Consider the following 105,627-nt stretch of genomic DNA (forward strand, 5'->3'; position numbering starts at 1 on the left):
CTTTTATCTTGTTGAGTACTGGATATTTTTGTATTCCTCTAACTATTCTTGAGTTTTATTTGGGGATGTGATCAAGTTACTTGGAAACATTTTGTTACTTTTAAGTATAGATTTTAAGCTTTGTTAGACCAGGGCAGTGTTGAGACTTGGGTTAATTGCCGCCACTACCAAGGCGAGACCCTTCTTAGTATTTTACCCAATAATCCATTAATTATCAGGTTTTCCTTTCTGGCTTTTGGGAAAAGGTATGATTTCCTGCTCTGTGTGAATTCCAGCTATTGTTCTTTTTAATCTTTTCGTGTATTTTTCCCTGGCCTTGTGTAGTTTCCTCACAAGCCTGTGCTGATTAACACTAGACTGAATACCACTGGAAACCCCTGGTTGTCTCTGGAATTGCCTCTCGGTGAATCCCTCTCACACTTTGATACTCTGACCTGCTAAATGCCTTGGCTTCCACCAGACTCTCAGATTTCTCCTCAAAACAGGCAGACATCTAGGTTTTGTTTTTTTTTTTTAAGAAATGTTTTCTTATCAAGTAAACTTTAGGGGCTCATGGGTGGTTCAGTCGATTGAGCATCTGACTCTTGATTTCGGCTCAGGTCATGATCCCAAGGTCATGGGATTGAGCCCCACATGGGGCTCTGTGCTGAGCACAGAGCCTGCTTAAAGATCTTTCTCTCTCCCTCTGGCCCTCTCCCCAGCTTGTGCTCTCTCTCTCTCTCTCTCTCTCTCTCTCTCTCTCAAAAAACAAAAGTGTGTGTGTGTGTGTGTACACACACACATGTATAATATTTGACAAAATAAGTGAACTCTACCTCTACCCAATTGTGGGGATCAAACTCACAACCCTGAGATCAAGAGCTGCATGCTCTACCAACTGAGCCATCCAGGTGTCCCTAGACTTCTAGGTTTTGCCTTAGTTGGTCCCTCTCTGTCTCAGGCAGTAAGCTGAACAATCAATTACAAGGCTCACCTTGTTTATTCTCCATCTCTCAGGGATCACTTTTCTTCATGGCCTGATGTCCCATATCTCAAGATTTGTTCGTTGTTTCATATATTTTCTCTAGATTGTTGTTTTAGGCAGGAAGGTCACTTGGTCCACATTAGTCTATCTTGGTTGAAAGTGGAAATCTTCTTACTGTTTTGCTAATGTTGTAATCTTCTCTACTACTAAATCAGGGATGTTAAAATCTCCAATCATGATTGTAGATTTGTGTATTTCACTCTTTATGTTTGTGTTGTGCAATGTATTTTGAGATTCTGTTAGTAGATGTCTTACATATTTATGATGTTACGTCTTCCTGATGAATTCACACGTCTGTCATTATGAAATGTCTCCATCTCTGGTAATACTCATAGTCTTACAATGTATTTTGTTGGTTATTAATACAGCAATTCCAGCTTTCTCAAGTTTAATGTTTCTGTGGTATATAGCTTTCTATGTGTTAAATTTCAAACTACCTGTGTCTTTTCATGTAATGGGTTTCTCCCATAGACAGCATATAGTTGGGTGTAGTGCTGTGCCAAGCCATATTGGTGCCTGAGGCAGAAGGAAAACTGTGTGCTCCTATACATTTTTAATGTAATTTTTTCAGGTTAATTTGTTTTTCAGAGAGAGAGAGATCGCAAGTGGGGGAGAGGCAGAGAGAGAGAGGGAGACACAGAATCCAAAGCAAGCTCCAGGCTCTGAGCTGTCAGTGCAGAGCCCTATGCGGGGCTTGAACCCATGAACCAGGAGATCATGACTTGAGTCGAAGTCGGTCATTTAACTGACCGAGCCACCCAGGCGCCCCTTTAATGTCAGTTTTTAAAACTTTAAAAATGTTCATTTATTTATTTTGTGCCCACAAGAGAGATGTCAGTGCACAGCCTGACCCGAGTCTCAATCTCACAAACCGTGAAATCATGACCTGAGCTGAAACCAGGAGTCAGACACATAACTGACTGAGCCACCTAGGCGCCCCATAATGTAATTTTTAGTGGTTAAATTTGCTCTAGAATATTAAAGTTGTGAGGAAAAAATCTGGCAAATGGAGAAGTAGATGTATTAAAGTGCACGTTATTTTAAGTTTGAATATTTTACTTGTACCAAAAATAGAATTATTATAATTTTGCTTTCTTTGCTTTAATAGAAGCAAGCTCACCAGTAATATTTTTAAAATGTACTTCTTTGCTTATCCTGTTTTCAGTTGAGAGAACTGCCGTGTTTGACAATTTCTCTTGACCAAATAACAATCTGAAATAATTTTTATCAACTTCAGCTTACAGAAACTTATTTTGTAGGACACCACTGTGACCGCTATTGTTAAAATATTCTCAAGCCCTTGCATGAAATCACTAAAGACCCTGAATAAACAAAGCAATCTTGAGAAAGAAAAACAAAGCCATAGGTATCATAATCCCAGATTACTAAAAAGCTGTAGTAATCAAAACAGTAAAAATAGACACATAGATCAATAGGACAGAATAGAGAGCCCGGAAAGAAACCCACACTTATATGGCCAATTAATCTATGACAAAAGAGGCAAGAATATACAATGGGGACAGGGCGCCTGGGTGACTCAGTTGGCTGAGCGTACTTCATGTCAGGTCATGATCTCAAGGTTCGTGGGTTCAAGCCCCACGTTAGGCTCTGTGCTGACAGCTCGGAGCCTGGAGCCTGTTTTGAATTCTGTGTCTCCCTCTCTCTCTTCCCCTCCCCAGCTCACATTCTGTCTCTCTCTCTCAAAAATAAATAAACATTAAAAAATATTTAGAAAATAGAATATACAAAATGGTAAAAGACAGTCTCTTTAAGAAATGGTGTTGGGGTGCTTGACTGGCTCAGTCAGTAGAGCATGCGACTCTTGATCTTAGGGTTGGAAGTTCGAGTCCCATGTTGTGTGTAGAAATTACTTAAAAATGAAATCTTTAAAAAAAAAAAGGAAAAACAAACAAACAAACAAATGGTGTTGGGAAACCCGGGCAGCTACATGCAAAAGAATTAAACTGGACTTTCTTACACCATAGAAAAAAATAATCTCAAAATAGATTAAAGACCTAAATGTGAGACCTGAAATGACAAAAATTCTATCAGAAAACATAGGCAGTAATTTCTTTGACAGTAGCCATAGAAATATTTTTCTAGATATGTCTCTTTTGGCAAGGGAAACAAAAGCAAAATTAAACTATTGGGACCACACCAAAATAAAAAGCTTTTGAACAGCAAAGGAAACCATTAACAAAACAAAAAGGCAGCCAACTGAATGAGAGATGTTTGTAAATGATATATACAATAAGGGGCTAATATTCAAAATATATAAAGAACTTCTACAACTCAACACCTAAAAAGCAAATAATCCAATTAAAAATGGGCAGAGGAGGGGCGCCTGGGTGGCTCAGTCGGTTAAGCTTCCGACTTCAGCTCAAGTCATGATCTCGTGGTCCGTGAGTTCAAGCCCCGCGTCGGGCTCTGTGCTGACAGCTCAGAGCCTGGAGCTTGTTTCAGATTCTGTGTCTCCCTCTTTCTCTGACCCTCCCCTGTTCATGCTCTCTCTCTCTCTGTGTCTCAAAAATAAATAAACGTTAAAAAAAAATTAAAAAAAAATGGGCAGAGGACTTGAATAGACATTTTTCCAATGAAGACACACAGATGGCCAACAGAAACATGAAAACATACTCAACATCACGAATCATCAGGAAAATACAAGTAAAAACCACAATAAGATATCACCTCACACCGATCAGAACAGCTAGAACCAAAAAACAAGAACTAACAAGTGATAGCAAGAATGTGGAGAATTGTGCACTGTTAGTGGCATGTAAACCGTGGAAAACAGTATGGAAGTTCCTCAAAAAATTAAAAATAGAATTACCATATGATTCATTAATTCCACTACTGTGTATTTACCCAAAGAAAATGAAAACACTAATTTGAAAAGATATATGCACCCCTATGTTTATTGCAGCATTATTTACAATAGCCAAGATATGGAAGCAACCCAAGTGTCCATCGATAGATGAATGGATAAAGAAGTGGAATATGGGGTACCTGGCTGGGTCAGCTGATAGAGCATGTGACTCTTGATATCAGGGTTGTGAGTTTGACCCCTACATTGGTGATAGAGATTACTTAATTTAAAATATGTTTTTAAACTTTTTAAATTTTATTTATTTATTTTGAGAGTGGGGTACAGGCAGAGGGAGAGAGAGAATCCTAAGCAGGCTCTGTGCTGTCAGCGCTGAATCAGATGCAGGGCTCAATCTCACGAACTGTGAGATCATGACCCAAGCCGAAATCAAGAGTCAGACGCTTAACTGAGACACCCAGATGCCTTCAATTAAAAAAAAAAAAAATGTTTATTTATTGTTGAGAAAATGAGAGAGAGACAGAGAGAGAGAGAGAGAGAGAGAGAGAGAAAGAGAGAATCTGAAGCAGATTCCAGGCTCTGAGCTGTCAGCACAGAGTCTGACGCAGGGCTTGAACCCATAAACCATAAGATCATGACCTGAGCCAAAGTCAGGTGCTTAACCCACTGAGCCACCCAGGTGCCCTCCACGTTTTTAAAAATAAAAATAAAAAGTAAAAAAGAAGAGGTGTTAGAAAAAAAAGAAGAGGGGTTATAATGGAATATTACTCAGCCATAAAAAATATTTAGATCTTGCCATTTGCAACAACATGGGTAGACCTAGAGGGTATGGTGATAAGTGAAATAAGTCAGTCAGAGAAAGACAACTACCATATGCTCACTCATATGTGGAATTTAGAAAAACAAAGCAAACAAACAAACAAACAAAGACAAAAAAATCCCCCAGACTCTTAAATAAAGAGAAAAAAAATTGGCGGTTGCTGGAGGAGAGGTGGGTGTGGGCATGGGTGAAATAGATAAAGGTGATTAAGTATACAACTATCATCAGGAGCACCAAGTAATGTATAGAAGTATAGAATCATTATATTGTACACCTGAAACTAATAATATAACACTGTATGTTAATTATACTTCAATAAAAAAATAATTGATCATTAGACCTTGGGCACCTGAGTGGCTCAGTTGGTTAAAGGTCCAACTGTGGATTTCAGCTCATGTCATGATCTCACAGTTCATGAGATCGAGTCCCCTGTGCTGATAGCACAGAGCCTGCTTGGGATTCTCTCTCTCCCTCTCTCTCTGCCCCTCCCTCAGTCATGCTCTCTCTCTCTCTCTTTCTTTCAAAATAAAATAAATAAACTTAAAAAAAAAAATTTTGTCCTGAAAAAAAATTCTCAAGGCCATTTCCAAATTTGGATAAGGTTGCACTAAGCAAAATTGGTAAATCAGTTCTAGAAGATCCAATGTAATGCTGAATTATATTGCAAATTATTGATGTTGAACACTGCTTCAAACTATTTTGGATAAATTTCTGCAGGACCTAGATCAAAATATTTAAGAGCTGGGGCACCTGGGTGGCTCGGTCGGTTGAGCATCTGATTTTGGCTCAGGTTATGATCTCGCAGTTCGTGAGTTCAAGCCTCGCATCAGCCTCTGTGCTGACAGCTCAGGGTCTGGAGCCTGCTTCAGCTTCTGTGCCTCCCTCCCTCTCTGCCCCTCTCCTGCTCACACTCTGTCTCTGTCTCTCTCAAAACTAAATAAACATTAAAAAAATATTTAAGATATAAGTCAATGGCTGCCTTTTGTAAATCAGATGTATTTGTAGAAAATAACTTATCTCTGGATAAAATAAAAAATCTGAAAGACACTAAATTTTTCCAGTCACCATTTTAAATGTGAAATTAGAGTATCTATGATCTTTTTAATTTCTGTTTGATATGCACTCTTTCCATAATAAGTGATATTCTCAAACAGTGATTCATACATTTGCAATTTCTTTTTTTTTTACATTTGCAATTTCTGTACTATCCTTTTGTGTTTATTTTGAAATTTGACAAGTATATCCATATCTTTTTTGATGTTTATTTATTTTGAAAGAGAGAGAGAGTGAGTGAGTGAGAGAAAGAGAGAGAAAGCATGTGGGAGGGGAAGAGAGAGAGAGGGAGAGAGAGAATCTCAAGCAGGCTCCATGATGTCCTCGCAGAGCCTGACCCAGGGCTTGATCCCACAAACCGTGACATCATGATCTGAGCCAAAATCAAGAGTTGGGTGCTCAACAGACTGAGCCACCCAGGCACCCCCCATATTTTTTTTAAAAAGATTTTTAAAGTCATCTCTACACCCAACATGTGGCTCAAACTCATGATCCCAAGGTCAAGAGTTGCATGGTCTTCCAACTGAATCAGCCCCAAGTATATTCATACCTTGTACTAATGATGTACATTCAGCAAAATCTCTTTCAAAGTTACATCCTCTTATTTGTTGTAAGCAGAGGAATGAGCCATCTATTAAGATTGCAGTTTTTTCCATAGTCATGTTTTTGGTTTTTTTTTTTATTGCAGAGTTTTACTAACTTTTACCACTTGGCTCAAAACATCGCCCCACACAGATAAGTCCCAGACATATTTGTCATGTTTTCACCAAGATGCTTTTCATTTCAGAACAATGTATTTTATCATTTCTTAGTATGTACTTTAATATATAATACACGCTTTTGATTTGTTGAGCAAAATGCCTTGATTATATTTGATCTTGGTGCCCATCAAATATCTGTAAAAGGTTTTAATGTTTTTAAGGCAGACATAAGAATATCCCATCTGTGGGTGCCTGCCTGGCTCAGTTGGAAGAGTATGTGATTCTTCATCTCAGGGTTGTGAGTTTGAGCCCCAAGTTGGGTGTAGAGATTACTTAAATAAATATTAAAAAAAAAAAAAGAATATCCCATATGGTAGTTCAATTCACAAATCATTTCACAATATATACATACATGAAATAATCATGTTGTATGCCTTAAAGATACCCAGTGTTATATGTTAATTACACATAAATAAAGCTGGAAAAAATTAAAATTAAAAAGTCATTTTCAGTAGCTGAGATATTAGGTCTTATAGCAAAAACTATAACTACTTTCTGTAATTTTGATTCATTTCTTAACATATTTTTCTTTTTCTGAACATTGCACCACTTGGCTTTTTAGATGCCATATTTGTCTTTGAAAATTCTTGGTATTAATTTAAAATATATTCGGGGCACTTGGGTGGCTCAGTCGGTTTAATGTCTGACTTTGGCTCAGGTCATGATCATGTGGTTTGTGAGTTCGAGCCCTGCGTCTGGCTCTGTGCTGACAGCTCAGAGCCTGGGGCCTGCTTTGGAATCTGTGACTCCCTCTTTCTCTTCCCCTCTTCTGCTCACACTATGTCTCTCTCTGTTTCTCAGAAAATAAATGTTAAAATAATTTTAAAATAATTTAAAATATATTCTTACTAACACAATATTTACAGTAAATATATGTAATATTTCCTTAATATATATCTTAAGATCCTATAAATTATAATATTTAATATAAGATTGGTATGCATAAAAATTATACCAAAAACACAAAAATCAACCATTACAAACAGCAGAAAACTATGTACCAGATTTTCAGACAAATTTGGTGAGAAACAAATATTGAAAAGTAATTTTTTATAAAAGAATTTAATAAGAGCAAAGCAAACTATCTGTGTTTTTTTAATGTTTATTTTTCAGAGAGAGAGAGAGTGAATGGGGGGTGCAAAGAAGGGGGACATAGGCTCTCAAGTGGGCTCTGTGCTCACAGCAGAGAGCCCAGTGCGGGGCTTGAACTCACCACCCTGAGATCAAGAGTCGGATGGGATGGATGCTCCACCGACTGAGCCAGCCAGGCGCTCCCACCATATGTTATAATATTATTGATTATATTTCCTATGCTATACTTTTTATCCCTGTGACTTATTTTATAACTAGAAATTTGTACCTCTTAATACCCTTCAGCTATTTTGTCTATTTCTCCCAACCCTTCCCCTCTAGCAACCACCAGTTTTTCAGAGATTTTTTTTTTTTGTATGTCATTAAGCCTGACCCCACCCATGTTACATGATTTCCGGGATAGTGCAAAGGGCAGGGTGGAATCCTGTCCTTTTTTAAAAGTTTATTTATTTATTTATTTATTTTCAGAGAGGAGGGGGAAGGGCAAAGAGAGAGAGAATCCCAAACAAATTCCACACTGCCAGAATGGAGCCTGATGCGGGGGTCATGAACTCACGAACCATGAGATCATGACCCGAGCCAAAATGAAGAGTTGGACACGTAACCAACTGAGCCACCCAGGTGCCCCTGGAATCCTGTCTTGATGTAAAATTTTGATGTTGTGTGCATCATGGATTTCTTTGAAATAGTTTTAACTTTTTAAAAATATAATTTGTTGTCAAATTGGTTTCCATACGTCACCCAGTGCTCATCCCAACAGGTGCCCTCCTCAATGCCCATCACCCACTTTCCCCTCTCCCCCACCCCCATCAACCCTCAGTTTGTTTTCAGTATTTGAGTCTCTTATGGTTTGCCTCCCTCCCTCTCTGTAACTTTTCCCCCCTTCCCCTCCCCCATGGTCTTCTGTTAAGTTTCTCAAGATCCACCTATGAGTGAAAACATATGGTATTTGTCTTTCTCTGCCTGACTTATTTCACTTAGCATAATACCCTCCAGTTCCATCCATGTTGCTGCAAATGGCCAGATTTCATTTCTTCTCATTGCCAAGTAGTATTCCATTGTATATATAAACCACATCTTCTTTATCCATTCGTCAGTTGATGGACATTTAGGCTGTTTCCATAATTTGGCTATTGTTGAAAGTGTTGCTATAAACATTGGGGTACAAGTTCCCCTATGCATCAGCACTCCTGTATCCCTAGGGTAAATTCTTAGCAGTGCTATTGCTGGGTCATAGGGTAGTTCTATTTTTAATTTTTTGAGGAACCTCCACACTGTTTTCCAGAGCGGCTGCACCAGTTTGCATTCCCACCAGCAGTGCAAGAGGGTTCCCATTTCTCCACATGCTCGCCAGCATCTATAGTCTCCTGATTTGTTCATTTTAGCCACTCTGACCAGCGTGAGGTGGTATCTCAGCGTGGTTTTGATTTGTATTTCCCTGATCATTAGTGACGTTTAGCATCTTTTCATGTGCCTGTTGGCCATCTGGATGTCTTCTTTGGAAAAGTGTTTATTCATGTTTTCTGCCCATTTCTTCACTGTATTATTTGGTTTTTGGGTGTGGAGTTTGGTGAGTTCTTTATAGATTTTAGATACTAGCCCTTTATCCGATATGTCATTTGCAAATATCTTTTCCCATTCCGTTGGTTGCCTTTTAGTTTTGTTGATTGTTTCCTTTGCAGTGCAGAAGCTTTTTATCTTGATGAGGTCCCAATAGTTCATTTTTGCTTTTAATTCCCTTGCCTTTGGATATGTGTCGAGTAAGAAATTGCTGCAGCTGAGGTCAAAGAGGTTTTTTCCTGCCTTCTCCTCTAGAGTTTTGATGGTTTCCTGTCTCACATTCAGGTCCTTCATCTATTTTGAGTTTATTTTGTGAATGGTGTAAGAAAGTGGTCTAGTTTCATTCTTCTGCATGTTGCTGTCCAGTTCTCCCAGCACCATTTGCTAAAGAGACTCTCTTTCTTCCATTGGATGCTCTTTCCTGCTTTGTCAAAGATTAGTTTGCCATACATTCGTGCATCCAATTCTGGGTTCTCTATTCTATTCCATTGGTCTATGTGTTTTTGTGCCAATACCATACTGTCTTGATGATTACAGCTTTGTAGTAGAGGTTTTATTTTTTCTCAATATTGCAGTAAAATGTTAGTTATCTCTATGTTAACTGTACTGGAATTAAAATTAAAAAAAACAATGTTTTTTATCTTGATTGCTGAGTTTTTTGACATCCCTTTAAATTTTGCACCCAAGGCAAGTGCCTCACTTGCCTTATCTTAATCCTAGCTCCGGTTGGGTCTGTCTGGTTTTTTTTTTTTCTTTCTGGTCTTAAAATCCTTGCCTTTAACGTGGGTTTTTAGTCATTTACACTCTATGGAGTTATTGATATGGTCAGATTAAGTTCTATGATATGTTTTCTATTTGTTCCTTCTGGGTTTTGATCCTCCGTTCCTCCTTTCCCACCTTCTTTTGAGTTAAAATATATTTTAATATTCAATTGTTATTTTATTTTTTTAAATTTAGAAAGAGAGAGGGTGTGAGCAGGGGAAAGGGGCAGAGGGAGAGAGGGAGAATCTCAAGCAGGCTCCATTCTCAGCGTGGGGCCTGACACAGGGCTCCATCCCAAGACCCTGGCATCATGACCTGAGCTGAAATCAAGAGTTGAATGCTCAACCAACTGAGCCACCCAGGCGCCCCTCAATTGTTATTCTTCTATTGGCTTGTCACCTGTGCATGTTTTCATTATTTTCTTTAGAGGTGACCTTGGTGATTACAAAATGCATCCTTATGATGCAAATGAAATTTAACATTGTACCATTTCACATGAGATGCAAAACCCCTGCAATAGTATAGTTTCTTTTCCCAAGCCTTGTCCTTTGTGTCATTGTTATGTATATTATATCTTCTTCCAGTATAAATTCCACAATTCAGCTTGATCCTCCTTTTTTATTTTTATTTTTTTTTTAAGTAAACTCTATGCTAGATGTGGGGCTTGAACTTAGGACCCTGAGATCAAGAGTTGCATGCTCTACTGACTGAGCCAGTTGGGCACTCCAGTTTGATCCTCTTGAGACAGGTTTTAAGGATATTTTAGAGAGGATCTACAGTAACCCTTACTCTTGCTAGGTCTGGCTGAAGTGGCTTACTGTTAAGGCATGGTCCTTCTGGGGTGTTTGTTTCTTGTTTGAGGTATTGGATGAGGACTCTCCACTCAGGCTGGTCAAAAGACCTGTGTCTCCCAGAACTGTGCAAGCATCCATTCAGCTCATGGAATCCCAGGACTGATCTCTGCTTGGCCTCCCAGTGTCTCACTATAAGCCTGCACAGCCTAGTATTTGGCCGCAAACCTACAGCAATGCCTCTGGTGATTTTTGGGAAGTTGGCCTCTAAAAACCTCCCTTCTCTCCAGTAGAGTGAAATCCCAGCATTCCCGCAATCTGGTCTGTCCCAGCCCCCCATCTCAGCTATATTGCTGTCCTCTCCCTACACTCTATGTCCCTACAGGCAGGTCCTGAAAATGACCCAGGTGGAAAGAAGATACAGTCCAGGCTCACTGCAGGCTTTGCTTCTCCTGGCCATCACATTCCATCCAGTGGAGCAGAGGACACCAGAGAGCCTTGATAAACATATCTGTAGAATGATACCAGCTTTGGTCTCAGGGATCCCCCCAAATAAAAAGCCAGCATTGACAGATGGAGACGAAAATAACTGTTTGCTTAAATATACAACCAGTCTTTCCTTGTCTTATTGATCTTGACACTTGAAGAATATGGGTAAAATATTTTGCAGGATGTCCCCTGATTTGGTTTTCTCTGCTCTTTTCTCGTGATTACACAGGGGTTATGGTGTTTTGAGGAAGAATACAAAGAAAGTGAAATGCCCTTCTCACTGCATCACATCAGGGGGTACATGACAGCAATGTGTCATATAACCGGTGATGTTAACTCATCTCTTGGTTAAGGCGGTGTCTGCCAGGTTTCTCCATGGCGAAGTTACTATTTTTCACTTTCTGTACTCTTGTCATTAGGAGCAAGTGACTGAGTCCAGCTTGTATTCAAGAGGAAGGGAATTAAGCTCCAAGTCCTGGCAGTGGGGAATCAAATATTGAATATTTTGGAGGTGATACTTTAAGGCTGTGCAACTATGGTGTTCACCTTAAAGTTTTAAAATTTTTATTGAACAAAAAATTTTTGTAATGTTTGTATTTATTCTTGAGAGAGAGAGAGAGAGCACGCGAGAGAGCATGAGTGGGGGAGGGGCAGAGAGAACGGGAGAAACAGAATCTGAGGCAGGCTCCAGGCTCTGAGCTGTCAACGCAGAGCCCGATGCAGGGCTCGAACCCACAAACCGCAAGATCATGACCTGAGCTGAAGTCGGACGCTTAACCAACTGAGCCACCCAGTCGCCCCATAATTAAAAAATTTGCTTATACTTGACACATTTCTTTTTCTTCACCTTAAAGTTTTGCCCAGTAATTTTAGCATTTAGTGGATTAGGTCTGCAGCAATTAAGACTGATATTTTAATGGTAATTTTATATTTCCCTTATTCCTTCTCTATTTATTATTTAGAATTATTTTTTAAATGTGTATTTATTTTGAGAGACACCGACGGGGGGGGGGGGGAGGAAGAGAGAGAGAGAGAGAGAGAGAGAGAGAGAGAGAGAAATAATCCCAAGCATGCTCCACATTGTCAGCACAGAACCCAACATGGGGCTTGATCCCATGAACCATGAGATCATGACCTGAGCTGAAATCAAGAGTCGGTTGGCTTACAAAGCATAAGAGACTCTTAAAAACTGAGAACAAACTGAGGGTTGATGGGGGGTGGGAGGGAGGGGAGGGTGGGTGATGGGTATTGAGGAGGGCATCTTTTGGGATGAGCACTGGGTGTTGTATGGAAACCAATTTGACAATAAATTTCATACATTGAAAAAAAAAAGTCGGTTGGCTTAACCGATTGTGCCACCCAAGCACCCCTGTTATTCAGAATTCTTATGCATGGAAGAGTTGTCCAGTCTCCAGCATTTATTTACTTATTCAGTCATACCACTTATTTATATAACTAGAGAATTATTGATATTTAATTTGGGAGCACTATAAACTAACACTATCATTATTTTTTTGTTGCTCAAGTTGTTCCAGATTTGGCCATTGTGAGCTTTCAGGTTGCCTATTATATCCTTAAGACATGTTCCCATTTTTGGGAGGGGGGGGGTACTTCCTTACTTTCTGGGACTATATGATGTTCCAGAATCATCTTTTATTTTCCCCATTCTGGCCTTTAAAACCAGCCATTTCTCCAATGATCCTGGTTCCTTTTACTAGAGAATGGCATTTAGAAACCAAGATCTGGGTGCTAGAGATGCTCATTAGTAGTGTCTAGGCCTTCTCAGTGGACAGACTGAGAAACTGTCAGAGGAAACCAAGACATGATGGCTAAAGGCAACATGGTATCTGTGACAGGGAGCTGGGGAGATGGCTCCTCAGGGGTCCCTGCCTATGGATATTCCTGGTCTTTTGTACTCCCCTCCCCTTGAGTAACTTGATCCTAACCAACAAAATGCCTCACCTTTGAGATGTCACTTCCCGTGATTAAATGACAGACACAGTAACTTCCATTTTGCTAGTTGGCTCTCTTGCTGGCTTTGACAAAGCAAACTACTATGTTGTGAGCTGCCTCATGGAAGGAAAGGAACACAAGTCATGCTGACCGCCAGCAAGGAACTGAGGCCCTCGGTTCAACAGGCTACACAGAGAACCTGATCCTGCCCAACACCCTCCTCGCTTGTATCCTTGCGGGAGCCACTGGAGTAGAGGACCCAGCTAACAACCTGGATTCATGACCCGTAAAAACTGGGAGAAAAAGAGTGTGCATTGTTTTTAAGCCACCAAGATCGTGGTAACTGGCTACACAGGAAGAGATAACAAATGGAGTTTCCTTACTTGGATCCTAGAACAGAAAAAAAAAAAATCACAGTAAAAAGTCAAATCCAAATAAAGTCTGTGGAGTTCCCGGTACTGCGCCGTTATTTTCTTAAAATTGATAAACATGCCATGGTTATGTAAGATATTTACATTAGGGAGAGCTGGGTGATGGGTATGGGAACATTAATGTCTGCAACTCTTCTGTAAATCTGAAATGATATCAGAACAGAAACTTTGAAAAAAAAAACACATCTGGGTGTTACAGGTCATGTTTACAAAATTCAAAAGAGAACATGGTAGATTCAAGGAGAAAAAAGTAAAGGTATCTGAGAGCCTCCAGTCTGGAGGAAGAGACTCAGCAACCAGGCCTTAAGGGTCAGTGTGATAGGATATAAAGGAGTAGCCAGTGTGGTGGTTATAATCTGCTAGGGGAGACGCAGGGCAGGCCTGATGCCTGCCCTGGGAAATCAGAGTTTGGTGGCAGAATGCCAAAACTAATATTTTCCTCAGCCTTCAAGAAGATACTTGTGTTTGTTTACCTCCATTTAAATCCCCCCTCCCCACAAATGTCAACATTTGTTCCAAAATTGAATTGCTTGCCTGTTCCCCTACCTTCATGGTTTTTGTTTTTTGCCCTTTCAACCATCTGGCATACCTCTACTGTCTGCCAGGAGATAGCCTCCTACACTTCCTTGTTGGTTTCAAAAGTGAACGTGCAAGAAAATCTTTGCCTCCTCTGCCCTCAGCGAAATTCTTCAAGCCAGATCTAACTTTACCATTTAGCTCTTAATCCATTTACAGGTATATCTTCAGATAGTTAAATTCTGGCCCTCAGTTTCTTCAAACGTGAAATGGGAATAAGAATCAGCACTATCTTGATAAATATTCCTCAGATTAAAAAATTAGGCGGGGGCGCCTGGGTGGCTCAGTCGGTTAAGCCTCTGACTTTGGCTCAGGTCATGATCTTACAGCTCGTGATTTCAAGCCATGCATCGGGCTCTGCTGTCAGCACAGAGCTCACTTCAGTTCTTCTCTCTCTGCCCCTCCTCCAATCGCGTTCTGTCTGTCTCTCAAATATAAACATTTATAAAAAAAATTAGGTGTAACACTTGTAATAGGAGTGTACCTGGCAGATAGTTAAGGACTGATTGCTTTTTCTTACAGGGTTTTCCTCAAGTCCCTCTATCTAAATTCTTGTGCCCATCTCACTTAAATTGTTTTTTTTCAAAGAACCCTTCTTCTTCCTGGCCAACATGGACCATGCTCACTGTATAGTCAAAAGCAAGGACAGGAGACACTTTGCCAAAGTTAAAAGCGCATCAAACACGCCTAGCATTTATTATTTTAATCACAAACCTACAGACCCCTTAGCACACCCTCCTTGGGGCTCGACCCCAAGGACCCAAAGCTGACAACCTTGGGTGTATGTGGTAGGAAGGATGGGGATGGGCAGGGAGTGTCTCTTAATAACTCTGAAATGGGGAGGACTCCTCCAAATGGAGAACTGAGTGGAGGCTGGAGGTTGGAGGTGGCCTAGCTTCTGAGTGGAGGGTCAATAAAAAAATCAGATAAACAAAAGAGGGGTACATATGCTTTTGCAATCCTCCCTCCAAGCCTCTGCTTTGTTAGGGCAGGCTTCCACTTTTTCCTGGACTCAAGAACTCCCCACAAAGGCCCCTTCCTTCCTCCTGTTCCTATACAAAATGTCAGAATGCTGGGGTGCTGGTTCTGGGAACCTGTACTTGGTACCCCCTAATCCCTATCACTTCCCCAAACTGCCCTTCAAGGAAGGAGGCAGGACTCTGCCCAAAGTTGAGGGTCTAATTCTCACTCCTGACCTAGGTCTGGAATGTTGGCCCACAAGATTTGAAGATTTGTCCCCTTCTCCAAGGGCAAGGTCGGCTCAGAGCCCTCCTAGGTTAGGTCCCCTTGGTCCCAGGTTAAGGCTGGGGAGCTTAAGTGCCACTCCCCGCTGAAGCGTGGAATGCTTGGATGGGATGTTGCTAAGGGACAAGGTCTGTGATTTCCACATGGTGGCCTGATCTTATGGCCTCCTCCATGCCTGAAATACCTGCGCTGGGCTGATCCTATAGGGAAGGGAAGGGGCCTGGCTCCTACATTGCGAGAAGGCCAGGACTGAGCTCCCAGGTGAAGGGGCTCTCATTCTCACTTCTGTTCCTTGGCTGGACAGGGTAGGGAGAATGGGAAAGAGGCAGGGCTTAAACCCCCTGGGTGGGACCTCTATTATTTTGACCCCTCTTCCTTGCCATGGTGGACTAGACTAGTGGTTCCAAGAGAGGGGATAGACCAGTATCTTGATACCTCCTTATCCCTGGAGACCTGGCTAGGAAAGTCCCCAAGTCTCAGGGGCCCAGCTCACCCTGTCTTCTCTCACCTGGGCAAGGGTGGGTCCCATGGGGTGCAGGTGAGGCTGTGACCTCCAGGTGACAGGCCCTGATGTTACCACCTTCTTCATGGCTTAAATACCTTACCAGCTGGTATTGTGGGGAGGGAGCGGGGCCTCATCTGACTCCTCCTCCTTGCCTGGTTACAGGGGTGGGGCCTCATCTCTTCTCTTCCCCCAGAACACCTGGGCAGGGCAGTCTCTTGGGAGGGTGGGGGAAAAGGCGGGCCTCATCCTGACGCTTGTCCTCCTTTCCTGGGTGGGGAAGTCCCAGGGGAGGGGTGAGGCCTGATCAGGACTCCTCCTCCATGCTGAAGCTGCTGCGGCGACTGCTGGCCTTGGAGACAGCGGGGGATACCGATGAGAGCAGGGGGTCGGAGGCAGCCCGCAGAGGGGACAGGGCACCAGACAGTCCTCCCACCACCCCCTCCTCCTCCTCCATCAGAATGTCCTCTAGCCCTAGATGGAAGGGGTCCCCCAGATCCCCCAGGTGGTCACTGGGAAAATGCAGGTCCAGAAGGGCATCCGAGGGTGGCGCTGGGGGCTGCTGATGGGGAGCACTCTGGGCAGAGCCCCCAGCTGCATGAAATGTTGCTGTGCCTGGCCTGCCCTCCTCCTCAACGTCCAGCTGCTCTGGTTTGAGGCTGTCAGAGGCAGAAGTTGTGGCCAGGGAGAGCAGCCCTGGGGTGGGAGGTACTGGCAGACCATGGATCTGTGCCTGCAATTCTAGCTCCTGCAAAAAGTAGGGGGTGGGGGTGGGGTAAGACGGGGTTCACAGTTCCTCAGAGGCAGAGGAGTTTAATGGTGAAAAGGGCAGGCTGCCGGGGTTCGAAATCAGCCTCTGCCACTCACTAGCTGTGTAACTTTAGGCATGTTGCTTAACCTCTCTGAGCCTCAGAGTCCCAATCTGTAAAATGAGTACAACAATGGTCCCTGCTTCATAGGACTGTCGGGAGGACCAACTTAGTAAGTGGAGATAAGGCTCTCCTCACAGTGCATGGCTGAAGATAAACACTATAGACGTTAGCCAATCCCCATCATTGTTCTTGTTAATGTTATGATTCCTATTTATCATCACCATCATGTGAATCGGGAAGCCCGGGGATCCCCCAAACATGCCAGGAAAATCCTGGCCGGTTCTTCCTCTGCCTCTGCCTGCAGGAAGCACCCACACCCCCCCCCCCGCCCCAATCTCTGCCACTGCCTTGTCCTCCCAAACCTGAATTCGGAGCTGCAGGCTGCGGTTGGTTTGCTCCAGGGATCGCTGCCGGCTCTCCAGGTCTTTAGAGCGTTGCTGTTCCTTCTGCAACTTGCGGATATAATCCACAGAGGCTTTCAGGATGGTGCCCTTGTTCCAGCGCATCTCCCTGTAGGGCCCAAGGGGGAAGAAAGAAGGGGGGGGTTGCAGACGGGGTCTCGGGAGCCGAGGGGGAATTGCACTAGGCAGAGCACCCCGCTGTAGGCCTAGATCTGAAAGGGGGGGTATACATCAAGGATATACAATGCTCAGATGGAAACTCCCTGCCTGGAACATTCCAATGGTGTCCCATCACACCATGAACCCAGGAGGCCCTCTCTGACCTGATCCCTCACTGCTTCTTGCCTACATCCCTTAGATTCCTGTCACTACAGCTACACAGGCTTCTTAATGCTCCTAGAACTCAGAAAACCACTCCCACCTCAGGGGCTCCAGCCCAGCTCTGCCCTCTGCCTCAAACACTCTTTCCAAGACACTCAGATGGCTCCTACTTTACCTCCTTAGGATCTTTATTCAAATGTTTCCTTGTCAGTCAAGGCCTGCCCTGTGCCCACCCTCCTCACCCCAAGTTGTAACCCTTGCCAACATTCCCCCATGTTCTTTTTTTTTAGTTTATTTATTTTGAGAGAGAGAGAAAAACCATGAGTTGGGGAGGGTCAGAGAGATAAAGCAAGAATCCCAAGCAGGCTCCGAACTATCAGCATGGAGTCCAATGCAGGGCTCGAACCCACAAATGGTGAGATCATGACCTGAGCCAAAGTCAGACGCTTAAGCAACTGAGCCACTGAGGTGCCCCTATTCTTTTTTTTTTTAAAGTAAGGTCTGTGCCCAATGTAGGGCTTGAACTCATGACCCTGAGATCAAGAGTTGCATGCTCTACTGACTGAGCCAGCCAGGTGCCCTCCCTCCATCTTCTATTCTTTAATTTTCTCCACAACACTCATAATAATCACTCAGACTTTAGTTATTTATCTTGTTTGTGGTCTGTCTGCCTCCACTAAAATATCAGTTCCATATCAGGGATTTTTGTCTGTTTTGTGCCTCTGGTACCCTCACGGCCTAGCATGGTCTCTGATACAAAGAAGCTCAATACATTTCTTGAATGAATATAGGAAGCACTAAGTGAACAAGAAACTAAGTGCCTAGGGGTACCTGGGTGGCTCAGTCGGTTAAGCACTAGACTTTGGCTCAGGTCATGATCTCACCGGTTTGTGAATTTGAGCCCTGCATGGGGTGAGTTCGAGCCCTGCTTTGGGTGAGCTCCGCTTCTCTCTCTGCCCTCGTGGGATTCTCTCTCTCCCACTCTCTCTGCCACTTGCTCACTTGTGCCCTCTCTCTCTCAAAAAATAATAATAATAAAATTAAAAATTAAAAAAAAAAGAAGGAAGTAAGTGCCTATGTCCTACGGGGACCAGAGGAGGCACACAGACTACAATGTCATGCATCTAAAATTTTAGGTTGATGACAATGAGGAGTATCAATCCTGTTCAGGGTGATGAAGGCTAGGTGGGAGACAGCCAGGAGTAGAAATGCTGGAAGGTTACGCCCCAGGAAGAACTTTAGGGGAATGGGGCCCTTGTCCCACTTCCCGCCAGCCTTCAGCTCCCCTAAGGCCCAGACTCACGGGTCACTGGACTTGGGGATAAGGGTGCCCAGCTCCTTGATCCTGTCGTTAATGTTGAATCGCCGGCGACGCTCAACTTTGGGGGGTGGGGGGAGAAGAGTAGGAAAGTTGTCAATGGGCTGAAGAGGGAAGAGGAGGATTTGGGGGGTTGGGAGAGGCTATTGCAGGGAGAGATCCCCCAAGGAAGGCCAGGGTGTGGATTAAGGCAGGGCGGCACAGCACGCTGGCAGGGGCATATACATGCACTCACTTAGGTTGTGATTGTCTTTTTTCTGTCGTTCCTTCAAAAGGGCCTTGGCCTCTGTCTCTGGAAGAGAGTGGGAGTAGTCAGGGCCTCTGCACACAGGAGAGAAACAGGGCAGCAAGTGCAGCTGCCGGGGTGGGGGCGGGTAGGATTTGGTGGGCGCAGGCAGGGAAATGATTTTTTTTAAAAGTGCCACTTTTATGATTTTTTTTTTTAAGAAGCCCGGGTGATAGGTCATTTGTTAAAACCCAAGACAAGAGGAAATGGGGTAAAAGCAAGTCCAGGGTCCACGTGGAAAAAGAGGGCAAACAGCCCGTTTCTGTCTGCTTAGAGCCCTTCCCCCAGCATCAGGCCCACCTGGTTGATATGGGGCTCACCCCGGGGTATGGCATGGACACGAAGGGCCAAGACCCTGGCCCTTACCAGAGATCTCCCGTTTGATGTTGGGCAGCTCAGCAGGGCAGGAGTTGCTGACGGTGATGGCAGGCGTGGCCACGCCCTGACTGCTGTACACATCAAGCAGATTCCCTGACACAGGCAGCTGGGGGCAGGGAGGGCAGAGAAATGACGGTTGGGACCAGCCCCCAGGCTTGGCCCTTTCTCAGAACCAGGCTCCCAACCCTCCGCATACTCCAGAGACAATCTAATGCAAGGGCTGGCTGACTCAGCATGGGGAACCTTTCCTTCTCCTTCAAGGGAATTTCACAGATAGGAAAGACAGGATCTAGGGTACCTACCCTGCTTTGCCAGGGGACCTGAGCGTGCTGGGCCTGTTCATCATGCCCCTGCAGGCCCTCAAATACTTCAGATCATCCTCTGAAGCCCCTCTCCCAAACTCTGGGATTGGCTCTGAGAAGAAATGCTGGAAAACCACCCTTCTCAGGTCTTTGATGGCTCCAAGGCAACATTCCAATCCGCTAGTCCCTCCTAGCAGAACATTCCAACTCAACTCAGCATTCTTGGAACACTCCAACCCAATCTCCTCAGACCTTGGGAAATTATCATGGTAATGTTCCATCCAAAATCCAGCCTTCTGGAGAGTTCTAGCCCTATCTCTAGTCTTTTGCCATGATTATGTCGCACCACCTTATGTACATCGTCAAGCACCAAGCTCGTGACTCTAGTATCTTCCTACACGTTCTGATCTCTCAGGAGTTCTCATCCAACTACTCCACGAGCACTCACTGCTTTTATCCCAGCCTCAGTGTTTTCTCTCTCCTTTGCACTCTCCTGGATATACTCTAGGGCAACACACTAATCCTTAAGTAATTGGTCCCACCTCTTGATGAATTAGTCCCATCTCTTGAAACCCCTGCTGGTCTGCTGGACCCATGTAATATAAGGTCCCATTCTTTAGCTGTTCCAAATCAATAAAAAATTCTGAGAAGCTGATGCCATTTTTATACATGCTCTGTCCTTCAGGTAAGTTAGAACAAAGTTACAGCCACTTGGTATGTCCCAAAGCAAGTTATGGGACTTCTGGAATGTTCCAGAACCAGAATGTTACAATTTATTGGTACATCCTTTGCTCTAGAGAGTTTTATCCCCTCTCTAAAAATGACCCAGCCTCTTGGCATGGTTCACTGAAAGAGATGTTGTACATTCCAATCACAAGGTTCAGCCACCCTATGTTTTATGACTTTTGATATGTTCCAATCACTACATGGTCTGGGTATGTCCCAATGACCTGAATCTTTTGGTACATTCAAATTGCTGCAAGAGTTCCATTTCTTGGTCCCTCCCAGACTGAAGCTTGAGTGCTTGGGTATGCACTGATATTTACATGAAGTCTCCACCCTGCATATATCAAAATCTACAAGGTCTACCTCTCCATGCAGTCCAACACAAGGTACCAGGGCATTGGTATGCTTTATCTTCATCATACGGCCTCCTTCTTGATCTTAGTACAATCCAAAGCGAGGGTCTTATGTACACAGCCAGCATGGGTGTAGTCTCAGTGATAGAGGGATGCACTGATGTTCAGACCAGCCTCCCATCCCTGGGCCTCACCGTGCTGGGGAGCTGCAGCCCTGCAGTGCCTCCAGGCAGATAGCTGAGCATCTCATCGTTGTAACTGGATTCCAGGCTGATGATCTCATCAATGACATCATCAATCTAGGGGAATAAGTAAATATGGAAGAGTGTTAGAAGAAGCTGGAGAAAGGGGAGCATAGGAAGGTCGTCTACAGCCACTTACCTCCTTCTCTGAGCTGGACCCGATGGTGAGTAGAGCCATGGGGCTGTTGGGAGCACTGCCGGTGGGGCCAGTAGCATGGGCAGCCTCAGGGGCAGGGAGGGGCTGGGCACTTGCAGCCCCCGGTGGTGGGGTGAGGGCCTGGGAAGCCAGCTTGGGGCCAAGTGTGGTGGACAGGTACTGTTTCACCTGCTGCCGGCGTGCCTGCTGCAGGTGGTAACGCGTCGGGTTCTCTAGATGGGTCTGCACCTGTGGGATAAGGGTGAGGAGGGATGGGGGGAGGCAAGGTAGGACAGGGGTGACCCTCAGCCCCAGCCTGACCCTCAGAGGTCATCTGTTTCTAGGCTCAGACCAGCAAACCAGGCCCAGAATCTGAGACCCCCTCCCCAAATACTGGTTAAGTCTCCTCCAGGACCCAAACTCTTTTTTTTAGAAATCCCTCTGAGCCCCCAAGATCCACCCATGGTGGACAGAATCCCTCAGTTTCTGGAGCACCGTGTCACAGTCCCCAAGACCATCCCCCCCTAGTCTCTAACACCACCTAAGACACCTGAGAACCATACATGGCTTCCCAAGACACCCCAATGGCAAAACTTCTAATGCATCACACATACATGAATCCCTTCCTACAAAGTTCTTCCTGGGGTTACTTCATAGTCCCCAGGGCCCACTCGAGGCACTCACGACCTTCCGTGGTCCCCAAGACATCCTGTGGCTCCCAAGGACCCCTCACAACTCCACAACACATCCCTAAACACAATGGGATGCTAACAGCCTATTTTAACAGTAACTGGGACCTTCCTTAGAGCACCTAGGACTTTGCTCAAGAGCTACTAGGACCATTCCTCAGTCATAAGAGACCCCTCCCAGGCCCTCTGTATGTCACCTTACCTTGAGCACCTCCCTGGGCACCTGAGCAGGGGGAGGACGGCCCAATGTGTGGCCCCCAGTGGAGACGCCGACCACAGAGATGGCAGGAGAGGCAGGTGCAGGACTGGGGAAGGAAGAGGCTGCAGCCTGTTCCCGACGCTCACGCCTCTCCTGCTCCTGGGCCTGGGCCCGCATTAGCTGCTGCCGCAGCAAGACCCGCGATGAAGAAGACGACGACATGGCAGGGGTCCTGGAGCCCCCTGCAGAAGATGATGCAGAGAGTGTAGCTGGGGTGGCTTGCAGTGATATTGGGAGGCTGTGGAATGGGAAATATGGGGCCACAGGTAAGCTAAAAGTCTCGTCCCAAGTCTAAGGAATCATAATGGGATGGAGTAGACACTGGAATTAGGCCCATTTTCTGCCTTCGGAGGCCAAGGTGTGGAGGGGGAGACATAGGAACCAAGCCTGGTCACAGCTTTCAGGGATCACAGTCTGATAGGGTAAGAGATAGGAGAACTCAGCCCAGTCCCAGCCCTCAGGGGTCACTGTCTGATGGGGGAGACACTGTAACTAAGCCCAGTCCCAGCCTTCAGGGATTACAGTCTGGTGGGGGAATTTTAGCCCTCAGTCCTTATAGTGAAGGCTGGATTTGGGCCTTTTCAAACACTGAGCAAAGATGCCATTGCTAGGCTCCAGGAGCAGGGTTCAATCTATTTAAAGGACAGCAGGATGCCAAACTGAGGCTGTGGCAGTACATTTGGATACAGAAGGCTCTTAAGCTCAACTTGGGGCTAAGATGCTCCCTGAGCTCCTGGTGATGGGCATCTGGCTACAAGGGCAACTGCAGGCCTGTTGTCCTCCCCTGCCTAGGCCTGTAGTCTCAGGAGCTAGTCGGTCTTGAAAATCTCGAAGATTTCACAATCCTCTCTTCCTGCCCCTCTTCCAGGTCCCCTCCCCTCTCTTAGAGCCCAGGCCGATGACTCAGCACATTTAGACGTCCAAGCTTGGAGAAAGAAGAGACCAGCAGGGGTTCCTCAAGGGCTGGGGTGGGTGCGTTTGTCGAAAGGAGGAAGGGGTGAGCAGGGGTTGTGGGTCTGGCTCCGTCCACCTGGGGGCTGCTGGAATGCTGGCCAGCCCAGGACTCTGGGCCTCTTAGGTTGGCTGCAATATTTGTGTATCAATAGGTATGCAAGTGGGGTGGAGGGGAGGCAGGCGAGGTCTTGCTGGAATCCTAGCTTGGCCACCTGCTTTCCTGTGTGACACACTGTTTCTTGCCCCCAATTTTACTGTCTGGAAAATACAGGCTGGTGAAAGGCTTGGGCTGGCACTGAGGGCCTCTGCATATCAAGAGGGGATGGTGGGGCAGAGGAATTGGGAGGGGAGTCAACGGAGACATACCTTGAGCGTGGTGGTAGGGGTTGGCTTTTGAGCTCGTAGAAGCTGTCAGGATCGAGGACGCTTTCTAACTCGATGTCAGCAACAATCCCAGATTCCGGAAGCAAAGAGTTGAGGCTGAGGGTGGAAAGGAAGTAAGGGTGATGGTCAGTGGTTGTATAGAGACCTCACTCCCCTCTGAGAGAGAAAGAGTGGGGAGTGGGAGGAGAGTGTCCCGTGCCAGGGAGAGGGGAACAGAGTGTCCCTTTCACAGGAGGCCACTCTGCTGGGTACCACCACCAGGAACTCTGAGGTCTTCCTCCCTCTCCACTCCCCACTCTCTTTTGCTCTGTTACCCACAGTCCCTTAGGATTCAAAATAGTAAGAATGCCAGGATCCCAACTCCTCACTCTAACACAATCATGTGTAACAACCTGGGTTTGAGGAAAATAGAAATGGAGAATTTAGGAATGACAATTCACTTTGCAGGAGTCCTGACTTTGCATTCACAGCTCTTCCAGCCCCCACACCCCCTACTGTTGTCCTGACAGCTGAATGTGAGCCCACGTTTGTCTACACGCTCACAGCACGGTAGGGGCATCCTTCGGCATAACAGTCCATTGTAACACAAACTGAATGCATCACAAAGAACTGGGGTCGATGATTCACTTGACGGAAGGATCTGAGACTTTGCAAATGAGTGCCCCCCCTCCTCAGCCAGAGTTCAGGGGATGCCAATGCACACCCAAATACAAAATGTAAATATCAAAGGCTCCCCTCATACCAGCAATTTGGATTTAAAAGAGGAGGAATTTGGGTGGATGATCCGCTTATACAAGCATTCTTTTCTTGGCTTGTCCAGCGCTCTCCTGTTTTTTTGGATAGAACAAAACACACACACACCTCTAATACCAACACCCACTTGACACAAAATAAGAAGCCACGTACACCCCTACTTTTCAACTATTTCCACTAATGTGAAGATCCAGATTGTTATGAAGGCATCAGAAGACAGGGAAGCCTATCAGATGCAAAGGCTCCTGCTCAGCCCTGCATGCTGGGTGCAAGACCCTAGTGTGTAGGGGGCATTGACATGCACGTGGATGGATATGCATCCTGAATTGAGTCAAAGATTTAAAATTCTGAGATTGTGGGTGACTTCACTTGACAAGAATTCTCTCCCCTCCCCAAGGATCTGTCTTCCTTCCTTTCCTCACCCTCAGATGGGGACCTAAAACCACCCAGGAAGTCGGGAAGAGGAAGCTCGGGGAGCCGCTGAGCTCAGCACAATCCTAGGAAGAAAGCAGGCAAAGCCCTATCTCATGCTCACACACCCATTGCACAGAAGTTGGAAGAGATGGGACACTGGGGTGGGCAGCGAGTGGACAGAGAGGGCTGGGGCTTACAAGCCTGCTGATGGAGGTGAGGATGGGAAGAGGCCACAGAGGACCCACTCAGGCAGGGATGGTGCAATTGGTGCTCATTCCAGCTCTAGGGACAGATTCGAGATTGTTTCCAGGGTCTGAGAGACAGACTGGGAGAGGAAGAGAAAAAGAATGTACGTGTGAGCACAGAAGCCCGGGCGCGCACACACACGTGCGCGCGCAGGGGGTGATCAAGGCTGGCTGAGAGGCTAGGGTGGGTGGCAGCAGGAACAAGACCCTCCTCTGGGTTCCCAAATAAGGTCTGAGGCCTTCTTCTCTAAGAGGTAGCACCATCTCTGTTGCCTCTGTAAGCCTCACTATCCCCCGTTCAAGCCCCTATGGGGGTGTGGGAAGAGGACTTTTCCACTATCCCTGGGATCTGACCCAGCTGGGTGGGTGGGCAGGGGTGAAGTAATTATTCCGGTCAAGTCTTGATGAATGTTCCTTCTCTTGCTCACTCACATACACTCACGAAGCCGGTCCCATGTAGCATATCTGAGATACCCCCAAATCCCTCCAGATTCATGTTACCCCTAAACATAGCTTCCAGCAACCAGCCACTGGGAATCATCCAGCAACCAGCGACCAAGAAAGCACTTCTGTCTCCCAGGACCCCTTCTCTGCCACTGAGGGGAAAAGTCCCTTAAAATCAGTGCCTCACCTAGAGTACCCCCTTAAATCCATGCCTGACTGAAGGACCCCAAATTCAGCCTCAGTCCCCCAAGTTCAGTTACCCTAGACCAGGCTGTGGACACAACACAACCTTCCTCTCTAAACCCCCAAATCGGAAACAGGCCTCCCTTCATGCACTTCCATGACTTCTTTAAGCCTCAGTCCAAGCAGGCCGCCGACGGATTCCTTAGGTGCCCCCCCAAGACCGGCGCCCCGACGTCCTCCAAACCCAGGCCGAGGGCCTCCAATCCCAGTCTTGGGCTCCCGCTGTCCCCCCAGATAAGGCCCCCAGGAACCCCAGTAGGCACTACCGGCCCCAGGCGGCCCCGCACCTGAGCAGCTGGGCCGAGTCGGCTGGCCTGCGCTCCTCCAACAGCACGAACACGGCTCGAGGGCCTTCCGCGCTGGCCTCTACGCCGTCCCGAGCTGGCTCGGCCGCATGAGACATGACGCCCGGCCCCGGGCGAGCCCTGCCAGGCCGGTCGGGCCTCGGCCCGGTCCCCCTAACAAAATAAGAGTCCCCCTCCCCCCGCTCGCCACCGCCTCCTCCGCTAAGCCATGGAGCCAGCTCTGCGCGGGCGGGCGGCGTCGGGGCGATGGGATGGGCAGTGAGTCATCCCCCGCCCTGAACGGACCAACACCCCCCCCCAACCTAACCCCGGACGACCGCCCTCCTCCCCCTCGTCCTCTCCCCCCTCCTCTTAGGGCTGGGGAAACTCCACAGGAAGTGACCACACGGAGGATGGACAGCTCACCGGGCCACCCCCTCTGAGCAAGGCGGCCAATCATAGAGGGGTGGCTCTAGGGCCCGCCCTAAGCTACGCCTCCGACGCCGAGGGAAAACTAGATTCGGCCAGCCCTCATTCGGAGAAGGACGCATTTAGGCCACGCCCTCAGAGACAGAGGCAAATCAGCAAGAGGGAATTTTATTAAGCCACGCCCCTCCTCTCAAAAGATTCCCCCCCCCCCCCGCAAGATTTTTTTTTTTTAAGCCGCTCCTTGAGTCCTCTGCGCCTGCGCATCGATGGCCTGTAGGCGTGCAGAGGGTCTCCAGGCCACTCTTCTAGCGGCAGAACTGCGCCCCCTCTTGGTCAATATTCGTAATACCTGCTCCCTAGACCGCGCTGCAACCTCCATCTGGCCGTGGCCTCCTCAGCCAAACCCAAAACTATGAGGCCTTGGCAGCTACATTCCCTGGACCAGAACCCCCCGCCTTTTCAGTACCCACTAACTAGCCGCCCAGCTGGTCCTCCCGGGAGCGCTGCGCCTGCTCTGTCACCTAGAGCGGTTGTTGTACTAGGACGTTATGCTACACAGTAAGTCTTTAATAAATCTTTGACAGGTAGATGGATGAGTAGAAAGATGGAAATTAGACCTGGTACCTTCGGTGAATGACTTCTAGAATCATAAAGACCCGGGTTTGGATTTGGGCAAGGGATTGCCCCTCCCCAAGCCTCAGCTTTCCTGGCCTGTCAATTGGGGTTCATAATACCTGTATGGCAGGGTTGTTATGAGGTTTAGAGATAATTTATGAAAAGTGCTAGCAGTTGTTTGTCAGACAATAAGCTCTCCAAAACTTAATTGATTCACTCATTTGTGCACTAATTCACCAAATCTTGATTGAGCTCTTCTGTGTTCCAGATACATGCAAATTGGCATGCACACAGCGGAGGGTCCCCTGCCCACACCTTCAGGTGCACAGTCAGCTCACAAAACACCTGGACCTACAACCTTCCCTTCCTCCTTCCCAACGTCCCAAGACCTTACACAACCCTTGTACCTCAGAGAACTTCACTGAGCTTTGTGCATTCCTGTGTTTGGCACCCTTATTTCCACACAACCCCATTATCCACATAATAAAGATGACACTTCTTCCCCAAATGAATCTTTTTAAAAATATTTTATTTTTAGGGGCACCTGGGTGGCTGAGTTGGTTAAGCGTCCGACTTCAGCTTGGATCATGATATCGTAGTTCGTGAGTTTGAGCCCCGCTTCAGGCTCTGTGCTGACAGCTCAGAGCCTGGAGCCTGCTTCAGCTTCTGTGTCTCCCTCGCTCTCTGCCCCTCCCCCACTCACGCTCTGTCTCTCTCTCTCTCAAAAATAAACATTAAAGAAATTTACAAAAAGACATTTTATTTTTAAGTAATCTCTACACCCAACCTGGGTCTTGAACTTAAAACTCTGCAACTCTTAAAACTTGCAACAAACAACTTAAAACTCTTAAAACATGCAAATCAGGAGTTGCATGCTCTACCGACTGAGCCAGCCAAGTAACCCCGGAATAACTTTTTTTTTAAATCAACACATTACCAATAACATTTCCAAAATGGAATTTGTAAACCTGATGTTAAAATTCCTGTGGTACCTTGAATATGTAAGAATATGTAATCTTACAAAAGAGGAAGAAAGGATGGAGCATTGTCTTACCAGATTCAAAATATACCATAAATCATTAGTAAGTAAAACATTGTGATATGGGAATAGGAATAGCAAATGAGATCTATGGTACAGGAGAAGTCCAAAAATCGACCTAGATACTTGTGAGAATTAGTAAATGATGTTTCAAAAATGATATTTCAAGTAACTGGGAGGGAGATGGACGAATTTACTAAAATGGTTTGAGGAGAAATGACTGTCTTTTGGGGGGAGGGATTAGACTCCTAATTTACACAATTCAGAAAAAATAATTCCATGGAGCGCCAGGCTGGCTCAGTCCATGGAGCGTGTCCATGAAGCGAACTCTTGATCTCAGGGTCATGAGTTCGAGTCCCACATTGGGTGTAGAGATTACTTAAAACTAAAATCTTTTTTAAAAATTCCAGATTAAAGACCTAAACATAAAAAAAGAAACTTTAAAAACATCAGAACAAAATACTTTTGGAGAATACATTTAAAAATTTGACGAAAGGAGCCCGCTTTGTATCCTCCCTGCTGCTCTCTCTCTGCCCCTCCACCACTGACATTCACACACTCTCTCTCTCTTTCTCTCTCAGAAATAAATAAACATTCAGAAAAATATTAAAAACTTGGCTTGTGAGTTTGGGCCCCATATCAGGCTCACTGCTGTCAGCACAGAGCCCACTTTGTATCCTCTTGTTTCCCTTTCTCTCTGCTCCTCCCCTACTAGTTTTCTCTCTCTCTCTCTCTCTCTCTCTCTCTCTCTCTCTCTCTCTCCCTCCCTCCCTCCAAAATAAATAAACATTAAAAAAAATGTTAAAGGGGCACCTGGGTGGCTCAGTCAGTTAAGCATCTGACTCTTGATTTCAGCTCAGGTCATGATCTCATAGTTTGTGGGATTGAGCCCCACGTCAGGCTCTGCACTGACAGCCTGGAGCCTGCTTGGGATTCTCTCTCTCCCTCTCTCTCTGCCCCTCCCCCCACTCTCAAAATCAGTAAATAAACTTTTAAAAAGTAACAATAAGCAACACTGATTGGTCATTCTTGGTACTTTATCTGCATTAATTCATTTTAATTGTCACAACAGACCTCTGAGTAGGGTTCCATTTATTATCCCAAATTCTAGGTCAGGAAACCGGGGTACAGCTAGGTTAAGTCACTTGCTCTAGGTAATCCCAGTTTATAAAACCTGGAATTGGAACCCAAGCATTCCTTACCACCCTGCTGCACTATGTCTCCAGTTTGATGACATCAAAATATAGAACTCTAGGGGGGCCTGGGTGGCTCAATCGGTTAAGCATTTGACTCTTGATTTTGGCTCAGGTCATGGTCTCTTGAGCCCCAAGTAGGGTGCTGCATTGACAGCATGGAGCCTGCTTGGGATTCACTCTCTCCCCCCCTCTCTCTGCCCCTCCCCTGATGGCACTCTCTCTCCCTCTCGAAATAAATAAACATTTAAAAAATATATAAAACTGTAATCTGTTGCAAGATGCTACAAATTTAAAAGACTTGCAGCAGATTGGGAGAAAAAATTCTGCAGCGTTAGACTCACAGGCTAATCATCCTGTCACACATCCCAGTTCTACAAATACGAGCTTCATACACACATCTCAAATATCTCCATGACAAGTGCTGCCCATCACATACTCTCCACAATAAGCTCGTCCTCCCTCTCAGTCTCTCTCTTAATCTCTTGCTCACAACTTCACAATTTTTCAACCCTGCTCCCTATCATTCTCTCTCTCTCTCTCTCTTGCATGTGGGGTCTCATTATAAGGCAACTGTGGGGTGGGAAAAAAACAGGAGATATGGAAGAGGGCGCCTGGGTGGCTCAGTCGGTTAAGTGTCTGATTTCTGCTCAGTTCATGATCTCATGGTTCATGAGTTCCAGCCCCACATTGGGCTCACTGCTGTCAGCGCAGATCCTGCTTCAGAACCTGTTACCCCCACCTCTCTCTGCCCCTCCCCTGCTCACGCATGTGCCTGAGCACTCTCCCTCTCTCTCAAAAATAAATTAACATTTAAGATTTTTTTGTTGTTTAAAAAAAACCCAGGAGATATGGAGGGAGAAGAGAGGGCACTCGGATGGTGAAGTTGGGCATGTTTAGGGCTAGATGTGAGTGGTGATCAAGGGTGGCTTGGGGCAAGGGTAGGATCTATTACATAACAGTTTGCATACATATTTGCATACATATCCTTGAGTTACAACTCAAGGATCATGTGAAGGTCTTCAGGAGGAATGGGGCTGCCAGAAACAGTTTAAGAGTGCAGGTGGGAGCTATTGGAGGGTAAATTGGGAATACCATTAGGGGGTTGGGAGATGGTTTGGGGTGCAGTTGGAGAGACTATGGGAAGATAGTGAGTGATTAGAGAGAGAGTTTGGTCTTCTGTAAGGTTGTAAAGTAGTAGAGCTGTTAACTGTCATAGGATGGTGTGGTCAGCTGACTAATGATCCCCCCCCAAAAAAAAAATGTCCGTGTCCTAATCCCCGGAACCTGTGAGTGTTACCTTTTATGGCAAAATATGGTTTGCATATGTGGTTTAATTAATGATTTTGAGACAGGGAGGGGTGCCTGGGTGGCTCAGTCGGTTGAGTGGTTGAGTGTTAGACTTCGGTTTGGGTCATGATCTTGCAGTTCACGAGTTTGGGCCCCACATGGGGCTCTGTGCTGACAGCTCAGTCTGAAGCCTGCTTCAGATTCTGTGTGTCTCTCTCTCTGGAACCACCCTCCACCCTGCTTGGACTCTGTCTCTCTCTCTCTCTCTCTCTCTCTCTCTCTGTCAAAAAGAAATAAACATTTTAAAAAAAAAGGATTTTGAGATGGGGAGATTATCCTGGATTATCTGAATGGAACCTGACTGTAATCACAAGTGTCCTTATAAGAGGAAGGCAGAGGCAGATTTGACAGAAAAAGAGAAGGCGATGCAACGTGATGTAGCCACAAGCAAAGGAATGCAAGAAACCACCAGAAGCTGGAAGAGGTAACAAAAAGATTCTCCTCTAGAGTCTGCAGAGAGAGTCCAGCTCTTCAGACACTTTGATTTTGGCTTTGTGAAATTTATTTTCTGCGTGAAATTTTGGCCCCCATAACTGTGAAATAATAGATTTCTTATATATTTTTAAAAATTTTTTTAATATTTATTTTTGAGAGAGGGACAAACAGACAAAGTGTGAGCAGGGGAGGAACAGAGAGAGAGGGAGGCACAGAATCCAAAGCAGGCTCCAGGCTCCAAGCTGTCAGCACAGAGCCTGATGCAGGGCTTGAACCCATGAACCGTGAGATCATGACCTGAGCCAAAGTCGGATGCTTAACCGACTGAGCCACCCAGGTGCCCCTAGATCTCTTATATTTTAAGCCATGGGATTTGTTGTAATTAGTTAAAGCAGCCACAGGAAACTAACACAGATTTTGGTACTTGGATGTAGAATGCTGCTTTGTCTTAGTCTCCTTGAGCCACCATAACACAATACCACAGACTGGTTGCATTAAACAACAGAAATTTATTTTCCTGAAGATCAGGAGGCTAGAAGTCCAAGAGCAAGATGCTGTATGGATTGGTGTCCGATGAGGACTGTCTGCCTCACTTGCAGATAGGTGCCTCTTGTGTCCTCACATGACCTCTCCTTTATGCATGTGCTCCTGATGTCTCTTCCTCTTCTTATAAGGACACCAACCCTATTGGATCAGGGCCCCCTTTATGACCTCATTTAACTTTACCTCTGTAAAGGCCCTATTTCCAAATATAGTCATGTTAGGGGTTATGGCTTCAACATATGAATGGGGGACCAATTCAGTCCATAACATATTGTAACAAATACCTAAAAATATTGAAGTGGCTTTGGAATTGGATCATGTGTAGAGGCTGGAATTGGATCAAGTTTGAGGTACATGATAGAAAAATCCTGGATTGCCTTGAAGAAATTGTTGGTAGAAACACGAACATGGAAAGCACTGCTGGTGAAGGTTCAGAAGGAAGTGAGGAGAATAGTTGAGAAAGCTTATATTGTCTTTTTTTAAAGTTTATTTATTTATTTTGAGAGAGAGAGAGAGAGAAAACAAGCAGGGGAGGGGCAGAAAGAGAAGGGAGAGAGAGAGAATCCCAAGCAGGCTCTGGACTGTCAGCGTGGAGACTGACACAGGTCTTGAACCCATGAACCATGAGATCATGACCTGAGCTGAAACCAAGAGTCAGACGCTTTACCAACTGAGATACCCAGATGCCCCAAAGCTTACATTGTCTTAAGAATACATATATATTGGGGCACCTGGGTGGATCAGTCGGTTAAGCGTCTGACTCTTGATCTCCGTTCAGGTCTTGATATCAGGGTCGTGAGTTCAAGCCCTATGTTGGGCTCCATGCTGGGAATGAAGCCTACTTAAAATTATGTGTGTGTGTATATATATATATATATATATATATATATATATATATATATATATAATCATAAACAGAATATTGGTAGAAATATGAATGTTAAAGATGCTGCTGGTGAGGGCTGAGAGGGAAATCAACATGTTATTGGAAATTGGGGAAAAGGAGATCCTTATTATATAGAAACAGAAAGTGGAGTTGAATTGTGTCCTACTGTTGTGTGAAAACCAGAGCTTGTAAGTGATGGACTTGGATATTTAGCTGAGGAGATTTCCAAGGGAAGTGTTGGAGGTACTGCCTGGATTCTTCTTGCTGATTTTAGTAACATGTGAAAGGAAAGAGATAAATTGAGAGAACTGCTAAGCAAAATGGATCCAGGTTTTGATGATTTAGAAAATTCTCAGGCTGTCCAGATTGCAGAAAACACAAAATTTAGGAGATTTGCTGTCAGGAAAGTATGCTCTGGAGAGAACCAAAGATGTGGCTGGACAACCTTTTGCTAGTACTAAAGAGATAAGGTGTGTGCCTCATGGATCCTGCCAACCATTTCAGCAGAAGTCAGGAATAGAGATGGGATTTTCCATGGAAGATCTTTTGAGGACCCTCTTGTCTAATGGTGTGAATTCCTGTGACTTCCATGGAAGACCCACAAAATTTTTGAGAATGAAGGTTATATTGCCAGAAACACTGCCTGGTCGGCTTGAAAGAAACAGAAATACGTGAAATGAAGGAAGGATGTTGGGCTCCCAAAATTCTACCAGAAAGATACAGGGTGAAACTACTCAGCAGCAAACATATACTACTCTTCAAAAGAAGGGAAGAATGACTTTGAGGGCAGAGCTGTGGGCCCAGAGGTGGAACTTCAAGCCATAGCGGATTATTCCCAGGCCTTGAAACCTAGTGGAATTTGCCCTGCTGCATTTCAAAATTACTCAGGACCAGTGACACCTTTTTTTCCTTCCATTTCCCCCCTTTTGGAATAGGAATGGCTTTAACTCTTATTTCATGTCTGTCCCACCATTGTGTTTTGGGAATAGATAACTTGTTTTCTAGTTTCACAGGCCCAGAGATGGAGAGGAATGTTGCCTTAGGTTGGATCATACCCAGAGTCTCACTTATACCTGATTTAGATGATGAGGTTTGGAACCTTTGAGCTGATAAAATTAAAGTGAGATTTTGAAGTTGAGTTGATGCTGTAATGGTTCAAACCTTTGGGGGTATTGGGATGAGGTACATGTGTTTTGCATGTGGGGTAGATGTATAACTTTGGGAATCAAAGGGTGAATGATGCCGCCCAAAAGATATGCACATCCTAATTCCTGGAACATGTGAGTATACCTTAGATGGCAAAAAAGAAAAAGAAAAAGGACTTTGCGGTTTTCAGATATGATTAAGGTAAGGATTTTGAGATGGGGAAATTATCCTGCATTATTAAGGGGACCCTAGCTGTAATAACAAGTGTCCTTACCTAAATTTTTCTTAAAGTTTATTTATTTATTTTGAGAGAGAAAGTGAGAGAGCAAGCAGGGGAGGGGCAGAGAAAGAGGGAGAGAGAGAATCCCAAGCAGGCTCCACGCTGTCAGCACAGAGCCCGATGCGGGGCTTGAACCCATGAACCATGAGATCATGACCTGAGCTGAAGCCAAGAGTTGGACACTTAACCGACTGAGCCACCCAGGCGCCCAATAAACGTCCTTAGAAGAGGGAAGCAGAAGCAGATCTCATAGACAGAATGGAAAGTAATGCGACCAAGGAAGCAAAGATTCAAGTGATGTGGTTATAGGCCAAGGAATGCTGACAGCTGCTAATGTAGGAAGGTGACAGATTCTCCCCTAGAAAGAGGAGCATAGCCCTACTGGCACCTTGATTTTGGTCTTCTGGCCCCCAGAACTGTGAGAGGATAAATTTCTTAGGTTGTAAGTCACCAGGTTTGTGGAAATTTATCACAGCAGCCACAGGAAGCTAATGCAGAGGACTTGGAGTATATTTGGTGGTTCTTGGAGAGATTATGCTTGGTGGCTTTCAAAGACATTTTGAGGGTATAATTAGGATCCATTGGAAAGACAAGGCTGGGTATAGTGGTAATTCAAGAGTGAGTGGTTTGGAGGTATAGTTTTGGGCTGCAGAGTATGCTTCAGGGGGTACATGGAGAGTGCTTTGGAGTCAATATGGGGTGTTTGGGGTGCATATTGGGGGTAGATGGGAGGGTGATTTGGAAGTGCTCTTTGGAGGTTAATGGTTTTAGGGCTGATTGCAGATGGTTTAGGGGAACAAGTTGGGGGTAGTGAATGGCAGTTTATTCATAAAGTTTGGGAGTCCACGGAGGGTGGATTGGGGGTACTGCTTGGGATCAATGAGCAATAGTTTGGGGATACATTTTGAGGGATGATGGAGGGTGGTTTGGGGACACAGAAGTTTAGAAGAGTTTAGAAGTGTGTGGTGGCTGATAGAAGGCAATTTGGGGTCCTGCTTGGGGGTCCATTCGGGGGTGACTTGGGGTGAGGGGTTCCAGTCTGATCACCGAGGGGGCGTGGCCTCAGTACAGGAGCGCTTCACCGCCCTCGAGAAAGCGTGTGCGCACGCGCTCCCAGCTGGTTCACTCCTGGCGCTCCCAGGGCAGGAAAATCGAAGACCCAAACTGGCGCCTGCGCACTTGGTCTCCGCCGCTGCTGTGGTCTTGCGCCCCGCCCCCGTCCCCCCGCCTCCCCCCAGGCTCGCGCTCAGCGGCGGCGGTGTTGGTGCCGCCGGCAGCGGACGGACCCGAGGTGAAGGTGGGGGGCTGGGGTCCACCGCCCGCGGCCGAGTCCCCGCGCCTCTCCTACCCTCCCCGCGCCCCCCGTGTGGCCCCCACTGCTAACAGTCGCGCGGCCAAACGCGGCCCACGGGCAGGGCGCGGAAGGGGAGTAGACGCGAGGCCGGGGACGAGCGGGGGGGGGGGGCGGCGAGGGAGGGGCGCACCCACCACCCCTCCTGGCCTACAGCGACCCCGCCTACATCGCGGGACGGGGACCCTCGGTGAGTAACGCCCGCTTGGAGAGGAAGGGAGGAGACAGGGCGGGGTGAGGGCCCGGAAACGCCGGCAGGGGCTGTACCTGCGTGCGCACCCGCGATCTCTGACCCTGTGGTCTCACTCCCGACCCCTACCTGACCTGACTACATCTTTTCTTAACCTCAAGCTCTGGCCAGTCTTGGCCCCAGTACCTCCGCTCTGACCCCTGACCTAACCATGTTTAGGCCTGGCGTGATCCTCAATCCCTATTTTGTTCCCCTAAACCTAGTCCTGACCCCAAACCCCACCCAGTTCTTTTCTCAGGATCCTTGGCTTGACCCTGTTCCATTCCTGAAGCTCATCTTGCTTTGTCCTGATCATCCTGATTTCTGTCCTGATGCTTGACACGTCAGTTCCCTAAACTCTTGTCCCTGAACCCCTTCCATTCATGTCCTGCCCCCCTCACTGCAGTCTAATTCAGGTCTGTCCAGATTCCTGACCTCTGATTTCTAAACTTTCTCCCCATCTGTACTATCCTGGTCCCCTCCTGACTCCCCATCTCCATCCTGGCCCACCCCCTTTAGGCCATACCCCTGTTAACTGCCCTGTCCCTGCCCCCAGCCCTATGCTGTTGTCTCCTGTTTTCTCTTGTCCCATCACTGTCCTCATGCCTATACTTCTTCTGTTCCAGTCTTTTCCTGCTCCTTACCTCCATCCTGAACCTGCCCTTTTTCCCTCTCCCCTACCTTGACTGGTGTCTTGGCCTGTCCTTCATCATGTCTTCTGATTATTCTATACTGACCCTGCCTTGCTCTTCTCTTTTGTTCCTTGCTGCCCCCTACTTTTTCTCTTACCCTTCTTCTGAACCTCCATCCCATCCCCTGGCCAGTGTCTTGGCTCTTTCTCTGTCCTTCCTCCCAACCTCCATCCTCCAATGACTCTGGTTCTGTCTTGTCTCCTACACCCCTTCCTGCCCTCTCCCTTTCTGTCCCAACCCCAGACCCCTGTTCTACCCCTTACCTTGCCCCTCCACCCTGTTCAGAGCTCTCTTTTCCTAACACCCACTTTCCATCTCCTCTGAGCCTAAAAGAACTGGGGTCCCATTATACCCTGCCCCTGAACTTGGAGATTCTGCTGTTCCCATGATCTCAAGTTCATCCCAAATGCTTCTCTCAGCATGAGCAAGAGCAAGCAGCCTTGTGGGCCCTGTGTGGCTAAGAGGGTTTTCATATGTGATGTCCCTCACCCCCACCCAGTGATCTCACACAGAGCTTGCATTTGTCTCCCTGCCCCGGGAGAGCATGGAACTGTTCCTATGCCCCCCACCCTCCCCGAGTGTGAAAGAACACCCTAAATTATTCAGTGACTCTGGGAGTCTGTGTGGTCTGGATCATGTTTCCAGCCTTGCTAGGTTGGGGGCTGTCCCATGTCCAGGTGGGGCGGGTGGCAAGCAAACATAGACGGGTGGGGGACTCAGGAGTGTGTGTGAATCTTCTGTGTCATGTTACCCCATCTTCTAGTCTCAATCCTGGGTGTGCATGATCTGGAAAAAGTCCATTCCAGGCCAGAGGCTTCAGGGCTTCGTGGGGAGGGTGTTGGGAGTGGGGGTGGGGGGTTTATCCCCCTTCTCTTGGCTGTACACAATACAAATTTTGGTGCTAAATCCATCCCACCTCTGTGGGGCGTGTGTGTGTAGGGGGTGGTCACTGGGTGTTAGAATCAGGCCTATCCAATAGTGACAATAACAACCACAAGAACAATACGAGGTTCTCTCTCTGAATCTCCTTGATTCTGAGGACAGGCAGGGAGAATGTGGAGAGTGAGAAGATAACGTGTTAATTCAGTTATGTTTTGTTTCCTCCATTTGTCATAGAGTAGTGAGATTTTGAATAATGAGATACTAGACCCATCTCATTCATCTAAAACATTTATCCAAACCTATTAATAACAACACAAGCATCCTTCATTGTCCCAGTGTCTGTTTGGCACCTGACTTCTGAGAGGGAGAGCTTGGGTAGTTCAGACAGTAAAAGATACCAGGTTATCTGGAGGTTTTTTGGTTTTGCACTTTACACAGTGAGCGGGGAGGTGAGGGACAATGGCCCCAACTAAAAAATATATTCAAATAGATTCATTTCCCTGAGCTCCAGTGGCAAGAGTTGGGATAGTAAGAATACCGTGTTGTGTGAATATATTTGGTTCCTGCATCTTGCCTCGTAAGGAAAGCTCAGAGAGTAGTGGGTGCCAGCTCTATCTCAAAAGTGCATCCAGATCCATTCAGCTCCTGTATATGGATAGTGAGTGTTCAGAGAATTGATCTGAAGATGTTTGGTTCCTGCATTTTTGATGTTGAGTAGGGAGAAGTCAGATAATGAGGGAAAACAACTCTGTTTCAAATATGCCTGGATTGATAGGGAGGGTTCCATGTCTGGGTAGCAGGTAGGGAGGGTTTGGAGGCTGAGGGATACGAGCTCTGTCTCACCAGTGCATCTGAATACATTTAGTTCTTGATTTTGGATAGTGAGAATTTGGACACATTTATTTGACGAACAACAGCTCTGCTTCAAATTTATCAGGTACAGCACAGGGATACCAGCTTGGTCTCAAAAAAATATGCACAGACACACAGACACACACACACATTTGATTGCTGAGTTTGGATTGAGAGGAATAGTTGTAATTATGACAGTTAGGGCACCTGAGTGACTTAGTCGATTAGGCATCAGACGTTGGCTCAGGTCATGATCTCATGGTTCGTGGGTTCGAGTCCCGTGTTGGGCTCTGTGCTGATAGCTCTGAGCCTGGAGCCTGCTTCGGATTCTGTGTCTCTCTCTGCCCCTTTCCTGTGCTCTCTCTCTCTCTCTCTCAAGAATAAATAAACATTGAAAAAAATTTAATTGTGGCAGCCAACACACATCAAACACTTACCAAGGGCCAGTTACTGTCCTAAGCAAGTTTTAAGTGTATTAATTCAAGTCATGCTCACAACAATCCTGTGAAGTCCATACTGTTGTTATGATCCCCATTTTACACATGAGGACATTGAGGCACAGAGAGGATAAGTGACTTGTCCAAGCAGTCACACAGACATAAGTGGCAGAGCAGGGTTGAATCCCAGAGTTACCACTTGCTACCCCTACATGAGGCCACATGAGGTTCAGGTCCTGGCTGGGGTAGGGCCTAGAGGTTGGCCATCTTCCAGGCTGTTAGAAGTCGTGGACCAGGGCAACGATGTGTGCGGGTGATTCTGCCCCGCCTGTCTGCCTGGCCCAAGAGGCCCAGTTACCTGCTTTCCCCTCCTTACTCCTGCACCAGGCCACCTCTGCATGAGTTTATTCTTGTTGTTATCATCTGTCATTAATGACGTGATGTGAGTTTCCTTGTACTTTGAAATGCCTTCCAAAGTGACTCTGGCTTTGTTGGCTATGTAACCATTGTTTACCCATTTTACAGATGAGGAAACCTAGGCCTTGCTATTCATTCTACATTGCCAGCTAGATACCCTTGTCCCTCTCAGCTCTGGTTTTAGAACTGTCCTTCTTCCCAACATTCTTGGTGTCCGCCAAGAGGCAGGAGAGGCCACAGCTGAGGGGACACTCCCCGTCAACACCCAGCCACCTACCTTATGGCTGCTGCCTCCACCAGCCCTAAACAGTGAAGCAGGGAGAAAGGGGGGTGGATGAAAGGGGCCTTTGTGTCCCTTGCCGGAAATCTCACCCCCAGGAAGAAAGGTGGGAAGGGTGATGGGAGGCCTCAATAGCATGTGTGTGGGGCAGGGCGTTGTTGCTGATACAGAGCTCCCCTCCAGGCTTGGCCCACCTGCCAAGTGGGGAGGGAGGTTTCCTCACTCTGCTCTTTCACATCACAGCATGGGCTGCTGCAGGGGCCCGGGTTGGGCTTGGGCCCTGAGGTCACAGAGCAGATGGTCCCAAATGGAGCACAGGATGTGTGGTATGTGCCGGGGCAGGCCAGAGCCCTCAATTTCCTTGACTCCTGGCCAGAAATGCCCACGGGGGAGGAGTGGGGGAGAGCCAGCCTGGATGTGAAGAAGCATGAGCCCCCTCCCCACTCCTCCTCCCTTGCAGGAATAGCCTCTGTCTGCCTCCAACCCAGGACCCGGCCCCCTGAGTTCTGAGTCCACCCGCTCTTAACGCCTCTGTGATCAGAATCAGACCTCTTCACCTGTCCAAGCCCCAGCTTCCTCATCGGCAAGCTGGCTATGAAGAGGTGGGTCTGTGTCATTCTCCCAGGTTCGTAGCAACCAGGATGGGTGAAAACGTGTGTTTTGTCAGTTTGCTGGGATGATTTCTTCCGGAGGTGCAGAAGGTGGTCGGGTCTTGAGACCCTGTTTTTCCTGGGAAAAGTTGACCTCCTCTGTCCCCAGCTTGGGAAACTGTTACCCCAGTGAGGGTGGCGGATGTCCCAAGACCTTATCCCACCCCAGCCTTGCCCTGGGAGGAAAGGGTAGGGGCCTCAGGAATGTGGTGCTTGCTGCCAAGAGACACACGCCAGATTTACATACACCTGAGGCCTCCTGTGTGCTTAACAACGCCCCAGAACTCCGTCCCCCAGCTCCAAGGTCATAAATACCCTTGGGTGGGCAGGGTCTGACGTGGGAACCTGGGTAGCACCAGGGGCAGCCCCACTCCCACTACCCTTAGCCCTTCTTTCTTGGTTCTCTGCTAGGTGACTGGGGAGAGCAGGGCTGTCTGGGCTCTCTTCTTGGCCACGCTGAACGCCTTGAAGGGCCCTAGCCCTGACACTGCCCCTAAGGGTGTCCTGAGCCCTGGTGACAGGCAGGCAAGGGTTAAGAGGTATGGGCTGGCCCAGTCCCTGGCCAGGTAGGCTGGGCTATTGCCTAGTGGGAGGCGGCCTAGGCATCTGCCACTGGCTCACTGCTCACTGCCACTACCAGCTGGAACAGGGCCTGGTTGAGACAACTATTTTATCGAGGTACTTGAGGCCACCCCACAGCACCTCTCTGGCGTTGGTGAGCACCTGGGAACAGGGGGCCCAGGGGCAGGGTAGGGGAAGAAGGGTCTAGGGTGTACTGAGGCCCCCTGTGGGAGAAAGCCAAGTCTGTGCAAGAGGTACAGCGAAGAAGGAGGGCCCGAGTGGAAGAGCAAAGCCCAAAATGCCCAATTTCCTCTGCTGGCACGAAGCCGATTCCTTGCCGGAAATGAACAAGGGGAAGGGTTGGGGGAGAAGAGAAGCCAGAGTCCCCCCTTCTCCACTGTCCTCCCTACTTCCTCTCCCCCTTTCCCCTGCCCTGGGAAGGAGCATCTGCCCTCCTGCAACCTGGGGCCTGGCCCCCCCAGCAAAGCCCAGACTGGGCTGTTGAGAAACTACTTCCTGGCACCTGCCTGCCCCCAGCCTGTTCACCCAGAGTGGGGGCAGGGGGGCCTCCAGGGCAGTGTGGGGAACAGTTCCAGACACTGGGAGTTTGTGCTCTGATTGGGACAAGATATGGAAATGGGGGTCCCACTGAGGGTGTTGGGGTGCCACCCAGGTGAGGTGTCCTGGTTGTAAACAGTCATTAAGGCCAGGAATTTCTTTCTCGGCTGTGGTGTCAGAAGGGCAGACCTGAAAAACCTGCTGGGCCCGCCTCTGGGTGTGTATGGGGGGTACCTTCTGCAGCTCTCCTGCTGTAGCCCTTCCTGGGACGGGACTTAGGAGCTGGTGTGGGGTGTGGTGTGGGGGACGTTAGGGAAGGGGACTGCTGGAATCCCCCTTTTCACCATCTCCAGGTGGGGCTAGGGGAGTTCCGGACCCCTAGGCAAATGTGCAGAGGGGAGGCAAGTGGAGGCAGAGGTTTGGGAGCCGGGTGTGGGGGTGTGGGGCGTTGACCCTGTGTCTCCCTACCCAGTGACCCCGTGACTCAGGCCTGAGCTATGTCCCCAAGGTCAGGCTTACAGGGTGGAGTCGGGGTTCCTGTCTGGACCCCGTTGATCTAGGATGCAGTGCGCTCTCAGGGAAAGCAGGCTTAAGGAAGCCCAGTGTGGGATGTGGGGGAAGGATTAGGGGACCCCTGGGAGAGTTCCTCAAACTCAAATGGGGGTTGGGGAAGAAGGAGCCCCAGGAGCTTAGGGACAGAGGAAGCTGAGCTGGGACCTCAAGGAAACCACACTGTGCTGGGCAGTGTCGGACCTTGGAGGCCGGGCATTTGAGTACCTCTCTGCAAAGTATGCGTTGCTGCCTGGGTGTGCAAAAAGCTTGAGAGACTGATCCCTGTCCCTGAGGCTGAGGACAGAGGACCACTGTTTTGTGGAGGGCATACAGATTCTATGGGGCCGGTAGGAGGACTGCCAAGAAACTAGTGGCACCATATTAGCTAGTCGACCACATCCCCCAGCGTACAGATGGGGAAGGAGCTTGAACCCACACCTCCTTGGTTGCCTGGGTCTTCTCCACAGCTGGCCACCATGTCATGAAAAGCTGGGGATTAGGTGGGTATGGGATGTCTGTGGCCTCATGAGGCCCTCCCAGTTGCCTGCCCCTGAGGTCAGGCCAGGTGGTGGGAGGTGATGTCACCTGGCTACCCAGCTGGGGACCAAGCAGGATGTGGGAGGGAAGGAGCAAACTCCAGAGGAGGGGATGAGGGCAGGGCTGGCAGCCAGCCAAGGCAGGTTCTGTGGTCAGCCAGGGTGTCTGGGAGCAGAGAAGGAAGCAGGAGGCAGGAGGCTTGTTATCTGCAGCTATGGACTCTTCTGATCACAGTTCCTGCAGGGCATCTTCTCTGTGCTGGGTACAGGACAGGTTGGGGTGGGGAGAGGGGCTGGGGGGTCCTGGGGCTAAGGAAACACTCCCCTGCTGCATCAAGGCCACAAGATGGAGTTGGGACAAATAGAGACCCACAGATCTGGGCTAGATCCCTAGCTTGGCTACTTTGGCATTCTTTCATTTATGCAACAGACATTCATTGAGTACTTGCTACATGCTCAGAAGTGTTCTGAGTGCCAGAGATACCAAAAAAAAACCAGGACAGATATGTTTCTTGTCTTCGCAGATATGTAAAGGAGGCTCAGTCTCTTGCTGGACAGCAGTTATGAGGGGACATAATGTAGGGATCCACCTCTGGAAGTGACATTTAAGCCCTAGAATGTGAGAGCCAGGGGCCAGAGAGGCAAGACATGAAAAGAGCACTCCAGACAACCACAGCCTGAGCAAAGGCCCTGAGGCTCACTGGACTGGGAGCTTATGACGAATTAGTGGAGTTAGAACAGCTCCAGTGAGGGAGAGTCGGGCCAGAGGGGTGGGCCTAGGCTGCTACATCCTTAACCATGGATGTTATTTCACCCCTCTGTGACTTACTGTCTTCATCTCTAAAATGGGAGCAATAATCACAGAACTGCCATCACAGGGTGGTTGTAAAGATTAAATGTGGCATGGAAGGTAACTGTTCCAGGCACCCAGGTGGTCAATAAATGCCCACTGTTGTTATAGTTGGCTGAATCTGTACCTTTAACTCTCCCTTCCCAGGCAAGACTCCTGACTGTGGCCCATGGACCTCTGAGGAGGCGTCGTAAGTCCGCCCAGCTCCCCGCTTGCTGTGCTCCCACTCAATGGGAAGGGAACCAAGGTACCAGGGCCAAGTGGGTCCGGACACTGACAGATTTCTGAGAGGGCAGGTCAATCAGGCGGGTGGGGTCAGGGTCCCCCTTCTTCCCAGCTGGGGTGTGGGAAGTTGGGTAGGGGCAGGGGCTGGGGAACACAGAATATACTTCCTTAATGGCCCCTGTGCGTTACCGCCAGGCCTTGTCCAGCCATCAGCCACGGCCTCTCGACAGCACCAGGATGGAAGTCAAAGGTCAGCTGATCAGCTCTCCCACCTTCAATGCCTCAGGTAGCTGGCTTGTTCCCCTTTTCTGCCTCTTCCCCTGCTCTGAGTCACCACCTGCCTACTTGGAAAGGGTTGGTCCCTGGCCCCACAGCTGTGCCAGGGTGCCCTGGCTGATCTTTGCTCTGAACTTTGCTCCTTCTGTGTCCAGCTGCCCTGTTTGGAGAAGCTGTCCCCCAGATGAAGTCAGAGCGTCTGCGGGGGCTGCTCGACCGGCAGCGGGCCCTACAGGAGGCCCTGAGCCTGAAACTTCAGGAGCTCCGCAAAGTGTGTCTCCAGGAGGCGGTGAGAGCCTGGCCCTAAGAGTGCCTGGTGGGTGGGGCGGCGGTGAGGAGACGGGGCCACTAGGTAGGTGCTGAGCCACCTGTCTGAGCTGTAGATTCCCTGTCACCTTGTAGCTTCTCAAAACTCAACTTAGACATCTTCAAATCGGTAAAATATGGCAGTGCAGGCCTGCAGTTCCCTATCAGCAATTTGAAATCCAAAATGCCTCAAAAATAATGGCTATTTCCAAAATCTGGCAGTAAAACCCGACCTGAACTGACAAGGGGTGAGTTTTAGTTTTGATTTATTCCTCTTGGTGTGAACGTCTACACAATTTGCCAGAAATGATCGTGTGGTTCAGAGCACGCAGCCCCAGGCCCTGAGGGGGGTGTTACGTATCATGCAGTATGTAGACTGTGTCACGTTTACAAAAAATAAGAAATTCTGGATTCCAAAGCAGGTCCCCCTACCTCCCATGCCCACTGCCCCAGGGATTTGGGCCACCAAGGGGCTGAGAGCACACAGCATACCTGTCTGGTGGAGAATTGGGAAGGGGGAGAGAAGTAATAGGCATGGTGTGCTCAGCATCACTGCGCTCTTAGTAGGACACCTGTAGCTTCAGGAGTCGTTATTGCTTTGCCCCATTCCCCCAGCTAACCCTTGGTAGTCTCTGACCCCTGCCCCCACCAGGAGCTGACTGGCCAGCTGCCCCCCGAGTGCCCGCTGGAGCCTGGTGAACGGCCCCAGTTGGTCCGCCGGCGGCCCCCTGCGGCCCGAGCCTACCCTCCGCTGCACCCCAACCCAGCACACCACTCCTTGTGCCCTGCTGAGGTGAACAGATGGGCTTGGAGAGCAAGATGGGGGTGGGACGGGTGCAGAGGAAGAGGAGCCTAGAGGAAGCCAGGCAGGGCTGGGGTTGCATCCAGGGGAGGGAGAGGCTGAGGTGAGGAGGGAATGACTTGAGGGAGGTGGGTTCTGGCTCTGAGGGAGGATGCTGGTCCTCGTCCGTGATAAGCCTCTCACCCTCAGGAAAATGAATATGTCTAGTCTCTTAATCGAGACAGGCCCTGCCTGCAGAAGAAATGAGCTCCACCCTAGAATAGCACCGCCCCCCTCCCCCACCTCAAGTGGAGACAGGCTGTGCCCGCAGTGGTCCCTGTGCTCGGCCATTTCCAACATTTGGTCCTGTCCCACCCTCTTGGGTGGGTCCCACAGGAGCTGGCTCTTGAGGCGCTGGAGCGTGAGGTGTCTGTGCAGCAGCAGATTGCGGCCGCCGCCCGCCGCCTGGCCTTGGCCCCTGAGCTGAGCATCGAGCAGCGCCGGCGCCGGCGCCAGGTCCAGGCAGACGCGCTGCGGAGGCTGCACGAGCTGGAGGAACAGCTTGGGGACCTCCGGGCCCGCCTTGGCCTCCCGGTGCTCCCACCGCCGCAGCCCCTACCCCTGTCCACAGGGGCAGTTATCACGGCCCAAGGAGTCTGCCTGGGCACGCGCCTCGCTCAGCTCAGCCAAGGTGAGCCGGGCCCCATTGCCCCCGGCCCCCATGGTGAATGCAGAGCGTGGCATCGGCTGAGGGACACGGTAGGGGTGGGGTGGGTAAATAGTGAAAAGTGGGAGCGAGGTGGATCTTAAGGGACCTGACTTGTAAGAGGAGTTGTGATGAACTGGCTCCACAGCATGGGTGGGGCCGCTGGGAACTAGACCACATGGCACCAGGAGAACGAGGAGCCGAGCCTCAGGTGGTCTTGGACTCAGGTGAAGGTGGGTTATTGGGAAGGAACAGGGCAGGGAGGAGACCATCCAGTGGTGTAAGGGGATGGCACCCAGGCCTTGTATTGATAGGCCTGGGTCTCCCCCTTCTCACCTATAGAGGACGTAGTTCTGCACTCCGAGAGCAGCTCCCTGTCAGAGTCTGGAGCCAGCCATGATAATGGTGAGGACCTCTGTCCCCCCACAGACCCATCCATCCTTTGATGCTCAGCCCCCCCCCCCTTCATCCCCATCTCAGCCATGCCCCATCCTCTCATGGGGCCCCTGTCTTTCTTGCGTCACCTTGCCCAGCTCATCAGCCCCAGTTCCAGCCCCATGTATTAGCCCCTGCCCAGCCCGCTGCCACTGCCTGTCTCCCTGGCTCCTGCCCTTTGCTTTGCCTGCAACCCATCTGGCCCCCTCTCATTGACTTCTCCCCCACTTTCTGCCTTCCTCTCAGAGGAGCCCCGCAGCTGCTTCCCTCTGGCTGAGCGCCCCTCGCCGCCCAAAGCCTGGGACCAACTGCGGACAGTGTCGGGGGGCAGCCCTGAGCGGCGAACCCCATGGAAACCACCGCCATCAGATCTTTATGGGGATTTGAAGAGCCGGCGGAACTCTGTGGCCAGCCCCACCAGGTGAGGGTGAGCCCCATCCTTCCCCCAGGAACCAGGAGCAGGATCCTGAGCCTGGGGCTGGCAGGAGGGCCTGCTGGTGGGTATGGTCTCTAACCTGGCCCCTGACCTGGGCCTGCCCATCTCTGTCTAGCCCCACACGCTCGCTGCCCAGGAGTGCCTCCAGTTTTGAGGGGCGAAGTGTGCCTGCCACCCCTGTCCTCACCCGGGGCGCTGGCCCCCAGCTCTGCAAGTAAGGGGACTGTGAGGGTGGGTTCGAGGACTAGAGGAAGGAACTGTTAGCTCTAACTATGAGAGCATTATCAAAGAGGCTGGGCTTTGAAAGGTGTATTTTGGTTAAGTCATTTCTCTTTGAATCTTTGCTCCTCATCTGCGAAGTGGGCATAATACCTGCCTCTGAAAGACACTGTAGGCACAGTAAGTTCTGGTTAACATGTACTGAGCATCTACCATCTGCTGGGAATCCATGCTTTCCAATAGGTGCTATTGCTGATCCCATTTTACAGATGAGGAAACTGAGGCACAGAGAGGTTAAGTGACTTATTAGTAAACTGAAGACCTGGTGTTTGAACCCAGGCAAGTCTGACTCTAGAGTCTGTGCTTTTAAACACTGTACCCTTGTGCTTCTTAAATACTTGCCAAGTGCCTGCTTCTCCAAGGCTGTGAACAAAACAAAGTCCGGGTCCTTATGGCACTTGTATCCTGTGACCGGTGGCTGTTGGGATGATAGTTTCGGGTGGTTCATACACATGGGGGGGACAGAGTTCAGGAAGTTGAATTCTGGACCCAAGGATCAGCACCCCATCGTGGAGGCGGTGGGGGGCTATGAGACACATGGTAGTAGGGCTGAGGGTCACGTGTGTTGGGAGGAGCCCTCTGCTGGCCTTCCTCTGCTAGTACTTCCTCTCCAGCACTCCCCTGCCCCTGCCACAGGCATCTCCCTTGGCGTTGGCGCTGATACCCCCCATATGTCTTCAGTCCCTCCACCCCCCCAGCGTCAGACAGAACCTCTGCTGTCTTTTACACGCCACTACCTAACACCTTTATACTCATGGTTCCTAATCCTGGGTCCCTTTGGTGCAAGTTGAAGGCTCAGGAAGGGTTGAAGTACGGTGGGCACTTGGCCTGATATTTCTGACCCTACTCTTGTCACCCCCACCTCTGCGTTCCCAGACCCGAAGGCCTCCATTCTCGCCAGTGGTCCGGCAGCCAGGACTCCCAGATGGGCTTCCCCCGGGCGGACCCGGCCTCCGACCGTGCCTCCCTCTTTGCAGCCCGCACCCGCCGCAGCAACAGCTCTGAAGCCCTGCTTGTGGACCGGGCGGCTGGCGGGGGAGCTGGTTCCCCGCCAGCGCCTCTGGCTCCCCCTGCCGCTGGCCCCCCGGTCTGCAAGAGCAGTGAGGTGCTGTACGAGCGCCCCCAACCAACCCCTGCCTTCTCCTCCCGCACATCTGGCCCCCCAGACCCTCCCCGGGCTGCCCGGCCTAGCTCAGCTGCCCCTGCCTCCCGAGGGGCCCCCCGGCTCCCACCTGTGTGTGGGGACTTCCTCTTGGACTATTCCCTGGACCGGGGCCTGCCCCGCAGTGGTGGTGGGGCAGGCTGGGGGGAGCTGCTGCCTGCGGCTGAGGTCCCGGGACCCCTCTCCCGCCGGGATGGGCTCCTCACCATGCTTCCAGGTCCACCACCTGTATATGCAGCTGACGGCAGCAGCCCCCTCCTCCGCAGCAAGGATCCCCACACCCGTGCTACCCGCACCAAGCCCTGTGGCCTGCCCCTGGAGGCCACCGAGGGTCCAGAGGTGCATCCCAACCCTCTGCTGTGGATGCCCCCGCCCACCCGTATCCCCCCGGCTGGTGAGCGCAGTGGTCATAAGAACCTTGCCCTGGAGGGGCTGCGGGACTGGTACATCCGCAACTCGGGACTGGCCGCCGGGCCCCAGCGCCGGCCTGTTCCCCCCCACATGGGCCCGCAACACCCACCCTTCCTCCATGCCCGCTGCTATGAGGTGGGCCAGGCGCTGTATGGGGCCCCCAGCCAGGCGCCACTCCCGCACTCGAGGAGTTTCACGGCACCCCCTGTCTCCGGCAGGTATGGGGGGTGCTTTTACTGATGGGTAGGGGTCTCTGGAGGCAGATGGCAAAGGTGTCCAGGCTGGGGAGCAGCCAGTCATGGTAGCTAATGACTCAGACCACGAGAGAACTAGCTGCGGCCTCAGCACAGGGTCATGAGGCCCTGCCTAACCTGCATGAGTCCGCGGGGGCTTGGTGGAGAGGGGTGTCTTGGGCCCTGGCAGCAGCAATTTTCCACCAAGCCATAGAAGAATTGTAATATTGGAACAAAACAGTGCATGTCAGCTGAAAATGAGCCTTGAAAGCAGGGTGCTGGGAGGAAGGGCCTCCCGGGCCCCTCGTTTTTCTCTTCTTCCTTTTTGCCGTGCTCCCCATGCTTGCAAGCCCAGACATACTCTCCTGTGTCTGCCTCCGCCTCTTTAACGAGCTTCTTTTCCTCTCTTTCTGTGTCTTGTTTGTCTTTTCCTCTCTCCTCTATCTTGCCACCCTGTCTGGATTCCTGCTACCCCTTCTAAAGATACTACGCGGACTTCCTGTACGCTCCGGAGCTGAGCGCTCGTTTAAGTGACCTGACGCTAGAGGGGGAGCAGTCCTCCAGTTCTGACCCCCAGACCCCGGGGACACTGGTCTGACCCCTTCTGATATGCTCCTTGTTGGCCTGGGCATGGCTTTAGTCTGGGGAGCACACAGCTGACCTCGCTGAACCCTGGGGTGTGGTTGCTCTCAGTCCTGGGGGGTGCCGAACCTGATCTTCCAAGGCCCCTGGCACCTTGTGGACCCACGAAGGTGTCTGACACCCTGTTTCCCCTCTCACACTGTGCTGGGAACTGGGGCCCTCAGCCAGCGTAAAAGAGGGAGGATGGTGTAATGGGGACTCCGAGCCCCTTCTTCCATTTCTGTTTACAGTTGTGATTTAGATATTCGCTGTCTTCCCCCAACGCTAGACGTTTTATAAAAGGGAAACTGTGATCTCGTCCTGGTTGGGCTCATTCCTGTCCCCGTGCCCAGCCTGTTCCATTCAGGAACCCCCTCCACAAAACGGATCATATAGGGTCTCAGGGCCCTGTTTGGGGCAGCCAGGAGACTCTGGTGTGAACAGAACCCCCTGCCACCCCCCACCAGGGCAGTTATTGGGGAGGTGGGCTCTCTGCCTGCAATTGGAAAGACTGAAGTCTGGGTAGGGGGCTTGGGTTCATTTTCCTGCCCCCAGGGGTGCCTGAAGGAGCCCCAGTCCCTGTCTGCCTGTCTGTGCCCGCTGCCTCTGCCCACAGGACTAGATGGCCCAGCGTTTTGTGGCAGCCTCTGCCCTATCTATCCCCAGTCAGGAAGCCCTGCAGGAGGGGCCAGAGGGCAGAGCCATCGGGTGTGTTGTCCTGGGATGCTGCGGTGGTGGAATCTGGCATCTGGTGGATGCCAGTAAAATCCTCAGGTGACGTCTGGCCACAGGCTACGTCACGTCTTCCTTGGCTTTCGTTCCATCCACCACTTTTTAAATCTATACAAGCTGTGTTTTCTATGATACCTATCTGTGACTTTCTGGAGCTGGGGGTCCCCCTACCTCCTTTACCTGGTGTTAAACTTTTCTTTTTCTACCAATGGACCTGGGCCCAAGACACTACCCACACTGGAAGGGGATTTCTATAATAAATGTGTAAACTGAACCCATGTGTTACTCCTCTGTCTGCCTTGCCTTGGGGGCCCACACCTGTAGTTAAGACCAGATAATATATTTTTATGACTCCATGTGATAAGAAATAGAACACTGGAAACAGCCCATGATAATACCATCTACTTTGGCTTTTCTTGCTGTGATGTGGGGTCACATGTCTTCCTGTCTGCACTCAGATTGCTGGCCTGCCCTGAACAAGAGTCCTCAGTAATACAAATGATAGGAAACACCCTGCCCTTAACTACCTTGTGTGTTAATGCCACGCCAGAGATAACAGGTTCGAGGGAGGAACTGAGAGCTCACCCCTTCAGTCCATGTATTTGACACAAAAAGACCTAGTCAGAAAGTCTAGCAGGATCAAAAAGCAGAAGGCCACTTCTGGCCATTGAAATGCAGACTTTACCCAGGAGGCCCAAATCTTGAGAGATGCAACAGTCTTTATTGTTGCCGTAACACTGATACAGATGCCCCATTCCAGGTCAGGGCTACCCCCACCCCACCCCTTGGTCCTCATCACTGTGGGATGTTGGAGAGAGGAGCAGAATCACTAAGCAGAGCTGGAGAGAGGCAAGTGGGACTGGAGAGGGTTCGGGTCACCTGGAACCAAGGGTTCAACAGGGTCAGGATGCCTGAATCCTCTGTCCTGATGGGGGCTGGGAACACTTGGGTCCTGGGTTCAAGATTTGGCAATGCCCTGATCTGGGTTCAAAGCTGGGGTGGGGGTCTAGAAAAGCCTTAGTCCAGGGTTCAAGAGAATGCCTTGGGCCCAGATCCCACCTTTGGTGCTGAGGGTGGGAGATGGGTGGGTCCCAGACTGGAGGTGGGGTAGTATCACTGGGTCCAGGGTTTGAGGATGGCCATGGATGCTCAGGTATCCAAGCCCTCAAGTTCAGGGCTGAAGAAGAGTCTGGTCCCCTAGGTAATGGGAGCTGATCAGGGGGAGGGTCACAGATGTCCTGCTTTCTGAACTGGACGGGGCCCTCTATTTCAAGGGCTTGGAAAGGGCTCTGGGTCCCAGTACAGGGCCAGGGTGGGGGTGGCATTCTCCAGGTCTTGGGTACAAATCCTAGACCCCTACGATCCAGCCTCCTGCTCTTGTCCCAGCGCCTCCAGTAGCAGCCCCATTGGCGTCCGCTTGAGACCAATACTCTCAATCTTGTTCTCAATCTTGTTCTTGAGGTTCCGCAGGCGCAGTGAGGCGTGCACCAGAATCACTGTGGGCAGTGCCGAGAGGAGTGGGGTCAGTGGGGTGAGACATCAGCTTTAGCCAGTGGGGGGACCACGGAGGGGAATTGGAGCACAGGCAGGCCAACAGAGTCTTAAGTGGCCAGGATGCCTCTGATCTTAAAGTGTGGCTGAGTACAGAGTTTTGCAGCTGGGGCGTGGCCAGGGAGGGCGCACAGCAACTGGGACGTGGCTGGTGGAAGACACTTAATACCAACAGGGAAGCCAGAAAAGGCGGTAGTTAAAGAGGGGCGTTCCCAGAAGAAGGAAGGCAAAGCCAGGGAAGGCGCTTTGTGAAGGGGGTGTGGCCAAGTGCCCGCCTGGTTTCTCGGCCTCTTCTCAGGGCAGGGCAGGGCTGCCACTGTGCGCAAGCGCTGGCCGTTTTCTCGGCGGTCTCAGGGTAGTGAATACTCACGAAGCACAGGTCCGGCAACGCCTAGCAGGAAGGTGCAAGCGCTGCCCGCGGCCCAGAGAACAAGGAGGCCGAAGGCAAGCACTGCGGCCAGGCAGGCGGCCGGGTGGCTGCGGCGGCAGCGGCGCACGGCTGCTTGAGTCTCTGCCGCCCACACCAGCACGCCAAGGGCCACCGTCACTACCAGCGCGCTTAGGAGGGTATGCAGCGGGCGCACGTACCTGTGAGGACAATGGAACTAAGCTAGTCCAGCAGACGGGGAGAGAGCTGCCCAGCCTCCAAGACTCCTGGACCACCGTCCATTCAATCCCGGACCCCAGGAGCTTTGGTTCTCCTCTCTCCGGATCCTCCAGCCCAACAAATAACTTCCCCCAGCCCTGTCTCCCAATAGGTCCACCCTCCAGGATTTCTGACTCCCAGGAGCCCTGTGGACCCTCGTTTCTTTGGTGTCGATCCTACAGTCCCATCTTCCTTAGCTCTTCCGCTTCAGGCCTTCCCATCCCGCTAGGCCTCCAGGCTCCCAGCTCTTTCGTTCCAACCCTACCCCCGCAGGGCCCGTCTCCAACCCCTCAGGCCCCACCCCAACCCGCCCCTAAATCCACCCTTGGAGCTAGGCCTGTAGATTCCTCTTCCAGGCCTTATGTCTCTATACATTTCCCTCTCCCCGGGCCCAGAGTCCTTACAAGAAAGACACCCTTCCAGACTTCCTCCCCTTCAGATTCCCCATCCACTCCCCACTTCTTACAGATCCCTCTCTCCATCATTGCAAGAACCCCTTCAGGCTTTCAGTACCACTCTTAACTTCCAACCCTGCCCAAGTTCCCAGGGGTTCTCCATCCTTCTCTGCTCTCAAACCTTCCACCCCTGGGTCTTCCCTCTTGGTTCAAGTTCCCCAAGAGGTACCTGCTCCTGGAGCGTTCCAATCATAGCCAGGATCTCCTCCAAACTAGAGCCCCCACAAGCCCACCCTCCCAACCCTTCAACTTGACCACATCCCTGTCCCTGTATCTGCCCAAAGTCCTCCAGGGCTGCCTTAATCTGGGGGCATCACTCACATCCGTCTCCCCTACCCCTACTTTCAGACCCTTTTTATCTTTAGGTCCACCTCGATACCCAGTTTCCCTCCAGTCCCACATTTCTCCATCCTCTCAACCCTCTATCCCCCTCAGGCCCTATCTTACCCAAGGCACTCCTTTTAACCATGTTGACTTCCTTCAAGTCCCCCCTCACCTGTCCCGTAGGCTTTCCGTTTCTAATGAACTCCCCCTTCCAGCCTTGCATCCCCCCTCCCGTTCCTCAAAATACCGCGGGTCCACCCTTCTAGCCCTGCAGGCGTCCCTAGCCAACCGGCATCTCCCTCCCTCCCTCACCCGGCCAGAGCGAGTGCGAAGCCGAAGCACAGAAGGTAGTTGGTTTGGTAGTAGAGGAGGTTGTTGATGACGCGGTGGCACCATCGCTGCCGGTCGTAAGGATCCGGAGCCGCCAGACGCGCGGACCCCAGAACGAAGTCGTCCAGGGCGCGTAGCGGTGGCAGCCGCACCTCCGACATCCTGCCGAAGTAGCTGGACCAGCCCGAAGAGCGGCCGGACTACAACCCCCGTAACACCCCGCTGCACCGCGAGGGACACCGGGAAATGGAGTCTGGACCGAGCGGCTGCTACGCTCACCCCCTAAGCAGATTGGGCAGCGGCAGCAACGCATGTGACCGGAAATGCCAACAACACGTCGGGGCTGTGAGGCAGCAAGGGCTGCCGGGAAATTAAGTCTCCGCCGCCCGCAAGGCGTTCCCACTCACCCCCAGGTGGGGGCGCCCAAGCGGGTAGTTCTGGACCGTGCTGATGGCTCAAGTCCACGGTAATCGGACATTCGAGGACACGCAAAGAAAAACAGGGACTGTCAGAAGGACTTGGGTAGGATGCCACTTCTTTCCGGCCAGGGTCCAAGAAGGTCACACCTACTTGGAAACCCCTGCAGGGCCTTTTCCGCTACATCTCCTCCAGGCCCCAACCATGCCCCCCAGGTCCAGCCATAAATACTATTAAGGGCCTTTTATTCACATTCACCACATCAGAGATATCTCTTTCTGGGAAGGTTTTTTAATCCCCACAGGTTGAATTAGGGCACTCCCTCTGGGTCCCTAGCAGTCATCTCCAGGCTGGGAGCCTCAGGGGGTCTGCTCCCTCCCTGCTTCCCTAGCCTGGCCCTGCTGGCACATAGTCACCAAGAAGTGCTTGGGTGAAGTGAGCTGTCTTGCACTGCCGAGTGGAAGGTGGGCACCTGCCCCACTAATGCTCGCTGGCTGGTAGCTTTCACAGTACTCCTGACCCCCTGAGGGCTTTGCAATCTGCCACTGCAGGTCCCTCGCACAACCCACAGGGTCCTTAAAAGTCATCGTCATCACAGATGTCAAGGTACACATCGAAAGCCTCTCTGTTGCAGTTTCCATCAGGAGTGAAGACATATTTGTGGAAGGTCCCATCTACGCAGATAGCTAGAAGAGGGGGGAGGATGGGCAAAAGGTTAGAAGCTGTGGAAGCCACACACTGCAATCCTTTCAGGTGTCCTATGGCCTAGGGTCTACCTCCAGACCTTTGTCCACATGCCATCCCTCTGATGATGGAGTCGAGCCACCCACTCTAGCTTCCCATGCCTTAAAATTCCTTCAGGTCCAAATTGCAGGACTTCGCCCATGCAGTGCCCCCAGTCAAGGGCTATTCCCACTCACCAATGACAGAGTTGACGTTCTTGGAAGTATTGCGACCGAAGGCGCAGATGCAGGCTGACTCGGCAGGCACGGTGAAGCTCGCCAGGCTCCACTGAGAGTCCACGTACTGCCCAATCATAGGCCCCACCTTGCCCACACGAGCCAGCCTGCAGGCAGCACTGGCTAAGCCCAGGTGTGGTACATGGGCAGGGGGACTGGGGACATGGCAGGGCAGGGCAGGGAATACTCACGCGGAGCGACGGTTGAGGCGGGTATCTTTGAGAGCAAAGATATGGACCGTGCCCTTATCACTGGAAGCGCAGAGGAAGGAGGAGTCATGGCTGAAGTTGATGCTGGAAGACAGACCAGCAGTGACGCCCATGTGTCATGTGACATGGGGTCACCAGCCCACCACACATATCCTGTGCTCACCAGTAGAGAGTGGCAGGGTCAGTGCCTCGGCGCAATTCCACCAGTTTCTCCTTGGATTGCGTGTCAAAGAGGCGAATAAGGGTGCCTTTCTGAGAGGCCGAGGCCACTACAGTGCCTGGCTGGTTCAGAGACACGCAGGCCACGTCACTCTGATGTGCATTGATCGTAAATGGAGCAGATGAAGTACCAGGCTTTGTGCTTGCCAGGTCCTGTGGTGGAAGGAGCAGTTTGGGCTTGGGGGTATGGGAAGCAGGGGCCAAGCATCCACAGGGTGAGCCAGCCCACCCACCTACCCACCTACCCTTGCCCACTGGATGGCTCACCACAAGTTGCAGACTCCCACACTTGTGTCCTGGGAACACCAGCAGTTGCTTCTCCAGGCTGGGGCAGAGGTCACAGAGCCCTAGGGTGTGAGGATGAAGTGTCGGGGTTGGGGGGATGCAGGGGCCAGGCAGGGTCTCAGAATGGACAGAAGCAGGATAAGGGCCAAGACTTTGACCTTCCATGATATATGTTACCCACAGAACCCTCGGGGAGCTTGCCCTCTGCAGTGCTCCCCAGCAGTGAGGCAGATTCTCCACCTCCTGATGCAGCTGCGGCAGCCCCAGGAGGCCCAAGGATCCCTGGCACAGCCAGCCATGTCCTTACTGGGTGTTTCTGCTCTGCTATCTGGGGCACCTGGGCGTGGGACAGGGCTTCGGGTGGAGACAGAGAACTGGCTAAGGGTTGGAAAGATGGACTGACTGGGAATATGAACATCTGTCAACCCATCTGAGCATCTCTGCACAAAGACTCTCTCTGCCCCTCTTTCCCCATTTTCCGGTGTGCCCCTTCCAACCTCTCATTTCTGCCCCTCTGCCCCATCCACTGCCTCCTGACCTCACACCTGCACATCTGGGTCCTCTCACCCTTGGGGTTGTCCCGGGTGTCAAACTCGAACAGCTTTCGGGGGTTGTCGGGAAAGGAATACACGTAGATGCGGTTCCTCAGCACGATCACAATTCTGTGGGCAACACACAACACAGGATGGCCATGAGGGGATGGCGGGATGCCCATGCAGGACTAACCCTCTCGCCTGCTGTGGGGACCTCCTACCTCCCCCACCCCAGTCCTCCTCAGGCTCACTTGTCATGGCGCATGCGCACAGCCAGCACTGGCTTGGTGAAGGTGAACTCCAGCACCAGCTTGTCCTTGGAGTCCTTGCCCTCCCGGGCATCGTCCCAGATCAGCACTGCTGGGCAGGTGGGTGCGTTGTCGGGGCCAAGGTTTAGGGTGAGGGGCAGCCCTGGTGACACAAGACCCACCCCTACTCCCCATGGGACCTCAACCCACTTGCTTAACCTTTTGTTAACACCCAGCATGGGCTTCATACGGCATGAGCACTTGTGGATGTGATTTCTGAGAATAGGTTTCTAAAACTGTGACATACTCATTTACAGATGAAGAAACTGAGGCTTGAAGAGGTTGAGTATCTTGGCCAAGAACCTCACTGCCCATGAGCAACCCAAGCAGGGACTCACATTCAGGACTGTAACTCCCATTAGTAACTATTTCTGCCTCCAGGGTCCCAGTCCGTACCCCTAGAAGATTTCTGCGATGAATCCTCGGGCTCTGTGACTTGCCTAGGGCATCTCTTGCCATGTCCCAGTGGGATCAACAAAACCCTTAGAACAAGATGTCTCCTGAGGCTCAAAGCAAGAGGATACTGGGGAGACAGCACCAAGATTTTAAGACCTGTTGGTTGTGTGACCTTGGAAAAGCCACTTAACCTCCCTAAGCCTCAGTTTCTTCATCTGTAAAATTGGGGATAACAATACTTCCTACCACATGGAGTTACTGTGAGGATTAAATAAGTTAATATATATAAAGTGCGTAGAACAGTACCAGGCTTATAGCAAGCACTCCATAGGTAAGGACATGGCATACAGGAGGCATTCAATAAGTGTTAAGCGAAGGCAAAACACCAAGCTTCTCAAGCGATAAGATCCATGACTTCCAAGCTGTAGGCCTCACTGTGGGACTCTGAGGTGCTCTGACATCTTCATCTGCCAGTGCCTCGGGGTGCCTGAAGGAGGCCAGGATTCCGGGGAATCTGGGCCAAGGGCGGGATGGGATGAGGGCACTTACCTGAGATCTCTGAGAACTTGGGGCTGCTACCACCACCCACCAGGGCCAGCAGGTTGGAGCGGTGCAGCATTTCCACCAGGCCCATGCTGCCCACCTGCTCATGGTCTGGACAAGGACCAGGATGTCAGTAGGGGTGGGAGCCAATGCCCAGCCCGTCCCTTCTGCCCATTGCCCCTCCTCCACCAATGGCTCACCCAGATGCCCCTTCTCCATCAATGGCTCCACATTGTAGATGCGCACACCTGTCTCCATGGCGCAGCAAAAGCAGCCTGGGGAGGGGGGGATTTGGGGCTGCTTCAAAGGATGCCCAGGTGGAAGCCATGGCTCACCTCTGGCCATTCTTTCTGTCCCTCCCTCCAATCCACAAGGGTGCAGGCACAAGCCTCTCTCACTTTGGTCTTGGTTGAAACGCAGACTGGTCACTCCTCGAAGTGGCTGCTGAGTCATGGTCCAGGACTGCTTCCCTGGACACAGATGGGGGTAGGGTTAGGAAGAGTCCTGGGGTTTGCCCTTCTAGAACTCCTGTCCCCAGTGGATTTCTTCTTCCTCCTCCTCCTCCTCTGCCACTTTCTGCCGCCAGCAGGACTGAAGAAAACAAAAAAGAAAAAAGAGGGATAGTTCTGGGGTCTCCACACTAATCTCCTAAGATCCCAAAGAGCATGGCCAGGAACTTCCCCATCTTCTCACACTTGGATGAGCCCAGCTCCAGCCCTACCCTGACCTGTATTCCCCATTTCTTTCTTACTCCGTAGCCATCAATGCATGTCAGGAAGTAAGGGGGGTAGAGGGTTAGTGATATCTCTTCCCCACCCCCAGCCAATCCTGGCTCTAATGCCCCACATGGCCTAGAACCACTTCTCATCTTCACACCTGGACCTAGCATCCAACTCCACCTGTCAATAAGCAGGGAAATGGAGCTAGGTCATCCACTTCTTCCCACACCTCCCTGACCTGGCCCCGAGACCTGCTATGGTTGGTCCATCACCCACAGGACCACCTCTCCTCATGCCCTCTGAGGCTCCCAGCCAATTCCACCATCTCAGAGCCCTCTCACACCTCCCCTCCTCACAGGCTTCTCCAAACCCCTTCAGGATCCCATGCCTAGCCCCAGATGACCTCTTCTCATGCCATGCTAACTTCTGCCCAACCCGGGTCAGCCTGGATGTTCCCCAAGACCTCCTTATGCCCTAAAGACTCTACATCAGATTCCCCTATCACTCCAAATCGCCCACCCCTGGAACATTCCCTTCCACGTGCTTTGCTGTCATTTCCTCCAACATAGACTGACTAGAACCTACCCCCAGGAATCTCATCCCCCTTACATTCTTCCTCCAGATTCTCTATCCTCTCCCCAAACACCCTGCCCCAGGGCACCCCTCCTCCATCAAGACTCTTGCCCAGGACATACCTCCCAAAACCCCTACCTGGAACAACTTAACCCAACAAGACGCCTGCCCCGGACCCCTGTAAGATTCCTGTCCTAAAAGCCCCCACGCTCCCTTCAAATCCCCATCTCCCCAAGACCTTTGCCCAAGCACACCCATTCCCCATCCTCCAGGAGCTCAAACCTACTTTCCGCCCTTGTACCACCTCCACCAGACCGCCTCACTCTCCAAAGACTCATTCTTTGGACAGCCCCACCTTTCAAGGTCCCTTTTTCGGACCACCATTGCAAAGACCCGTGCCACCCAAGAACTGTGCTCCGGGATGCCTTACCTCCCTCCACTTCTTCATGTCCAAGACCGCCCTCATACTCCTTCCAACACCAGCACTCACTTAAACTCCTTGTCCTAGACACCCCCCTCCCACCATCTACCAAAACCTCTGCTCATGGAACCCTCCCGCTGGACCCTCCTCCAGGTTCGGACCAACTCTGGAATCTTGCCCCAGTTTCTCGCTGCCTGCACTGACCTGATCTCCGCGCGTTCCCGATTCCAACCCCAGCCGTCGGTGCCGCCCGCGGCCCGGTTTTCTGACCTCCCGGGCCCTGACGCCCGGCTCTGGTGTTTACATCAGGTCTCACTTCCGGGGGAGGGAGTCTGTGACCGGAAATGACTCATTTGCGACCGCAACCCTCCTCCCCTGGGTTCCGGGTCTTTGGAGCAACGCAAGCGATAGTGGCGTCCTCAGGGGAGGATGCTTAAGGGCCTGTCTGAGGGAGAAGAGGAGGGTGGGCGAGAGGGAGCCCTTCCTTCGCGGAGAGGAAGAGGGCCGAGCATTCCCCCGCTCTGTCCTGCTCTGAGGGCGAAAGGCGTCAACTTTCTGGGCTAGCAAGATTTGGACCTCCAAGGTGGGCTAGAGGGGCCTTCCTTGTTGGAAATACTAGTCCTCCCAGATTTCTAGAGAGGCAGCGGGGGGGGGGGGGGGGGCGGGGGGAGGCCCGAGGCGGGGGCGGACCTGGAGACCCGGTAAAGCTGCAACGCCTTGCCCAGGGGAAGTCAGGGATGAGATTCCATACCCTTGCTTGGTTTTGTTTACAAAATGAAAAGGGGGTTTTTAATGGTAAGAGGTATAATGCTTCCTGTGGAAAAAGAAACCAAATACGTACATACTGGAAATACATTTTAATTCAACTTTTAACGTTTGAGGTAGTTGTGGATTCACGTGTGGTTTGGGGAAATAATACAGAGAAACGAGATGTAACAGTTTCCTCCAAAGGTAACATGTAACATTATAGTAAAATATTACAATCAGGTTATTGATATTGATACAATGTACCCATCCTTTACTTTTTCTTAAGTATTGTTTTTTTAAAAAACTTTTTTTTAACATTTATTATTTTTGAGACAGAGAGAGAGGGAGACACAGAATCTGAAACAGGCTCCAGGCTCTGAGCTGTCAGCACAGAGCCTGACGCGGGGCTCGAATCCATGGACCGCGAGATCATGACCTGAGGTGAAGTCGGACGCTTAACTGACTGAGCCACCCAGGCGCTCCACTTAAGTGTTGTTTTGACGCTTCTTAAATTTTTGACTAATATATAATGGGTATGTTTAATTCCAACGTTAAAATTTATTTTAATTTTAAAAAAATGTTTATTTTTGAGATACAGAGCGCGAGTGGGGCGGGGCAGAGAGAGAGAGAGAGAGAGGGAGACAGAGAATCTGAAGCAGGTCTGGGCTCTCAGCATAGAGGCCAATGCAGGGCTCGAACCCACAAATCTCGAGATCATGACCTGAGCTGAGGTCAGAGGCTTAACTGACTGAGACACCTAGCCCCCTCCCCCCCCCCCCCCAATTTTTAAAAATTGCACCTTTTTAACTGATTCATGGAATTCTGTGGAATAAATGTAGCATTGTTCAACTGTTCTCTTACTGATGGCCATCTAGGTTGTTTCATGTATGGTGTTCTCAACATACTGTGAATTTGGCCTCCATATACTAGGTGTGACTCCATTGCTGTGATCCTCAACAAAGCTAATCTTCTGGCTTTCTTTGGTCTCTACTTTCTCATGTCCCAGACCATATTTAACTTAATTTAGTTTGGGTTCTGCCACTCCTATGTCTCAGACACTGCTCTTAACCAGATCACCCATGAATAATCATCTTGACTAACCAGCAGTCACTTCCCTACCCTCTCCTGTGACTGCCCAATGCATTCCACAGTTTCTTTCTCTCATTCTCTTGGTTTTCTCTTACATTTCTGGCTACTCTTCCGCCTTTATCCAATTTCCAAATATTAGAGTATCCTGGTCCCTTTACTTTTGTAGCCAATATACTCTTCCTAGGTGACTTCATCTTGTTTCATAGCTTTAATTATTACAAGTTTTTTGGAGATCTACTAATTTAGGCTTATAGCCTAGACCTCTTTCCTGAACACCAGACTCATATATGCTATGGCCTGTTTGACGTCTTCCTGTGGATATCTCATAAAGTATCTCAGATTTAACCCACCCAAACAGATCTCTCACATTTTCTTGGTTCAAACACCCTCTTGTCTCCCTCATCTCAACCAATGGGACCACAACACCCAGTTTGTCACTCAAGTCAAATAGCAGACATATCATGCTCAATTAATTATTCTCCATTGTCATTGGCAAATTTTGTTGGTCTCCCTATCAAAAGGTGTCAGAAATAAACCCCTCAGTCATTTACTTACAGTCAAGATAGAGTAACAAGGACTAAATTTTCCCTCTCACATGAAACACCCCCCCCCCAAAAAAAGACCCAAACAAAATACATCAAACAGTGGTTTCCAAGACACAGACATCAGGCCTCCCTAAGTTAAGATAGTCCAGAGGGACAAGGGCACTTAGAATTCAAAGACAGAGTATCAGGAGAGAGCTGCAAAGAGAGAGAAGCACAGAAATCTGCAGAGGGTCCCTGTGAGCAGAGCAGTGATCAGTGCATGCATTTGAGAAAACTACCTAAGGCTAGAGAAAGGCCCATCCAAATGAATTAGAGTGAACAGGGCCTGGTACATAGGCAGAGAATAGTTCTTGCTTCTACAAGCTAGACTGAGAAAACTCCTAATTTGTAGGGCATAGAACACACAGGAAGGTCTTGCCTCAATGGTGGTAAATAATTAGCTGTAGACTTAGTACTGCTTGAGACCCACTTAACAAATCATAAGAGGTAGACTCTGAAAGAGGAAACTGTTTCCAAGTAACTATATCAGTACAAAGGTCAGGAAAATTTATAGGAATAATATAATAATAACCCAGCACCTAAAAAAGTAAAATTTACAATTTCTGTTATCCAAACAAGCATGACCAGGCATAAAAGAAGCAGGAGGTACATACTGCAACATGGAAGAACCTTGAAACTAGTATACTAAGTGGCAGAAGCCAGTCACAAAGGACTACATGTTGTTTTTTTAGAAGTGTTTTTATTTATTTATTTTGAGAGAGACAGAGACAGCGCAAGTAGGGGAGGAGCAGAGAGGGAGAGAGGGAGAATCCCAAGCAGGCTCCATGTTGCCAGTGCAGAGCCTGATGCAGGGCTCAAACCCATGAAACTGTGAGATCATGACCTGAGCTGAAACCAGGAGTCCAATGCTTAGCTGACTGAGCCACCCAGGCACCCTGAGGACCACATATTATATGATTCCATTTATGAGATGTCCAGAATAGGCAAGTCCTTAGAGACAGAAAGTGGATTAGTAGTTGCCTAGGGCTGATGGCAGTAGTGATGGCATGGGGGTGGGGGGACTTTGATTAGGAAGGAAAGGGAAATGACTGCTAAGGGGTATGAGGTTTCTTTTGGGGGAGATGAAAATGTTCTAAAACTGATTGTGGTGATGGTTGAACAACAATATACTAAACGAATTGTACACTTTTTTTAAAATTTTTTTTCAACGTTTATTTTTGGGACAGAGACAGACAGAGCATGAACGGGGGAGGGGCAGAGAGAGAGGGAGACACAGAATCAGAAACAGGCTCCAGGCTCTGAGCCGTCAGCCCAGAGCCCGACGCGGGGCTCGAACTCACGGACCGCGAGATCGTGACCTGGCTGAAGTCGGACGCTTAACCGACTGCGCCACCCAGGCGCCCCCGAATTGTACACTTTAAATGATGAATTATGTGGTATGTGAATTATAGAAAAATACACCAAATGGGATTAATGACATCACAAAAGAAAAACATTAGTGACTTGAAGTCATAGCAATAGAAACTAACAAACAAAACAGAGAAATAAATAAATAAATAAATAAATAAGGCATAAATGAGCTATGGAACAATTTCAAATGGCCTAATATGCCATTTGAAATAAAATCCCCAAAGGAGAGGAAGGGGGACGGAAAAAGTACGTGAAGAAATAATGTCCTAAAACTTTCCAAAATTAATAAAAAATATAAACGGACAGATCCAAGAAGTTCAATGATCTCCAGTACAAGAAAGTGGGAAAATACTACACAAAGGCACATTGTAATCAAATTACTCCAAACCAATGATAATAGATGAAATCCTACCAGCAGCCAGGGAAAAAAGATGTGTTACCTAAAGGAGAAAAAGAGAAGAATGACAGCTTTCTTGTCAGCAAACAAGAAGACAGTAGGGCAACATCTTTAAAAGAGGATAGTACGTTCTGAATGACAGAGTAAGGAACCCCCAAATCCATTCCTCCATAAAGGTAATGAAAACACTGGCCAACAACAATAGCCAAAAAAAGTCCAAATTAACTTTCTGAGAATTTTCTACATTAGCCAAATACTTGAAACAATCTGAGGAGCATCCATTCAAGAAAAATGCCTGCATCTTGGTAGGAATGAGCTTTGTGTCATTTTAATTTGCCTTATTCCTGCCCCTCTCTACCCAGCTCCATCATACCAATAAAAGCCAGCAGCCTATCAGGATGGAGGGAGGAAAATGTGCTTGGAGCTCCCCTAAAAGCTATATTCCTGGGGCGCCTGGGTGGCTCAGTCGGTTAAGTGTCCGACTTCGGCTCAGGTCATGATCTCGTGGTCCGTGAGTTCGAACCCCATGTCGGGCCCTGTGCTGACAGCTCAGAGTCTGGAGCCTGTTTCAGATTCTGTGTCTCCCTCTCTCTGACCCTCCCCCGTTCATTCTTTGTCTCTCTCTGTCTCAAAAAAATCAATAAACGTTAAAAACAATTTTTTAAAAATGCTATATGCCTAAAGAATTGTCATCCTTTAAAAAAAAATCACGTTAACATAGATAGAATTTTTCCAAAACAACAACAAAAACTATTTAGTGAGAAGAGGGGCATTTTACATTTCTGCAAGTCTCTTTAATGTTTGGTTTAATAGAAAACAGCTAGATTCTCATATCTGCTCCTGAGTTCAATCTCTTGTGATATCACATATTTGGTGTCCTGAGAAAAATTCTATGCACTTGTGAGAGAATGAGTATGAAAAAGGCAAATAATGTCTTGGTGTCATGAACATACTTCTGACCTCCAGACACCTTAAAAGAGTCTCAAGGACCCCCCACGGATCCCAGACCACACTTAGAACTATTAATCAGTGCTGTTAAAACTTCTGGTTATAAAGGCACCAACCTATCCTCACTTCCACAATGAATGTTTTACCTCATCTTTATACTTGGGTAAATAGGGCTTGACATTGTATTTGAATAAAGATGGGTTCCTAGGTGTTTAAGTCCTCTTAGTTTGCTTTTCAAACAAGTGGTCTGTTTATTAATGTTATATGTTAATAGGACACTCACCAGAAAATGAAGAATGATGCACATTCCTGTTATACAAAGTTGTTATGAGGAAAGGTTTCAGGATTGAAAGGACCAAGTTTCAATGACAGAGTAACCTGTTGAAGAAATCCATACTTGGATGAACATTTAGGTATTCCAGATTCATGGGAATGAGTTATAAGTATTTACATCTCAGTCAAAAATTTTCTTGATGCATGAATCTTGAAGCTAAACATCACTCTGCTCAGACCCAGTTGGGCCAACTAAAGTTAGAGCCCCTCCTTGGAATGTTTTACCTTCTTTTGTGGGTGTGACACACTGAATTAAACTTCCTCTTCAATGCATCCTGGAAAATGGATTGTTTGTGGCTGGAAGAATCATTTAAGTTTTACTCTGATGTTTTGAAAAGTAGCATCTTGATTTCCACAGGTCTTCATTTATCATTGAACATTCATTCATTCATTTATTAAATCCCTAAAACAGGCACACTGTATGAAATCTTGGGAATAGAAAAGTAAGCAGATCAATATCCTTATCCTCTAAAGAGAAAGGTGATGGACATATACATAAATTCTATGAAGGGAAAAAGGATTAGAATATAGGAAGAACTGGAGTAGAGGTAGGGGTTGCTATTTTATTTGGGGTGCTCAGAGAAGCTTTTGTGCTAAGGTGACATTTGAGCAGAGACCTGAAGGAAGAGAGGGAATGAGTCTTATGGAAATTTTGGGGAAGAGCATGGTAGGCAAAAAGAACAGGAAGGATATCAATACTGCTTGAGAGGTGAGGTCACAGAGGTATGGGGTTGGGAAAAGATCATACAGGGCCTTGTAGGCCATTTTAAAGGTTTGGTTAAAAAAATTTTTTTAAAGGCTTTGGCTCTGTTCTGAGTGAGATAGGGAACCACTGGAGAGTTTGAAGGAGAGGACAGAGATGTGACCAGACTTGCCTTTCCAAAAGAGTACTTCCTGGCTGCTATGTGAAGACCAAGGTGGGGGCAGGGAAAGGGGGAGCAAGGAGGGCAGTTAGGAGGCTATTGCAATAAATCAGACAATGGTTTTTGGTGGCTTGGACACTGGGTAGTGGAAGAGATAAGATGCATTCTGGAATTATTTTGAAGGTGGAGCTGAAGGGATATGTTGATGGATTGGATACAGGGTGTGAGAAAGATAGGAGTCAAGAATGAGTCAAAAGGTTTTGATTCACCTGGGAGTCAGCTGGAGGAGCAGATCTGAGATGGGAAATTGGGAGTTTGGTTTTGTTTTTCTGGAGTCTAAAATGCTTATGGGATACCATGTAGAGATGTTGAATAGGTGGTTGGAGATGACTGAAGATCAGTCAAAATCTTTCCAAATTGATGAAAAACAATCTGTACATCCAAGAAACTAAAGAACTCCAAGTAGGATACATTTAAAGAGATACATACCCAGACATATGATAATCAAACTTTCAAAACATAAAGAAAAAGGATCTTAAAGGCACCAAGGGAGAGAATCATAAAAGCAGGACATACAAGTGATCTTCAATAAGATTTACTATTAGTTTCTCACCAGAAACCAGGGAGGCCATTAGACCGTGGGATGCCATATTAAAGTACTGAAAAAGAAATTGTTAACCTAGAATTCCATACCTAGTAAGAATGTCTTGTAAAAACATGGGAAAAAATAAAGATATTTTTAGCCATGAAACAGCTAAAAGAATTCAACACCATTTGAACAGCAAAACAGGAAATGTAAAAGAACACCCTTCAGGCAGAAGGAAAATGATATCTGGTTGAAATCTGGATCTACACAGTGAAATGAAGAGCACTGGACATGGTAACTACATACATAAATATAGAATATATTTTTCTTATTATTTATATCTCTTTAAAAGATAATTGATAAGGGTTCCTGTGTGGCTCAGTTGGTTGAGTGACCAACTCTTGGTTTCAGTTCAGGTCATGATCTTACAGTTTGTGGGTTCGAGCCCTGCATTGGGCTATGCACTGATGTGTGGAGCCTGATTGGGATTCTCTCTCTCTCTCTCTCTGCCTCTCCCCTGCTCATTCTCTCTCTCTCTCTCTCTCTCTCTCTCTCTCTCTCTCTCTCTCTCTCCCTCCCTCCCTCTCTCTCTCTCTCTCAAAACAAATACATTTTAAAAATTTAAAAATAAAAGATAATTGACTATTTAATCAAAAACAACAACAATGTTTTGTGGTGTTTATAACATATGTAAAAGTAAGATGCATGAAAGCAATAGCATAAAGGTCAGGAAGGAATAAACGGAAACTTATTACTATAAGGTCCTTATATGATCCATGAAGTAGTATATCAGTTAAAGAGGCATACTATAAGTTAAAAATGTATACTATAAATGCTAAACCAACCAATAAAATAACAAATCCAAAAGTTACAGATAACAAACTAACATAGGAGATAAAAAGAAATAGTTAAAAATGTCTGATTAATCCAAAAGAAGATGGAAGAAGTGAGAAAAGGGAACAAAGACAGAACAAATAGAAAACAAATAGTAAGATGATGATATACTCAAACTTTATCATATCACATTATCGCACTAATCACATTAAGATAAATGACCTAAATATCCATTTAAAAGACAAAGATTGCCACTTTGGATAAAAAGCAAGAACTAATTAAATGCTGCCTGTAAGAAACACACTTTAAATACAAAGGCACAAATAGGTTAAAAATAAAAGGATGGAAAAAGATATACCATGCTAACACTAGTTGTTAAACAAAGATGGAATTGCTATATTGATATCAGACAAAGTAGATTTCAGAGTAAAGGTTATTACAAAGGATAAACATTTATCTTAAACATTTATGCACATAGTAACAGAGCTTCAAAACACATGAAGCAATCATTGATAGAACTTCAAAGAGAAATGGATGAATTCACAATTACAGTTGCAAATTTCCTTATTCCTATTTACATTATTTGTAGAAAAAGTAGGCAGGAAATCAGCAGGAATATGGTAGACTTAAAACAACAGTAGCAACCAACTTGATCTGACTGATATTTATAAAACATTCCATCCAACAACAGCAGAATAACACTCATCTCAAATGCACACAAAAAATTTACCTGTTAAGCAAGGCTGAAATATTTGGCCAAGAAATAACAAACCTTTGCTAGATTCAGTTTGTTACATAGCAAAAACAAGAGTAGCAAAGGGGTCAGCTACCCATATCTTTTGCCCCATAGGATAACACCAAAACAAAAGGGCCAGATGAGTGCAACACCAGTATCACCCTGTCCCTAAGCACTTTTACAGCGTGCAGCTATACACTGAGGGGTCAGGATGAGACAGAAAACCTTATACCTCATCAGAACTTGTAAGACAATGAAAAACTCTCCCTCAAAGATAGGAAAGTGAGAGATGGTACTACAAAAACATTACTAAGTTGGTTAGTTCTTCTGTCTACAACTGATGTTTTAAAGGAATCCCTTTAAGCTTTAATGGTTGACATTGATGTGGTCACTGATGTGATGGAATGGATGTATGTTATTGAGAAGGAATATTAACTTGCAACGATCACTTTACAACAATACAATCATGGAGAAACCTGTGTGCCTATAATTGGTGTTTGTTGCATTTCTGAGCCCACTTTGTATTCGTGAGAAACAAAAATATCATGGGAGAAATATTTTAAATTACCAGTATTTTAACTTTAACTTTTTATAAAGTTTGGGACTTTATCAAAAAAGGATGTTGAAAACATATGTACTTTTACTTTAGTCAAATTACTTTTCATTATCTGATTTCTTAATTTTATGTATTTGAAATCTTGTGAATTAGGGATATCTATATAAATATATAGATATTTAAAACTTAATGATAACAATAAATGTAATTCAGTAACATGATTCAACAATTAAATTTTCTTTTCAGAACAAGATATAGTTAACTGCATCAAATTTATATATTACTTTGTAATGGTAAATGCTCTAAAAAATATTTAAGCTACTTCAATTCTATACCTCCTTTTTTCCCATAGGACACACAAGAGAATGTGATGCTATTTTAACCCTCTGTGTGAATTTTGCCTTATCAAACATTGTGCCTCATTTTATTAAAAGCCTTTCTTGGAAAAAAATACTTTCTTGTAGTTTGGGGGGAAAAAAAGGAAAGTGAGTAGTACCCGGCTGGCTCAGTTGGTGGAACGTGGCAACTCTTGATCTTGAGGTTGTAGGTTTCAGCGCCACAATGGGTGTAGAGATTACTTTTTAAAAATCTTTAAAAAAGATAGGAAAGTGAGTGGGAAATTACCTTGTAGCAGCTTCTCACAAGCTTCCCATGTTCTAATGTTCTGGGAAATCATATCTTCTGCCAAGACTTAGATCAGCTGTGGTTAAATTTGCTTACATGAAGTATGCAGATATATGCAAAGTTGTCAGGGCACCAGCATGTAGCAGCTCCCCTCTATTACCAAGAGAGACTTTATGCTGGGTCATGAAATTGGTCTCAAGATGCAAAAGGATTCACGTTATACAAAGTATTTTATCTGACCACAATAGAACTGAATTGGAAGTTGATAACAGAAAGATGTCTGGAAAATCACTAAATACTTGGAAATTAAATAATACACTTCAAAATAACTCATGGATCAAAGAAGAAAGAAACATTGGTATCAGAAAACATTTTGAACTGAATGAAACTAAAAATTCAACATATTAGTATTTCTGGGATGCCACTAAAGCAGTACTTGTGGATGAATTTATAACACTGAATGCCAATATTAGAAAAGAAGAAAGGACTAAGAAAGGTCTAAAATCAATTGCCTTGACTTCCACCATAAGAAACTAGAAAAAGAAGGGGCGCCTGGGTGGCTCAGTTGGTTAAGCGTCCGACTTCAGCTTAGGTCATGATCTCATGGCTCATGAGTTTGGCCCTGTGTTGGGCTCTGTGCTGACAGCTTAGAGCCTGGAGCCTGCTTCAGATTCTGTGTCTCCCTGTCCCTCTCTCTCTCTCTGCCCCTCTCTCACTAGCGTTCTCTCTCTCTCTCTCTCTCTCTCTCTCTCTCTCTCTCTCTCCTTCAAAAATTAATGAACTTTAAAAAATTAAAAAATAAAGAAAATAGAAAAAGAAAAGTAAATGTAAGCTATGGAGTGCCTGGGTGGCTCAGTCGGTTGAGTGTCCAACTCTGATTTCAGCTCAGGTCATGATCCCAGCATCATGGGATCCAGCCCTGTGTTGGGTTCCACACTGAGCATGGAGCCTGCTTAAGATTCTCTCTATCCCTCTGCCCCATTCCCCCACCCCTTGCACTTTCCTCTCTCTCTTTCTAAAATAAGAAAAAAATTAAAAATTTAAAGGTGAGGTAAGCAGAAAAAAGGAAATAATAAAGATCAAAGTGAAAATCAATGGAAATAGAAAACAGGAAAACCATGGAAAAAATTAATGAAACTAAAAGCTGGTCATTGAGATCAATAAAATTGATAAACATGAAGACTTCTAAAAACAAAAAGAGAGAAGGCACAGCTTACCAATATCAGGAATGAAAGGTGACATCACTATAGATTCTACAGAAACCGAGAAGGATAAAAGAATATTTAAAAAACTTATGCCAATAAATTCCACAACTTAATAAAAATGTACAAATTCCTTGAAAAGCTCACTCAAGAAGAATTAGATAGTTGCCAGGTTAGAGGAGCAATTGTTTACCGGACACAGAATTTCAGATTTGTGAGATAAAAAGAGCTCTTGAGATGGATGGTGGTGAGGGTTGCAGAACAATGTAAATATACTTAATACCACTGAACTTTCGGGGCGCCTGGGTGGCTCAGTTGGTTAAGCATCCGACTTCAGCTCAGGTCACGATCTCGCAGTCTGTGAGTTCGAGCCCCGCGTCGGGCTCTGGGCTGATGGCTCAGAGCCTGGAGCCTGCTTGGATTCTGTGTCTCCCTCTCTCTCTGCCCCTCCCCCATTCATGCTCTGTCTCTCTCTGTCTCAAAAATAAATAAAACGTTAAAAGAAAATTAAAAAAAAATACCACTGAACTTTACACTTAAAAATGGTCAAGATGGTAAAACTTTATGCTATGTGTATTTGATTACAATTAAACCAAAGAAATAGATAACCTGAGTAACTATATATCTATTAAAGAAATGGACTTTCCAGTTAAAATTCTTCCTACAAAGAAAATTCCAGGCCGAGACGGTGTCACTGGTGAATTATGCCAAGCATTTTAAGGAAGAAATAATATCAACTCTATACAAACTCTTACAAAAATTTGAATACTTCCCAGCCATTCGATGGAACCAGCATTACTCTGATACCAAAACCAGATAAAGACATTACAGAAAAAGAAATCTAAAGACCAATATCCCTTATGACACAGAGGCAAAAATTATAAACATAATTTTAGCAAATTTATTCCAACATTATATTAAAAAGATAATATATTACAACCAAGTGGAGTTTATCCCAGCAACACAGGGTTGCTTTAACATTCAAAAATCAATCAATGTAGGGGCGCCTGGGTGGCTCAGTTGGTTGAGCATCTGACTCTTGATTTCAGCTCAGGTCATGATCCCAGGGTTGTAGGACTGAGCCCCAAGTCCAGCTCCATTCTGAGTGTGGGGCCTGCTTAGGATTCTCTCTCTCTCCCTTTGCTCTTCTCCTCTCTCTCTCTTTCTGTAAAATAAAAAAATGAGTGTTTTAAAAAAATCAATATAACTTCACATACTAACAAACAACAAAAGAAAACAAAACCCATATAATCATTTCAATAGATGCAGAAAAGAAGTTGGTAAAATTACATGATTTCCTGATAAAACACTAAGGAAAGTGGGAATAGAAAATAACTTCTTCAACCTAATGCAACAGGTGTATGAAAAGATTCTCAACATCACTCATCAGAAGAGAAATGCAAATCAAAACCACAATTAGATACCACCTCACACCTCTCAGAATGGATAAAATCAACAATACAAGAAACAAGGGGTCCCTGGGTGGCTCAGTCAGTTAAATGTCCAACTCTCTATTTTTGCTCAGGTCATATTCTTCATGAGATTAAACCCCATGTCAGGCTCTGTGATGACAGTGAGAAGCCTGCTTGGGATTCTCTCTCTCCCTCTTTCTGCCCCTCCCCTGCTCTCTCTCTCTCAAAATAAATAAACTTAAAAAAAAAAAAGAAACAGCAAGTTTTGGTGAGGATGTGGAGAAAAAGGAACCCTCATGCACTGTTGGTGGGAATGCAAACTGGTGCAGCCACAGTGGAAGACAATATGGAAGTTCCTCAAAAAATTAAAAAGAACTACCATGTGACCCAGTAATCCCACTTCTGGATATTTATCCAAAGGAATTGAAATCAGGATCTTGAAGAGAAATTACCACTTTCATGTTCCTTGCAACATTATTCACAATAGATAATATGTGGAAACAACCTAAATATTAGTCAACAGATGAATGGATAAAGAAAATACAGCATATACATACAATAGAATACTATTTAGCCTTACAAAAAAGAAGGAAATACTGCAATATGCAACAGCGTGGATGGACTTGAAGACATTCTGCTAACTGAAATAAGCCAGACCCAGAAAGATGCATGATTTCACTTATATGAGGTATGTAAAATAGTCAAATTCATAAAATCAAAGACTGGAATGGTGGTTTACAAGTGTTGGGGGAAGGGAGAAATGGGGAGTTACTAATCAACAGGCATAGAGTTTTAGTTAGATTAAGATGAATAAGTTCTAGGGGCACCTGGGTGGCTCAGTCGGTTGTCTGACTCTTGATTTAGGTTCAGGTCATGATCCCAGGGTCATGGGATGAAGCCCCATTTTGGGCTCCACACTGATCATGGAGCCTGCTTAAGAGTGTCTCTCTCTCCCTCTGCCCCTCTCCCCTGCTCAGGCCCTCTCTCTCTCTCAAATAAAAATTCAGGGGCTCCTGGGTGGCTCAGTTTGTTAAGCAGCTGACTTGGGCTCAGGTCATGAGCCGTTTGTGAGTTTGAGCCCCGTGTCAGGCTCTGTGCTGACAGTTCAGAGCCTGGAGACTGCTTCAGATTCTACGTCTCTTGCCCTCTCTGCCCCTCCCCCACTCACACTCTGTCTCTCTATACTTAATAAAAGTTAAAAAAATTAAATAGTAAAATAAAAATACATACATACATCCATAAAATAAGATGAATAAGTTCTAGAGATCTGCTGTGCAACATTGTGCCTATAGTCAACAATTATGTATTGCACACTCAAGGAGGATAGATCTCAGGGTGCCTCAGTGCCTCAGTCAGTTGATCAGCTGGGCAGCCAGTTTTGGCTTAGGTCATGATCTCCCAGTCATGGGAGTGTTGGGCTCCATGCTGACCATGGAGCCTGCTTGGGATTCTCTCTCTCCTTCCTTATGCCCCTCCACTGCTTGTGCTCTCTCTCTCTCTCTTTCTCTCTCTCTCTCTCTCTCTCTCTCTCTCTCAAAAAAAGAGAATAGAGCTCATGTTGTGCTCTTACCACAGTAAAACTTAAAAAGTAAAATCTCCTTGAAAGAAAAAACAGATATGTGTATTGGTTGAAGTATTTCTGAAGCCCTCTCTATCTTGCCTTAATAGGCATGAGAATCTAGTTGTGACTGTGGCCTTTGTCCTTAGAAGTGTTGCCCAAGGCTTGACCCTGAAACAAACCTACCTCTGCCATTATTTTTTGGAAGAACACTTCTTAACTGGAGCTCATATTATAATTCTCTGGAGGGCTCATAATAATGGAGTGCTGTCCCCTATCCCCAGAATGTCAAATTCATATGCAGGAGGGGCCTGAGAATTTGCACTTCTATGCTGTTTCAAGTTGATGCTGCTGCTGCTGGTCTGGGGTCCACATTGCTAGAATCACTGGGTGCCTGACACTACAAAATAATACAACTCTACCCCTGGAGTATTGTCTTACCCATCACAAGGGAACTCTTTGATTCAAGGTATGACCAGAGCCCCTAGAAGGACAGGAAGCTGGGACTTTGCTGAATTTATAGCATATAGTTAGGATGTGTTGACCCTGCTTGGTAATAAATGGTTATTTAATAAATGATAGGTATGTTGGAGAGGGGAGAAAAAAACCCTACAGTTAACCTTATACTTAATGGCTAGTGCTTTTTCCCTAAAACCAGGAACAGATATCTATTCTCACCACTACTATTTTACATTGTACTAAAGACTCTAGTCAGTGCACCAAGGCAAGAAAAAACAAACAAACAAACAAACAAACAAACAAACACAAGGCAACCAGATTGGAAAGGAAAAAGTAAAACTGTCTTTATTTGAAGACAATATGATTATCTAGTGGAAAATCCAATGAAAAAAGCTAGTAAATGTAATGTTTAGCAAGATTGCAAGATACAAGCCGCAGCAACTTCTTACTCAACACGTTTCCAGAGGCAAGGGAAACAAAAGCAAAAATGAACTATTGGGACCTCACCAAAACAAAAACCTTCTGCACAGCGAAGGAAATAATCAGCAAAACTAAAAGGCAACTGACGGAATGGGAGAAGATATTTGTAAATGACATATCAGATAAAGGGTTAGTATCCAAAATCTATAAAGAACTTATCAAACTCAACACCCAAAAAACAAATAATCCAGTGAAGAAATGGGCAAAAGGCATGAATAGACACTTCTCCAAGGATGACATCCAGATGGCCAACCAACACATGAAAAAATGTTCAACATCACTCATCATCAGGGAAATACAAATCAAAACCACAATGAGATACGACCTCGCATCTGTCAGAATGGTTAACATTAACAACTCAGGCAACAACAGATGTTGGTGAGGATGAGGAGAAAGAGGATCTCTTTTGCATTGCTGGATCTCTTTTGCAAACTGGTGCAGCCACTATGGAAAACAGTTCCTCAAAAAATTAAAAATAGAACTACCCTATGACCCAGCAATTGCACTACTAGGCATTTATCCCAGGGATACAGGTGTGCTATTTCAAAGGGACACATGCACCCCAATGTTTATAGCAGCACTGTCAACAATAGCCAAAGTATGGAAAGAGCCCAAATGTCCATCGATGGATGAATGGATAAAGAAGAAGTGGTGTATATATATACAATGGAGCATTACTCGGCAATCAAAAAGAATGAAATCTTGCCATTCGCAACTACGTGGATGGAACTGGAGAGTATTATGCTAAGCGAAATTAGTCTGTCAGAGAAAGACAAATATCATATGAATTCACTCATGTGAGGACTTTAAGACACAGAACAGATGAACATAAGGGAGGGGAAGCAAAAATAATATAAAAACAGGGAGGGGGACAAAACATAAAAGACTTAAGCATGGAGAACAAACAGAGGGTTGCTGGAGGGGTTGTGGGAGGGGGGATGGGCTAAATGGGTAAGGGGCTTAAGGAATCTACTCCTGAAATCATTGTTGCACTATATGCTAACTAATCTGGTTGTAAATTTAAAAATTTTTTAAAAATTAAAAAAAAGATTGCAAGATACAAGACCAATGTACAAAAATCAACTGTATTTTTATACATTAGTAATGAACAACTGGAAATTGAAATTAAAAAATAATATGTACAATAATATCAGGAAATATGAAATACTGGGTTACCTGGCTGGCTCAGTTAGTAGAGCGTGCTACTCTTGATCTCAGGGTCATGAGTTCAAGCCCCATATTTGAGCATGGAGCCTACTCTGAAAAAAAAAAAGAAATATAAAATATTTAGGGATAAATATGACAGAAGATGTGCAAGACCTATATACTGAAGACTACAAAAACTGTTGAGAGAAATTAAGGAAGGCATATATAAACAAACCTTTTTCATGGGTCAAAGGCTAAATACTATTAACATGTCGATTCTTCCCAAATTGACCTGTAGATTTGATCCAAATCCAGTAGTCTCTTTTGTTGTAGAAACTGACAAACCTTTTCTAAAATTCATATGGAAATATAAAAGACCTAGAATAGCCAAAACAACTTTGCAAAAGATTAACAGAGTTGAAGGGCTAACATTACCTGATTTCAAGAATCATTATAAAGCTACAGTAATCAACACAGTATGATACTGACACACAGATAGACAAATATATCGATAGGACATTATAGAGTCCAGAAACAAATTGATACGTATATGGACAACTGATTTTTTTTCTTTCCATTGTGGTGAATAAGTGATTTTTGATAAAGCTTTAAAGCAATGCAGTGGAGAAAGGATAGTCTTTTCAACAAATGGTACTGGAATAGTTTGATAGCCACCTGCAAAAGAATGAGCTTGGATCTGTACCTCCCACCATACACAAAAATTAATTCAAAATAAAATGAAGTCCTAAATGTATAATCTAAAACGATGAGACCTCTAGGGGTTCCTGGTGGCTCAGTCAGTTGAGTGTCTGACTTCAGCTCAGGTCATGATCTCATGGTTTGTGAGTTCGAGCCCCATGTTGGACTTGCTCCTGTCAGCGAAGAGCCTGCTTTGGATTCTTTATCCACCTCTCTCTCTGCCCCTGCTCCGTTCGCTCACTCTCTCTCTCTCTCTCTCTCAAAAATAAATAAATATTTTTTAAAAACCATAAGACTTCTAGAAAACCTTTGTGACCTTGGATTAGGCAAAAATTTCTTTGATATGACATCAAAAGGACAAACCAAAAAGAATAAATCGATATGTTTGCCTTCATCAAAATTTAATATTTGTTTTTCCTTTTTTAACATTTTTAATGTTTATTTATTTTTGAAGGAGAGAGAGACAGAGCATGAGTGGGGGAGGGGCAGAGAGAGAGAGGGAGACACAGAACCCAAAGCATGCTCCCAGCTCTGAGCTGTCAGCACAGAGCCCGATGCAGGGCTTGAACCCACAAACTGTGAGATAATGACCTGAGCCAAAGTCAGACACTTAACTGACTGAGCCACCCAGGCACCCCAACATTTTTGTTTTTCAAAAGACGTTGTTGAGAAAATGAAAAGACAAGCCACACAATGGAAGAAAATACTTGCAAAGCATCTATCTGATAAAGTATCTCTATCCAAAATATATAAAGAACTCTAAAAACTCAACAAGGAAACAAACAGCCCATTTTTTATAAATAGGCAAAGAATTTTACCAGACCTTTCATCAAAGAAGATATATGGGTGGCAAATAAACACGTGAAAAGATGCTCAATATCATTGGTTATTAGGGATACGAAAATTAAAACCACAACAAATACCAGAAATAAACATTGGAATGGATAAAATCCAAATGACTGACCATACCAAAATTTGTCGAGGATGTGAGGAACTAGAACTCTTGTACACTACTGGTAGGAATGTAAAATAGTATAATCACTTTGGGAGACAGTTTGACAGAGTTTTTTGTTTGTGTGTTTATTTTTTGGTCATAAGGTCAGTTATTCTTTATACAATTATTTATTGAAAGCTTACTATATGCTACATAGTGTGCTGGACACTTGGGATATTGACAGTTTATTAAAACATTATGGGGCGCCTGGGTGGCTCAGTCGGTTGAGTGTCCGACTTTGGCTCAGATCATGATCTCACAGTTTGTGGGTTCGAGTCCCACGTTGGGCTCTGTGCTGACAGCTCAGGGCCTGGAGCCTGCTTCGGATTCTGTGTCTCCCTCTCTCTCTGCCCCTCCCTTGCTCATGCTCTGTCTCTCTCTGTCTCAAAAATAAATAAAACATTTTAAAAAATTAAAAAAAAAACATTAAATGTATACTTATTACATGATCCAGGCATTCCATTCCCAGAAGTCTATCCACAAGAAAAGGAAATATATGTCCATTCAAAGACTTGTACACTAATCTCCATCAACATCTGAGTAGATAAACAAAAGGTGGTATATCATTGAAGCATTACACAATAGAAAGGAGTGAATTACTGACACATGCTATAACATGTATGAACCTTGAAAACATGATGTTGGGTGAAGGAAGCCAGACACAAAAGGTCACATATTGTATGGTTCATTTATAGGAACTATCCAGAATAAGCAAATCTGTAGAGACAGAAAATAGATTAGTAATTGCCAGAGGCTGGGGGGAGGGGAAAACAGAGTGAATGCTAACTGGTACAGGGTTTCTTTTAGAGGTGATGAAATGTTCTGGAATTAGATAGTGGTGATAGTTGCACAACCTTATGAATGTACTAAAACCATTGAATTGTACCCTCGAAAGGGGTGGAACATATGGTATGTGAGTTTTGTCTTATAAAATTCTTTTTTTAATGTTTACTTATTTTTGAGAGAAAGACAGAGAGGCGGAGTGGGAGTGGGAGAGGGGCAAGGGGAGAGAAGGAGACACAGAATCTGAAGCAGGTTCTAGGCTCTGAGCTGTCAGCATAGAGACCAACATGGGGCTCGAACTCACGGGCCATGAGATCACGACCTGAGTGGAAGTAGGAGCTTAACCTACTGAGACACCCAGGTGCCCCTGTGGGTTTTATTTTATATATATATATATATATATATATATATATATATATATGGAATGACCTATTGATACATGAGTCACGTGGATGAATTTTTAATAATTTTGTAGAGTATGTCAGACAGACTGTAGAAAATTTATAGAAAACTCTAGAAAATTCAAAATAAACTGTAGTGACAGAAAGCAGATCAGCGTGTGCTTGGGGATGGGGCTGGGGCCAGAAGAAGGGATTATCAAGGGGCAGAGGAAACTTTTGGGGATAATGATATGTTCACTATCGTGATTGTGATGCTGTTCTCATGGGTGTATACATGTTATAGAAATAATACAACCCGTCTCCTGCCTTCCTAGGCCACCGCCATCTCTTTCTGTGTGCATGTCCTTTTGCGATGTTTCTGACAGCATAAAAAGTCATCTCGTAGACCCCAAACATGAACAATTATTTTATTTTATTCACTACTGTGGATATTCTGAATCTTTGTATTAATGCTTTTTGAAAACAATACAAATAGGATATGGCAAAGACAAAGGGGGTGGTGTAGCCTTAATTTTTATAAATGTTCTTCAAGCACTTTTTAAATTCCTTTTTTGTACGTTTATTTATTTATTTTTAATAAAAAATATTTATTTTTGAAGGAGAAAGAGACAGAACTAGAGCAGGGGAGGGACAGAGAGAGAGAGAGAGAGAGAGAGACGGAGACACAGAATCTGAAGCAGGCTCCAGGCTCCAAGCTGTCAGCACAGAGCCCAACGTGGGGCTCGAACTCACGAACTGTGGGATCATGACCTGAGCCGAAGTTGGACGCTTAACCAACTGAGCTATCCAGGTGCCCCTCAAACACTTTTTTTTTAAAAAAAGGAATAGGCTTTATTTATTTGTTAGAGCAGTTTTAGACTCACAGAAAAATTGTGTGGAAATTAGAACACTGCTCCCCTCCTCCCCATGCACATCTTCCTGCTTGACATCCCACACCAAAATGGTACATTTGTTACAACTGATGAACTTACACTGACAATGGCATATCATCATCACCCAAAGTCCATAGCTTACAATAGAGTTCACTCTTGGTGTTGTACATGCAAACTGTTTTTACAAATGTATAATGCCATGTATGCACCACATAATAGACAAAATAGCTTCATCACCCTACAATCCTCTCTGATCTATCTATTCATCCCTCTCTCCCTCCCAACTCCTGGAAACCACTTTTTTATGTTTATTTATTTTTTGAGAGGGAGAGAGACAGAGCATGAGTGGGGGAGGTGTGGAGAAACACAGAGACACAGAATCCGAAGCAGGCTCCAGGATCTGAGCTGCCAGCACAGAGCCCAAGGCAGGGCTCCAACTCACAAACCGTGAGATCATGACCTGAGCCAAAGTTGGATGCCTAACGGACTGAGCCACCCAGGTGCCCCTCCTGGGAAGCACTTTTTACTGACTTCCTAGTTCTGCCTTTTCCAGAATGGCATGTAGTTGGAATCTTCTAGTGTGCAGTCTCTCCAGATTGGCTCCTTCTTAGTATATGCATTTAAGTTTCCTCCGTAGCATTTTGTGGTTTGATAGCTCACTTCTTTTTAGTGCTGCATAATATTCTACTGTCTGGATGCACCACAGTTTATTTATCTGCTCACCGACTGAAGGACCTCTTGTTTGCTTCCGAGTTTTGGCAATTACGAATGAAGCTGCTGTAGATATCCATGTGCAGGTTTTTGTGGGAACATAAGCCTTCAACTCTTTTTTTTCCATATATGAAGTTTATTGTCAAATTGGTTTCCATACAACACCCAGTGCTCATCCCAAAATGTGCCCTCCTCAATACCCATCACCCACCCTCCCCTCCCTCCCACCCCCCATCAACCCTCAGTTTGTTCTCAGTTTTTAAGAGTCTCCTATGCTTTGGCTCTCTTCCACTCTAACCTCTTTTTTTTTTTCCTTCCCCTCCCCCATGGGTTTCTGTTAAGTTTCTCAGGATCCACATAAGTGTGAAACCATATGGTATCTGTCTTTCTCTGTATGGCTTATTTCACTTAGCATCACACTCTCCAGTTCCATCCACGTGGCTACAAAGGGCCATATCTCATTCTTTCTCATTGCCACGTAGTACTCCATTGTGTATATAAACCACAATGTCTTTATCCATAAGCCTTCAACTCTTTTGGGTCAATACTAAGGAATGCGATTGCTGGATCATAGAGTCAAGAGTATGTTTGGTTTTGTAGGAAACAGCCAGACAGACTTCCAGAGTGGCTGTGCCATTTTGTGTCCCAGCCTCCAATGGATGCGAGTGCCTGTTGCTCCACCACCTCACCAGCAATTGGTTAGCTGCCATTCTGTGTAGTGCTCATTGTTTTAATTTGCAATTTCCTGATGATTTACAGCACTCTTATTTATCTTTTATTTTTTTCGTCATTCTTTATTATTTTTTAATGTTTATTTTTTGAAGGAGAGAGAGACAGAGTAGACAGAGTGTGAGCAGGGGAGGTTCAGAGAGAGAGAGGGAGACACAGAATCCAAAGCAGGCTCCAGGCTCCGAGCTGTCAGCACAGGGCCTGACGCGGGGCTCGAACTCACAAACCAGAGGATCATGACCTGAGCCAAAGTCGGACGCTTAACTGACTGAGCCATGCAGGAGCCCCACTTTTATTTATCTTTTAAAAATTTATTTATTTTGAGAGAGGGAGAGAGAGCAGGACAGGGGCAGAGAGAGAGAGAGGGAGAGAGAGAATCCCAAGTAGGCTCCACACTGTCGGCACAGAGCTCAATATGGAGCTTGAACCCACAGACCCTTAGGTCATGACCTGAGCCAAAGTCGGATGCTTAACTAACTCAGCCACCCAGGCGCCCCTAAAGCACTTTTGAAGACAAGGATGGGATAAGGTTATGAGGGAAATCAGAACTCCCAAAGGATTAGTGAGCACAAATAGTGGCATTTAGTCCTCTTTTGAGATGCTGTGGGGAAATATTGAGAGCTTCTCACCCTTTAGCTGGTGGTCTGATGATCCTCCGGCAATGGTAACGCTTCCAGAGAAGTGGTGAAAGATCAGGGATATATGAAAGGTGCTGGAGATCTGTCTGAGGACTGGGAGGAAAGGTGCTTCCCCAGTTTGAAGCAAGTACCCCAAAGCACCCCAACTGGCACTGATGGGAAAGGTAAGCCTTCCGGGAAACCCCAGTGAGTGGCCAGTGGGAGAATTCATCCCCAACAGTGAAAATCAGCCAGACTGACCAAAGCACTAGAAGGACAAGTGTGTTTACTGTGGTTGGGTGTGGGGGGAGCGGCGGTGGGGGGGGGGGGGACAGGAGCATCAGCACGCAGCCTTTGGCAGTGGTTGTGTGGAGGTTTCCCATGCTTCTGTCTCAGTGAGAACATGGAGTGTGGCCCTGAAGGCACTGCGGTACCTCTCTGACCTCACCTCCTACTTCCCTCTCCCTCATTTACTCCCCAGCAGCCATGGTGGCCTCCTTGCTATTCCCCAAACATACCAGCAATGGTGCCACCACAGGCCAAGCTGCTGCAGGACTGTCCCTCACTTCTTTCTTATCTTTACTCCTGTGTCACCTTTGTAGCAAAGAAAGCCTCCCCTGGCCATGCTATGAATCCTGCCATCTGCCCACTCCAGTTCACTTTTACCCTGCTGTTCTTCCCTGCCCCCACTACACCGCTTCTGCCCCACCCCCCCATGACTCATCACTTTCTAGCATACTAGGTAATTTACCTCTTGTGTTTTTTGCTTACTGTCTCTCAGCCTCACTGGAACCGCAGATGCCACAAGGGCAATGATCTTTGTCTTATTCATGGCCATATCCCCAGCATCACATCTGCCATATAGTAGGGACTCATGTTTGTTGAATGATTTACTCTCTACTTTTCCCCCAGCATGCAGAACAGTACCTGGAATACAGTAAGGGCTCAATAGATGCCTGTTGAATGGATTGGGGCAATAGGAGCACTTGGTGAGGACCCACTGCCCTTCATACAGCTTTCCAAGTTGTTGGGCACTTAATCCTTCTGCGTGGTGCTGGAACATGGAGGTTAACAGGAGCCAATGTGGGGGTGGAGGGGAGGATTCCCTGGCTGAGGAAGGAATGTCAGAGGAGAATCTAACTGCATGCATCTGCCACCAGGCTCAGCCCTTAGGCAACAGAGTCCCAATCACCCAAATAACTCACTCTGAAAGGTAAAGAAACTGCTTCTTGAGTCTGCTGCCACAAATTTATGACCCAGTGTCTGGACGGGTTTTTTTTTAATGTTTATTTTTGAGAGAGAGAGAGAGAGAGAGAGAGAGAGAGAAGCAGAGCATGAGTAGAGAAGGGGCAGAGAGAGAGAGGGAGACACAGAATCTGAAGAAGGCTCCAGTCTCCAAGCTGTCAGCACAGTCTGATGTGGGTCTTGAACCCACAGACCATGAAATAATGACCTGAGCCAAAGTTGGACGCTTAACTGTCTGAGCCACCCAGTTGCCGCTGCACAGTGTTTAATAGAGGCAGCACCCTGCCAGGGAGACTTCTGGAGACTTAGCAGAAGAGGCAGATGCTTTTTCAACCACATCTTGCTCATTCCCTGTGATGTGGAAGAAGCCAGTCTGAACAAATTGTATGGGTCACAGCCCTGGCCTTGTGAGTGGCCCAGGGAGAATTCACAGGCTCACAGCTGTTGCCACAGCAACAGCTGGCAAAGGGCAACCTTGGTAGCCGGCAAGCACCAGGCATCGGGCCGAGAGAAAACCGTGCAGGGTCATCTTTCTTTGTGTGCGATGAACAAGGGACAGATCGGGGAAGCTTCTTGATGCTGTCCACGCTTCTCAGAATGTAAGGAGCCTGTCCTGGAACTGAGGGATCAGGAGGGATGAACTCAGGGGAAACAAAAAGCCACCGTGGTCTGTTGGGGGACGAGGTGTTCTGTTAGGGCTATGTGTTCGGGACACAGGGTTGTATTTAAGAACTTCAGGCCCGCTTTTTTTGGTTTGTTTTTGTTTTTGTTTTTTACCTACATGTTTATTTTTGAGAGGAGGCACAGAGAACCCTGAGCAAGCTCCTCAAGGCCAGCACAGAGCCCTAGGCTGGGTTTGAATTCATGGAACAGTGAGATCATGACCTGAACTGAAATCAAGAGCCAGACACTCAACTGACTGAGCCACCCAGGCGCCCCCAGCCCATTTTTTTTAATGTTTTATTTTTGACAGAGAGACAGAGAGACAGAGACCATGTATGAGCCGGGGAGGGGCAGAGAGAGAGGAGACACAGAATCAGAAGCAGGCTCCAGGCTCGGAGCTGTCAGTACAGAGCACAACCCAGGGCTCAAACTTGTGAGCCATGAGATCAAGACTGACTGAGCCACCCAGAGGCTCCCTCCCTCCCCGACCCTGTTTTTATTTTTTTCCCCTTGGCCCTGTTTTTAAAGACAGGCTCAGGAGAAATGTCATCTCCAGGAAACCAAAATCTGATGAAATCTATTTTAAGTATTATGACACATGGAGGAGAGGAAGGGATTGTCTGAAACTGCCAGGTTATACCACATTGCAGGGCAGAGACAGAGGACCAGTACCATTCTCCAGGAAGCTTTAAGCTCTTCTTGAGGGTGTTACCAAGATGAATTTATTATGATTTGGAGAAAGGAGGAGGCCTTCTTGACTGGGTGTAGCACATACAATAAGGCAAATGGACTACTGGACGTGCCAGATTGGGAACCTTTAGAACTTGTGACCCTTCCCCCCAACATGAAAAACACAACCCAGCCTGGAATTCCGGGGACAGTGTGTACCATCACAATTATCACTCAGCAACGGGAGAAACTAGGGGTGGGGGTTTGTCCTCTGCTGTCTGCTTTAACCGCCCTGCTTGGCCAATCCTGAAAACAGAGGAGTTCTGGAATTAATTAGGGATCAGTAAATTAGTATATCAGTAATATCTGTCTGTGCAATTATACTTCATAACACATTTTAAAAAATTGTTTATTTATTGTTGAGAGAGAGACAGAACATGAGTGGAGGTGGGGCAGAGGAGACACAGAATCCGAAGCAGGCTCCAGTCTGAGCTGTCAGCACAGAGCTTAACGCAGGGCTTGAACCCATAAACCACAAGATCATGACCTGAGCCAACAAAGTCAGACACTTGACTGACTGAGCCACCCAGGCGCTCCTGTGCAATTGTACTTCACACTGGGGTTATGATACTGGAAGGTCTTCCAATCATCCCTTACCTTACTCAGCATATGGCCATTGATTTGGCCGTTTTTCTATACCTGCTCATTTTGGCTCTAAACAGCATTCTGCCTCTGCTGGGCAGAGACAGTAGCTTACCTTTATCGCCCCGCTCTAGGGGTAGTTGCCAAAGAGGAAGGGGATCGGTGAAATTGGTGAAGGGGATTAAGAGGTACAAACTCCCAGTTATCAAAAAAAAAAAATGTCAGGGAGACAAGGAGTACACCATAGGGAATGGAGTCAATAATGTTGTAATAAGTTGTATGGTGACAGATGGTAGCTACACTTTTCTTAGTGAGCATGGAGTAATGTATTAGAATTGTTCAATCACTTGACGTTGTACACCTGAAACTAAGATAACATTGTATGTATGTATGATAACATGTATTCAACAATTAAAATTTTCAAAAGATTTAATCAGATAAAAAAGAGTTGTAATAATTAAAAAAAAATTTTTTTTAACGTTTTTATTTTTGAGACAGAGAGAGACAGAGCATGAACGGGGGAGGGGCAGAGAGAGAGGGAGACACAGAATCGGAAGCAGGCTCCAGGCTCTGAGCCATCAGCCCAGAGCCCGACGCGGGGCTTGAACTCACAGACCGCGAGATTGTGACCTGAGCTGAAGTCGGACGCTTAACCGACTGAGCCACCCAGGCGCCCCAAGAGTTGTAATAATTTTAATGTGATAATTCAGTTATTTTTTTTAAAAAATTCTACAGCACTGGGCCATGTCCTGACAGGTCAGGAGTTCATACCAGTGATCTAGATCTAACTCAAATACCATTTATTACATCAATAACTTAGTGACTAGGGATGATTTATTGTTTTTTTATTTTGTAGTTTTAATTTTATCTAAATCCAAGTTAGTTAACATATAGTGTAATAAAACTATTTTTACCTTCATATATATCTATATTTTCTTTATATACTTAGGTACTCTGATTTTGGGTGTATATAACAGTTATATCATCTTTTTAAAACAAATTCAAGTTAGTTAACATATAGTATAGTATTGGTTTCAGGAGTAGATTTAGTGATTCATCAGTTACAGATAACACCCAGTGCTCATCATCCCAAGTGCTCTCCTTAATGCCCATTACCCATTTAGCCCATCCCCCCCACCCAACACCCCACCAGCAACCCTCAGTTTGTTCTCTGTATTTAAGAGTCTCTTATGGTTTGCCTCCCTCTGTTTTTATCTATTTTTCCTTCCCTACCACTATGGTCATCTGTTTCTTAAATTCCACATATGAGTGAAATCATATATTTATCCTTCTCTAATTTCACTTAGCATAATACCCTCTAGTTCCATTCACGTAGTTGCAAATGGCAACGTTTCATTCTTTCTGATCGCCGAGTAATATTCCATTGTATGTATATATATATATATATATATATATATATATATATATATATATATATACACACCACATCTTCTTTATCCATTCATCCATCGATGGACATTTAGGCTCTTTTCTTACTTTGGCTATTGTTGATAGTGCTGCTATAAACATGGGGGTGCATGTGTCCCTTTGAAACAGCACACCTGTATCCCTTGGATAAATGCCTAGTAGTGCAATTGCTGGGTCATAGGGTAGTTCTATTTTTAATTTTTTGAGGAACCTCCAAACTGTTTTCCAGAGTGGCTGCACCAGTTTGCATTTGGGGATGACTTAGAAGCAATTGGACCTAAAGCTCTTGCTTCCCTTGTTGATTTTGGATCTCAGCCCATTAAATGGGAAAAAGTTTGAGGGCTGTCTGACAATAACCTTTTTGAGAGTCCAGTTACCTGGATCAGAGAAATTCTACCTGGGACAAAACTTTTTTTTACCTTCTAGCCAAAGTTTGGGGACTAAAACAGGGGCCCTGAAATTAACTGAGTCCTCTGAGAAATAGTGCAAACACATCCCATTTGTGGGTAGAAACCTCCCTTCCTCTGGACTCTCATCACTGGCTCAAGATATCCTCTGGACGTCTGGTCTGGACCAAGAGTAAAAAGTAGAGCCACCAATGGGGCGCCTGGGTGGCTCAGTCAGTTAAGCTTCTGACTTTGGCTCAGGTCATGATCTTGCCATCTGTGACTTTGAGCCTCGTGTTGGGCTCTGTGCTGACAGCTGAGTCTGGAGCCTGCTTCGGATTCTGTCTCTCTCTCTCTCAAAAATAAACATTTAAAAAATTAAAAAAAAAAAGTAGAGCCACCATTAGGATTCTTCCTCAGGAAGTTGTACAAAGATGTGGCACTCCAGACTCCATAGCGTCTGCTCAGGGGACACACTTCGTAGCTTCTGTATTCCAAGAATGAACTTGTAAGCAGACAGATCCTTGAACTTGTCTGTCAGCCCATGCAGGGAGGTGGGGCTGAAGCCTGGAACGGCTCCCACTTCCATCAGCTCAGCTCCCGCTTCTACTCAGCTCAGCACACACTTACGATCTTGTCATTTTACTGAGTTTTTGAAATGATTTTTATTACACACTAGCTTCTGGAGAATACCAGGTTTGTTTCAAGGCTCCCTTCAGGCCCATCTATCTTATGCCCTGTCCCTGTCCTGGGGCTGAGGTGCAAGTGGAGGATGGAACAATGACCTCCCCACCTTTGTGAAGACTGTCTTTCCACACCATACAGAGCAGGTGGCAGCGTTGGGGGTGGGAACGGGGCCATGGGTCAGTCTTCATCTGAGTCACTGGGGCCCAGGTACTGGCAGACAGCATCATAGTGAAGTTCCACCAGCTGATTCTCTCTCTGCAGCTGCACCACAGCCCGGCTCTGTTCTCTGTCCCAGTCCAGCAGGCGGCCCACCTAGAGTAGCAGCGGGTGGAGTCAGCAGAGCCAACCCAGACTCTGGGACATCCCCTGCATGCTTCCACCCCCCACGCCCAGGTCTGGGACTCACCTTTCCAGCCTGTGGCCCCAGCACCACCATAACCCGGTTGCCTTGGACCTTGGGGACCAGGGTCTCCAGCATGTCTTCCCTCAGGCCTACAGATGAGGGGAGGGAGTGAGGCCCACAGCCAGGACTAGCCCACCCAGGGTCCTGTCACAAGTCCTTTTCTGTATTCCTGAGAGCCACTCTGTACCCTGTTGACAGGTGTGGGTGAGGACACCTAAGGAGCAGTTCCTAAAAAAGGGAGCACTTATGTAGGAAGATGATGGGTGATGACAACAGATACCGTTTACTGTGGGCACGTTATATGCCCTGCCCTGCACAAGGAGTTCAGGACACATCTGTACAAGAGGGAGAAATAGCTCATTTTCATGCCAATGTCGCAGATGGGGAAAGGAGGGGCTCAGATAATCACTATCACAGAAGCGCCTAATGTTCTGTCAGAAGATTCTGGGCCTTGGGGGCGCCTGGGTGGCTCAGTCGGTTAAGCGTCCAACTTTGGCTCAGGTCATGATCTAATGGTTTGTGAGTTCGAGCCCCACATTGGGCTCTGTGCTGACAGCTCAGAGCCTGCTTTAGATCCTCCGTCCCACTCTCTGTCCCTCCCCTGCTGGTTCTCTCTCCCTCCCTCATTTCCTCTCTCTCTCAAAAATAAATAAATAAGCTTAAAAAAAAAGACTCAAAATTAAAAAAAAAAAAAAGACGATTCTGGACCTTACAAAATATCTGAACTCTACCCTATCTCCCAGCCTCTGCCCACACCAGCCTCTTGGTCTAAGACAGCCTTCCCATCAGCCTCCAGGATGATAATGACCCAGTGGCCATCTCTCAGACTCACCTTCCAGGACCTGGCCTTGATCTGTTCGACACACACAGGTATCTGGGCTGAGGACATCTTCGATCGTCATCTGGGGAGGTCAAGGGATGTGAGAATGTTGGAGTTATGGGGACCTAGTCCCTGGGGGAGGAGGAGAACCCAGGTTGCAGGGTTCCCACCTTGGTGTTATAATACTGGCCACCCTTGTGCAGCTTGTCCACAAAGCGTACGCGTAGGTCCCTGTGCAACCAGTGCTGGCTCCTGGGACCTGCCTTCTCATTCTTGGCAGCAGGCTCCCCCTGTCTGTGGAAAGGGGCCAACACGGGGCTTAGTTCATTAGATGCACATTCTGCTCACCCCACCTTTGCTGCTGCTGTGAAACCCACCCATAATGCTGTCTCTAGTTCCTTCTATGTGCCTGCCTTGCCCTGGAAGCCTTCTCTGACTGCTGGAGCCTCTCCACAGCCTTGCCTTCTCCCCCCCATCCCAGATGCCCAGGGTCCCACCGGTCAGGAAGGTGTTTTCGCTTCCTCTGTGAGTCCTCTTGCTGGCTGGGGAGGTCCTGATCCCGGAGGGCCTTCCATGACGAAGCTGTTCCATTCTGTTGCACTGAGGAAGTTTTACGCATCTGGCCTACACAAGGGTGTGTGGGGAGAAGGAGGAAGGAGCCTCAGTGTGCCATTCTCTTACCTTGCAGGCTACACCTCAGCCTCAGGCCACCTCCCACTTGCCTCAGTGTCCCCTCCTACCATCATGACTTTGCCTACACCAATGGAATGCTCTCCCCTTCCCTTCAACTGCTGGGGCTTCCTTTAGGAAGCCTTCCTCAGCCACTCGAGCCTGCGCTGATGCTGCTAATCTGAGGCGACCACCTAGTATGGGCTAGAAAATCCTGAGAGCTCTGTCAGCACCAATCTCCCATCTGCCAAACTGCCCCATCCTGCTGCCATGCCTAGAATGCCTTCATCCCTGGTCACGGCCTAGTCCCAGCTGCCCTCACTCCCTAGAAGAAGACAGGCTCATCACCCTGAATAGACCTCCCAAGGATAGGAATTGGTTTCCATACCTGTTTATTCTCTCAGAAAGAAGCAAAAGAAAGCCCCAGGGTTACTACATCAATTTTTCCTCAAACTGAATAAACCACTTATCTTCATTCTCGCCTCCTGACCTCTGACCAGAAGTCACACCTGCCAGGCAGACTGCTGATCTCCCCGCCACCCCCCCCCCCCCGCCCCCGCGGAATGCTTCTCTAACTCTCCCAGCTAGGTAAAAAGCTCACTCACTGAGATCCAAGGAATTCTTGTCAAACTCCTGCTGTGAGACAGGTTGCAGGTAGTACTCACTAACAGTCACCATGCGGCTCCCCACGGCCAGGCGAACCATGGCCCGAACGTTGTCAGGATCGAGGCCTTCTACCTGAATGGTTGGGGGGAGGAAGTTAGGAATGTGGACTAAACCCACATTCCTAGGCCCCAGCTGTCCACTCTTATTTCCAATAGGCTTGACCCCTGTGTCTCCCCCACCAGACTGATCCAAGGCCTGGGACGGGCCCTGGTCCATATGTCTCCCCTGACAGACTCTGTGGCTTGGATATATTTTAAGAATTTAATCCTCAGGAACATGTGGCATATGGCATTCTCTCTTTTAGTTGGAAACTGAGGCTCAGAAAGGCCCAGCAAGTGGTTCTGAGTTACCAAATGAGGCAGCAAGCCAGGCACGTCTGAAAGACAAGGACTTCCAGCCCTTTCCACCCCAAACCCAAGTCTTCCTCCCTCTGGCCCTCACATCAATCTTCCCCACTGCCTGTCTCAGGCTCCCGGCACAGTTTTGTTCCTTACCTTCCCATAGAGGCCTCGGTGCGGGCCAGAAAGAACCACCACAGCTCCCCCAGGCACCAGTCCTTGAGGCTGGTCTTCCTTATCCTTCTCTTGCTCCTCATCTGGCTTTGGCAGGCGGTGGGGGCCAGTGGGGGCCAGGGCCTGGACCTCAGTCAGGTTGGCACCCAGCCCTAACCCCTTTGGTCTCAGTGAGTTGACACGGGGCTTTACCACTCTGCAGGGAGCACAGTATGTGAGCTTGTTGGCCAGGAGAGGGGGAAGATGTAAGTTTTCAGTGCCTCCCCCACGCACTACTATTCAAATTCCACCCTGTCAACATGTTCAAGAATAGCCTTTCCCATCTCACACTAGGACTGCTTTTGATCTACAGAAATAACAATTTCATTTGGTCCAACCTAATAACACATTTGATAGACCATCTATTACATAGTATCTACAGCAGGACCTGAGGCAGATCCCTGTAATCAAACACCCTGATATTTCTACAGGGGAAATCATACAAATGTTCACGCCAAGCAGGAGAAATAGACTATAAAATGCTCTGTGTCTCAGGTCATGTTTGGCTACTAAATGGTTTATGAAAAAAATGTTTGTTTTTCAGAATTCTTTGGAGTTGAGAACTGAGAAGAAGTGACCATAAGTCTGTGTGATAATAGCAAATGTCTAGTCTATGTTTATTTGGGGCCAGGGCCTGCTGTAAGTGCTTTATGTGTATAATTTCACATAACTCCACAACAGACCTGGGAAGTCAATATTGTCATTATCCCCATTTTCAGATGACAAAGCTGATGTTCAGAAAAGTAACTTTTACATAAATGGGATCTTGTTACAGAGTTTCAAAGGGTAAATAGGAGATTGAAACAGTAGTGGAAAGGCTTACTAAATTAATTAGGGTGGTAACATGCCCTCTCCCTGCCTGGATGGTTTTGGATGGGTAGTAACCATGGGGGTCTTGTTCGCTGCCCCCATCTGTTGCCCCTTGCCCCTACCCTAGAACTCACTGATTGAAGGTGCGGCCAATGCCCTCGCCAGGCTTCCAGCCCATGCCTCGTAACATGGCCAGCCCATAGGCCTCTACAGGGACTGCCTCGTAATCAGCTTCTTCCGGCACCTACAGGTTCAGACAGAGGAAGGATGGTTAGGCTTGGCTCACAGTGGGTCCTCCGAAGTGCGCTTACTAACACCCACAGGGTGACCCTCAATGCTTCTTTTCCAATAAGCTCAAGGTTAGTTTTGATTTCCTCTTGCTGTCTCTCACTTTACTCCTCCATGTTGTCCTTCAACAAATAATTATAAAGCACCTGTTCTGTGCCAGGTGATGAGGATAATCACTAATCTAGGTGATGAGGATAAAGCAGTAAACAAAACAAAAACCCTTGCTCTGTGAGGCTTACATTCTAGTTGTAGAGACACACAATAAATAAAATACATAAAACATGGTATGTCAGGTAGTGATAAGTTATATAAAGAAAAATAAAGCAGCTTAAGGGGATGCAGAGGGATGGAGAAGAGAGGGTTACTGAGTTGATATCTGAGCAGAGACCAGAAAGAGATGACAGAGGGAGCCAGGAGGATATAGAAGGGAGAGTAGTCCAAGCAGAGAGAACAATAAGAGCAAAGGCCCTGAGGCAGGACAAGATCTGGTGTGGGAAGAGCATCATGAAAGTCAACCTGACTGAAACAGTGCTGTGGAGGCAGAGAGGGTGGTGAGACATTAATCAGGAGATCTGGGCTGGAGCTACAGGAGGCTGGCCACCACACAAGGGGACCCAGTGAGGAAGTTACAGCAATGGTCCAGATGAAAGATACTTGTGGCTCAGACCAGAGTGGTGATGGTGAGAAGTGGTCAGATTCTGGATGTATTCTGCAAAGGGACATGATAGGATTTTGCTGAAAGGCTGTACCTGGGGTATGGAATAAAGAGGGTGTCAACACTGACTAAGGTTTTTTGGCTGAGAGGAAGGATAGATGTACCTGGGTTCAACTGAGATGTGGAAGGCTGGGGGAGGAGAGGAAATGAGAGAAATGAGGCCAAAGAGGGAACAGGGTGGAAAGTGAAATGAAGGTCCTATTTTTTAAGATGAAAGACATCAGAAGACATCTGAAGGCCAATGAGAACAGTTCAGTCAAAAGAGAGGGTGGTCTGGGGCTGTAAGAGAAATAGGCCCCAAAGAAGCATCGCTAAAAAATTGCGAATAAAGAGGTGAAAAGTAGAATCCATGTGTATGAAAGACAGACTTTGTTGCTTCTGTAGACATACCCTTCACTTCTCCTTATCGATCACCTCCCATCCTCACTCCAATTCTTTATACTCACTTTAGACACACTGCAAGTTGCTTCACCGATGGGCACACACAACACCGACTCCCTGCCACCATGCTGTTGCTTGGGTTGTTCCTGCCATTGGTACTCACGCTGCTCCTCCCTCTCTCACTAAACCCTACTTGTCCTTCCAGGCCTCACTCCTACCACTCTGGTCTGAGGCTCCATCATTTCTAGCCTGCACTACTAGTCTCCTTGCTTCCGCCTTTACTTACTAGTCTGTTCTGCTCATAGTAGCCAGAGAGATCTTGTGAAATCTTAAGTCTTCACCCTCTCTGCTCAGAGCCCTCTCATGGCCCTCATATCATTCACAATAAAAGCCAGAGTCCTCACCATGGCCCACAAGGCCCTGCCTAGTTTAGCCCCAGCCACTTCCTACTTTCCAATTCTGTCACTTTCTACCTCTGCTTAATACAGTGTGATAGATTACACTCTGTCATCATAGACAGTTCTACTTGGCATTTAATATTATTAGTGTTCCTATGTGTCTTGAAACTTGTGTTTCTGGTCTTGGGATGCCTGAAATTGTCTACTACTCCTCCCCTTCACTCATTCCCCTCCAGCTACACTGGTCTCCTTGGTGTTCCTCAAACACTCTAGGCAGAGTCTACCCTCAGGATCTTTACATTTCCTGTTCCATTTGCTCATCTTGTTCATATAATTCCAGAATGCAAGTGCTTTTCCACACCTCAGTATCTGGATTCCTTTGTTAATGCTTCCAAAAAAGGACAGAAGGAGGAAGAGCTAGGCAGCAGGCCTCTAGTACACACACTGACTTTCCCTGCTGGGTGCAGAGAGGCAAGCCTGGCAGACAGGGCAAAGAAAGGCTGGGGCTGGAGGAGTTAGGGGCCAGCTCACTGTCTCAGCTCGGGGTTCGCTGTCTGCCCCTTCTCCGTTAGGGATGCATCCTTTCTGGATCATGGGGATAGCAAGCATGGGGTCGATACCCGAATTTTCTCTCTCCTCCAGGGACTTCTTGGAGTCTAAGGAAGAATGGGAGGAAGCAATGAGGTCCCACCCTCTCCTTCCATTTTCCTCCCCCTCCTCCTTCACTGGGGCAAGGCAAAGAGGGGATCACTTACCCTCAATGATCTCCTTTACAGCCTGAGACAGCACCCCTCCCACCAAGGCCTCAGTGTTTGTGGATGGCCCAGGAGCCTGGGTCGGTGGCTGCCTGCGATGGCCATTCTGGATCAAAGGGATGACGAGTTCCTTGGGGGTTTCTGAGGGCTTCACACTGATGTGGACACAGAGATGTGAAGTTGGGAGAGTAGCATGGTCAGTGGGTTCTGAGCCCCACTCCTCCCTTCAGAGAAAACACAAGAGCCACACTCACCCCCAGCTGGAGGGACCACACCCTCACTCTCATGTCATGTATCTAATGGTGTTTTCTTTAGATTCTCTCCCCCACCCCCAACTCTTAAATATCAGTGCCTTTGAGGAATCAGCCTTCAGTCCTGGAACCTCTGCTCAGCCCAAGACCCACTTCCGTGGCTTTCACAATGACTCACAAGTCACCATCTTCAGCCCAGACTCTCCCCAGGTCCAGGCTCTACACCAACCCCTGGATGGCTTATTCTCTTCTGGAAGTCTCTCCCTCCAACTCTCCTTTCCGCATTAAGCTGATGATGGCCTCCCCAAAACTCCATCTGCCACTCCACCCCATTCCCTATACTGGAGAAGCTCCACCGCTTCAGCTGAGAAACTAGGGGTCCTGTCATTCTCCACTCCTTTCCTTCTCTCAAAACGCACACATCTCAAGGCCCCCAAGTGCTAAAGACACACCCTCTCAGGAATACATCCTCTTTTCTCAAACGCCCTGGCTGTCAGGTCCAATTTCCCCACCTCCCCTGTCACACACTCCCGCCTTCTCGCCTCCACGAATTTCCTCAGGCTGTGCTCCAAAGGTTTGGTGGCCGCTGCCACCAAAACAATCAACTCCGATTCCACCCTCCCGCTTGAACCCACCGAACCTAATTCCAAGGGATGAAAGACACGGCGCTTCACCTCTGCAGCTCCCTCCCTTCCACGGTCTTTAAGAAATCCTTCTCCTCCGGAGCCGCACTCGCGTCGTCTCCCGGATCCGCCAGCCGTCTCCTGGCGGACGTGCGACTGAAGCTGAATGAAATTGGGGCAGCAGAGGCTCCCGCGGGTCGCAAAGTACCGTCTTCAGCGTCCGCCATCTTGCCCCTCTTCCCAGGCGAGTGTGCTGCTTTCTGGGAAGTTTAGTTTGGGCTCAGTTTGACCGGGGCCAGACGACGGGCTTTAGAACTACCTTTCCCAGAAAACACTGCGGCATCGACTGGCGTACGTGGAACAGGGGCCTTAAGAAGTAACTGTTGCTGTTCTTCATAGGGGCGCGTCGCGCCAATCATATAGGAATATGTGGTTCTTGGGGGTATTCATTCTTTCATTCAGGTAGTCAACAAGTAGTTATTAATCGCCGTGCCCTACTGGTATGGGAAGTGTAGATAAAAATACATCATTTAAGAAAAAAATCTGTGTCAGTTGTGTACAATAACAAATAGACATGTAAATGGTGCCTACTGATGCCAGATTTAATACACCACAAGCTCTGGATTCAAATATTAATAAAATAGACCTCCTCCTTTCTAGAGGATCATAGTCCAGTAGGGAACAATGACCTAAACAGATATTAAAAGTATATATACATGTGTGCCTGGATGGCTCAGATGGTTAAGCATCCCACTCTGGATCCCAGCTCAGGTCTTGATCTCAGGATCCGGAGTTCCAGCCCCACGTTGGGTTCCGCGCTGGGTGTGAAGACTACTTAAAAAAATACACATACATACAGTTGACCCTTGAATAATGCAGGGGTTAGGGGATCCAATCCCCTGCCCCCACAGTTGAAAATTTACAAATAACTTATGATTCCTCAAAAACTTAACTACTAATACCCTACTGTTGACTGGAAACCTTAATGATAACCTAGGCAGTAGAGTTACACATATTTTGTATGTTACATGTATTATATACTGTATTTTTTTATACCGTATTCTTAAGAGTAAGCTAAAGAAAAAAATGAAAATGTTATTCAGAAAATCATAAGGAGGAGTGCCGGGGTGGCTCAGATGGTTAAGCATCTGACTCGATCTCAGTTCAGGTCATGATCTCAGGCTTGTGGGTTCAAGCCCTGCATGGGGCTCTGTGCTATCCGTGCAGAGCCTACTTGGGATTCACTCTCTCCCTCCCTCTCTCTCTCTCTGCCCTCCCCCCACTCTCACTCGCTCTATCTCAAAATAAATAAACAAAAAAATTATAAGGAAGAAAAAATATATTTATAATACTATACTGTATTTATTGAGAAAAATCCTGGTATAAATGGACACGTGCAGTTCAAACCCATGTTGTTCAAGGGTCAACTGTAGTTCTTACTGTTACCCAAAACTGGGTTCACCTTTTGGTAGAAATGGAGCCAAAAGACTCATCCAAGCAAAGAATAGGAAAAGGAAGAGTTTTACTTGCAACAAATAAAGGAGAACACTGGGGATATCTCCCAAAGCAGTGTCTCCTTCAACAATAAAAATGGGTAAGTTTCAAGCTAAAAGTGCATATATATTCATGGAAGGGCTTGCAAAATTGGGAATTCAGCATGGAATTGGAGCAAAGGTCATCTTAAGGCAACTGAGACCAGGTCTCAAGTTAATTGAAGTCAGGAGAGCTGGTCAGCATCATCAATTCTCTGGCTCCAGTTGGTCCGGTATTTGAGTGCTCAAAGGGATTTAAATCCTGCAAAGAAGACCCAAGAATATGTGTCAGGTCAACCTTTACTTTTGAATCAGAAATGGAAGTTTTACCACTGATTTATTGTTGCCGATATGATTAGGCTATCTTCTGGCCTGATAGTGTCTCTTTGTTCTCACATTCTTTTGTTTCCTTCAAATCATTATCTACTGAAATCTATTCTTCTGCAATTTCAACACATCTCAGGAAGTTCTACAAGAAATGTGCAAGTAGTGCTTGTCAGGCAAAAATTGCAAGATGAGCAAGAGTCTAAAATGAGTTTTCTTTCTTTTTTTAAGTTTATTTTTTATGAGATAAAGAGAGAGAACCAGCGAGGGGAGGGGTCAGAGGATCCAAAAGTGGGCTTTATGCTGACAGCAGTCAGCCCAATGTGGGGCTCGAACTCAGGAACCGTAAGACCATGACCTGAGCAGAAGCCAGATGTTTAACTGACTGAGCCATGCAGGCACCTCTAAAGTGACTTTTCTTATGTCAAGAAATTTATGCCTCATCTTTCTTTTTCCAGGGATCACAAATTATTTCTGCTTATACTACCAACATTAAATATGTTGTGAGAGCCACGTTCTAAGGCTTTGAAAGGTTAATGGGACAGATTCCTTTTGTGTAGGACCTTAAAGAGAGAGAAGAGAAATTGAAAGGGCCCCATGAAGGGCTGTTTTTTGAAGGACTGCTTTTTTGCCCATTTCCCTGCTTCTCTTCTTGCTAGGACCAGCACACCTGCCTTACACATTCCTTATAATACAAATAATGTATGTCCTCGTAAGAATGAAGGAGTTAATGGTTTCTTTGGAACCTTCCAGCACAATAGAAAACTTCTAAGGAATGAGTGAGTGAGGCCATCATGTGTGTATTCCAGACCACCGGTGCTAGAAATCTCAATTTTAAGACCCCCTAGCACCAAGGAATAAGTGACTTATGGAGGACACGTGGACCATTCTCCCTGTTCTGTCCAGTTCCTCGATGCCTGAGAGGACACTTACATCAGACCACAATCCTCAGTAAAAACCCCAGACACCAAGCAAAGACAAGACTCTCTCCTTTCCTGAGTCTCCCAGACACTCTGCCTGTATCTGTACTCTCTCTGTATCTTTAATAAATTCTGCTCTTACTTCTTCTTGGCTCACATTTGATTTTTATGCTGCATGAAGCCAAGGACCCTCTTGGCTGGTCCTGCGGGACCCCCTCTGGGTCCTCGGACCCAGCCTGCCTTCATCATAAGAGTTTATAAAGTAGAAGAGTGATACTGAAATAGCCACCAGAAATAATACCACAGATGTGCTAAAAATTCATCCCAAGGAAATCATTAAAGATGTGCGAAAAGATTTTTTTAAGTTTATTTAAGAAATCTCTACATCCATGGGGCACCTGGGTGCCTCAGTTGGTTAAGTGTCGGACTTCAGCTCAGGTCATGATCTTAAAGTCTGTGGGTTCGAGCCTTGTGTCAGGCTCTGTGCTGACAGCGCAGAGCCTGGAGTCTGCTTCAGATTGTGTCTCCCTCTCTCTCTCTCTCTGCCCCTCCCCCACTCACAGTGTTTCTCTCTCTCTCTCAAAAATAAACATTAAAAAAAAAATCTCTACATCCAACGTGGAGCTCAAACTTATGAGCCTGACATCAAGAGTCACCTGCTCTTCTGACTGAGCCAGCCAGGAGCCCAATGAAAAGATTTTTATGTCAGATTCATCATGGTATTATTTATTGTAGCAAAAGTTTGAAGACCACTTAAAGGACAACAGAAGGAGACTGGGTAAATGAATTATAGCACATTTCTTGCATGGAACACATATACTAAAACATTTAAATGTGAAGCTATAAATATACTTAAATGAAAGTGAAATGTTTGGTAAGTAGAATAATGTGCTGGGTCAGAGGATGGTCTTGAAAACACAAACCACAATAATCAATCTCATGGCCATGTTTCCAGGCTTAGAAGCCCTGGGCATCCTTAAAGATACCTAGCAGATAAAGACTACAAAGCAACTTTTATAAATGTCGATTTAAATAAAGAGGTAAACTGATGCAAGTTCAACAAGATGAGTTTATTTGGGAATAGCAAAGATTGCAATTCTGGACACCCAAACTGTAGCAAGCTACAGATAAAACCCGAATTACAATTCTTCTCCTATTCCCAAATAAATTCATCTTTCTGAGCTTGCCTCGGTTTACCTCTGTATTTAGGTTGACATTCCTTGGAGTCAGAAGTGGGATCCAAAGGAGACGACCCCAGAAGAATGATGATCCAGGGAATCATGTGAGGTACCTGTCCCAAGCACCTTTCACTCATGGCTTCTGTCAGTCCAGACCTACTTCTCTTGGGTGAGTCTCCTCTAGGATTCTGAGCTCCCTGCCTTTGGTTAACATTTCTGACTTTATTCAAGATCTGTTTAAAAACTATCATTTTTTGGTGAGTACTTGTTTCTCTTAGTGAATACTAGTTTGTTTGGTGAACACTTCTTTGTTTTATTATTGGAAGCACACCAAAATGTTGGTATAGTTCCTTTGGAATTCTTGGGACTGTTAAAAATAAAGCCACACATAAGCCCAAGGTGGAGTCACTTGCCTTCCAAGTTGCAATTAATTGCAACTTCAACCTCTCCAAGAGTGGAATTTTAAACCAATCAATCTGGAATATTCTGGTCTGCACCAAAGAGGTAATCTGTCACTTGGGGCCCTCTCATTCCCAAAGGAAGATCAGGTAATCTGCATGATAAGAACCACCCCACCCCTCATCCCACATTTTCTTCAGAGGGGAAGTGAATTTACCTAAAACAATACTTTATTTTCTTTTGCTTTTTTTCACTTTTCTTGCCCAATCCTCCTTCCTATAAAAACTTGCCATTTTGTATAACTCCTAGCAAACCTCCACTCTACAGTTTATGAATTGTTTAATAAAACCGACTAAATCTTCAAATTTACTCAGTTAAATGTTTGCTCTTTAGCAGATATTAGAACTATTAAACAAGCTTGGCAAGTTTACAGAATAGAAGATCAATATACAAAAATCAATTGTTTCCATAGACAAAATAAAGATGCAATTAAAATATTCCATTTACAAGAGCCTCAAAATAATAAAATACCTAGGAATAGATGTATCAAAAAAAGTGTAAAAACTGAACTGTGAAAGCTACAAAACATAGTTGAAAAAAACTTAAAAAGACCTAAGTTATGAAAATACATGCAATACTGAGTCAGGGCCTGTGGGGATTCTCAGCCTTGACCTGTTGAGTACTCTCCTGCATCTTCCATCTTCCTCTGCCATCCTCTCCCCTAATCTGTGCCCCCAAATTCATTAAGGAAGTTTCCAGCGCCATGGACTGTTGAAGCTCCCCCAAAGTATCCACAGGTTTTTCACACTTTTCTGTATTTGCCACCCTAGGAACTCTGTATGAGAAGCAAGAGGGTCTTGGGACAAATGACTATTGAAGACATTACTGTCCTTACAATACAGCATACTAAAGGCTGGGATAAGGAAGCGGCTAAGAAAGCTGTAGTGACTCTCCATAGAAAATACATAGGCCCAACCCGCTAAATTTACATTCTAGCCTTATCTCTTCCAACTTACACTCAGGCTCGACCACAATTTAATTACCTAGGTAGTGCCCAATCAAAGCAATTCTCCAGGTGCCACCCACAAGAATACGTACCCTTATACGCCCCTTCTTAAGTAATCCTGGGCCCAGCTAACAGAATAAGCCTCCAGACTTTCCTACGGCCCTCTAATACACACGAAGATCTCGCTCCTCATATTAACACCCTCACGCCCTCCCTGGAGGGTGCAATTCCAAGATTGGGCTCCTGAACTTTCCAGGCTCCGCCCTCTAACTGGCCTATAAACTTCAACCCATTCCTGACATTTCGAGTCCCGCCCCTTCGCGCTTGTAGGCTCCACCCCCTAGAGTGGCCTTCCAGGACCGCCCCTTAGCCAAGTGCCCGCCCCCAACGCTCTCCAGGACCCACCTTCTCAGAAATGCCATTCAAAGCCCCACCGACAGGGATAACCAATCCGGCCCGCACTCACAACTAGCCATGCAACATTCACCTATAGCAGTAACCTTCCCAGTGTCACCTCCTGGAGGAATATTCTAGGATCACGTCAGGGCTCCCCCGTCTCGCAGCTCCCTCCGAGCCCCGCCCCACCAGTCCCCCCCAGGGGAGCATTGGCCCCACCCAGGGGAGCAACCAACCATCCCGGGTCCGCTACGTCAGAATCCGGCTCCAGTCAGACCCCGCCCCCTGAGAGGCCCCGCCCCGCCCCCGACACGCACCGGCCTTGGGGCGCAGGCGCAATGTGGCGCCCGTCCTGCGTACCAGCGCCGCCACGTCGGCCGCAGCTCGGGCCGCCAGGGGGCGCGCGTCCAGCCGCGCCAAGAGCTGCCGGGCTCTGGGTCCCGCGGGCAGGGAAAGGCCCCGGCCTGCGCGGGTGAAAGGAACAGGTCAGCGCCCGCCGGAGCCTCGGCCAACCCCCACGCTCCCCGACGTCCGAAGACCTAGAATGCCCCTCAAGATCTTCAGAGCCCCCCGACCACTCGCTCGATAGTTCCGAAGGTCGCCCACTGCCCCTCTCAACTCCCGCGACCCCCAGACCATCGCGAGTATGCGGGTGGACCCCCGCCTGCCCCCACCATAATCCTGGAGACAGCTATTTGGCCGAATTATTCCCGGACCCTTCCGAACATCTTGGGACTATCTCTGGAGGTCTCCGACTGCCCCTTCATAAGCCCAGATTCCAAACTCTTTCCGCACGATATCGAGAGGGACCCCGATTTCTCCAGGTGCCCCGACAGAACAGGGTCGGCCGCCGCTGCGGCCCCGGCACCCCCGATTCCCCTTCCAGATATCCAGGTATCCAGATACCCTGATGGCCCACGTAGTCCCAAATTGCCCCTCCATTTATCCCAGAGGCTTCCCGCCTAACGCCCCCACCCCCGCAATTCACTACAGACCCTGAGGGCCCAGGTGTCCCCAGTGACCCGGGCAGACCCCAGTGGCACAACTCCCCGGAGACTCCTGAGAGCCCCCGGGTCTGGTACACGGCCCCGCGGTGCGGATGCGGGTGCGGGTACGGGTGCAGGTCGGAGACCTGGAGCCCAGCCCGGGTCGCCGGGCCCCCCTGTTCGCCGCCACCGCCACCGCCACCGCCACCGCTACTAGGGCGCCTGGGCTGCTTTGTTTACTACCTGTCGGAAGGAAAAGGTGAGGAGCAGACAGGCGGGGCGAGGGGTGGCAGGACGCGCCCAGTCCCTCCTCACCCTCCCGTACCTCCTCTGCTCCCCCTAGGGTCCGTGACGCCCCCCGCGTGCGGCTCCATGACCCGAAGTCTGTCGGGTGGACGCACGGCCGCCAGCGACGCGTTTGGAGCTCCTGGGCGCGCTCACCTGGCGGCCTGCCCGAGCCTGGGCGCCGCTGTAGCCGGCTGGTCCCGTGCCCGGCGACCTGACCCGCGCAGTCACCTACCTGGCGACAGGCAAGGAGGCCTGGCTGTGGGAGGCAGCGTGAGCGCTTGGCCTCCCTCTACCTCAGGCGCCCCCTCTGCTCTCCCAGGACCCTGGGCTGTGCTCCTTTTCCCACCCAGGAGAGCCTTTATTCCGTGAGCGAGAAGGGGAAGTCGAGGCCCAGAAAAGTTAAGGTCCCCGCCCCAGCTCTGACAACTAAACACGGGGGTGCAGAAGTGGAACCCACGTTTACCAGGGACCTCTGCAGCCTCCAGCAGAGCTTTGCTCCTGGTAGTTACTCGGTACATTTGCAGTGAACGTTGGCCTGAGCCAGGACCTACTTAGGAACTGGAAGAGTCTGTTGAGCTGGGCAGGGGGTAGCCCTTGAGGAGACTTGGGTACCACGGGAGGGTTTGGGGCCCTGAGCATGATAGGGCTGGGAGACTCAAGAAGCCGGGAAGGGCAGGTGCCCTGGAGAGTGGAGGGGTGGTAGGGGCCTGAACTTGAGGAGGCTTTGAAGGCCCCCCTGTTGGGAGGGGACACCAGCCAATGAGAGGTGAGAAATGAGGCCTCTCTTAGGTATTAAAAGTGGGGGCAGCCTGGGGACAGAGGTCCCGGCGGGGGGGGGGACTTGGGCACAGTGCTACTGTAGTGGAAGGAGGAATGGGGTGCAATGAGAGACAGTCTGTGACAACCACTTTGTGGAGGAAGAAACTGAGGGGCACAGGGGCTCAGACACCTGTCCAGGGCCCTACAGCCGGCCAGTCTCAAGAAGCTTACCCCCAACATGCACTGTTTCTGTGACTTTCACTGTAAGCTGTGGACACACTGTGTCCTGATGCTCATTCTGGGTGGCCGGGCAGCCTCTCTGGGCCAGCTTTCAGGGTCTCTGTGGTGTCATAGGTGAGAGGGGCGGAATGGTCCCTGCTTTCCTTCCTCCTGGAATGTTGTGGCCCTCCCACCTCTGATCTGACCTTGTCTGAAGGGAAATACACTGGACTTTATTCACTGCTCTGCCTTGTTCTTGTGCATACCACATGGGGCTGTCACCGTTCCCCAAATATGTGCACGGTTTTCCCCACCCTCCTGCCTTTGCCATGCTGTTTCCTGTGTATTGGAGCCCTTCCGAATCTTGTCCACCTGGAAAAGAACTTCATGTTATCAAGGCCCAGTTTTAAGGCTTCAACAATCCATTCACCCTTTTCTGAAAAGAAAGAGCATATGTTCATTGCAGAAAATGAATGATTGGTTGAATATGTAGAACTGTAAACTAATGTGCTTTTGTCTGTGAGGAAGAGTCTAGGCTGATATGTTTTCCTGCGTCTTCTCAGGAGCACTGGATTAGGGAGAAAAAAACCAAGGCTGATCCCTAGGCTCCCATGTCCTCTCCTTCCCTGGGAAGCCTTCCCACTCTACTCTCTCTTCCAGGTCCCTGTCCCCTTGAACTCCCCTTGGGGAATTCCCCAATCCTGCAGGGCAGTGCTGGTCACTGGACTCACTGTCCTATATGGGCCTCTGTCTCCCTATACTGGGTTCTTTGCCCACATCTGACTCAACGTGGGTCTGGTGTTGTGTAGGGGAAGGTTGAGACCCTCTATAGCACAGTTCTCTGTAGAATTTTCATTAGTTTATGTATTCTGTGGACATTTTCTACCACCTGGTCAGAGCTTGCCCCCCCCCCCCCCCCCACTCCGCCACTGTGGTGCAGGAACAGTTGGGTACATGGAACTGAAACTGCCCTGGTGCTGCCATTAGCAGGAGCCATCTCTGGAGGAAGAGGCCCTACTGGATGCCTACGGAGACAGACATTGACAACACAGTGTGGTCAGGTCTGGGACCTGCCTCTCTCCTAGGTTTGTATGGAAACGTATTTCTCAAAGTAGGAGGGTACATCAAATTTTATTTAATAATTACCTCAATTTTTTACTTTTAGATTTTTGGCCTTATAGTATGTGGGCCTCCGTTTTTATTCTTCCCCTAGGACTCACAAATGTTGTGGGTTGGCCTGGTCAACCTCAGAAACAAAAGGGGAGCACATAGATTTCAAAATTTGACATGCTACAAAGACATGGTAATAAAAAGTGTTGAACTGGGAGTGAATTAGGCAAACTCCTCAATGAGAAATTGGGGTTTTATTTTTTATGTATTTATTTACTTATATTTGAGAGAGAGAGAGAGAGCATATGTGTGACCCAAGACAAGGTGCAGAGGAAGAGAGAGAGAGAGGGAGAATTCCAAGCAGGCTCAACCCTGAGCTGATGCAGAACTCCATCCCACCACCCTGGGATCATGACCTGAGCCGACATCAAGAGACACTCAACCAACTGAGCCACCCAGGTACCCCAGAAATTGGGGTTTTAGAAATAAGTATATACAGGAACTTGATACATAATGTATAGGTGTCACTTCAAATTAAATGGGAAAGAATGGAATCTGGTATATGGGTGGGGGGGGAATCAGCTCACCCTAACCTCAATGGGATGCCACCTCACACCCACTAGAGTAGCTACTATCAGGATAATGGAAAAGAACAAGTGCTGGCCAGGATGTGGACAAGTTAGTACCTTTGTGCATCATGGTGGGAATGTAAAATGGTGCAGCCACTGTGGAAGACAGTTTGGTGGTTCCTCAAAAAGTTAAATGTAGTCTTACTATATTTAACTTGTGATTCAGCAGTTATGATTCAGCAGTTCCACTCCTAGATACATACCCAAGAGGAATGATAGCAGAGAATCAAATAGATATGTGTACGTGAATGTTCATAGTAGCACTATTCCCAATAGCCAAAAGGTGGAAAGAATCCAAATGTCCATTGAGGGATAAATGGATAAGCAAAATGTAGTATAAACATACAATAGAATATTACTCAGCCTTAAATAGGAATGAAATTCTGACACATGCTACAGCATGAATGAACCTTGAGGACATTATGTTGAGTGAAATAAGCCAGGCACAAAAGGGCAAATAGTGTTTGATTCCACTTAGATGAGGCACTTAGAATATGCTAACTTATACAGACTGAATGTAGTATCTGGGGGGAAGGGGGAATAGGGTGTTACTGTTAATTAGGTACAGAGTTTCTGTATCCATGGATGGGGCAGGACTGAAATATTTAAAGGTGGGGAGGTTTTTAAGCTTAGATCCAGGAAATTGGCAATGAAGGGATGAGGCTCAAATCAGTGAATGGGTAGGATTTATGAGGTAGATTTATGGAGCCTAAATCCAAGAAAAGTGTGGGGCCAAAATGGAGATAATAAAAAAAAAAAAAAAAAAACATTAATGTGGCCTGGACTTGAAGAGAGGATTTCTTAAGTCCCTGAACAAAGGGAGCTTTAACAGGGGAAATGGTCTTAACTCTTAGAATGTGACAGCGTCAAGAAGGACATTGATTTAAATAATTTTATGCAGTGTGGCTATGAGGGAGTTCTACTCAAATCCAGGAATGCAGTGCTAAAATGGGGATTGGCTTGGGGTGGCTGGTGGCTCAGTTGGTTAGGCGGCCAGCCTCGTCTCCAGTCATGATCTCGCAGTTCATGAGTTTCCAGTCATGATCTCGCAGTTCGTGAGTTCGAGCCCTACATCGGGTTCTGTGCTGACAGCTCAAAGCCTGGAGTCTGCTTCCAATTCTGTCTCCCTCTCTCTCTTCCCCTCCCCTGCTTGTGCTGTTTCTGTGTCAAAAATAAATAAACATGAGAAAAAAAATTTTTAAATAAGATGGAGATTGGTTTAAATCCATGAATAGAGTGAACCTAGGAGAGGTAAATGGCTTAAATCCATCAATGAGATGGGGCCTAAAAGGATTTTGGCATAAATTCATTATGGGGATGTCTAAAATGGGATTGGTCCACCACATCTTGTAGTAATCAACATTAATTGTGCTGGAGTGGGATTAAGAGTGGATTGCTTTAGATTTATGAATTGGGTGTGGCTATGAGAGGAATGATTATGGTAAAAGATTGATTGCTTTCCTGTAAGATGAAGAACAAGACATGGATCTTTTGTTCAACATTGTACTGGAGGTCATAGCCAGTGCAATAAGACAAGAAGAAATAAACAACATACAGATCAAAAGAAGTAAAACTATCTTTATTCAGGCATGATTATTTATGTAGAAAATCAGGTGGAATCTCCAAAAATCTACCAGTACTAATAAATTAGTTTAGCAAGGTTAGAGAACACAAGATTAATAAAGAAAAATCATTCGTATTTCTATATAGGCAAAAATCTGTTGGAAGTTGAAACAATAAAATACCATTTACAATACCATCTAATATATATAGTATTTAGAGATAAAGTTGACAGAAACGTGTAAGACATGGACACTGAAAATTATGAACTATTTAAAATATTTAATAAAGAAGACCTTAATAAATGGGAAATATATCATGTTCAGGGGTCCTAAGACTCAATACTGTTAAGATGTCAATTCTCCCAAAGTTAATCTATAGATTCATCAGTCCAAATTCCAATAAAAATCCTTGCAGTTTTTTTTTGAAATTAGCAAACTGACTAAAATTCATATGGAAATGCAAAGAACATAACAATTTTGAATAAACAGAAAATCAGAGTACTTACAATATTTCACTTCAGATTTATTACAGACATACAATAATAAAGACAGTATAATATTGGTAACAAAATAGACAAATAGATCAATGGGAAAGCATAGAAAGTCTGCAATGAGATCCAGACATATAAGGACAACTGATTTTCAACAAAAGAATAAAAGATTTGTCTCTGGGTAAAGGAGTATATTTTAAACATGGTGCTATAGCAGTTGGGTATAAATTGGATACACATACAAAAAATTTTTTTGAGGAGTGCCTGGGTGGCTCTGTTGGTTGAGCATCCAGCTAGGTTTTGGCTCAGGTCATGATCCTAGGTTGGTGGGATGGAGCCCCCCCTTCAGGCTCTGCACTGAGCGTGGAGCCTGCCTAAAGATTCTCTCGCTCACTCGCTCTCCTTCTGCCCCTCTCCCCTGATCGCTCACTCTCTCTCAAATTAAATAAAATTATAAAAAAAATTTTGAAACACACTTGTTTACATAAAGTGGTGTAATTCAAAATAGATCATAGACCTAAATGTAAAACCTAAAACTATACAATTTCTAGAAGCAAGCATAGGAGAAAACCTTTGTGACCTTGTGTTAGGCAAAGGTTACTTAGATAGGATGTCAAAAACACAATCCATAAAGGAACCAATGGATAAATTGGACTGCACCAAAATTCAAAACTTTTGCCTTTCAAAAGACAGTGCAAATCACTCATCTGATGAAGGATTGTATCTACAATATACACATAATGCCCCAAATTTAATAACAAAACAATCAATGCCATAAAAAATAGGCAAAATATTTGAATATAAACTTCATCAAAGAATATATATAGATGGCAAATAATCATGTAAACAGTGTTCAATATTATTAGTCATTAGGGTAATGCAGGTTAAAATCATGATGAAATACCA

General features: G+C 47.1%; 5 protein-coding genes across 19 annotated transcripts; 1 reads left to right on the forward strand and 4 right to left on the reverse strand.

Moving 5' to 3' along the window:
- Window positions 1–14,792: 14,792 nt before the first annotated feature.
- Window positions 14,793–26,183, reverse strand: TFE3 (transcription factor binding to IGHM enhancer 3). 2 transcript variants are annotated; one of them, XM_027054013.2, is made up of 10 exons: window positions 25,891–26,183; window positions 23,487–23,600; window positions 22,110–22,404; window positions 21,222–21,467; window positions 21,035–21,139; window positions 19,448–19,565; window positions 19,031–19,087; window positions 18,781–18,856; window positions 17,118–17,265; window positions 14,793–16,631 (listed from the first exon to the last, which is right to left on the reverse strand). In XM_027054013.2, the coding sequence occupies exons 1-10, from the start codon at window positions 26,004–26,006 to the stop codon at window positions 16,191–16,193; spliced, it is 1,716 nt and encodes a 571-aa protein (XP_026909814.1). In that variant the 5' UTR covers window positions 26,007–26,183; the 3' UTR covers window positions 14,793–16,190. The 2 variants fall into 2 exon arrangements, with proteins under 2 accessions (XP_026909814.1, XP_026909815.1); XM_027054014.2 differs by having other exon boundaries at window positions 22,110–22,348; window positions 25,891–25,915.
- Window positions 26,184–34,941: 8,758 nt separating this feature from the next.
- On the forward strand, window positions 34,942–49,527 carry CCDC120 (coiled-coil domain containing 120). 9 transcript variants are annotated; one of them, XM_053202298.1, is made up of 12 exons: window positions 34,942–35,344; window positions 39,187–39,269; window positions 39,404–39,545; window positions 42,798–42,897; window positions 43,071–43,161; window positions 43,307–43,440; window positions 44,110–44,250; window positions 44,635–44,929; window positions 45,287–45,349; window positions 45,626–45,800; window positions 45,931–46,029; window positions 46,971–49,527. In XM_053202298.1, exons 5-12 carry the CDS (start codon window positions 43,113–43,115, stop codon window positions 47,905–47,907), a joined length of 1,893 nt encoding a protein of 630 aa, XP_053058273.1. In that variant the 5' UTR covers window positions 34,942–35,344; window positions 39,187–39,269; window positions 39,404–39,545; window positions 42,798–42,897; window positions 43,071–43,112; the 3' UTR covers window positions 47,908–49,527. The 9 variants fall into 9 exon arrangements, with proteins under 9 accessions (XP_053058273.1, XP_053058272.1, XP_053058274.1 ...); XM_053202297.1 differs by having other exon boundaries at window positions 39,187–39,545; XM_053202299.1 differs by lacking the exon at window positions 39,187–39,269.
- Window positions 49,528–49,945: 418 nt separating this feature from the next.
- PRAF2 (PRA1 domain family member 2) lies at window positions 49,946–52,849 on the reverse strand. Its single transcript, XM_027054036.2, has 3 exons — window positions 52,542–52,849; window positions 51,175–51,392; window positions 49,946–50,749 (listed from the first exon to the last, which is right to left on the reverse strand). Exons 1-3 carry the CDS (start codon window positions 52,718–52,720, stop codon window positions 50,610–50,612), a joined length of 537 nt encoding a protein of 178 aa, XP_026909837.1. The 5' UTR covers window positions 52,721–52,849; the 3' UTR covers window positions 49,946–50,609.
- A 398-nt stretch (window positions 52,850–53,247) lies between these two features.
- On the reverse strand, window positions 53,248–58,505 carry WDR45 (WD repeat domain 45). 4 transcript variants are annotated; one of them, XM_015087492.3, is made up of 11 exons: window positions 58,346–58,505; window positions 56,827–57,019; window positions 56,629–56,703; window positions 56,435–56,539; window positions 55,433–55,538; window positions 55,216–55,310; window positions 54,631–54,710; window positions 54,308–54,516; window positions 54,127–54,228; window positions 53,897–54,042; window positions 53,248–53,662 (listed from the first exon to the last, which is right to left on the reverse strand). In XM_015087492.3, the coding sequence occupies exons 2-11, from the start codon at window positions 56,879–56,881 to the stop codon at window positions 53,553–53,555; spliced, it is 1,083 nt and encodes a 360-aa protein (XP_014942978.2). In that variant the 5' UTR covers window positions 56,882–57,019; window positions 58,346–58,505; the 3' UTR covers window positions 53,248–53,552. The 4 variants fall into 4 exon arrangements, with proteins under 4 accessions (XP_014942978.2, XP_014942977.2, XP_014942979.2 ...); XM_015087491.3 differs by having other exon boundaries at window positions 55,433–55,541; XM_015087493.3 differs by lacking the exon at window positions 56,435–56,539.
- A 24,349-nt stretch (window positions 58,506–82,854) lies between these two features.
- GPKOW (G-patch domain and KOW motifs) lies at window positions 82,855–100,107 on the reverse strand. 3 transcript variants are annotated; one of them, XM_027053923.2, is made up of 12 exons: window positions 99,989–100,107; window positions 92,974–93,419; window positions 92,049–92,203; window positions 91,825–91,949; window positions 89,646–89,755; window positions 88,645–88,858; window positions 88,090–88,222; window positions 87,313–87,439; window positions 86,986–87,109; window positions 86,828–86,897; window positions 85,999–86,084; window positions 82,855–85,904 (listed from the first exon to the last, which is right to left on the reverse strand). In XM_027053923.2, the coding sequence occupies exons 2-12, from the start codon at window positions 93,147–93,149 to the stop codon at window positions 85,770–85,772; spliced, it is 1,455 nt and encodes a 484-aa protein (XP_026909724.1). In that variant the 5' UTR covers window positions 93,150–93,419; window positions 99,989–100,107; the 3' UTR covers window positions 82,855–85,769. The 3 variants fall into 3 exon arrangements, with proteins under 3 accessions (XP_026909724.1, XP_026909723.1, XP_026909722.1); XM_027053922.2 differs by lacking the exon at window positions 99,989–100,107 and adding an exon at window positions 98,687–98,851 and having other exon boundaries at window positions 92,974–93,416; XM_027053921.2 differs by lacking the exon at window positions 99,989–100,107 and adding an exon at window positions 98,687–98,851.
- Between the last annotated feature and the right edge of the window lie 5,520 nt (window positions 100,108–105,627).

This window comes from Acinonyx jubatus, chromosome X (genome assembly GCF_027475565.1).
Source record: "Acinonyx jubatus isolate Ajub_Pintada_27869175 chromosome X, VMU_Ajub_asm_v1.0, whole genome shotgun sequence".
Lineage (NCBI taxonomy): Eukaryota > Metazoa > Chordata > Mammalia > Carnivora > Felidae > Acinonyx > Acinonyx jubatus.

Coding starts and splice junctions, on each gene's coding strand:
- TFE3 (XM_027054013.2), bottom strand. CDS start 26,006: ATGTCTCATGCGGCCGAGCCAGCTCGGGACGGCGTAGAGGCCAGCGCG. Junction 21,468..22,109: donor TGCCCAGGGAGGTGCTCAAG/GTAAGGTGACAT, acceptor CTTATCCCACAG/GTGCAGACCCATCTAGAGAA. Junction 19,566..21,034: donor GGCTGCAGCTCCCCAGCACG/GTGAGGCCCAGG, acceptor CCCTGCCCCCAG/CTGCCTGTGTCAGGGAATCT.
- CCDC120 (XM_053202297.1), top strand. CDS start 43,113: ATGGAAGTCAAAGGTCAGCTGATCAGCTCTCCCACCTTCAATGCCTCA. Junction 44,251..44,634: donor ACTCCTTGTGCCCTGCTGAG/GTGAACAGATGG, acceptor TGGGTCCCACAG/GAGCTGGCTCTTGAGGCGCT. Junction 44,930..45,286: donor CCTCGCTCAGCTCAGCCAAG/GTGAGCCGGGCC, acceptor TCTCACCTATAG/AGGACGTAGTTCTGCACTCC.
- PRAF2 (XM_027054036.2), bottom strand. CDS start 52,720: ATGTCGGAGGTGCGGCTGCCACCGCTACGCGCCCTGGACGACTTCGTT. Junction 51,393..52,541: donor TTCGCACTCGCTCTGGCCGG/GTGAGGGAGGGA, acceptor TTGTCCTCACAG/GTACGTGCGCCCGCTGCATA. Junction 50,750..51,174: donor CGTTGCCGGACCTGTGCTTC/GTGAGTATTCAC, acceptor CACTGCCCACAG/TGATTCTGGTGCACGCCTCA.
- WDR45 (XM_015087491.3), bottom strand. CDS start 56,881: ATGACTCAGCAGCCACTTCGAGGAGTGACCAGTCTGCGTTTCAACCAA. Junction 56,704..56,826: donor GCGTTTCAACCAAGACCAAA/GTGAGAGAGGCT, acceptor CCCCCTCCCCAG/GCTGCTTTTGCTGCGCCATG. Junction 56,540..56,628: donor GATGGAGAAGGGGCATCTGG/GTGAGCCATTGG, acceptor GTCCTTGTCCAG/ACCATGAGCAGGTGGGCAGC.
- GPKOW (XM_027053923.2), bottom strand. CDS start 93,149: ATGGCGGACGCTGAAGACGGTACTTTGCGACCCGCGGGAGCCTCTGCT. Junction 91,950..92,048: donor TGTAAAGGAGATCATTGAGG/GTAAGTGATCCC, acceptor ATTCTTCCTTAG/ACTCCAAGAAGTCCCTGGAG. Junction 86,085..86,827: donor TCAAGGCCAGGTCCTGGAAG/GTGAGTCTGAGA, acceptor CCTCATCTGTAG/GCCTGAGGGAAGACATGCTG.